Source organism: Lissotriton helveticus, chromosome 11 (genome assembly GCF_964261635.1).
Source record: "Lissotriton helveticus chromosome 11, aLisHel1.1, whole genome shotgun sequence".
Lineage (NCBI taxonomy): Eukaryota > Metazoa > Chordata > Amphibia > Caudata > Salamandridae > Lissotriton > Lissotriton helveticus.
Genome location: NC_136072.1, coordinates 1172730158 through 1172874336, shown reverse-complemented (window position 1 = coordinate 1172874336; position 144179 = coordinate 1172730158).

Below are 144179 nucleotides of genomic sequence, written 5' to 3'. Positions count from 1 at the left end.
CAGTGTAAGAATTGGCTTTTGTAGTCTGGTCTGCCCTGTTCCTATGATGCACTGGGCCAGGGACAGACTAGTTTGCATACAGCCAGGTTCTGAAACTGGGATGGTGCAATGAGCTAAAAAACGGTGTTGGATCTAGCCCTGATCTCTTGACTGGGTGAGAGTACTCTGCTTAATTCAGAGACTCTGTCCATCACCACCCCTTGTTGTAAAAAATATTTTTTGTACTCAGCAGACAGCACCCACCACAATACAAAAAATAGACATTGCTACCACCCTCCTAATCAGCCCCTAATTTTCTACACACCCTGTGTTGCCTGCTGTCATTTAAAAGGCAGCCCTGCTTTGCAGATTGTCTTTAAAGTAAATTATATGCAAATTTGACTTTGGAATTAAAGGTATTTCCAAAGTAGTAATCAACCTTATTTTTACATATAAATCACCCCTAAGCTCTCCCCTAAGTGCCCCAGGTGTATAGTGCCATGTAACTGTAAGCAGGTGAGGAATGTATAAGCAGGTGAGGAATTAACCTAAAATAAATATTTACCATTTCAGATATGGATATGCCTGTTTTACAACAGTATCTGTAAATGTCACTGCCAAAACTGCAAGACAAATATTTTTCACATCTTTTCACATTTTTCATACCATGCCTCACTGTGGGTGAAAAACCATGGACACGTAGAAAGCAGCCCGAGAGGTTGTCAGATGCTGAAATTAATTCAAACACCCTTTCGATGTTGGTGATGGTTGAATAAAGGCATCCCTTGGGTACCAGTGAAATGGGCTTGGGTCAGATATTGTTTGCTAACATATGTGTGTGGCTTCTTCAATATCTTTCATCTCATGACACTCCTGTCTCCATCGCCATTGTCAGGTGAGACCCTTTCAGGGGGTGTCGCGCAGCATGCATAGTGTGTCGATGCGCACTCAAGCTCACTCCCCATAGTTCTTGTAGCAAGCAAGGTTCATCCTGAGTAGCTCGCCGTCCTCAAACTAGAGTCTCCCTTAAACAGCCGAACAATCAACCCTCTCATTTGTCTGTCTCTACAAACATTTGTAGTCTAGTACCCTTTTTTCTAATGAACCTATTGTTGACGATAAAATTGTATATTTCTGGTACACCATAATGTTTAGTTGTAATTCTATTTTTTAACGTGTGTTTCCTGTATCAAAATTGGAGGAAAGTACCCTTATTGGATGGTGAACTCCCCACGTTTTGCTCTGGATGCTGTGGTTTTAGAACTGAAAGTGCACTGGAGCCTGCTAACCAGCACCACTGCTCTTTCCCTCAAAGTAATATAAATTGGGACACCCAATTTGCAAAGGTACTTTAACACCCTCTGTAAGTCCCTTGTTTATGGTGCCAGAGGTACCCAGGGCAAGAGTGTTAAAGGGGTTAACAGGGCTGCTGCACTATTTGTGCCATCATGAGTGATCCAAGTAAAGGTAAAGACTACAGGTCTGCCATCGCAGCCTGGATTAATATCTTTGCTGCTCTAGATCGACTCTGCACACACCATGTTTTGCAGGTTCCCCTCACTGACCTTAATATAAGTAAGTGTTAGAAATGGGGGTCTCTAGTTGCCAACAGTTTGCACCTTTGTCCAAGTCGGGACCCTTGTTCCTAGTCAGGATACGGGGGATACACTTCTAAAATAACCCCTGCTCACCCCCTTGGTAGCTTGTCACGAGCAGACAGGCTTATCTCCGTGGCAGTGTGTAAAGCATTTGTGAACACATACAGTAATACAGTGAAAACACTACAAATGGACACCACACAGGTTTAGAAAAATAAGTAATCGTTATCTAAACCAAAACAAGACGAAACAACAAAAACCCACAATACAGTAATAGAAATATGACTTTCAGACAGTAGAAATAGTTCAGTACAAAGCAAATTGCAGATGCAACACTTTTCTCACAAAGTACCTGGGATACAACATGCAAACAAACAAAACAGGCCACAGGGAAGGTGATGCGTCGGGGTCTTTACACTCAGGGAAGGTGATCTGTTGGTTTGTCGGTTCTTTGCCCTGGGAGAGGTGATACGTTGGTTCCTAACTGCAGCACAGGGGAGGTGCTGCATTGGTTCCTTACTGGATAGGAAGTGATCCGTCGGTTTCTTACTGCATGGGGAGTTGATGCGTCAGTTTCTTACAGCGTCCCCCAACGATGCGAAAAACTTGGTCCCCCGATGCGATGATCTGGAATTATGCATGAATTCTTGCAGCTGCACAGCAGGCCTTCCGTCTAACTCAGTGAAATGATCTTGGACTTCAGAGATCGGTGCACTTGATGCGGCGTGCAGCGATTTCTCGAGCTGCGGCAGGTGCTGCAATGATTTCTTCACCGATGCATCAGAAACAGATGCGGATGTGTCTTGCATCTTCTAAGGTGCATTACTTTTTTATCTCCTTTATACTCCTTAGCACACGTTTATTAATAGGATTTCGACAGTGTACATGTGTTTCCACCATACATAAATCATACAATCATAAAAAATTCCAGTTCCTCTTCATTCAGGGTTGTCGTTGTTGTTATTTTATTTCAGGAGATGTCACAGCCGACACGTGTTTCGTCGTTATGGGGATGTAACCCACGACTTTTTCAAGGCTGTTAAGTAAAGAAATTTGGTATTGTAACATACTTTTTAAATACTAGTTACATTGAGTACAGCATAGTTAAATACAATTAGTGTGTGTTGGTCATATCAGCATGACCGGGTGGTGGTTACGGTTATACATCTTATTCTTGGTTGCATTGATAATAATCAAGTATACGTGCATGATTGGTCATATTTGTGTTTTCTTATATATACACAGAGTTCTTCTGAAACTTCAGAAGGTTTTATGGACCCATTAAGAGAAGATGGAGAATAGGTACCCCTTGCATGATTTATAGCTTTGCATGCTATCACTGATCCTATTAGATCACCAGTATATACTCTCGAATTTTAATTCACTAGGCACAACTTTTACACGATAAACAATAACAAAGAAACCCACTGATTTCTCCATCTTCTCTTAATGGGTCCATAAAACCTTCTGAAGTTTCAGAAGAACTCTGTGTACATATAAGGAAACACAAATATGACCAATCATGCACGTATACTTGATTATATGATTTATGTATGGTGGAAACAAATGTACACTGTCGAAATCGTACTACTAAACGTGTGCTAAGGAGTATAAAGCAGTTTTGTGGCTCTTGCCAATCTAGAAGAGGGGATGTGGTTCTCTTCTCCTTATAGCACCGTATATATATTGTAAAACAGTGACTAAGAATTACAGGGTGAACTTTCCTTTGTGGCGCCGAATCCTAGTCAAGTAACACTAGTCGAGCTCCGAAGTTACTTTTTTATCTCCCAGTGGAAAACAGTTTCAAGAGGTCCAAAACAACAGCAGGCACCTCTTTGCAGGTTAGGATTTCCAGCAGGAAAATTCAGGGAGCTGGTTGTGTAGTCTTTGTGTCCCTGAGACTTCACAACAGGAGTCAAGCTCAGTTTCAAGCCCTTAGAGATCTTTTCCTCAAGCAGGTGACAAAGCAAACAGCAAAGTCCGTTTCTCCTTTCCTTGGCAGCAAATAGCTACTGCAGGCCAACCCTGGACAGAAAACAGTAGAGGGGCAGTATCCCTCCTCAGCTTCTCCTGTTCTTCTCCTTGGCAAAGGTTCCTCTTGATTTCCCAGTAGTGATCTTAGAAGTCTGGGCCCCTCTATTTTATACAGTATATCCTTTTTTCCCTGAAGGCAGAGTGTCTGTGCCCAGCCAAAACCGGTTCTGTCCTCTCTGGAGCAACTTCCTGGCACAAGGTGGAGACAGCAATGTCCTGAGCAGACCAAACCCATTCAGGTGAAAGGAAATCTCCTCCCCCTATTCTAAATGTATCCCAGGTCTATTCAGCCCAGACCCATCAGGCTCTCAGGAGACACTGCTCCTCCCCAGCCCCTGTCATCCAAAAGCCAGACATGCAATACACAAACCTAGCAGAGACACACTGGATGGTTAAGCAAGAAAACACCTACTTTCTAAAAGTGGTAATAACAAACACAGAATGTAAAAATCACCCTCACTAAAAAATGCATTGTAACATTCTGAGTTCAGGCAAACTAAACTTAGTTTCCTACCTTGTTCCCAGGGGTAGTTATGTTTATGAGATGCTATAAGCAAACTCCCCGTTCTTAGTGAAAAATGAAATTGGCGGTATTTCACTATCAGGACATGCCACACACATCAGAGCATGTCCTAACTTTTACATATAATGCACCCTGCCCACAGGGGTACCTTGGGCCTACCTTAGGGTTGACTAACATGCATGAAAAGGGAAGGTTCAGGAATGGCAAGTTTTTGCACCTGCCAAGTCGACATGGTGGTCCCAGACTGCACACAGGCTCTGCAATGGCAGGCCAGAGTAACATTTTACAGGCTGCTTCTGTATGTGGCACAATCAGTGCTGCAGCCCACTAGCAGCATTTGATTTACAGGCCCTGGGCACACACACTACACTGTACTAGGGTCGGACTAGTAAATCGAATATGCCAATCATAACAACCATTTACAAAGAGAGCACTTGCACCTTGGCACTGAACAGTAGTGGCGAAGTGTCCAAAGCATCTAGGCCAGCAAAACGGAGTCCAACACACAGCAAAAACACAGAAGGCAAAAGCAAAACATACAGGTGAGACCCACGTCACTGGTGCCAGGTCTAACAACCCTCATGCCCAAGTGCCAGCAGCTTTCTCCTCAATCCAAATGGAGGAACAAACCTTTCACCTCTCATTAAAACATTTTCACCACAAAGGGACAACTCATCCAAAACTTTAACATAGGGCGAACTGAGACACTCACACAGCTCTCTCTCCTAGAACCTCTATTCAACTCAACAAACGCATAACATATTTCAGCACGCCATCCAACTACATATCTTGGCGCAACTCCTCTGTAGTGAACGCAACCTCGCCAACCATGACTACGTCTTCCACAGTGGCAACATTAATGTCATTTTGACCATTAACAACCTTCCAATCCAGCGATAAACTGGACAAACAATCGACCTATCGACCAGGAATAATTAAAACATCACTAATTGGACAAAAAACAAAACCTGTTAAAATCCATTCAAATATTCAAAATGCTACGTATAAATATGTTACAAAACTGATCTGCTATGGCCTGAGTCAGCCGGAGGCCTTTAAAAGTGATGAGGCATAATCTTTGGCTCGAATTTGCAAGCCTGACTTCTCAGTGGGTTCAGAGGGGGCTTATTAGTGCCAGTCTGGCTCACCCACTCGCACTCTGTGTCTTTTCACTCTGAATCACTCACTTAATTTTACTCATTCTCAGTTAGTCTATATATGTCTCGCTCAATCTCATTCGTCCTCACTCAGCGCCACTCATTCTCATGCAATCAATCTCACTCTTACCCATCTATCACTCATGCTCACCCTGGCACCTCTAGTCAGACTCAGTCTAACTCGTTTTCACTCAATCCCACTCTTTCCTACTCACTCTGTCTCATTCATTCTCTGAATCACTCAGTTTCACTCATTTCTTGACTCACTCAGCTTGTTATCCACTCAGTCTCACTCATTCTTAGTCACTCTCATTTAGTCCCACTCATTTTCCACTCATTTCCTGATTTATTCAATCTCATTGACTCACCTAGCCTCAGTCCTTCTTGCTCATTCCCTCCTACTCAATCCGACTCATTCAGACTCACTCTGAAAAAATAAGTCTCACTGATTCTCGCTCTGCCTCAATCATTCTGACTCTCTCGGGCAGTGAATCACCATGTCTTACACACAGTGGGGCCGATTCACAGAACTAACTTAAGACAAAATCCTTTAAATTACTACTTTTAGTATTCACAGAAGTTAGGATTTTGTCTTAAGTTTGTCTTAAGACAAACTTATGACTTATGCCCACATGCATCAAACTGAATTGCATTCGCAAACGGTGCGAATCGCAAAATTCGGCCGTTTGCAAATGCAATTCATTGATTTGGGATGCATTAAGCTTTTTTGCTTTTTTCGCAATTTAAGAAATCGCAATTTATTTGCGATTTCTTAAATTGCGATTGCATTTAAGAAATCGCAATTTAGCGATTCCTTAAATGCAATGCATGATTTTTTTAAAATTGCTAAATCGCAAATAGGAAGTGGTAAATTAACATGAAGTTAAACTTCATGGTAATTTGCGAAAACTTTCAAAAATGCACAAAAGTGCATTTTTGAAAGTTTCATTTTACACACACACATGCCCTTGGGGCATGTGTGTGTTTAAAAAGTACTTAAAGGTACATTTCAGGGGTGCAGGGGGGGGTCCTTTGGACCCCCCTGCACCCTTGAAATTGCATTCTCATTTTGCGATTCCTTAATTGCGAATCGCAAAATGAGAATGCCTTCACATTCATTCCTATGGGCCTCTAGGCCCATAGGAATCCATGGAAAGGGATTCCTTAATTGCGATTCGCAAATTGTGAATCGCAATTAAGGAAAATTAAGAAATCGCAAAAACAATTGCGATTTCTTAATGCATAGCCGTTTGCGAATTCTTAATTGCGATTCCTTAATTTTCGCAATTAAAAATTCGCAAACGGGAACATTGATGCATGTGGCCGTTAATCCTAACTTCTGTGAATACCAGAAGTAGTAAGTTTAGGATTTTGTCTTAAGTTAGTTCTGTGAATCGGGCCCAATAACACTCACTATCATTCTCCCTCACAGTTACACTCAAGTAATTCTCCCTCACAATTTCACTCAGTCAAACTCCCTCACTGACTATCATTGACTCGCCCTCATACTCACTCTTTCTATCACTTATTGTTGCTCACAGACTCCCGCCACTGATTTTCTCTCTCTCTCTCTCTCTCTCTCTCGCTCTCTCTCTCTCTCTCTCTCTCTCTCGCTGTCTCTCTCTCACACACACACACACACACACACTTACCCATATGCAGAGCACACAACATTTAAAAACCTTCAAGCTTTTTTTCTTTTTACGTGCCTTGCTGCAGGGCTCGTTTGGAGCTTCCAGCCCTGGGGCATGAAACTGCAACTTCCAACCTGCACAGTCCAGGATTTGAAGTTTTAGTTTCTGCTCTTTCATACCACTCTTTCCCAACTCTGAGATAAGTTGGGAAAGAGTGGGGTGAGAGCTGATTGGCATGTGCCATGGGAGAGGCACAGAGTCATTCTAGGGTCCCAAGGTCAGGGATGGTATTTCACAACCCATGGTAATCTCTCTCTGAAGGCTGGTGCATGTGCCAACCATCAGAGAAAGACTGTTGTCATACTGAAGCTGCATTTCTTTTATACCAAGAGTGATTCATAGATTACTATACATTCTTGATATAATAAAAACAAGCCTTTGCAATGCAATAGGTCTAGCATTTACGCAAGTTTGGGCTATTGGCATTGTAAATGACAATGCCTTTTATTTATCTTTTGGTTTTTAAAACATAAATAAAAGGCATTGTCATTCACAATGCCAATAGCTTGAACGCGTGTAAATGTGAGTCCTATCACATTGCAAATGTTTTTTTTTCCTGCTTCAGTGGGGGAGTGGAAATAGCAGTGCTGCGTATTTGGCATGCCCCCCAGTGCTGTGCATTTTGCCCCCTCTTTGCTCAGCCCTAAATATAAATAAGCGTGTCTGCTATAGTTAAAGCGGATGCGCTATAATTTAAATAAATAAATTAAGAAAGCGGCCAGTTATTAAGTAAATAAATAAGCGTATCCGCAATAGTTAAAGTGGACACGCTATAATTTAAATATATGCATTTTTAAAACCAGAGGGCCTGCTGAGATGTCGTGGGTGGAATAGGGAAGATCATTAAAGAAAAAAGTGCTTACCAGCTTATGAAGGACACCGTGTGACGCCACAAGTAAAAGATCCAGTCCTCATGGGAGGTAACAATCGGCGACAAGGCGGTAACAAGGAGGCACTAACAAGCCACATAATCAATCGGAAGCCAGTATTTACCAAGGACAATGACACCAGCCAATGAAAAATATGGGAGGAGAATTGGCGAGGCTCCCACAGCATACTCGACTACTACATGCCTCACAGAGCGAGCAGCGCATGCGCGCTGCAGCTTGGCTCGACCTAATAAACAGGTTAAAAAACAAGGGGCCGCACAACCCTTGAACCCATTAAGAGGAGCTGCTACTGGCTATAGCCAGGTACTTCATTCTGTAACCAAAAGTGAGTGTGAACAATTCTTAAGTTTCTGGCACTTCAAAGGGACTGGTCACATTGGGCCACACACCATCGTCTAAATATTAATGGAGCTGGAAATGGGGCACAACTCACTAGGAACAGATGTGAATGCAACAACTTGGGGGAGCACCTTCATCCCTTCTATTGAATAGTGACCCTTGTCCCTTAGAAGAACAGGGGTCTCCGCACCACAGGAAGTGCCAAACTGTGGATGTGACATTCGGAAGAGCATGCAGCGGTCCAGCAGTCCAATGCACTTGTGCAGGCCGTGTGCCCAGCCTTCACTGGTGCAGTGAAACTCTCAAATAAATTAACAGCTTTACCCTTATAATGGTCCCTGCTTGTCTTTGACAGGTGACTTCAGGAAATGCCTATAGTGCAATATGGCAGTGCCAAAGGGCTAGTCTGGCAGGTCACTGTGGGGGCTGTTCCTTTGGCTGTTTGTGGGCCTGCCATATGTGTTTTTTACGGGAAACATCCTTTACCATGCAGTGCTTTTACAACGCAGGTTTTACAACGAAAACCATTACAGTGCTTTGCACTGGGGGGCGCTCTAGGATAAGTAATAGTTTAATTTACTATCCAACACCTTCCCTACTATCCACGGTGACTGGAGTTGGAATAGTAAATTAAACTATTCACTATCCAGCACCCCCCAAAGCAATACGTTGTAATGGCTTGCGTTGTAAAACTTGCGTTGTAATGGCATCCGTGGTAAAAGCATGCGTTGTAACAACGTACATCCATTTTTTACGGTGATTTCCCTGATAATAAAGAAAGCATTGGCCGCAGCAAACTCAAATCCATGCACTCTTCCAAATCTTGAAAAACATGTATACAGCGTGTCTTCTTCACAAGTTCAAAACTGCCCTGATTTGCAAACATGGGCCACTTTGTTAGCTCTCTGGTTCACTAATGGGAACCACTTATATTTTTGGTGACTGGGCTTTTTTTCTGTCCCAGTCCGACCCTGTACCTAGTGTCTTCCTCGCACAATGTACTCTCTATCTCATTAAAATGGATTTTCTAATTGCCTTACGCTATATTTAGACCGGTAAAGACACAAGACGACAATCAAACCTCAGCAGAACCAAAGAAACAGGAGATAAGAGCATCCTTTTTATTACCTCCTAATTGTATTTTTTATCATGGACATTATCATGTCTGGAATCCTCTTGACATTAAAGGTCTCATTTACGAAGAGCTAACGAAGGGCAGTGCCACAAGTCATTTTGCTGTGATGCCCTACGCCAATTCAAAAGGGCAAGAATGCACTGTATTTACAAATATAACAAATATTTGCATTCCTGTCCTTTCAGACAGTGCCAGTGCACAATTTGCGCCTGATAGCCTACGCAGGCAACCTACACCATGGCGCAAGGGTGCCTGATTTGTTGGCATGATCGCTTTCATGCAGGAAGATCCTTGTACTGGGGTGAATGTACAACATTGTTCTACATTCTGTCCATACACTGTGTTTTTTGCAATTTTCACCCGAGTGGGCTGGGTTTGCTCAGACGTGAGTCCCAGGCTCTCCACACCACTGGAGTCAAGCTATCCAGGCTGATGAAGGCTGATAGCCAGAAACCGGTCCTTGGATGCTTGATTCCGGTCTGGGAAAGACGTCGCTTGGTAGTTCGGACTGGACTGTTCCCATGAGGCACAGGGTCAGAGCTGATTTGCATATAGCCAGTGTCTAACCCAGGGTGGTGTGGAGTGCAAAAAAACGATGGATTTAGGCCCAGATCCTTGTACTGGGGTGAATGTACGACATTGTTCTACATTCTGTCCATCAACTGTGTTTTTTGCAATTTTCACCCCGAGTGGGCAGGGTATGCTCAGACGTGAGTCCCAGGCTCTCCACACCACTGGAGTCAAGCTATCCCGGCTGATGAAGGCTGATAGCCAGAAACCGGTCCTTGGATGCTTGATTCCGGTCTGGGAAAGACATGGCTTGGTAGTTCGGACTGGACTGTTCCCATGAGGCACAGGGTCAGAGCTGATTTGCATATAGCCAGTGTCTAACCCAGGGTGGTGTGGAGTGCAAAAAAAACGATGGATTTAGGCCCAGATCCTTGTACTGGGGTGAATGTACGACATTGTTCTACATTCTGTCCATCAACTGTGTTTTTGCCATTTTCATCCCGCTCAGACGTGAGTCCCAGGCTCTCCACACCACTGGAGTCAAGCTATCCAGGCTGATGAAGGCTGATAGCCAGAAACCGGTCCTTGGATGCTTGATTCCGGTCTGGGAAAGACATGGCTTGGTAGTTCGGACTGGACTGTTCCCATGAGGCACAGGGTCAGAGCTGATTTGCATATAGCCAGTGTCTAACCCAGGGTGGTGTGAAGTGCAAAAAAATGACGGATTTAGGCCCAGATCCATGTACTGGGGTGAATGTACGACATTGTTCTACATTCTGTCCATCAACTGTGTTTTTTGCAATTTTCACCCGAGTGGGCTGGGTATGCTCAGACGTGAGTCCCAGGCTCTCCACACCACTGGAGTAAAGCTATCCAGGCTGATGAAGGCTGATAGCCAGAAACCGGTCCTTGGATGCTTGATTCCGGTCTGGGAAAGACATGGCTTTTTAGTTCGGACTGGACTGTTCCCATGAGGCACAGGGTCAGAGCTGATTTGCATATAGCCAGTGTCTAACCCAGGGTGGTGTGGAGTGCAAAAAACGATGGATTTAGGCCCAGATCATTGTACTGGGGTGAATGTACGACATTGTTCTACATTCTGTCCATCAACTGTGTTTTTTGCAATTTTCACCCCGAGTGGGCTGGGTATGCTCAGACGTGATTCCCAGGCTCTCCACACCACTGGAGTCAAGTTATCCAGGCTGATGAAGGCTGATAGCCAGAAACCGGTCCTTGGATGGTTGATTCCGGTCTGGGAAAGACATGGCTTGGTAGTTCGGACTGGACTGTTCCCATGAGGCACAGGGTCAGAGCTGATTTGCATATAGCCAGTGTGTAACCCAGGGTGGAGAAGCGTGGCTCAGTGGTTAGAGGCGGCAGACCGGAAGCTGAGATCAGCCGTGGACCAGGGTTCGATTCCCCGCCTCGGCGGGTCTCGGGCCCAAAAATTCCACGGACTCGACAATTCTCGCTCCGGTGCCTACTCAACTCACGGGGTCACACTCTGCGACTCTGGGCAATAGCTTGCTTAATCTCCACTATGGCCCCTCGCGGCGGGATGCCTGGCTTTCACCTTGTGGATACCCTGCCGGGGTATCTCACAGGGGAATACCAGGAAGGGTTCCCTAAGCAAGCGCCTTGATACCTTCGGGTGATACGTGCGCTATATAAGTCGCAATACATTTACATTTACATTTACATTTACAGGGTGGTGTGGAGTGCAAAAAAACGATGGATTTAGGCCCAGATCCTTGTACTGGGGTTAATGTACGACATTGTTCTACATACTGTCCATCAACTGTGTTTTTTGCAATTCATGCAGGAAGGGGCACCTTCCTGCACCAAACGATCACGAGAGGTGTTTTACTCGTTCTATGTGTGCTGAAGAATACAGCACATGTGAAAAGAGGAAAAAGCGAGGAGAATTGTAAACATTTCTCCCTGGGTTTGCTCCGTCTCATATATATGATTGAGACGCGGGCTCCAGTGGCGCAGGCCGCTTGTAGATGAGGACCCAAGTGTGCACACCTTTGATCAATGGCTGGTACATATTAAGTCAGCCACGAAGTGTTCACTCCCTGCCACCCAAGAGCAGACGCAGACACTTCACTGCATTTTCACTGGTAACATTCAATTGTTTTTAAATAAACCCCTTGGTCCAAGAACAAAGCTCCACAGTGCCACAGATTCCTTAGTGTTTTTTTGTCCCCTGGCCTTCACACCAAACACAAAGTAAAGTGCGCAAAAAATAATTCTATGTGGAATAACCCTATTGCTGTACCCCAATAGTTTTGGGGGTGTTGTTTCCGCATTCCCACCCACCCTATGGTTTTAAACATGCGGTTAACATAAGTTGACTATGTTGAAGATGACACTGTGACCTGGAAGCATTTGTTAAACCCACAAAATCATAGGTTTGGGGTATTTACCAAATTTCTATGGCATTTTACGTCCCTAGAATGTCCACCCCGCCCACTTAAGTACATACGACCACGTTATAGGAAACATCCATTACAACGCAGTGATTACAATGCACTACCTTTACTACGCAATCATTACAATGCAACTGCCTTTACTTTGCATGCCACTACAACGCATGTCACGCATACCATTACAACGCATGCCATTACAACACATTAAAAGGTAAGTAATGGAGATGTTTTAGTTTTAGGGTGGGTATGGGTTTTGGGGTACATGATTTTTACCCCTACACTATCCAACCCTTACCCTACTGTTGCACTCACTGGAGTGGGAATAGTAATTTTTACCCTTACACTATCCAACACTTACCCTACTGTTGCACTCAATGGAGTGGGAATAGTAATTTTTACCCCTACACTATCCAACACTTACCCTACTGCTACCCTAAAGTATTATACGTTGTAGTGGTATGCGTTGTAATGAATGCGTTGTAATGTTAGTTTTAAAACATGTATTTTAATGGCATGCGTTGTAAAATCATTCAATGTAATGGTAGTTGCGTTGTGAACACCACATTCTAAAAGCATGCGTTGTAATTGTTTGCGTTATAATGTGGTTTTTACATTGACTGCATCCTCTGTGGTGGCGGCACGCTTCCCCAGTGATGCGACGGCAAACAACAGCAGCGGCGACACGCTTCCTCAATGATGCGACAGCGGCTGCTGCAGCGGTGTCACGCTTCTCTCTCGGTGCGTCGCGCTTCCAGCTCCCCACACCAAAAAGGCCTCACACACAGTTACAGGCCCGCCTGGCAGACTGGAACTCCTAGCAAGAAAGTTCAGGGAAGTTCGGAGTGAAGTCCTTTTGTGCCTGGGACTTCAGAAACAGGAGGCCAGCTCCTCTCAGGCCCTTGGAGACTTTTCTTCAGGTGGACACACCACACAGCAAAGTCCTTCCTCAAGCAGGGGACACAGCACACAGCAAAGTCCCTTGGTCCTCTCCTCAGTAGAAACAGCAAACTGCAGGCCAACCCCAGACACACAGCACGGGCAGTACTTCTCCTCAGTCTCTTCAGCTGACCTTCTTTGGCAGGGATTCCTCTTGATCACAGTCTAACTTTAAGGGGTTTTCAGCTCTCATATTTATACCCCCAAAGTCTTTGTTCTCTATGTGTGAGGGTCCTGAACCCAGTCCAAACCAGTTCTGGGTGCCCTCTGCCAGTGCACAACTTCTTCCTTTGTCAGTGTGGGCCAGGATCATCGGATGCACCACAGGAGGTGGATCCAGCATTGTGGAAGGCAGGCACAGCCCTATTCAGGCCCAGGTGCTACTCCTCCCACCACTCCAAATGCAGATGGGTCTATTCAGCCTAGTGCTGACTCGCCCAGACTCCTGGAGCCACCCCAGCCCCTGTCACTCTCAAACCAGACAGTCAATCCACAAACAGAGGGACACAGAAAGGTTGAACAAGAAAATAGCCACTTTCTAAAAGTGCTATTTTCAAACACAGAATTTAAAAACCCTCCCTCTTAAAAAATGTGTTATCATCAAATTCTGAGTTCAGGGATACCAGATTCCAAATTTCTTTCTTGCTCCTTTGGGAAGATATGCAGGTAAACATGTTACACAGCATTCCCCATTCCGTACTATGGGCAAGATAGCATTTCAATAGTGAAAAACGAAATTTGCAGTATTTCACTATCAGGACATGTTGCCCACACTAGTACATGTCCTACCTTTCACATACAATGCACCCTACCCACGGGGGTACCTTGGGCCTTCCATAGCGGTGTCCAATGTGTAAGAAAAGGGAAGGGTCAGGCCTGGCAAGTGGGTACACTTGCCAGGTCAACAGGGCAGTGAACAAACTGCGCGCAGACACTGCGGTGGCAGGCTTGAGACCTCTTTTCAGCGCTACTCACGTGGGTGGCACAATCAGTGCTGCGAGCCCACTAGTGGCATTTGAATTTCCAGCGCTGGCACACTCAGTGCACTTTACTATAGACCTACTGGTAAAACAAGTACGCCAATCATGGATAACCAATCACAACAACAATTTACACAGGGAGCACTTGCACTTTGGCACTGATCAGCAGTGGAAAAGTGCCCAAAGCATCTAAACCAGCAAATACGAAATCCAGCACAGTGTCAAAAATACAGGAGGTAGAGGTAAAAAGTCAAGGGAAACCACGCCAAGGATGTCTGGCCTAACACCAATCAACATCAGAAAGACTGTCACGCAGGCCTCCATCACCAGCTGCCTCGACTACGGCCACACCCTCTGTGCCGGCATCTCTACCCAGCTTCTCAGAGGTCTCCAGCCCATACAGAACGCTGCAGCCAGACTAATCCTGGACCTCCACAAACGGATCCACATCAACCCTACCTGAGAGACCTCCACTGGCTCCCCATCCAGAAGAGATGGTAGTTCTAGGTCCTCATGCATGGCTGCAAAGCTCTCCACGACCTAGGACCTGCCTACATCAACCATCGACTGAACTTCAACACAACCCTCTAGACACCTTTGCTCCTATTAACTTACCCTCAGACACACACCCCCCAGCCCCAACGGTGGCCTCTCCATCCCCTGCATCGCTGCCAAGACCTTGAACAACCTTGCCCTCCAATGCCTCCTCATTGGCAAACTTCAGAAAGAGAGTCAAAACGTGGCTCTTCAACAGAAAAACAGGGCCCAGATACGCCCAGGGAGACGGCACTTTAGAAATGATTGATTGATCGCAGGTGTCTCTCTACCCCACAAATTGTTTTAATCTCAAGGAGAAAGGCTGTAGTGACTGGTATTGCCCCTGGCAGGGGACAATAATGCTACTGTATGTCAGGGTAGAAATAAACATCAACATAGCTCCTGGTAACAAGCACATCCCTCTGCATTAGCTGTGGAACCCCAAGACCGAACCCCGAATAGCCATTGTTCTTTATATTCGTGATGTTTCTTTCCAAAGTCTATATGTTGCCAGATGACTTCTTTTTTACAATCAATTCCTTGCTTGTTTACCTGTTTGTGAAAGGCTCTGATGACATTATAATAGATTTTATAAAGCGAGGTACTTTATATGCTAATGGAATCATGCTGGTCTCTTATCAAATCAACGTCAGTGCATTGATGCATAATTTGCTTGGCACTTTTATCGCTCCAGTTCTCTGAAATTCTTCCTAAAGTATTGAAGCAGCTTTAGGTATTGTAATTGCATTCTGTTCCTTTATACTTGAGCTGGTAAACAGTATATGTTACGGTGCTGCGTTCCCACCCTCTCTATGGTTTTAATCATGCGTTTTTATGGTAAACACTGTATGTTTCAGTATATCTGTGAAGGAAGAGGGGAGGAGGCAAGATGCATAAGGGAGATTAAAAGAAATGGAAAGAATGAGGCGAGAGATACCTGCACCTGAGGGTAATATCTCTAGGATGGAGCAGTAGCTAGTGCTACTTGCATCATAAATATGAAGACAACTATTACTCATATACAAAAGGTCAGTTTCTCCCACTGATGATGTGTTGTGGTAATAGTAATCCTGCTGAGTAGAAATGCAACCATGGGTTCAGGCAGCTGGTGTGTTTGCTTGGCCGAGTAGCCATTGGGTCTAAGTTCCTACCTGTGGGGTTATGGCTGAACATCTCCAAGTCAGAATCCTTCTCTGAGCCATAGTGATGCCGCTGGGTTGTGGCCCCTCAGCTGGTTTCAGGTTCACTTTGTTTCAGCATCAGTGCTCTCAGGTGTTCCCTTTGTGGCAGAAGGCAGGGCATCATGTGTCCATCACCTGAGGTGCACTGCATGCTTCTGGGGTATCAGCTGCTAATTCAAGCATGCATCATGTGATCAGGCCAGGGGTGTGTAACTATCAGGTCAGTTCCCTCACTGTGACCTTCCACCCTCTGACCCTCACAATGTCAATATTACAGAGAGCTGCATGACGTCGCCTCATTTCCTGTTTCAGGTGCATTTCTTTGGTGACTTGCAGCTTTCGCAGACATTCTTTAAAATGAATGTTTATCCATTTATTATACCAACTTACAGCAGGTGGAGTTTATTAAAGGCGTGGAGGGGAGGATAATTGAAGGGTCCCATAATGTCTGTTTTCTATTCAGGTTTTGGAAGCAAAAAACAGCATGGGGCCTATTAGGATGACGGGCGGACTTTGTCTGCCTGTCATCCTACCGGGGTTTGGGACCGTCCGCCATAAGGGCGGGGGTCCCGTTGGGGGTATTAGGATGTGGTCGCTACAGTGGCGGGCACATCCTGTATTTTTAGCATTGTGGCGGGCGGTGCTCTCTGCACCGCCCGCCACAATGTTAAAAATGCATTAATGCATTTGCATAGACAAAGCGGCAGGCACCGCACGGTGCCTGCCGCTTTGTTTATGCAAATGAAGAGGGTTACTACAGGTACCCCCCGTGTGCACCCCCCACCTTTCCTTCACTCTGGGGGCCCGCAGGGGGCCCCCAGAGTGAAGACCGCATGCCTTTCCGTGGCGGCATCGCCACCGCGGAAAGGCATCCAAACAAGCCCATCATAATATGGCTGGCGGTGTCTATTAGACACCGCCACCATATTAAACCTTTTCCGCCCCGGTCGCACGGCGACCATGGTGGAAAAGCGGCGGATGGTCTTTCCATCCACAGCGGTCCCCCCCACCATCCTAATATGGTGGAGGGGGGAATTCAGGTGCGGATGGCGGGTGGATTGCCCCTGCCAGGCTGGCGGTGGCTACCGCCAGCCTGGCGGGGGCAATCCGCCTGCCATCCTAATGGGCCCCAAAGTCTGGTGAACAGTTCAACTTCAATTTCAATATGGAGCAAAAGAGGTTTCGGCCTCATTTCAAAAACTGACAATGATCAAAAAGATTTTGCTATTTCTCCCATCGAATGCTGGAAAAACCCTGGTCATCACGTTGGTCATGTCCTCCATAGATTATTGTAATGGGCTTCTTGCGAATGCGCAGATTAAGGTCATTCAGAAACTTCAAACAGTTCAGAACGGGGCAGCCAGAATGCCATCTGGAACCTCCAAGTTCAAGTCCATCTCTCATGTCATCAAGAAGTATCATTGCCTTTCTGTGAACAATCGCATAAAGTTCAAGGCGTTATGTATTGCTTTTAAAGCCACCCGTAAAACTGGACCCCGATTTTTTATAAATCTTCTAGCTACCCATATTCCGAACAGGGCACTTCGCTTATCCACCGCATTTCAGCTAAAAGTACCGCATACCAAAACTGTTTCCTGGGGCGATAGGCGCTTTGTTGTCACCACTGCAAAGGTTTGGAATGCTCTTCCCTTAGAGATCAGATCCTGTCAGTCCTTGCTAATCTTTAGAAAGATGAAAGATGATAAAAACCTGGCTGTTCAACCAATAACGCACTCATCATGGTATCTGCCTGTTGTCCGTAGCGCCGAGACACCCTCGGGTATTTGAGCGATTTATAAATCTCAAAAATAAATAAGATCAGACAGACTTAAGATCCTTGCAGGCCAGTCCCAGTGAGCACTTCAAGTAGACTTACCAGACATAGGGCACGGTGACCGCGCCTACACACATTATACATGGCTAAGGCCGTTGCCCATGCCCTCGACGTGATAACACAGAGAGCACCCCTGTGTATATTTTGGACAGGTTACTGTGCTTGAGGCAAGACCATTGGCCATACCCTGTGTACAGTATCCCCAGGCCATACCCATAGGTCACAAGATATAGGCGCCATGTAAAGGTTTTGCATGCACAGGACAAGGCCATAGTTCTTTTCATGCAATTACCAGGCACCCAGCATTGCCATGATCTTTGTGCAGCAGATATACAGGTGTGGCCATCAACAATGCTGTGAATGTAACAGGCACGTGTTATGTGCAGAGGGCCTGGTCATGGGCCCTGCCATAGTCTTTGACATATGGATTCTAGGTATATCTGTGCTGTGCATAAGTCAACACTGCAGGCTATGTGGTTGAGCTTATATAGCGCACAGCTACCCGCAGTGGGTTTCCCTGCGCTTGCTTAGGGAACCCTTCCTGGTATTCCCCTGTGAGATAGCAGGGTATCCACAAGGTGAAAGTCAGGCATCCCGCCGCGAGGGGCCGTTGTGGAGATTAAGCAAGCTATTGCCCAGAGTCGCAGAGTGTGAACCCTTGAGTCGAGGAGGCACCGGGGCGAGAATTATCGAGTCCGTGGAATTTTTAACCCAAGACCCGCCGAGGCGGGGAATTGAACCCTGGTCCAGGACCGATCTCAGCTTCCGGGTCTGCTGCCTCTAACCCCTGAGCCACACTTCTCCACTAGTAAAATGACCTGGGCATTCAACACACGCATGTAAAGCCCACAGGAAATCGCTGCTGGCCATGCCTGCAGCTGTGCTCTGAGCCTGGTACATAAAGGGAATGGCTGCATTCACACTATGCATGTATGTACTGCACATTGAGTTCATAGCCACCCTGGTGCAATAAACACCTGTGCATTTTACTCACAAGACATACGCAAAGTTGACAGCAAGTTGAAATTACATCTGATGGAGAGATGGCTCAGTGGATTAAGCACTAGCTGCAGGTATTTGTTGTGACTTCTTTCAATCCCAGCTGGAGTGACTCAGACTTTTATCCACTAGAGACCAAGAAAGTGAGCGCCATTTTGTTGAATGCAGACCCTTCTCTAGGTGTGCTCCAGCTTATGCTAACATTCCCGGTGTCTTTGGGCCAGGTCTTCAAACTGGTGTGTGTATGTGACTGTGTGGTGTGGGTGCTTGTATGTAGTGTGTGATCTGTGTGTGCTTGGCTCCCTAGAATTGAGATTAGCATGTAGACCAGGGAATTCTGGGTCCAAATCCAAGGGGTTTTCTCACTTGGGGGGAAAGTAATGAACCCAAATCTACTCACCTTTACCACCTGCTCGAATCAGATGGTAAATATGTCGAGGCTACTTTTAGGGCTGTGGGTGGAGCCGGAGAGATGCGGGCAGCGAGCAAGTAAAACGTTTGAGAGGTTACTTTTTGCTGTTCTCCTTATGCAGCCTTTCAGGTGCAGGTGGGGCTGGGTGAGGCAGCTGTGGGTGGGGGCTGGATGCAACAGCAGCTGGTGGGGGCTGGATGCAACAGCTAAATGTGGGGGCTGGGTGCAACAGCTGCTGGTTGAGGCTGGGGGCTGGGTGCCTGGTAAGGCATAAGGAGTGACGCAGCATAATAGAAATAGGCCTTCCGAAGCATTGCTGGAGTTGTTTGTGACACGACTCAAGCAATGTGTTGCCTTTACGCCAATAGATGCATCATGCATCTATAAATGCTTGCGCCGCATTGTAAATGAGACGCATCCATGGTGGCTCAATGGTTTTTTTGTGTGACGCAAATTAACTGGTGCATCTCTGCTGCTATGCAGGGATGCACCAGTTCTTGTAAATCCGCCCCAGAGACTGCAATTCTGCACATTGTGGACGACATCCCAAGCATAGCTCCTGTCTTCTATGCCACTCATCCTCTCCACTGCATTTGACACAGTCAACTACCAGGCTTTGTTCAACACCTAAAAGCAATGTAAGGGTTTTGATAGTGTCGTCCTTAAAGGGACCACCTCATAGCTAACAAACCATTGGGGGCTGGTGGGGCCTGTGTTGCGCTCCTGCCTCCGCACAGACTTCAGGAGCCCTCTTCCACCTATATGTGATGGCACCCAAATCTACCTGAGGGTCTAATCCCTGGACTACTTCACCCACCTATCCAACTCCCTAAATAGAATTCATGCTTGGAGGCAAACAACCACCTCAAATTAAACCCAGCAAAAACAACATTTCACCTCATCGCTCATCTTAAATGGTAAATGGACGGGCTTCTAGGTGGCAAGTATGAGGAACCCGCCTTCTATCCCATCTACTGTTGGGTGCTCAGCATTGATCCGTTTAAACAATTGTTAGAACTGGCTATTTCTGGTAGGCTAAGGTTTACGCCAAAGCGAGGCAGAAACCACCATTCTAGTCAGGGCAAGGAAGTCACACGCCAAGATAACCTTGGTAGCTTGGCACGAGCAGTAAGGCTAAACTCGGAGGCAATGTGTAAATCATTTGCGCCAGCACACAACAGCAACAACATCCTAGGCACACCACAAAAGGAACTCCACACAAGGTTATATAAAAATAACTTCTGTATTGTCAAAACCACATCAGATAGAAATCACACATGTACATTGTGCCAACTGGCACGGGCAATATTCATAAGGGATTATTTACAGGACAGGGCCACATGGGCCCTGTCAGAATCAAAACTTAGTAGAAATAGCACTTCTAGAACTTAGAATAAGTATAGCACAAAATAACAGTTATAAATCACATCCAGTAACTACTGGGAACAGGTAAGTACTACCTACGCAACCCTAACCACCTTAGGAGAATGTCACGCAGGGGACCAGGACCTCACTAGGACCACCTGTACTGGAAAGAACAACCACCTAAGAATAAAATACATTTAGGGGTATAAGCAATAACACATTACACATGATGCATCAAAAACACATTCAGAGGTGCAGGGAAGGAAAAACACATGATGCCTAAAACATTCAGAGGTGTGAGGAAAGAAAACACATGATGCATAAAAATACATTCAGAGGTGCAGGGAAAGAAAACACATGATGCCTAAAACATTCAGCGGTGTAATAACAAGACACATGATGCATTAAAAACATTCAGAGGTGCCAGAACAAGGAAGACACATGATGCCTAAAAACATTCAGAGGTGCCAGAACACAACTCAATAGCGCAAAAACACATGATGCCCAAAGACATTCAGAGGTGTAAGATCAAGGTGCGTAATCATATTAAATGCATTACATTTCATAGCACCATATCACATTGCGCAAAACTCACATTAGGCAAATACCATCACATAGATAAACACATTGCGCCTAAATAAAGTCACATACCAGCCCCCATCTAATAAAGGGACTCAAGAACCGTGTGTCCAGAATGTCAGGGCGCGCTGCCAATGCAGCGCCAGTCAGGGGTGCGCCACTGGCGCAAAACCTAAACGTTGCAGGTGCCCACTACTTGCTGGGCACCTGAGGACAATCACAAGGGCCTAAACGTTGCAGCTGCCCACTAATTGCTGGGCAGCTGTGAATCCAAACTGCGACAGGGTCCTCACTGACCCTTAGGCGCAAACTGCGCCAACTGTTGGAGCCACACAGGCTCTGAAGCCCTCGTGCCCCCGTTGGAGCCTACACAGGCTCTGACCTAACCCAACCGTTGGAGCCACACAGGCTCTAAACATCATGGGGCAGGGAGCCTCTCAGGGCTCTACCCAAATACCTCACAGGCAGGAGGGGGCGGGCACCGGCAATGTGCCCCGACGCCCCTTTCTAGCTAAAAATGGCCCCCAGAGTCTTCTCAGGGCTCTGCAACAAATGTTGGTGCCTTCGGTGGAGCCCCCCCTTGGGGGACTCGAAAGAACAAATGCCCCCGGAGCCCTCGCAGGGCTCTAAAACAATATCGCGGGCATGGAGCCTCTCAGGGCTCTTCAGGAACAACTCTCGCCATGTTGGAGCGGCCTGCTATCAAGTGGGGCCGCTCAGGGTGAAGACACCAGCAATGTGCCTCCTCACTCCCCCTCTCCCCCCCCAGCCGGCTTTGACTCACCGGCTTCGGGGACTTCTCCGGCGATCCTTCACTGGCAGTGGGGGCGGGCACCGGCAATGTGCCCCGCGCCCCCTCCACCCTCTCCGTACTGCTGGCTGATGCCTGCGGGGCTCTCCCTCAGCAATGGGAGCCCCGCACCGGCGGCATCGGTCGCCATCTCCCGGGCGCCTTCTTCTTCTCTTCCCGGGGCACCACAAGCGCTGGGCCAATCCCAGCGCGGCCTTTTAGACGAGCCCCTCGTGATGTGGCAGCGCCTCTCACGCTGCCCAATCACCACGCGGCTCGCAGGACGAGCCTCCTGCAGCCGACCAATGGCTGCACGGCTCTAGAAACAAGCTTCTCTCCGGCGGCCATGAAACACAGCTCGGGCCGCGGTGGTGAACAAAGGGGCATAACGAGGGGTGGGCACCCTCGCTATTAAAATAAAATAGAGAAGCGAGGTGGGCACTCGCAAAATGATCACATCAGCGGGCAAAGTCGCAGGGTGGGCACCTGCCAATCCTCACGCAAAATGCGTGACAGCGACACGCTCGCCCTGCAGCAAAAACGCTCTCAAGCGCTAGGAGACAAAATAAAGCGCTTCCATCGCGCTAGGGGCACTGGTAGTACCCACAGGCCCCTAGAAATGACCCCTATAGCAAGAAGGGTCCACAGAAGTTCTTCAGGGGATGCAGCAAGTCCTGGGGGGGGATAGGAAGAAGGTCCAAAGGATCCCAGGGCAGAGCAAAGTCCTTCAGGAGTCATGGGGCTGGGCAGGGCCCAGGGATTCCCCTGGGCCCAAGCAGCAGCACGCCCCTGGCAGGATTCAAGTTAGAAAACAAGAACAATTTTGGATGGGGACACAGCCCCTTCTTATACAGAGAAAAGTATTTGAAGTCTAAAGGGTGCAGGCAATGTGAGAACCAGCTAGAACTGGTTATAGGGAACTCTTTTCAGTGTCAGGGACAGAGGTGACAGTCGCCCAGCGGGGAGGTGGAGCCAGCATTGTGGCAGGCAGGCACAGCCTCATTCACTCCCAGGTGCTATCTCCTCCCACTTCCCTGGCAGCAGATGCAGCCTTTCATCCACGGGCTGACTCAGACAACCTCCTGGGGACTCCCCAGCCCCTGTCATCCTCAAACCAGACAGTCAATCCACAAGCAGGCCCAGGCGCCAGGCTCACCAGCCAATCACATGCCAGCCACAGACTACACAAATATGCCAACTTCTAAAAGTGGCACTTCTAGACTAGACACAATCATGCCGCATACACCATTACGCAGCATTCAATCTCACGAGTTCGCACATATCAAACTCGACCCTGCACTCCCCACACATCAGGAACTACCATGGGCATACAAATTCCCCATTCATTCCTATGGGAGGGCAGGTCACTCACCACACATACCACAGTGAAAAAGTGTGCAAAGGCCTAAAACCATCAACACTAGGTCACAGAAACAGGCTAGGAAAAAGCAAAAAGTTTCGGGGTGAACCTGCCAAAAGGGCCAGGTCCAACAACAATGCACTATGAAGTGTTTACTGGACAGGATTTATTAATATTTATGTGTGTTTGCAGAGTAAATGCTCCCTTGCATAGTTATCCGTCGACGTTTGCACAAGGCACTTTTCTGAGTGGTTTGCATGCGCAATCTTAGCCGGGTTGATATAGGATGACAGATGATCTTAAATTGTTTACGCCCCTTTGCACAGTAAGGGGCCCATTATGATGTCGGGCGAATTGCCCCCGCCAGCCTGGCGGGGGCAATCCGCCCGACATCCACTCTTGATTTCCCCCCCGCCATATTAGTATGGCGGGGGGACCTCGGCGGACGGAAAGACCGTCCGCAGCTTTTCCGCCCCGGTCGCCTTGCGGCTGGGGTGGAAAAGGAATAATATGGTGGCGGTGTCTACCAGACACCGCCAGCCATATTATGATAGGCATTTTTCAATGCCTTCCACCACGGAAAGGCATGCAGACTTCACTCTGGGGCCCCCCTGCGGGCCCCCAGAGTAAAGGAGAGTAGGGGGTGCACATGGGGGGGTACGCATTTGCATAATCAAAGCGGCAGGCACCGCGCAGTGCCTGCCGCTTTGATCATGCAAATGCAAAAGTGCTTTTTAAGCATTGTGGCGGGTGGTGCTGAGAGCACTGCCCGCCACAATGCTTAACATGCAGGATGTGCCCGCCACTGTGGCGGGCACATCCTAATACCCCCCACGGGACCCCCGCCCTTATGGCGGGCGGTCCCTATTACCATGAGGATGGCGGGCGGGCAAAGTCTGCCCGCCATCCTAATGACCCCCTTAGTCTTTGATAGCCGGGTCAGGTGGTGCACTGGACAAATGCATCCACTGTAGGGGCCTGTGTTTGACCTCATGGTCACAGGTTCTAGTCCCGGCAGGTCCACTCAGCCTTTTATCCATCTGAGGTGATAAAATGAGTACCATTGAGTTGGGTAACAATATACATCTGTTATTCAGCGCCTTGAGACCTTCGGATGATATGTGCGCTCTACAAATGTACATGTTATGTTATATTTGCATGATGTACCATTTGTATGACATTACCTGTGTTCAGGATGGTAGATTACTCATGCTTCTCCGCGCAGTACGTTTCTTGATGTATGCACGATGCATTGTCCGCATGACCTCCCCGCGTTCAGCTATCGGATACAGGCAGGTCTATGATTTTGTACTGTTTAAGTTTCTTTAGTATTTTGCTGCTGCTTCACAAAGCACTCTTTTATTATGATTTTTTGGAACACAGTCGGGTTGATGCAGGGATTCATTGATAGTAAGCGTCCCTGTGCATACGGTTTTATGATGCTGGTACTATGCACATTTGTATGATCTGTTGGTTCTTAGTCAGGGTGAAGCATAGGTTTATTGATTTAACCACATTCATGCTCAGGACGGCTCCCGGCCGTCATGAGTCACAGTAGGTGTGTGCTCATGGCGGCCGGGAGCCGTCCGAACGTTGCCGCTCCACCCACGCGCGGTTAATAACCCACCTGTGCGGGAAAATTAATCAGTGGGCGGAGTTCGGACGGCTCCCGGCTGTCATGAGCACACGCCTACTGTGACTCATGACGGCCGGGAGCCGTCCTGGGTACCAGAGCGCCACGCCCACCCCTGCCCCCCTCGCACCGCAGCGGAATTTGCAGCGCGGCGAAGGGGTTAAATTGTTTCTCCAGACACTCGTGCTCTGCAGACTCGGCTGTAAGATTACTCTCCTTTCTGGAATTCCCAAAGTCCACCTAGGTCCACTCAGAGCAGTCCTACATGCAGAAGACCACTTTGTGTTAAGTCACAAGACATCCAATCACATCCCCCCTTCTACACTCCTCCAGTAGCTTCCCATAAAGGTGAACGCTCAGTTTAAAACTGCCTGCATCACTCATAAAGCTCTTCACTCCTCTTTGCACTCAGAACTCTCAGAGAAAATGAAAATCTTGGTGCCGACTGAGATTTAGGAAATTCTCAATAGAGTCTCATTGAACCCCCACATTTAGGCATGGGCGATACATGAAGCAATCCTGCTCCAGAAGCACCACAAGGATATAGAAAACCCACCCACCGAACCATGGCCTGACCACACGTCATGTCACCTTCAAAAAAGACCTCAAACCTCTCCTCTTTGAGCGACACCTGTCCTAAAATAATCCTACCTCCTCGCGCTCCCTCCAATCGGGTACCAACCTCCACTTGAACGAACTATCAATGACCCTTATGTGGTGCTCCATACCTGCTTTTCATTGCAATGTCCTGCTTTCAATATGTGTGAAGAGCTCTACCTCTTGGAAGAGGCTAGCCTGGCGATCACTCCACCTTTATTGTTCATATATATTTTAATTTGTTATTGATATTTTCTGGCTTCATTTTGAAGCAGTCTGATGCCTCCAGACCATGTCTGTGCTATATAAAGTTGCAAAAAATAAATAAATAAGGGGCATATTACCAAGGAGGCGATATGAAATTATCGCCGCTTTTGCGGCTGTTTTCGGCCGAAAAGCAGCGATCATTTCATTGCCTTATCAGCAAAGACACGCTATTGCGTGTTTTGCTGATTTAGCGAGCCTTTCAACAACGCCCAGTTTTGCCTCTCTAATGAGATGCAAAGTGGGCATTCCAGAGCAAAATAATAAAAGAAATGTTGCTAAGCGATTACATGGCTAAGATTACCCTGCCCTATCAACAAGGTTATCGCCATTTTCAATGGAATATTGCTGGAAAACCAGCGACATTCCCTGGAAAACTGCAATAATATCCGCTATTGCTGGGATTTTTATCTCCATGGCGTTAAGCATTGTTAATACAACGCTGACATGGAGATTATCGCCAGCGATAGCCGGCAATAGATTTACTCCCGCTAACAGCGATCAGCGATAATTATCGCTGCCGCTTGTTAAAATGCCCCTAAATAAGTATGAAAATCCTCTAACTGGTGGACCGGGGTGTTTACCAACGCGCTGGTGTCCTGTCTGTAGTGTTGTAGGGGCATATTTTCAAGCATGGCGTTATAATTATCGACGCTTTAGCGGCAAAAAACTGCAGCTAAAGCAGCGATAATGGGCTTGATAATATGACATAGAGAATTCCCATAGAAGCCCAGGTTAACAACAGAACATGGGCTTCTATGGGAATTCACAAGGGCGTATTATCAAGCCCATTATCGCTGCTTTAGCGTCAGTTTTCTGCTGCTAAAGCAGCGATAATTATAACGCCATTCCTTGATAATATGCCCCAAAGTTCCTTAACACATGAGTGTGCCAGGTAATACCTAGGAAAAACTAAGGGGAGGGTAAATCATTGCGTTCCAAGCCCCTTCCAGGCAGCAAAGTATAATCTGTGTGTAATGATCGACTTGTAGATTGTACACAAAGTAGTGTAGACTTGCAGTGTGTAACACTTTAATCTGAAACTCTTTTATAGTCTTGATAACATTATGCTTAATTTAATTCTTCCATTTTATTCACAGAAATATATTCACTTGAAAGCAATTGCAAAGCTTTTTCCTCTGTTCCAAACCAGCTAATTGAAATTCACTCGCTTCATGTTTTGGTGCCTTGCAGACACCTGCAGGGCAAATATTTAAAAAATAATTGCTGAAAGGTTTAAATGATACTTCAAATGAAAATGTTAAAGTAGAAACACCAGAAGGGAAACAGACATAATTGAAACCCAGGGACACTCTTCCTCCTCCTGAAGCAGCAGATCTGCCGGTGTCCCTGCGGTTCATGCATTTTCCATCTCATGCCAGTATGTGACTTGTGCATCTGCGTCCAATGCGAATATGTGAGTCGCGTCCCCTGTCTCATATGAATATGTGACTCGCGTCCCCTGTCTCATACGAATGTGTGAGTCGCGTCCCCTGTCTCATACGAATATGTGACTGGCGTCCCCTGTCTCATACGAATGTGTGAGTCGCGTCCCCTGTCTCATACGAATATGTGACTCGCGTCCCCTGTCTCATACGAATGTGTGAGTTGCGTCCCTGTCTCATACGAATATGTGACTCGCGTCCCCTGTCTCATACGAATGTGTGAGTCGCGTCCCCTGTCTCATATGAATATGTGACTCGCGTCCCCTGTCTCATACGAATGTGTGACTCGCATCCCTCGTCTCATATGCATCTGTGACTTGCATGTCCTGTACTTTACATAAATATATGACTTATGTATTCTCTGTCTCATACGAATGTAAATGTAAATGTAGTGCTTATATACGAATGTGCGACTCATGTCCTTTGTCCCATAAGAATATGTGACTTGCATCCCCTGTCTCATACACGTATGTGATTTGCATGTCCTGTACTTTACATAAATGTATGACTTATGTATGCTCTGTCTCATACGAATATGTGACTTGCATCCCTTGTCTCATATGCGTATGTGACTTGCATGTCCTGTACTTTACATAAATATATGACTTATGTATTATCTGTTGCATACGAATATGTGACTCATGCACTCTGTCTCATAAGAATATGTGACCCGTGTCCCCTGTCTCATATCCGTATGTGACTTGCATGTCATGTACTTTACATAAATATATTACTTATGTGTTTTCGGTCTCATATGAATCTGTGACTCGCGACCCCGTCTCGTGCGCGTATGCGACTTGCATGTTGTGTACTTCACATAAATATGTGACTTATGTGTTCTCTGTCTCATACAAATATGTGACTCGACCCTGTCTCATACGAGTATGTGACTTGCATGTCATGTACTTTACATAAATATGTGACTTATATGTTCTCTTTCTCGTACGAATGTGTGACTCGCGTCCCATGTCTCATACGTATATGTCTTAGACAAGTATGTGACTTGTGTGCCTATAGCTCACCTGAATATAAGACTTACGTGTCCCCTGGCTCATACAAATGTGTGACTTGCATTATGTGCCTTATAGAGATAAGTGATGTGCATGTCCTCTAGCTCACATGGATATATCACTTCTGTGTCCCCATCTCATAGGAATATTTGACTTGTGTTCTATGTCTCGTAGGCATATATGATTTGCATGTCCTCCATCTCACATGAATTTATGAGTTAGGCATCCTTCGTCTCATATGAACATGAGACGCACCTCTCCTCTGTCCCATATGAACATGTGACTTGCATGCTCTCGAGCTCACATTAATATATGACTTACGTGTCCTCTTTCTCACACGAATATGTGAGTCACATTGTCTGTCTCATGCAAATACGTCACTTGCTTCCTCTATGTGGCTTGCATGTCCTCTATTACAGATGAATATATGACTTATGTGTCGTCAGTCTCATATGAACATGAGCCTCACATCTCCTCTGCCTCATACGAACATGTGACTTACATATCTGACGTCCCATACAAATACGTGATTTGCATCTTTTGTCTCATACAAGTGTATGACATGCTTGATCTCTAGCTTACATTCACATATGACTAATGAATACACCACCCCACATGAATATGTGACTCACACCCTCTGCTTCATGTAAATATGTGACTTTTGTGTCCTTTGTCGCACATGAACATATGATGTATGATTGTTAATGAAATCATCAATACTGGACACTTTCCCTCCAAGTGGAAGAAAGACTCCATTCTACCTTTGCTAAAAAAAAAATCTTTAGATCCTCCAGAGCCGAGCAGTTATAGGCCCCTCTCAAGACTGCCCTTCTAAGACAAGTTATTGGAGAAGGCTCTGAGCATCGAACTTATGTCATTTGTTGACAATAACAACCTATCGGATTGCACTCAATTTGGTTTTAGAAAGGCACACAGTACAGAGACAGCGCTGATAGCTGCATCAGAAGAACTGAGGTCCATTCTCAATGGAGGAAGAAGGGACACTGTAAAATTATTGGATCCCTCTGCGACCTTTAACAAGGTCAATCATAATATCCTAATTGACCGACTTACTGAGCTAGCAATAGGTGGCCTTGTGCTCAGATAACATCTTTTCTAACTCATAGAATGAACCATGTTGCTAAGGGCAATTTCATCTCAGAGCAGTTTTGTCTGCCATGTGCTCCCCAGGGCTTGTCATTGAGCCCTACTCTTTTTAATATCTATGTTACTCCACTGACAAGACGTATACAATCATTGGGTCTCTCTGTGGTGTCCTACGTTGATGACACCCAAATTGTGGTGTCCATATCAAGCAATCATGAGGAGACTGTTCAAAGGTTTAGCTCCTGTATGTCTCGGGTGGAATGTTGGATGAGATTAAAGTGCCTGAAGCTTACCTCCGGAAAGACTGAGGTCTTTCTTGTTGGTAAAGACAACTTATTCTGGGCACCAAGCTGCTGGCGGCAGGATATTGGGGTTCCACCCACACCAGTGAGGAAAGTGAAGAACTTAGGAATCCTTGTTGATGATAAGCTCAATTTTGAAGATCACGTTAGTGTTCCCGACTCATCAGTACTCTTCACTTTAATAATAAGTAGAAAGATCTGTCCTTTTATCCCCTAAGATCTTCAAAAAATGGTGGTTACAACCTTAGTCCTAGCTACACTGGACTATGGGAACACTCTTTTCATCAGTATTTGTGAAAAATCCCTCCAAAAACTAAAGATGTTGCAGAACGCCTCAGCTCGGCTTCTCGCAAGAATTCTAAAATATCATTCAGCATCACAGGCCTTGATCAAGCTGCATTGACTTGCAATGGCAAAAAGGATTGCATTTAAGGCACTCTGTACTGCTTTTAAGGCACTGCACAATATTTTTCATGACTATCTTCACAAGAAATTTGTCTGGTAAACCCCACCTAGGACACTCGGATCCTCAGATGCTAAATCCTTAGTATTTCCTAAGGTCAAAAGAGCCTCCTAGGGAGGTAGGAATTTTGTCCTGAAGCTCGTAGGGCTATGGAACTCCCTCCCTGCGAATCTAAGGGAGTGCCCAGACCTCCTGTCTTTCCAAATATCCCTGAAGACCTGGCTTTTTAGTCAATAGAGCTGCCTTACTCTTGCCTCACCTTCTTCTTCTCGTTTAGAACAGCAGCAGCGCCAAGACGCCTCAGGGCATTTGAGCGCTATATAAAATTGTTAATCAAATCAAATCATTTATACATCTTCCATCCCACACAAATATGTAAATTGCAGTCTCTCTCTCATACAAACACATGAACTCCTATATCCTCTATCCTACTTGAATATATGAGTTACGCGTCCACCGTCCCATATGAACATGTATCTCACAGCCTCTTTCTCATACAAATATGTGACCTGTGTGTGCTCCATCTCACTTGAGCATGTGACTTGTGCTTCCCTTGCCCCACACAGTATTGTTACTCAAATCCTCTGCCTCAAATGACTTTGGTTCAAGATAAACAGGGGAACCCTGCTCAGTAAGGAACCAGTGTAATAGTTATATAGGAAAAAAAAGTGGTTCCTGTGGAATGATATACTATGAGATTATGATACATAAGCACAATTGTATTATAGAGGGTTAGATAATGGCAGAGAGCGAAGGAACTACTAACACACCGATTGCAGTGTAGTATATTTTATGGATTTTTTTAAACAATAAAGTTAGGAGTAAACATTATACATCAAAACAAGATTTGTGCATAGTGACAAAGGGAACCTAAACCTAAGTGACAATGTGAATATTATATACAGGATTCCACAGTTTGTACAAGTCGACCATTATCAAAATATTTCTATGTGAACAGCAGCTATATACAATGATATGTGCTGGGAAAATGGTTTGCTTCTTCGGTTTGTCGACGGCGTTTCGACCCTCAAAACAATGTGGGGTCTCTTCAGGACTATTGATGAAGGGACATCTAAATGGGAGTAAAATAAAAAGATCATAAGGCCCATATACCGACACAAATGCTAAAAAAGGAAAATAAAGGCCGTTGGATAAAAGGTACCTGAATTTATGATTGCGCAGCCTGTTGAAAATGATGTGCCACACGTGAAGAATAGAGGAAAGGGGTTTGCTCACATAAGGACCCGTCCGGGTACTATGATTGCGCGAAAATAAGCAAAAAAGAATGTTGCAATTACTGATAATAGGACAATGTGCTGTGTATAATCAAATACAAGTTTCACCGAGGTTCCTACCTCAATGTGAGGACAGGCTGTCAATCCAATGGGGTATGGAGGTAGGCCAGAGGGGCTCAATTAATTTTACGCTACAGCCGTAGCGTTGTAGAATCCCTTTGTGGATTAACAGTGACAATGCACTGGGAGTTTCTCTGGAAATTAAAATAATAATGATATAGGGGTCAGTATTCTATAATAAGGGCTGAGCGCAAGGGCTAAGCGGCCTGGATGCGCAATTTCTTACCTCGGTAGAAGATTAGAAAAGCGGGACAGCGCTCCGCGTGCAGATTCAGAAAAAGCCTTGTCAGTCAGCTTGATCGGGTACAATGACAGAGATCCTCATCCAGGGAGGATTGTTATATACAAGATTTCCTGCTCTTTTTGCCAAGGGAAACCGGCAGACCTAGCTAGGGAAAACCGCTGCACCGAGCAATCCGGTGCTCCGGTTCCGTGATCTGTAAAGAGTGAAAAAAGACCTCAGTGGGAGGTGACGAACTAGAAGGTGTGGCACAATGGTGGTGTTGCTGTGCTAATAACAGTGGTGAATTCTCTGCTAATAGGTGGGAATTACCGGTGATGGATACTAAATAGGGAAGGACAGGTAAAATGACTTTGCGGCATATTATCAAGGGCAGTATATCTGCTTTAGTGGCACTTTTTGCTGCTAAAGCGGCGATATTCTAATCCCCCTATTAGGAAGGCGGCGCTAACATGCATTAGCGTATGTAAGCAGCTGAATTCCTAACGCCACGCATCTTGGCGCTATACCTCACTAATGAGATGCAAGGTAGGTGTTCCCTCTTAGGGCAACATGTGTAATGCTCGCTAAGCAAACATTGCGCTATTACCAACGCTGCCCCTGAATAGCGTAGCGAAGAGAAAAGGTGTGCTAAGCCCCCATTATCGCCGGATCCTAACGCCATAATAAAACCTGACTTGTCATTATTGACTATGGGAGGTGGATTGTATGGATAAGTATACATTCTTCTATTACCAAGCTGTTGATTAGCGCTGTGAAATCTTCGCTGGATTTCACACGCTAATGATCATTATCGCTGTCTATCACTGGATTGTACTTCGCCTGTTAGGAAAGCGTTGCTTATACCCCGCTAACACTGCGATGTAATCCAGCGATAGACTGCGATATTAAAAAGGCACCAAGCGATTTGCGATAATTATCGCAATCTATAGATAATATGCCCCAATGTTCCCTTGGGGGCCACCATCTCTCATGGATGCATTATGTATTTGTCCTCTGTCCCATTCCAATGTGTGGGTTTCTTCCCATAAGAAGACATGACCAACTTGATCTCCCGCTCATATGAATACTCTGGGATTGCGACTCCGGAAGAGGAATGAGACCCAGCTGCACACCTTGTGAACCCTCTGTCTTCATCTCACATCAGTGTGTGACTTGTGAGTCCTCCATCACATAGGAGTTTGTGGCTTCTTCTCTCCTATGGGGGTGGGAGGGTCCTCCGTTACCATGAATGGGCCTGTAGCTCACTCACCTGTCCTCTTGCTCATGCGAATATGCAACTTACACATCAAGTCATACGAACATGCTACTCATGTATCCTTCATCTTATACACATGTGCAAGGCATTGGAAAAGCTACCTGCCAGCTACACATTTAAAGGCCATCCGGATGAGGAGAGAGTGACACATGAGGACAGCAGCGGCATATTCTTAAGTCCTTTCAAATCTATTCAAGCGTGGAGGCCTCTGAGTGGTGGATAAAACGATCCTGAGAAAAGCTGTCGCTAAATCCTTTCAACTCTATTCAAGCATGGAGGCTACTGAATGTTGGATAAAAAAATTCTGAGAAAAGCTGTCGCTAAATCCTTTCAACTCTATTCAAGCATGGAGGCTACTGAATGTTGGATAAAAAAATTCTGAGAAAAGCTGGAGGTAAATCCTGTCAAATCTGTTCTAGCCTGGAGGTCTCTGAGTGGTAGATAAAAAGGTCCTGAGAAAGATGCCTCTAAATCCTTTCATATCTCTTCAAGCCTGGAGGCCTCTGAGCAGTAGATAAAATGGTCCTGAGAAAGATGCCCCTAAGGGCCATATGTAGGTAATTTGTGTTTTGCGATTCTCAAATTGCGATTTTTTGGGAATCGCAATTAGAGAATCGCACAACGAAATGTAGGTAGGTTTAGCCATTTTTTTGCGAATCCCAATTATTCCTTATTTGCGAATCGCAAATTGAGATTCGCAAATAGGGAATACCTTCTCATTCATTCCTATGGGCTAGAAGGCCCATAGGAATGAATTGAAAGACATTCTCAATTTGCGTTTCTCAATTAGAGAATCGCAAATTGAGAATGCAATTTCACGGTTGCAAGGGTGTCAATAGGGCACCCTGTTGCACCCCGGAAATTCACATGTGTGCACATGTGGCCCACATACATGCCCTAAGGGCATGTATGTGACCCACATGGCACTTTGAAAATCGCCAAAAAGTGAATTTTTCAAAGAAATAGCAATTTACCACCAAAGTTGGTGGTATTTTGCGATTCCTTAAGCCACAATTCGCACAACTTGGGTGCTTCCTACATTGCATTTAAGGAATCGCAATTTGGAATTCCTTAAATGCAATTGCAAAATAAGGAATCGCAAATTTTGCGATTCCTTATTTTGCATGTGGCTTTTTGTGTGCTACATAGCACACTGCCCTAATTGTGATATCAAATGCTGAAAATCTGCGAATTTCAGCATTTGCGAGCGCAATTAGTCTTCCTACATATGGCCCTTAATCCTTTCAAATCTGTTCAAGCCTGGAGTTCTCTGAGTGCCGGATAAAAAAAAACCCTGAGAAAAGCTGCCTCTAAATCCTTTCAACTCTGTCCATGCCTGCAGGTCTCTTAGTTTTGGATAAAAAGATGTCCTGAGAAAAGCTGCCTCTGCATGAAAGAGATGAGCATGCAAAAAGCCATTGAGTGGCCTTCTGTCCTGAGTAGCACCTTCAGCCAAACTGGTCTTTTGCACCAGCAGCACATTGCATTTTGGATCTTGTAGTTTCACTTTTAATATTGAAAGAATGGTCTCAAATTACCAGTGTAAAGTGATATTGACTAAAAAGCCAGGACAGGCTGAAGGTGTCACAAACAACTTGGGTCCTCTTTGTAGCTTTGCCTGTGTGATGGAAACCATCAGCTGCAGGTCACAAGCTTCAATCCCGAGGAGTCAAATTCAAAATCAAAATATGTTTCCTATTCGAATCATTAGGATCATTTAATAAGGCAAAAACAAAACCATTTCCAGGTGGACATCAATTTAAAAAGAATTATTAAATTCAAATCTCAGAAAACAGTAGGCGTTAACAACCCTATTAGTGTCTTCTATATTAGCACATCCCTGGTGTGTCAAAATCTAATTTAGAATGTCAATCATTTTAATACTCTTGAAGATAGTCGCAATTTTTTAAAACTGCGACACTATATGACAGCATTTCTGTAGCAGCAAATGCTTCTGTCTGTGACATTTGCACTCACAACCAATTAGAGCCTGAAAATGTTTATTAATGAAAAGAAAAATATCCTTAGTATCACAGAGTCGAGCGATGGGAGTGGTCATGTAGCGACTCATGAGCATGAAAGCTAAAGCAGAACAAGCATTGGCTTAGCCAATCTGTCTCGCCTTTGGGACCTTATAAGTGTTTAGTCATGCAGCACATGATCCTGGGTTCTGTGCCACCTGGAATTGAAGGGCTATACAATTAATGTAATTACCATCAACAATTGCTTTACTTTTTACACAGTAGTTATCCTGTATAAACTGGCTGTTGTGTCTTTACACTGTGGATCCCACCCATGAGAGATATTGACACAAGAGTACTGGAAGCCAAAGTTCTCCATGGCAGTGTGACATACCTCACCCTGCTCTCACATGCTGCTCTTATTTACGCACTGCCCAAATATTTCCATTTATGAAAGATACACTTTAGGTGTGACATCATTACTCATTAAAGGTGGCAAGAGAGAATTTTATGGAAGGCAGGTAGTACTTTCATCCATCTTGTGCAAACTCCCCTCATATACAAAGAACCTGTACAGCATAGACAGCAGCAGCAGGGCAACACAAACACACAACTGCAGAAATGATTCTTTGCCCACAGAAATGATACAGCATAGGCAACAGCGGTGTAGTATCTGACAAGTAGAATATGTACGGCATGGGGATTAGAAGTGAAAGCTTCTCTTATAAATAACCCTGGGCGTAGTACTTCGCTACGCCCACGGAGTGGGCGTAGTGTTGCCTACTTCGCCATTTGCGAAGTAGGCGTAGCAGGCAACACTACGCTCACTCCGTGGGCGTAGCGAAGTTGCCCGCCACCCGCCTCCCTCCCTAAATACTTAAATAATGTATTTTAAAAGAATAAACACCACTTACCTTGTCGGCTGCGTCTCCGGGGCTCCCTCTGGTAATCGCTCCGCCATCTTGGATACTAATGCGCATGCGCGGCTGCCCGCGCATGCGCATTTCTCACGAGAAATGCGCATGCGCGGTCGGCTGTTGTGTGCTAATTTCTAATTTAGGCAAACAGCACCACCACGTGGCTGACTGACATACGTACAGGTGTTGGCAACTAACTGCTGGTGCCGAGCACCAGACACCACCGTCTCAAATGAAGCAATGTGTCGCAGGTGCTCCACTCCATGGGTGAATAGGTGACTTTACTGTATTGCACAGCATTGATGTGACATGTGTGCAGTGCTTTCGAGGCCCAGATGGGGCCTCAAGATATAGCAGCGATTGGTAGAGTTACGCACTATGTACATAAAAGTTAGATACTGGTCAATATTTTACATGTCGCTGCAGGTAATTACTGACGAGTAAAATGTGCAATTAGAGTGGTTTCAATAGGCAGACCCTGTCAGATACCTACTTCTTTATTTTGAAAAGGAGACTACCTGCACTTCAATGCCATATTGCAGTTACACACGATGGGCAGTGCCATCTTCTATACTGCAGGTACACGCTCAGGAATACAGCAGCATGTTGGGCAGTGCCATCTGCCATACTGCAGGTACACACTCAGGAGTACAGAAGCATGTTGGGCAGTGCCATCTTCTATACTGCAGGTACACACTCAGGAATACAGCAGCATGTTGGGCAGTGCCATCTTCTATACTGCAGGTTCACACTCGGGAATACAGCAGCATGTTGGGCAGTGCCATCTTCTATACTGCAGGTACACACTCAGGAATACAGTAGCTTGTTGGGCAGTGCCATCTGCCATACTGCAGGTACACACTCAGGAATACAGCAGCATGTTGGGCAGTGCCATCTGCCATACTGCAGGTACACACTCAGGAATGCAGCAGCATGTTGGGCAGTGCCATCTGCCATACTGCAGGTACACACCCAGGAATACAGCAGCATGTTGGGCAGTGCCATCTGCCATACTGCAGGTACACACTCAGGAATACAGTAGCATGTTTGGCAGTTCCATCTGCCATACTGCAGGTACACACTGAGGAATACAGCAGCATTTTGGGCAGTGCCATCTGCCATACAGCAGGTACACACTCAGGAATACAGCAGCATTTTGGGCAGTGCCATCTGCCATACTGCAGGTACACACTCAGGAATACAGTAGCATGTTTGGCAGTTCCATCTGCCATACTGCAGGTACACACACAGGAATACAGCAGCATTTTGGGCAGTGCCATCTGCCATACTGCCATACACACTCAGGAATACAGAAGCATGTTTGGCAGTGCCATCTGCCGTAATGCAGGTACACACTCAGGAATACAGCAGCATGTTGGGCAGTGCCATCTGCCATACTGCAGGTACACACTCAGGAATACAGCAGCATGTTGGGCAGTGCCATCTGCCATACTGCAGGTATACACTCAGGAGTACAGCAGCATGTTGGGCAGTGCCATCTTCTATACTGCAGGTACACACTCAGGAATACAGCAGCATGTTGGGCAGTGCCATCTTCTATACTGCAGGTACACACTCAAGAATACAGTAGCATGTTGGGCAGTGCCATCTTCTATACTGCAGGTACATACTCAGGAATACAGCAGCATGTTGGGCAGTGCCATCTTATATACTGCAGGTGCACACTCAGGAATACAGCAGCATGTTGGGCAGTGCCATCTTCTATACTGCAGGTACACACTCAGGAATACAGCAGCATGTTGGGCAGTGTCATCTTCTATACTGCAGGTACACACTCAGGAATACAGTAGCATGTTGGGCAGTGCCATCTGCCATACTGCAATTACACACTCAGGAATACAATAGCATGTTGGGCAGTGCCATCTGCCATACAGCAGGTACACACTCAGGAATACAGTAGCATGTTGGGCAGTGCCATCTTCTATACTGCAGGTACACACTGAGGAATACAGCAGCATTTTGGGCAGTGCCATCTTCTATACTGCAGGTACACACTCAGGAATACAGTAGCATGTTGGGCAGTGCCATCTTCTATTCTGCAGGTACACACTCAGGAATACAGCAGCATGTTGGGCAATGCCATCTGCCATACTGCAGGTACACACTCAGGAATGCAGCAGCATGTTGGGCAGTGCCATCTGCCATACTGCAGGTACACACTCAGGAATACAGCAGCATGTTGGGCAGTGCCATCTGCCATACTGCAGGTACACACTGAGGAATACAGCAGCATTTTGGGCAGTGCCATCTGCCATACTGCAGGTACACACTCAGGAATACAATAGCATGTTGGGCAGTGCCATCTGCCATACTGCAGGTACACACTCAGGAATACAGTAGCATGTTGGGCAGTGCCATCAGCCATACTGTAGGTACACACTGAGGAATACAGCAGCAGTTTGGGCAGTGCCATCTGCCATACTGCAGGTACACACTCAGGAATACAATAGCATGTTGGGCAGTGCCATCTGCCATACTGCAGGTACACACTCAGGAATACAGTAGCATGTTGGGCAGTGCCATCTTCTATACTGCAGGTACACACTGAGGAATACAGCAGCATGTTGGGCAGTGTCATCTTCTATACTGCAGGTACACACTCAGGAATACAGTAGCATGTTGGGCAGTGCCATCTGCCATACTGCAATTACACACTCAGGAATACAATAGCATGTTGGGCAGTGCCATCTGCCATACAGCAGGTACACACTCAGGAATACAGTAGCATGTTGGGCAGTGCCATCTTCTATACTGCAGGTACACACTGAGGAATACAGCAGCATTTTGGGCAGTGCCATCTTCTATACTGCAGGTACACACTCAGGAATACAGTAGCATGTTGGGCAGTGCCATCTTCTATTCTGCAGGTACACACTCAGGAATACAGCAGCATGTTGGGCAATGCCATCTGCCATACTGCAGGTACACACTCAGGAATGCAGCAGCATGTTGGGCAGTGCCATCTGCCATACTGCAGGTACACACTCAGGAATACAGCAGCATGTTGGGCAGTGCCATCTGCCATACTGCAGGTACACACTGAGGAATACAGCAGCATTTTGGGCAGTGCCATCTGCCATACTGCAGGTACACACTCAGGAATACAATAGCATGTTGGGCAGTGCCATCTGCCATACTGCAGGTACACACTCAGGAATACAGTAGCATGTTGGGCAGTGCCATCAGCCATACTGTAGGTACACACTGAGGAATACAGCAGCAGTTTGGGCAGTGCCATCTGCCATACTGCAGGTACACACTCAGGAATACAATAGCATGTTGGGCAGTGCCATCTGCCATACTGCAGGTACACACTCAGGAATACAGTAGCATGTTGGGCAGTGCCATCTTCTATACTGCAGGTACACACTGAGGAATACAGCAGCATTTTGGGCAGTGCCATCTGCCATACTGCAGGTACACACTCAGGAATACAGTAGCATGTTTGGCAGTGCCATCTGCCATACTGCAGGTACACACTCAGGAATACAGTAGCATGTTTGGCAGTCCCATCTGCCATACTGCAGGTACACACTGAGGAATACAGCAGCATTTTGGGCAGTGCCATCTGCCATACTGCAGGTACACACTCAGGAATACAGCAGCATTTTGGGCAGTGCCATCTTCACTGCAGGTACACACTCAGGAATACAGCAGCATTTTGGGCAGTGCCATCTGCCATACTGCAGGTACACACTCAGGAATACATTAGCATGTTTGGCAGTTCCATCTGCCATACTGCAGGTACACACTCAGGAATACAGTAGCATGTTTGGCAGTTCCATCTGCCATACTGCAGGTACACACTCAGGAATACAGTAGCATTTTGGGCAGTGCCATCTGCCATACTGCAGATACACACTCAGGCATACAGAAGCATTTTGGGCAGTGCCATCTGCCATACTGCAGGTACACACTCAGGAATAAAGAAGCATGTTTGGCAGTGCCATCTGCCATACTGCAGGTACACACTCAGGAGTACAGCAGCATGTTGGGCAGTGCAATCTTCTATACTGCAGGTACACACTCAGGAATACAGCAGCATGTTGGGCAGTGCCATCTTCTATACTGCAGGTACACACTCAAGAATACAGTAGCATGTTGGGCAGTGCCATCTTCTATACTGCAGGTACACACTCAGGAATACAGCAGCATGTTGGGCAGTGCCATCTTCTATACTGCAGGTACACACTCAGGAATACAGCAGCATGTTGGACAGTGCCATCTTCTATACTGCAGGTACACACTCAAGAATACAGTAGCATGTTGGGCACGAGAAATGCGCATGCGCGGTCGGCTGTTGTGTGCTAATTTCTAATTTAGGCAAACAGCACCACCACGTGGCTGACTGACATACGTACAGGTGTTGGCAACTAACTGCTGGTGCCGAGCACCAGACACCACCGTCTCAAATGAAGCAATGTGTCGCAGGTGCTCCTCTCCATGGGTGAATAGGTGACTTTACTGTATTGCACAGCATTGATGTGACATGTGTGCAGTGCTTTCGAGGCCCAGATGGGGCCTCAAGATATAGCAGCGATTGGTAGAGTACATAAAAGTTAGATACTGGTCAATATTTTACATGTCGCTGCAGGTAATTACTGACGAGTAAAATGTGCAATTAGAGTGGTTTCAATAGGCAGGCCCTGTCAGATACCTACTTCTTTATTTTGAAAAGGAGACTACCTGCACTTCAATGCCATATTGCAGTTACACACGATGGGCAGTGCCATCTTCTATACTGCAGGTACACGCTCAGGAATACAGCAGCATGTTGGGCAGTGCCATCTGCCATACTGCAGGTACACACTCAGGAGTACAGAAGCATGTTGGGCAGTGCCATCTTCTATACTGCAGGTACACACTCAGGAATACAGCAGCATGTTGGGCAGTGCCATCTTCTATACTGCAGGTACACACTCGGGAATACAGCAGCATGTTGGGCAGTGCCATCTTCTATACTGCAGGTACACACTCAGGAATACAGTAGCATGTTGGGCAGTGCCATCTGCCATACTGCAGGTACACACTCAGGAATACAGCAGCATGTTGGGCAGTGCCATCTGCCATACTGCAGGTACACACTCAGGAATGCAGCAGCATGTTGGGCAGTGCCATCTGCCATACTGCAGGTACACACTCAGGAATACAGCAGCATGTTGGGCAGTGCCATCTGCCATACTGCAGGTACACACTCAGGAATACAGTAGCATGTTTGGCAGTTCCATCTGCCATACTGCAGGTACACACTGAGGAATACAGCAGCATTTTGGGCAGTGCCATCTGCCATACAGCAGGTACACACTCAGGAATACAGCAGCATTTTGGGCAGTGCCATCTGCCATACTGCAGGTACACACTCAGGAATACAGTAGCATGTTTGGCAGTTCCATCTGCCATACTGCAGGTACACACACAGGAATACAGCAGCATTTTGGGCAGTGCCATCTGCCATACTGCCATACACACTCAGGAATACAGAAGCATGTTTGGCAGTGCCATCTGCCGTAATGCAGGTACACACTCAGGAATACAGCAGCATGTTGGGCAGTGCCATCTGCCATACTGCAGGTACACACTCAGGAATACAGCAGCATGTTGGGCAGTGCCATCTGCCATACTGCAGGTATACACTCAGGAGTACAGCAGCATGTTGGGCAGTGCCATCTTCTATACTGCAGGTACACACTCAGGAATACAGCAGCATGTTGGGCAGTGCCATCTTCTATACTGCAGGTACACACTCAAGAATACAGTAGCATGTTGGGCAGTGCCATCTTCTATACTGCAGGTACATACTCAGGAATACAGCAGCATGTTGGGCAGTGCCATCTTATATACTGCAGGTGCACACTCAGGAATACAGCAGCATGTTGGGCAGTGCCATCTTCTATACTGCAGGTACACACTCAGGAATACAGCAGCATGTTGGGCAGTGTCATCTTCTATACTGCAGGTACACACTCAGGAATACAGTAGCATGTTGGGCAGTGCCATCTGCCATACTGCAATTACACACTCAGGAATACAATAGCATGTTGGGCAGTGCCATCTGCCATACAGCAGGTACACACTCAGGAATACAGTAGCATGTTGGGCAGTGCCATCTTCTATACTGCAGGTACACACTGAGGAATACAGCAGCATTTTGGGCAGTGCCATCTTCTATACTGCAGGTACACACTCAGGAATACAGTAGCATGTTGGGCAGTGCCATCTTCTATTCTGCAGGTACACACTCAGGAATACAGCAGCATGTTGGGCAATGCCATCTGCCATACTGCAGGTACACACTCAGGAATGCAGCAGCATGTTGGGCAGTGCCATCTGCCATACTGCAGGTACACACTCAGGAATACAGCAGCATGTTGGGCAGTGCCATCTGCCATACTGCAGGTACACACTGAGGAATACAGCAGCATTTTGGGCAGTGCCATCTGCCATACTGCAGGTACACACTCAGGAATACAATAGCATGTTGGGCAGTGCCATCTGCCATACTGCAGGTACACACTCAGGAATACAGTAGCATGTTGGGCAGTGCCATCAGCCATACTGTAGGTACACACTGAGGAATACAGCAGCAGTTTGGGCAGTGCCATCTGCCATACTGCAGGTACACACTCAGGAATACAATAGCATGTTGGGCAGTGCCATCTGCCATACTGCAGGTACACACTCAGGAATACAGTAGCATGTTGGGCAGTGCCATCTTCTATACTGCAGGTACACACTGAGGAATACAGCAGCATGTTGGGCAGTGTCATCTTCTATACTGCAGGTACACACTCAGGAATACAGTAGCATGTTGGGCAGTGCCATCTGCCATACTGCAATTACACACTCAGGAATACAATAGCATGTTGGGCAGTGCCATCTGCCATACAGCAGGTACACACTCAGGAATACAGTAGCATGTTGGGCAGTGCCATCTTCTATACTGCAGGTACACACTGAGGAATACAGCAGCATTTTGGGCAGTGCCATCTTCTATACTGCAGGTACACACTGAGGAATACAGTAGCATGTTGGGCAGTGCCATCTTCTATTCTGCAGGTACACACTCAGGAATACAGCAGCATGTTGGGCAATGCCATCTGCCATACTGCAGGTACACACTCAGGAATGCAGCAGCATGTTGGGCAGTGCCATCTGCCATACTGCAGGTACACACTCAGGAATACAGCAGCATGTTGGGCAGTGCCATCTGCCATACTGCAGGTACACACTGAGGAATACAGCAGCATTTTGGGCAGTGCCATCTGCCATACTGCAGGTACACACTCAGGAATACAATAGCATGTTGGGCAGTGCCATCTGCCATACTGCAGGTACACACTCAGGAATACAGTAGCATGTTGGGCAGTGCCATCAGCCATACTGTAGGTACACACTGAGGAATACAGCAGCAGTTTGGGCAGTGCCATCTGCCATACTGCAGGTACACACTCAGGAATACAATAGCATGTTGGGCAGTGCCATCTGCCATACTGCAGGTACACACTCAGGAATACAGTAGCATGTTGGGCAGTGCCATCTTCTATACTGCAGGTACACACTGAGGAATACAGCAGCATTTTGGGCAGTGCCATCTGCCATACTGCAGGTACACACTCAGGAATACAGTAGCATGTTTGGCAGTGCCATCTGCCATACTGCAGGTACACACTCAGGAATACAGTAGCATGTTTGGCAGTCCCATCTGCCATACTGCAGGTACACACTGAGGAATACAGCAGCATTTTGGGCAGTGCCATCTGCCATACTGCAGGTACACACTCAGGAATACAGCAGCATTTTGGGCAGTGCCATCTGCCATACTGCAGGTACACACTCAGGAATACATTAGCATGTTTGGCAGTTCCATCTGCCATACTGCAGGTACACACTCAGGAATACAGTAGCATGTTTGGCAGTTCCATCTGCCATACTGCAGGTACACACTCAGGAATACAGTAGCATTTTGGGCAGTGCCATCTGCCATACTGCAGATACACACTCAGGCATACAGAAGCATTTTGGGCAGTGCCATCTGCCATACTGCAGGTACACACTCAGGAATAAAGAAGCATGTTTGGCAGTGTCATCTGCCATACTGCAGGTACACACTCAGGAGTACAGCAGCATGTTGGGCAGTGCAATCTTCTATACTGCAGGTACACACTCAGGAATACAGCAGCATGTTGGGCAGTGCCATCTTCTATACTGCAGGTACTCACTCAAGAATACAGTAGCATGTTGGGCAGTGCCATCTTCTATACTGCAGGTACACACTCAGGAATACAGCAGCATGTTGGGCAGTGCCATCTTCTATACTGCAGGTACACACTCAGGAATACAGCAGCATGTTGGACAGTGCCATCTTCTATACTGCAGGTACGCACTCAAGAATACAGTAGCATGTTGGGCACGAGAAATGCGCATGCGCGGTCGGCTGTTGTGTGCTAATTTCTAATTTAGGCAAACAGCACCACCACGTGGCTGACTGACATACGTACAGGTGTTGGCAACTAACTGCTGGTGCCGAGCACCAGACACCACCGTCTCAAATGAAGCAATGTGTCGCAGGTGCTCCTCTCCATGGGTGAATAGGTGACTTTACTGTATTGCACAGCATTGATGTGACATGTGTGCAGTGCTTTCGAGGCCCAGATGGGGCCTCAAGATATAGCAGCGATTGGTAGAGTACATAAAAGTTAGATACTGGTCAATATTTTACATGTCGCTGCAGGTAATTACTGACGAGTAAAATGTGCAATTAGAGTGGTTTCAATAGGCAGGCCCTGTCAGATACCTACTTCTTTATTTTGAAAAGGAGACTACCTGCACTTCAATGCCATATTGCAGTTACACACGATGGGCAGTGCCATCTTCTATACTGCAGGTACACGCTCAGGAATACAGCAGCATGTTGGGCAGTGCCATCTGCCATACTGCAGGTACACACTCAGGAGTACAGAAGCATGTTGGGCAGTGCCATCTTCTATACTGCAGGTACACACTCAGGAATACAGCAGCATGTTGGGCAGTGCCATCTTCTATACTGCAGGTACACACTCGGGAATACAGCAGCATGTTGGGCAGTGCCATCTTCTATACTGCAGGTACACACTCAGGAATACAGTAGCATGTTGGGCAGTGCCATCTGCCATACTGCAGGTACACACTCAGGAATACAGCAGCATGTTGGGCAGTGCCATCTGCCATACTGCAGGTACACACTCAGGAATGCAGCAGCATGTTGGGCAGTGCAATCTGCCATACTGCAGGTACACAGTCAGGAATACAGCAGCATGTTGGGCAGTGCCATCTGCCATACTGCAGGTACACACTCAGGAATACAGTAGCATGTTTGGCAGTTCCATCTGCCATACTGCAGGTACACACTGAGGAATACAGCAGCATTTTGGGCAGTGCCATCTGCCATACTGCAGGTACACACTCAGGAATACAGCAGCATTTTGGGCAGTGCCATCTGCCATACTGCAGGTACACACTCAGGAATACAGTAGCATGTTTGGCAGTTCCATCTGCCATACTGCAGGTACACACACAGGAATACAGCAGCATTTTGGGCAGTGCCATCTGCCATACTGCCATACACACTCAGGAATACAGAAGCATGTTTGGCAGTGCCATCTGCCGTAATGCAGGTACACACTCAGGAATACAGCAGCATGTTGGGCGGTGCCATCTGCCATACTGCAGGTACACACTCAGGAATACAGCAGCATGTTGGGCAGTGCCATCTGCCATACTGCAGGTACACACTCAGGAGTACAGCAGCATGTTGGGCAGTGCCATCTTCTATACTGCAGGTACACACTCAGGAATACAGCAGCATGTTGGGCAGTGCCATCTTCTATACTGCAGGTACACACTCAAGAATACAGTAGCATGTTGGGCAGTGCCATCTTCTATACTGCAGGTGCACACTCAGGAATACAGCAGCATGTTGGGCAGTGCCATCTTCTATACTGCAGGTACACACTCAGGAATACAGCAGCATGTTGGGCAGTGTCATCTTCTATACTGCAGGTACACACTCAGGAATACAGTAGCATGTTGGGCAGTGCCATCTGCCATACTGCAATTACACACTCAGGAATACAATAGCATGTTGGGCAGTGCCATCTGCCATACAGCAGGTACACACTCAGGAATACAGTAGCATGTTGGGCAGTGCCATCTTCTATACTGCAGGTACACACTGAGGAATACAGCAGCATTTTGGGCAGTGCCATCTTCTATACTGCAGGTACACACTCAGGAATACAGTAGCATGTTGGGCAGTGCCATCTTCTATACTGCAGGTACACACTCGGGAATACAGCAGCATGTTGGGCAATGCCATCTGCCATACTGCAGGTACACACTCAGGAATGCAGCAGCATGTTAGGCAGTGCCATCTGCCATACTGCAGGTACACACTCAGGAATACAGCAGCATGTTGGGCAGTGCCATCTGCCATACTGCAGGTACACACTGAGGAATACAGCAGCATTTTGGGCAGTGCCATCTGCCATACTGCAGGTACACACTCAGGAATACAATAGCATGTTGGGCAGTGCCATCTGCCATACTGCAGGTACACACTCAGGAATACAGTAGCATGTTGGGCAGTGCCATCAGCCATACTGTAGGTACACACTGAGGAATACAGCAGCAGTTTGGGCAGTGCCATCTGCCATACTGCAGGTACACACTCAGGAATACAATAGCATGTTGGGCAGTGCCATCTGCCATACTGCAGGTACACACTCAGGAATACAGTCGCATGTTGGGCAGTGCTATCTTCTATACTGCAGGTACACACTGAGGAATACAGCAGCATTTTGGGCAGTGCCATCTGCCATACTGCAGGTACACACTCAGGAATACAGTAGCATGTTTGGCAGTGCCATCTGCCATACTGCAGGTACACACTCAGGAATACAGTAGCATGTTTGGCAGTCCCATCTGCCATACTGCAGGTACACACTGAGGAATACAGCAGCATTTTGGGCAGTGCCATCTGCCATACTGCAGGTACACACTCAGGAATAAAGCAGCATTTTGGGCAGTGCCATCTTCTATACTGCAGGTACACACTCAGGAATACAGCAGCATTTTGGGCAGTGCCATCTGCAATACTGCAGGTACACACTCAGGAATACATTAGCATGTTTGGCAGTTCCATCTGCCATACTGCAGGTACACACTGAGGAATACAGCAGCATTTTGGGCAGTGCCATCTGCCATACTGCAGGTACACACTCAGGAATACAGAAGCATTTTGGGCAGTGCCATCTGCCATACTGCAGGTACACACTCAGGAATAAAGAAGCATGTTTGGCAGTGCCATCTGCCATACTGCAGGTACACACTCAGGAGTACAGCAGCATGTTGGGCAGTGCAATCTTCTATACTGCAGGTACACACTCAGGAATACAGCAGCATGTTGGGCAGTGCCATCTTCTATACTGCAGGTACACACTCAAGAATACAGTAGCATGTTGGGCAGTGCCATCTTCTATACTGCAGGTACACACTCAGGATTACAGCAGCATGTTGGGCAGTGCCATCTTCTATACTGCAGGTACACACTCAGGAATACAGCAGCATGTTGGACAGTGCCATCTTCTATACTGCAGGTACACACTCAAGAATACAGTAGCATGTTGGGCAGTGCCATCTTCTATACTGCAGGTACACACTCAGGAATACAGCAGCATGTTGGGCAGTGCCATCTTCTATACTGCAGGTACACACTCAGGAATACAGCAGCATGTTGGGCAGTGCCATCTTCTATACTGCAGGTACACACTCAGGAATGCAGCAGCATGTTGGGCAGTGCCATCTTCTATACTGCAGGTACACACTCAGGAATACAGTAGCATGTTGGGCAGTGCCATCTGCCATACTGCAGGTACACACTCAGGAATACAGCAGCATTTTGGGCAGTGCCATCTGCCATACTGCAGGTACACACTCAAGAATACAGTAGCATGTTGGGCAGTGCCATCTTCTATACTGCAGGTGCACACTCAGGAATACAGCAGCATGTTGGGCAGTGCCATCTTCTATACTGCAGGTACACACTCAGGAATACAGCAGCATGTTGGGCAGTGCCATCTGCCATACTGCAGGTACACACTCAGGAATGCAGCAGCATGTTGGGCAGTGCCATCTTCTATACTGCAGGTGCACACTCAGGAATACAGCAGCATGTTGGGCAGTGCCATCTTCTATACTGCAGGTACACACTCAGGAATACAGCAGCATGTTGGGCAGTGTCATCTTCTATACTGCAGGTACACACTCAGGAATACAGTAGCATGTTGGGCAGTGCCATCTGCCATACTGCAATTACACACTCAGGAATACAATAGCATGTTGGGCAGTGCCATCTGCCATACAGCAGGTACACACTCAGGAATACAGTAGCATGTTGGGCAGTGCCATCTTCTATACTGCAGGTACACACTGAGGAATACAGCAGCATTTTGGGCAGTGCCATCTTCTATACTGCAGGTACACACTCAGGAATACAGTAGCATGTTGGGCAGTGCCATCTTCTATACTGCAGGTACACACTCGGGAATACAGCAGCATGTTGGGCAATGCCATCTGCCATACTGCAGGTACACACTCAGGAATGCAGCAGCATGTTGGGCAGTGCCATCTGCCATACTGCAGGTACACACTCAGGAATACAGCAGCATGTTGGGCAGTGCCATCTGCCATACTGCAGGTACACACTGAGGAATACAGCAGCATTTTGGGCAGTGCCATCTGCCATACTGCAGGTACACACTCAGGAATACAATAGCATGTTGGGCAGTGCCATCTGCCATACTGCAGGTACACACTCAGGAATACAGTAGCATGTTGGGCAGTGCCATCAGCCATACTGTAGGTACACACTGAGGAATACAGCAGCAGTTTGGGCAGTGCCATCTGCCATACTGCAGGTACACACTCAGGAATACAATAGCATGTTGGGCAGTGCCATCAGCCATACTGCAGGTACACACTCAGGAATACAGTAGCATGTTGGGCAGTGCCATCTTCTATACTGCAGGTACACACTGAGGAATACAGCAGCATTTTGGACAGTGCCATCTGCCATACTGCAGGTACACACTCAGGAATACAGTAGCATGTTTGGCAGTGCCATCTGCCATACTGCAGGTACACACTCAGGAATACAGTAGCATGTTTGGCAGTTCCATCTGCCATACTGCAGGTACACACTGAGGAATACAGCAGCATTTTGGGCAGTGCCATCTGCCATACTGCAGGTACACACTCAGGAATACAGCAGCATTTTGGGCAGTGCCATCTTCTATACTGCAGGCACACACTCAGGAATACAGCAGCATTTTGGGCAGTGCCATCTGCCATACTGCAGGTACACACTCAGGAATACATTAGCATGTTTGGCAGTTCCATCTGCCATACTGCAGGTACACACTGAGGAATACAGCAGCATTTTGGGCAGTGCCATCTGCCATACTGCAGGTACACACTCAGGAATACAGAAGCATTTTGGGCAGTGCCATCTGCCATACTGCAGGTACACACTCAGGAATAAAGAAGCATGTTTGGCAGTGCCATCTGCCATACTGCAGGTACACACTCAGGAGTACAGCAGCATGTTGGGCAGTGCAATCTTCTATACTGCAGGTACACACTCAGGAATACAGCAGCATGTTGGGCAGTGCCATCTTCTATACTGCAGGTATACACTCAAGAATACAGTAGCATGTTGGGCAGTGCCATCTTCTATACTGCAGGTACACACTCAGGAATACAGCAGCATGTTGGGCAGTGCCATCTTCTATACTGCAGGTACACACTCAGGAATACAGCAGCATGTTGGACAGTGCCATCTTCTATACTGCAGGTACACACTCAAGAATACAGTAGCATGTTGGGCAGTGCCATCTTCTATACTGCAGGTACACACTCAGGAATACAGCAGCATGTTGGGCAGTGCCATCTTCTATACTGCAGGTACACACTGAGGAATACAGCAGCATGTTGGGCAGTGTCATCTTCTATACTGCAGGTACACACTCAGGAATACAGTAGCATGTTGGGCAGTGCCATCTGCCATACTGCAATTACACACTCAGGAATACAATAGCATGTTGGGCAGTGCCATCTGCCATACAGCAGGTACACACTCAGGAATACAGTAGCATGTTGGGCAGTGCCATCTTCTATACTGCAGGTACACACTGAGGAATACAGCAGCATTTTGGGCAGTGCCATCTTCTATACTGCAGGTACACACTCAGGAATACAGTAGCATGTTGGGCAGTGCCATCTTCTATTCTGCAGGTACACACTCAGGAATACAGCAGCATGTTGGGCAATGCCATCTGCCATACTGCAGGTACACACTCAGGAATGCAGCAGCATGTTGGGCAGTGCCATCTGCCATACTGCAGGTACACACTCAGGAATACAGCAGCATGTTGGGCAGTGCCATCTGCCATACTGCAGGTACACACTGAGGAATACAGCAGCATTTTGGGCAGTGCCATCTGCCATACTGCAGGTACACACTCAGGAATACAATAGCATGTTGGGCAGTGCCATCTGCCATACTGCAGGTACACACTCAGGAATACAGTAGCATGTTGGGCAGTGCCATCAGCCATACTGTAGGTACACACTGAGGAATACAGCAGCAGTTTGGGCAGTGCCATCTGCCATACTGCAGGTACACACTCAGGAATACAATAGCATGTTGGGCAGTGCCATCTGCCATACTGCAGGTACACACTCAGGAATACAGTAGCATGTTGGGCAGTGCCATCTTCTATACTGCAGGTACACACTGAGGAATACAGCAGCATTTTGGGCAGTGCCATCTGCCATACTGCAGGTACACACTCAGGAATACAGTAGCATGTTTGGCAGTGCCATCTGCCATACTGCAGGTACACACCCAGGAATACAGTAGCATGTTTGGCAGTCCCATCTGCCATACTGCAGGTACACACTGAGGAATACAGCAGCATTTTGGGCAGTGCCATCTGCCATACTGCAGGTACACACTCAGGAATACAGCAGCATTTTGGGCAGTGCCATCTACTATACTGCAGGTACACACTCAGGAATACAGCAGCATTTTGGGCAGTGCCATCTGCCATACTGCAGGTACACACTCAGGAATACATTAGCATGTTTGGCAGTTCCATCTGCCATACTGCAGGTACACACTCAGGAATACAGTAGCATGTTTGGCAGTTCCATCTGCCATACTGCAGGTACACACTCAGGAATACAGTAGCATTTTGGGCAGTGCCATCTGCCATACTGCAGATACACACTCAGGCATACAGAAGCATTTTGGGCAGTGCCATCTGCCATACTGCAGGTACACACTCAGGAATAAAGAAGCATGTTTGGCAGTGCCATCTGCCATACTGCAGGTACACACTCAGGAGTACAGCAGCATGTTGGGCAGTGCAATCTTCTATACTGCAGGTACACACTCAGGAATACAGCAGCATGTTGGGCAGTGCCATCTTCTATACTGCAGGTACACACTCAAGAATACAGTAGCATGTTGGGCAGTGCCATCTTCTATACTGCAGGTACACACTCAGGAATACAGCAGCATGTTGGGCAGTGCCATCTTCTATACTGCAGGTACACACTCAGGAATACAGCAGCATGTTGGACAGTGCCATCTTCTATACTGCAGGTACACACTCAAGAATACAGTAGCATGTTGGGCACGAGAAATGCGCATGCGCGGTCGGCTGTTGTGTGCTAATTTCTAATTTAGGCAAACAGCACCACCACGTGGCTGACTGACATACGTACAGGTGTTGGCAACTAACTGCTGGTGCCGAGCACCAGACACCACCGTCTCAAATGAAGCAATGTGTCGCAGGTGCTCCTCTCCATGGGTGAATAGGTGACTTTACTGTATTGCACAGCATTGATGTGACATGTGTGCAGTGCTTTCGAGGCCCAGATGGGGCCTCAAGATATAGCAGCGATTGGTAGAGTACATAAAAGTTAGATACTGGTCAATATTTTACATGTCGCTGCAGGTAATTACTGACGAGTAAAATGTGCAATTAGAGTGGTTTCAATAGGCAGGCCCTGTCAGATACCTACTTCTTTATTTTGAAAAGGAGACTACCTGCACTTCAATGCCATATTGCAGTTACACACGATGGGCAGTGCCATCTTCTATACTGCAGGTACACGCTCAGGAATACAGCAGCATGTTGGGCAGTGCCATCTGCCATACTGCAGGTACACACTCAGGAGTACAGAAGCATGTTGGGCAGTGCCATCTTCTATACTGCAGGTACACACTCAGGAATACAGCAGCATGTTGGGCAGTGCCATCTTCTATACTGCAGGTACACACTCGGGAATACAGCAGCATGTTGGGCAGTGCCATCTTCTATACTGCAGGTACACACTCAGGAATACAGTAGCATGTTGGGCAGTGCCATCTGCCATACTGCAGGTACACACTCAGGAATACAGCAGCATGTTGGGCAGTGCCATCTGCCATACTGCAGGTACACACTCAGGAATGCAGCAGCATGTTGGGCAGTGCAATCTGCCATACTGCAGGTACACACTCAGGAATACAGCAGCATGTTGGGCAGTGCCATCTGCCATACTGCAGGTACACACTCAGGAATACAGTAGCATGTTTGGCAGTTCCATCTGCCATACTGCAGGTACACACTGAGGAATACAGCAGCATTTTGGGCAGTGCCATCTGCCATACTGCAGGTACACACTCAGGAATACAGCAGCATTTTGGGCAGTGCCATCTGCCATACTGCAGGTACACACTCAGGAATACAGTAGCATGTTTGGCAGTTCCATCTGCCATACTGCAGGTACACACACAGGAATACAGCAGCATTTTGGGCAGTGCCATCTGCCATACTGCCATACACACTCAGGAATACAGAAGCATGTTTGGCAGTGCCATCTGCCATACTGCAGGTACACACTCAGGAGTACAGAAGCATGTTGGGCAGTGCCATCTTCTATACTGCAGGTACACACTCAGGAATACAGCAGCATGTTGGGCAGTGCCATCTTCTATACTGCAGGTACACACTCGGGAATACAGCAGCATGTTGGGCAGTGCCATCTTCTATACTGCAGGTACACACTCAGGAATACAGTAGCATGTTGGGCAGTGCCATCTGCCATACTGCAGGTACACACTCAGGAATACAGCAGCATGTTGGGCAGTGCCATCTGCCATACTGCAGGTACACACTCAGGAATGCAGCAGCATGTTGGGCAGTGCAATCTGCCATACTGCAGGTACACACTCAGGAATACAGCAGCATGTTGGGCAGTGCCATCTGCCATACTGCAGGTACACACTCAGGAATACAGTAGCATGTTTGGCAGTTCCATCTGCCATACTGCAGGTACACACTGAGGAATACAGCAGCATTTTGGGCAGTGCCATCTGCCATACTGCAGGTACACACTCAGGAATACAGCAGCATTTTGGGCAGTGCCATCTGCCATACTGCAGGTACACACTCAGGAATACAGTAGCATGTTTGGCAGTTCCATCTGCCATACTGCAGGTACACACACAGGAATACAGCAGCATTTTGGGCAGTGCCATCTGCCATACTGCCATACACACTCAGGAATACAGAAGCATGTTTGGCAGTGCCATCTGCCGTAATGCAGGTACACACTCAGGAATACAGCAGCATGTTGGGCGGTGCCATCTGCCATACTGCAGGTACACACTCAGGAATACAGCAGCATGTTGGGCAGTGCCATCTGCCATACTGCAGGTACACACTCAGGAATGCAGCAGCATGTTGGGCAGTGCAATCTGCCATACTGCAGGTACACACTCAGGAATACAGCAGCATGTTGGGCAGTGCCATCTGCCATACTGCAGGTACACACTCAGGAATACAGTAGCATGTTTGGCAGTTCCATCTGCCATACTGCAGGTACACACTGAGGAATACAGCAGCATTTTGGGCAGTGCCATCTGCCATACTGCAGGTACACACTCAGGAATACAGCAGCATTTTGGGCAGTGCCATCTGCCATACTGCAGGTACACACTCAGGAATACAGTAGCATGTTTGGCAGTTCCATCTGCCATACTGCAGGTACACACACAGGAATACAGCAGCATTTTGGGCAGTGCCATCTGCCATACTGCCATACACACTCAGGAATACAGAAGCATGTTTGGCAGTGCCATCTGCCGTAATGCAGGTACACACTCAGGAATACAGCAGCATGTTGGGCGGTGCCATCTGCCATACTGCAGGTACACACTCAGGAATACAGCAGCATGTTGGGCAGTGCCATCTGCCATACTGCAGGTACACACTCAGGAGTACAGCAGCATGTTGGGCAGTGCCATCTTCTATACTGCAGGTACACACTCAGGAATACAGCAGCATGTTGGGCAGTGCCATCTTCTATACTGCAGGTACACACTCAAGAATACAGTAGCATGTTGGGCAGTGCCATCTTCTATACTGCAGGTGCACACTCAGGAATACAGCAGCATGTTGGGCAGTGCCATCTTCTATACTGCAGGTACACACTCAGGAATACAGCAGCATGTTGGGCAGTGTCATCTTCTATACTGCAGGTACACACTCAGGAATACAGTAGCATGTTGGGCAGTGCCATCTGCCATACTGCAATTACACACTCAGGAATACAATAGCATGTTGGGCAGTGCCATCTGCCATACAGCAGGTACACACTCAGGAATACAGTAGCATGTTGGGCAGTGCCATCTTCTATACTGCAGGTACACACTGAGGAATACAGCAGCATTTTGGGCAGTGCCATCTTCTATACTGCAGGTACACACTCAGGAATACAGTAGCATGTTGGGCAGTGCCATCTTCTATACTGCAGGTACACACTCGGGAATACAGCAGCATGTTGGGCAATGCCATCTGCCATACTGCAGGTACACACTCAGGAATGCAGCAGCATGTTGGGCAGTGCCATCTGCCATACTGCAGGTACACACTCAGGAATACAGCAGCATGTTGGGCAGTGCCATCTGCCATACTGCAGGTACACACTGAGGAATACAGCAGCATTTTGGGCAGTGCCATCTGCCATACTGCAGGTACACACTCAGGAATACAATAGCATGTTGGGCAGTGCCATCTGCCATACTGCAGGTACACACTCAGGAATACAGTAGCATGTTGGGCAGTGCCATCAGCCATACTGTAGGTACACACTGAGGAATACAGCAGCAGTTTGGGCAGTGCCATCTGCCATACTGCAGGTACACACTCAGGAATACAATAGCATGTTGGGCAGTGCCATCTGCCATACTGCAGGTACACACTCAGGAATACAGTCGCATGTTGGGCAGTGCCATCTTCTATACTGCAGGTACACACTGAGGAATACAGCAGCATTTTGGGCAGTGCCATCTGCCATACTGCAGGTACACACTCAGGAATACAGTAGCATGTTTGGCAGTGCCATCTGCCATACTGCAGGTACACACTCAGGAATACAGTAGCATGTTTGGCAGTTCCATCTGCCATACTGCAGGTACACACTGAGGAATACAGCAGCATTTTGGGCAGTGCCATCTGCCATACTGCAGGTACACACTCAGGAATACAGCAGCATTTTGGGCAGTGCCATCTTCTATACTGCAGGTACACACTCAGGAATACAGCAGCATTTTGGGCAGTGCCATCTGCAATACTGCAGGTACACACTCAGGAATACATTAGCATGTTTGGCAGTTCCATCTGCCATACTGCAGGTACACACTGAGGAATACAGCAGCATTTTGGGCAGTGCCATCTGCCATACTGCAGGTACACACTCAGGAATACAGAAGCATTTTGGGCAGTGCCATCTGCCATACTGCAGGTACACACTCAGGAATAAAGAAGCATGTTTGGCAGTGCCATCTGCCATACTGCAGGTACACACTCAGGAGTACAGCAGCATGTTGGGCAGTGCAATCTTCTATACTGCAGGTACACACTCAGGAATACAGCAGCATGTTGGGCAGTGCCATCTTCTATACTGCAGGTACACACTCAAGAATACAGTAGCATGTTGGGCAGTGCCATCTTCTATACTGCAGGTACACACTCAGGATTACAGCAGCATGTTGGGCAGTGCCATCTTCTATACTGCAGGTACACACTCAGGAATACAGCAGCATGTTGGACAGTGCCATCTTCTATACTGCAGGTACACACTCAAGAATACAGTAGCATGTTGGGCAGTGCCATCTTCTATACTGCAGGTACACACTCAGGAATACAGCAGCATGTTGGGCAGTGCCATCTTCTATACTGCAGGTACACACTCAGGAATACAGCAGCATGTTGGGCAGTGCCATCTTCTATACTGCAGGTACACACTCAGGAATGCAGCAGCATGTTGGGCAGTGCCATCTTCTATACTGCAGGTACACACTCAGGAATACAGTAGCATGTTGGGCAGTGCCATCTGCCATACTGCAGGTACACACTTGGGAATACAGCAGCATTTTGGGCAGTGCCATCTGCCATACTGCAGGTACACACTCAAGAATACAGTAGCATGTTGGGCAGTGCCATCTTCTATACTGCAGGTGCACACTCAGGAATACAGCAGCATGTTGGGCAGTGCCATCTTCTATACTGCAGGTACACACTCAGGAATACAGCAGCATGTTGGGCAGTGCCATCTGCCATACTGCAGGTACACACTCAGGAATGCAGCAGCATGTTGGGCAGTGCCATCTTCTATACTGCAGGTGCACACTCAGGAATACAGCAGCATGTTGGGCAGTGCCATCTTCTATACTGCAGGTACACACTCAGGAATACAGCAGCATGTTGGGCAGTGTCATCTTCTATACTGCAGGTACACACTCAGGAATACAGTAGCATGTTGGGCAGTGCCATCTGCCATACTGCAATTACACACTCAGGAATACAATAGCATGTTGGGCAGTGCCATCTGCCATACAGCAGGTACACACTCAGGAATACAGTAGCATGTTGGGCATGCCATCTTCTATACTGCAGGTACACACTGAGGAATACAGCAGCATTTTGGGCAGTGCCATCTTCTATACTGCAGGTACACACTCAGGAATACAGTAGCATGTTGGGCAGTGCCATCTTCTATACTGCAGGTACACACTCGGGAATACAGCAGCATGTTGGGCAATGCCATCTGCCATACTGCAGGTACACACTCAGGAATGCAGCAGCATGTTGGGCAGTGCCATCTGCCATACTGCAGGTACACACTCAGGAATACAGCAGCATGTTGGGCAGTGCCATCTGCCATACTGCAGGTACACACTGAGGAATACAGCAGCATTTTGGGCAGTGCCATCTGCCATACTGCAGGTACACACTCAGGAATACAATAGCATGTTGGGCAGTGCCATCTGCCATACTGCAGGTACACACTCAGGAATACAGTAGCATGTTGGGCAGTGCCATCAGCCATACTGTAGGTACACACTGAGGAATACAGCAGCAGTTTGGGCAGTGCCATCTGCCATACTGCAGGTACACACTCAGGAATACAATAGCATGTTGGGCAGTGCCATCAGCCATACTGCAGGTACACACTCAGGAATACAGTAGCATGTTGGGCAGTGCCATCTTCTATACTGCAGGTACACACTGAGGAATACAGCAGCATTTTGGACAGTGCCATCTGCCATACTGCAGGTACACACTCAGGAATACAGTAGCATGTTTGGCAGTGCCATCTGCCATACTGCAGGTACACACTCAGGAATACAGTAGCATGTTTGGCAGTTCCATCTGCCATACTGCAGGTACACACTGAGGAATACAGCAGCATTTTGGGCAGTGCCATCTGCCATACTGCAGGTACACACTCAGGAATACAGCAGCATTTTGGGCAGTGCCATCTTCTATACTGCAGGTACACACTCAGGAATACAGCAGCATTTTGGGCAGTGCCATCTGCCATACTGCAGGTACACACTCAGGAATACATTAGCATGTTTGGCAGTTCCATCTGCCATACTGCAGGTACACACTGAGGAATACAGCAGCATTTTGGGCAGTGCCATCTGCCATACTGCAGGTACACACTCAGGAATACAGAAGCATTTTGGGCAGTGCCATCTGCCATACTGCAGGTACACACTCAGGAATAAAGAAGCATGTTTGGCAGTGCCATCTGCCATACTGCAGGTACACACTCAGGAGTACAGCAGCATGTTGGGCAGTGCAATCTTCTATACTGCAGGTACACACTCAGGAATACAGCAGCATGTTGGGCAGTGCCATCTTCTATACTGCAGGTACACACTCAAGTATACAGTAGCATGTTGGGCAGTGCCATCTTCTATACTGCAGGTACACACTCAGGAATACAGCAGCATGTTGGGCAGTGCCATCTTCTATACTGCAGGTACACACTCAGGAATACAGCAGCATGTTGGACAGTGCCATCTTCTATACTGCAGGTACACACTCAAGAATACAGTAGCATGTTGGGCAGTGCCATCTTCTATACTGCAGGTACACACTCAGGAATACAGCAGCATGTTGGGCAGTGCCATCTTCTATACTGCAGGTACACACTCAGGAATACAGCAGCATGTTGGGCAGTGCCATCTTCTATACTGCAGGTACACACTCAGGAATACAGCAGCATGTTGGGCAGTGCCATCTTCTATACTGCAGGTACACACTCAGGAATACAGTAGCATGTTGGGCAGTGCCATCTGCCATACTGCAGGTACACACTCAGGAATACAGCAGCATTTTGGGCAGTGCCATCTGCCATACTGCAGGTACACACTCAGGAATGCAGCAGCATGTTGGGCAGTGCCATCTGCCATACTGCAGGTACACACTCAGGAATACAGCAGCATGTTGGGCAGTGCCATCTGCCATACTGCAGGTACACACTGAGAAATACAACAGCATTTTGGGCAGTGCCATCTGCCATACTGCAGGTACACACTCAGGAATACAGTAGCATGTTGGGCAGTGCCATCTGCCATACTGCAATTACACACTCAGGAATACAATAGCATGTTGGGCAGTGCCATCTGCCATACAGCAGGTACACACTCAGGAATACAGTAGCATGTTGGGCAGTGCCATCTTCTATACTGCAGGTACACACTGAGGAATACAGCAGCATTTTGGGCAGTGCCATCTTCTATACTGCAGGTACACACTCAGGAATACAGTAGCATGTTGGGCAGTGCCATCTTCTATACTGCAGGTACACACTCAGGAATACAGCAGCATGTTGGGCAGTGCCATCTGCCATACTGCAGGTACACACTGAGGAATACAGCAGCATTTTGGGCAGTGCCATCTGCCATACTGCAGGTACACACTCAGGAATTCAATAGCATGTTGGGCAGTGTCATCTGCCATACTGCAGGTACACACTCAGGAATACAGTAGCATGTTGGGCAGTGCCATCAGACATACTGTAGGTACACACTGAGGAATACAGCAGCAGTTTGGGCAGTGCCATCTGCCATACAGCAGGTACACACTCAGGAATACAATAGCATGTTGGGCAGTGCCATCTGCCATACTGCAGGTACACACTCAGGAATACAGTAGCATGTTGGGCAGTGCCATCTTCTATACTGCAGGTACACACTGAGGAATACAGCAGCATTTTGGGCAGTGCCATCTGCCATACTGCAGGTACACACTCAGGAATACAGTAGCATGTTTGGCAGTGCCATCTGCCATACTGCAGGTACACACTCAGAAATACAGTAGCATGTTTGGCAGTTCCATCTGCCATACTGCAGGTACACACTGAGGAATACAGCAGCATTTTGGGCAGTGCCATCTGCCATACTGCAGGTACACACTCAGGAATACAGCAGCATTTTGGGCAGTGCCATCTTCTATACTGCAGGTACACACTCAGGAATACAGCAGCATTTTGGGCAGTGCCATCTGCCATACTGCAGGTACACACTCAGGAATACAGTAGCATGTTGGGCAGTGCCATCTGCCATACTGCAGGTACACACTCAGGAATACAGTAGCATGTTGGGCAGTGGCATCTTCTATACTGCAGGTACACACTGAGGAATACAGCAGCATTTTGGGCAGTGCCATCTGCCATACTGCAGGTACACACTCAGGAATACAGTAGCATGTTGGGCAGTGCCATCTGCCATACTGCAGGTACACACTCAGGAATAAAATAGCATGTTGGGCAGTGCCATCTGCCATACTGCAGGTACACACTCAGGAATACAGTAGCATGTTTGGCAGTTCCATCTGCCATACTGCAGGTACACACTGAGGAATACAGCAGCATTTTGGGCAGTGCCATCTGCCATACTGCAGGTACACACTCAGGAATACAGCAGCATTTTGGGCAGTGCCATCTGCCATACTGCAGGTACACACTCAGGAATAAAGAAGCATGTTTGGCAGTGCCATCTGCCATACTGCAGGTACACACTCAGGAGTACAGCAGCATGTTGGGCAGTGCAATCTTCTATACTGCAGGTACACACTCAGGAATACAGCAGCATGTTGGGCAGTGCCATCTTCTATACTGCAGGTACACACTCACGAATACAGTAGCATGTTGGGCAGTGCCATCTTCTATACTGCAGGTACACACTCAGGAATACAGCAGCATGTTGGGCAGTGCCATCTTCTATACTGCAGGTACACACTCAGGAATACAGCAGCATGTTGGGCAGTGCCATCTTCTATACTGTAGGTACACACTCAAGAATACAGTAGCATGTTGGGCAGTGCCATCTTCTATACTGCAGGTACACACTCAGGAATACAGCAGCATGTTGGGCAGTGCCATCTTCTATACTGCAGGTACACACTCAGGAATACAGCAGCATGTTGGGCAGTGCCATCTTCTATACTGCAGGTACACACTCAGGAATACAGTAGCATGTTGGGCAGTGCCATCTGCCATACTGCAGGTACACACTCAGGAATACAGCAGCATGTTGGGCAGTGCCATCTGCCATACTGCAGGTACACACTCAGGAATGCAGCAGCATGTTGGGCAGTGCCATCTGCCATACTGCAGGTACACACTCAGGAATACAGCAGCATTTTGGGCAGTGCCATCTGCCATACTGCAGGTACACACTCAGGAATACAATAGCATGTTGGACAGTGCCATCTGCCATACTGCAGGTACACAATCAGGAATACAGTAGCATGTTGGGCAGTGCCATCTGCCATACTGCAGGTACACACTCAGGAATACAGCAGCATTTTGGGCAGTGCCATCTGCCATACTGCAGGTACACACTCAGGAATACAGCAGCATGTTGGGCAGTGCCATCTTCTATACTGCAGGTACACACTCAGGAATACAGCAGCATGTTGGGCAGTGCCATCTTCTATACTGTAGGTACAAACTCAAGAATACAGTAGCATGTTGGGCAGTGCCATCTTCTATACTGCAGGTACACACTCAGGAATACAGCAGCATGTTGGGCAGTGCCATCTTCTATACTGCAGGTACACACTCAGGAATACAGCAGCATGTTGGGCAGTGCCATCTTCTATACTGCAGGTACACACTCAGGAATACAGTAGCATGTTGGGCAGTGCCATCTGCCATACTGCAGGTACACACTCAGGAATACAGCAGCATGTTGGGCAGTGCCATCTGCCATACTGCAGGTACACACTCAGGAATGCAGCAGCATGTTGGGCAGTGCCATCTGCCATACTGCAGGTACACACTCAGGAATACAGCAGCATTTTGGGCAGTGCCATCTGCCATACTGCAGGTACACACTCAGGAATACAATAGCATGTTGGACAGTGCCATCTGCCATACTGCAGGTACACAATCAGGAATACAGTAGCATGTTGGGCAGTGCCATCTTCTATACTGCAGGTACACACTGAGGAATACAGCAGCAGTTTGGGCAGTGCCATCTCCCATACTGCAGGCACACACTCAGGAATAAAGCAGCATTTTGGGCAGTGCCATCTTCTATACTGCAGGTACACACTCAGGAATACAGCAGCATTTTGGGCAGTGCCATCTGCCATACTGCAGGTACACACTGAGGAATACAGCAGCATTTTGGGCAGTGCCATCTGCCATAATGCAGGTACACAGTCAGGAATACAGCAGCATTTTGGGCAGTGCCATCTTCTGTACTGCAGGTACACACTCAGGAATACAGCAGCATTTTGGGCAGTGCCATCTGCCATACTGCAGGTACACACTCGGGAATAAAGCAGCATTTTGGGCAGTGCCATCTTCTATACTGCAGGTACACACTCAGGAATACAGCAGCATTTTGGGCAGTGCCATCTGCCATACTGCAGGTACACACTGAGGAATACAGCAGCATTTTGGGCAGTGCCATCTGCCATACTGCAGGTACACACTCAGGAATACAATAGCATGTTGGGCAATGCCATCTGCCATACTGCAGGTACACACTAAGGAATACAGTAGCATGTTGGTCAGTGCCATCTGCCATACTGCAGGTACACGCTCAGGAATACAGTAGCATTTTGGGCAGTGCCATCTGCCATACTGCAGGTACACACTCAGGAATACAGTAGCATTTTGGGCAGTGCCATCTGCCATACTGCAGGTACACACTGAGGAATACAGCAGCATTTTGGGCAGCGCCATCTGCCATACTGCAGGTACACACTCAGGAATACAGCAGCATTTTGGGCAGCGCCATCTGCCATACTGCAGGTACACACTCAGGAATACAGCAGCATGTTGGGCAGTGCCATCTGCCATACTGCAGGTACACACTCAGGAATACAGCAGCATGTTGGGCAGTGCCATCTGCCATACTGCAGGTACACACTCAGGAATACAGCAGCATGTTGGGCAGTGCCATCTGCCATACTGCAGGTACACACTCAGGAGGAACACAGCAGCATGTTGGGCAGTGCCATCTTCTATACTGCAGGTACACACTCAGGAATACAGTAGCATGTTGGGCAGTGCCATCTGCCACACTGCAGGTACACACTCAGGAATACAGTAGCATGTTGGGCAGTGCCATCTGCCATACTGCAGGTACACACTCAGGAATACAGTAGCATGTTGGGCAGTGCCATCTGCCATACTGCAGGTACACACTCAGGAGGAACACAGCAGCATGTTGGGCAGTGCCATCTGCCATACTGCAGGTACACACTCAGGAGGAACACAGCAGCATGTTGGGCAGTGCCATCTTCTATACTGCAGGTACACACTCAGGAATACAGTAGCATGTTGGGCAGTGCCATCTGCCATACTGCAGGTACACACTCAGGAGGACCACAGCAGCATGTTGGGCAGTGCCATCTTCTATACTGCAGGTACACACTCAGGAATACAGTAGCATGTTGGGCAGTGCCATCTGCCATACTGCAGGTACACACTCAGGAGGAACACAGCAGCATGTTGGGCAGTGCCATCTTCTATACTGCAGGTACACACTCAGGAATACAGTAGCATGTTGGGCAGTGCCATCTGCCATACTGCAGGTACACACTCAGGAATACAGCAGCATGTTGGGCAGTGCCATCTGCCATACTGCAGGTACACACTCAGGAGGAACACAGCAGCATGTTGGGCAGTGCCATCTGCCATACTGCAGGTACACACTCAGGAGGAACACAGCAGCATGTTGGGCAGTGCCATCTGCCATACTGCAGGTACACACTATTAAATAGGCGTGGTCAGTGTTATAGCTCGGAAGTGTAAATATGTCTGTTGTATATGATATGCTGCGTGTGCCCTCTCAACTACGTATTGGTCGACATTAAGTCACGTGCTGAATGGAACACAGCAGAATATATACTGAATGGGTAACAGCAGGTACAGCCGAAGTAGGAACTGGACGGTGGTATATTTGACAGTGCTTTATGATATACTGCAGGTGCTGTTTTCTACTCTGTTAGACTGGACTGTGTGCCTCACCGTGATATATTTTTGCTATGTATTCCCTTTCATTTGCCCCCCTCTTATTCTTATTTCCTTTTCAATAAAATTTCTATTTTTTAAAACTTAAAAAAAAGGAGAATTCCAGCTTCGAACCGGAAGTGAATGGAGGAACCAAAGAGAAGCTGACACTGCCTGGCTCATTTGTTACTTTATAGCAATGTAATATTTCAGTGGCGCAACCAGCATTAAATGGTAATAATCGTAAACACTAAACGGCGCCTTTATATTTAAATTATGAAGTTGAAGTTTTAACCATTTTCGGATGTAATTGAGCTGGTTACTTAAAATGTGAAAAATGTTATACTACATAAGCTATTCTGTATTAATAATGCCATCTCTACCCATGACTGTGGAGTGGTGTGGCTCACTGATGTGGAGTGGTGTGGCTCACTGGTTGGAGGCGGCAGACCCGGAAGCAGAGGACGGCCCGGGACCAGGGTTCTATCCCGTCGTGGACCAGGGTCAGCTGACTCGATAATTCTCGCCTCGGTGCCTACTCTAACCAGGGATCACACTCGGCAACTCTGGGCATTAAGCTTGCCTCATCTCCACAACGGCCCCCCACATACGCCGGGGATGCCTGGTTTCACCTTGGAGATACCCAGTAGGGACCATCTCACAGGGAAAACCAGGACGGGTTCCCCAGCGGTCTACAGCGCAGAGATACTCCTTCGGGAGTCGTTTCTAGCGCTTTAGAAACCCACAATCATTCAATCAATCATGGCAGCAGTCTTTAGTTCCTTGATTTTTAAGGATTTTATGTAGCGCTCACGTATTGACGAAGTAATGTCATGATAAATGCAAAAAACCCAATAAACAAATGTAAACAAAAAAAACACACAAAGCGTGGTGTCCGTGAAGCAGGCGCCACTCTCACCTTCAAAGTCAATTAAAAAAGAAGCAAAAAAACAAGCAGCGAGAAGAGGGCAAATGAAAAATGAGTGCTCTTGAGCAAAACATATAGCTACTAAGGAAAGTATCCATGTACCAAGGCCAGTAGTCAGGGCGGGACCAAAACAACCACAAGGCGGGACAAATGTACACTATTGGCCAATGAGAACAATGCAATTTGTAAAGGCAGACGAAGCAACCAATACAAAGCGGTGGGCATGTGTGGGCGTTGTTCAATCTACACAGCAGGAATACTGCAAGTCTCGCGATCAGCGGATGTGCGCTGAGTCTAGGCTCGTCCTAAAATGGCTTCAATGGAAACTGAAACGAAACCAAAATCAAAGAGTTACACAGGTGCAAAGCTGATATCGTGGGATAGAGCTCGACACGCCCAAAATAATGCAGAAATGTAACCCTACACAGCTGGGCAAGCTATTCAAGAATGTCTCAACTACCTCATGGTCAAAATTGCATGTACTTATTTTACATTCTGCATTCACCTGTCTAGGTTAAACATGTAATTTCTCTTTCTCAGTACAATATGTTTTATGCTTCATGCTATTGCTTTCGTGCCCTACATTTTTTATTCTGTTGTCTTGATGCCTCACTGTACACTTGAGGAATAAGCTCCTTTCATTGTAAATGGTTGCATACAACCGAAAAAGTGAAGCTGTCAAAAAGCAAATTATTTCACCACAGTCCAGTAGTGTGAGAGGATGGTAAGGTTTAGAACGGCCTAGTAGTGTGAGAGGATGGTAAGGGTCACCATGGTCCAGTAATGTGAGAGGATGATAAGGTTTAGAACAGCCTAGTAGTGTGAGAGGATGGTTAGGGTCACCATGGTCCAGTAATGTGAGAGGATGGTAAGGGTCACCATGGTCCACTAGTGTGAGAGGATGGTAAGGTTCACCACAGTCCAGTAGTGTGAAAGGATGGTAAGGTTCACCACGGTCCAGTAGTGTGAAAGGATGGTATAAGGTTCACCACAGTCCAGTAGTGTGAAAGGATGGTAAGGTTCACCACGGTCCAGTAGTGTGAAAGGATGGTAAGGTTCACCACGGTCCAGTAGTTTGAAAGGATGGTAAGGTTCATCCTTGTCCAGTAGTGTGAGAGGATGGTAAGGTTCACCAAGGTCCAGTAGTGTGAAAGGATAATAAGGTTCACCACCGTCCAGTAGTGCGAATGGATGGTAAAGTTCATCATGGTCCAGTAATGTCAGTTGCTATTAAGGTTCACCCAGTCCAGTAGTGTGATTGGATGGTAATGTTCACTATGGTCCATTAGTGTGAGAGGATGGTATGGTTCACCATGATCCAGTAGTGTGAGAGGATGGTATGGTTTACCATGGTCCAGGAGTATGAGAGGATGCTACTGTTCACCACCGTCCAGGAGTGTGAGAGTATGGTAATATTTACCATGGTCTAGTAGTGTGACAGGATGGCAAGGATCACCACAGTCCAGTAGTGTGAGAGGATGGTAAGGTTCAACATGGTCCAGTAGTGTGAGTGGAAGGTAAAGGACAATATTTGGCTGATTTGCCCCAAAGGGCAGTTCACACTTATAAGATAAAATACACTTCAAATGCGTTTATGCAAATAAAATAATCACCTATTTACAGGAGAGAAATTAAGCTTTTTAGAGAGAACATTTGATGCAGGGATCAAGAAGATCTCAAGGACACCCCTGTGATAGGAGGACCATGAAGGTCTCAGGGATACCCCTGTGATAGGAGGACCATGAAGATCTCAAGGACACACTGTGATAGGAGGACTGCGGAAGATCTCAGGGATACCCCTGTGATAGGAGGACCAGGAAGATCTCAAGGACACACTGTGATAGGAGGACCATGAAGATCTCAAGGACACACTATGATAGGAGGAACAAGAAGATCTCAAGGAGGACACACTGTGATAGGAGGACCAAAAAGATCTCAAGGACACACTGTGATAGGAGGACTAAAAAGATCTCAAGGACACCCCTGTGATAGGAGGACCAAAAAGATCTCAAGGACACACTGTGATAGGAGGACTAAAAAGATCTCAAGGACACCCCTGTGATAGGAGGACCATGCAGATCTCAAGGACACACTGTGATAGGAGGACTGCGGAAGATCTCAGGGACACACTGTGATAGGAGGACTAAAAAGATCTCAAGGACACCCCTGTGATAGGAGGAACAAGAAGATCTCAAGGAGGACACACTGTGATAGGAGGACTAAAAAGATCTCAAGGACACCCCTGTGATAGGAGGAACAAAGAAGATCTCAAGGACACACTGTGATAGGAGGACCAAGAAGATCTCAAGGACATACTGTGATAGGAGGACTGCGGAAGATTTGAGGGACCCCTGTGATAGGAGGACCATGAAGATCTCTATCACCTTGTTTTACTCCTTGCACGCTTTTTTTTTTTTAAAGATTTTGAAGTTATTCTTACGGTCCTTTTTATTTCCTTTTATATCTTGCCTTAATACACTTATTGTAAAGCGCTCTGATACCCGCAAGGGTCTTGTTCGCGCTCTATAAAACTTTCAAAATAAAGAAAATAAAAAATAAATAAAGACGATCTCAAGGACACACAGGGATAGGAGGACCATGAAGATCTCAGGGACACACTGTGATAGGAGGACCAAGAAGATCTCAAGGACACACTGTGATAGGAGGACCATGAAGATCTCAAGGACACACGGTGATAGGAGGACCATGAAGATCTCAGGGACACACTGTGATACGAAGACCATGAAGATCTCAAGGACACACGGTGATAGGAGGACCATGAAGATCTCAGGGATACCCCTGTGATAGGAGGACCAAGAGTATCTCAAGGACACACTGTGATAGGTGGACCATGAAGATCTCAATGACACACTGTGGTAGGAGGACCATGAAGAGCTCAGGGATCCCCCTGTGATAGGAGGACCATGAAGATCTCAGGGATACCCCTGTCATAGGAGGACCAAGACGATCTCAAAGACACACTGTGATAGGAGGACTATGAAGATCTCAAGGACACACTGTGATAGGAGGACCAAGACGATCTCAGGGATACCCCTGTGATAGGAGGACCAAGACGATCTCAAGGACACACTGTGATAGGAGGACCAAGACGATCTCAAGGACACACTGTGATAGGAGGACCAAGACGATCTCAGGGATACCCCTGTGATTGGAGGACCAAGAAGATCTCAAGGACACACTGTGATAGGAGGACCATGAAGATCTCAAGGACACACTGTGGTAGGAGGACCATGAAGAGCTCAGGGATCCCCCTGTGATAGGAGGACCATGAAGATCTCAGGGATACCCCTGTCATAGGAGGACCAAGAAGATCTCAAGGACACACTGTGATAGGAGGACCATGAAGATCTTAGGGATACCCCTGTGATAGGAGGACCAAGAAGATCTCAAGGATACACTGTGACAGGAGGACCAAGACGATCTCAAGGACACACTGTGATATAAGGACCATGAAGATCTCAGGGACGCACTGTGATACGAAGACCATGAAGATCTCAAGGACACACGGTGATAGGAGGACCATGAAGATCTCAGGGATACCCCTGTGATAGGAGGACCAAGAGTATCTCAAGGACACACTGTGATAGGTGGACCATGAAGATCTCAATGACACACTGTGGTAGGAGGACCATGAAGAGCTCAGGGATCCCCCTGTCATAGGAGGACCAAGACGATCTCAAAGACACACTGTGATAGGAGGACTATGAAGATCTCAGGGATACCCCTGTGATAGGAGGACCAAGAAGATCTCAAGGACACACTGTGATAAGAGGACCATGAAGATCTCAAGGACACACTGTGATAGGAGGACCATGAAGATCTCAGGGACACACTATGATAAGAGGACCATGAAGATCTCAAGGACACACGGTGATAGGAGGACCATGAAGATCTCAGGGACACACTATGATAAGAGGACCATGAAGATCTCAGGGATACCCCTGTGATAGGAGGACCAAGAAGATCTCAGGGATCCCCCTGTGATAGGAGGACCATGAAGGTCTCAGGGATACCCCTGTGATAGGAGGACCAAGAAGATCTCAAGGACACACTGTGATAGGAGGACCATTAAGATCTCAGGGATACCCCTGTGATAGGAGGACCAAGAAGATCTCAAGGACACACTGTGATAGGAGGACCATGAAGATCTCAAGGATACACTGTGATAGGAGGACCAAGAAGATCTCAAGGACACCACTGTGATAGGAGGACCAAGAAGATCTCAAGGACACACTGTGATAAGAGGACCAAATCTCAAGGACACACTGTGATAGGAGGACCATGAAGATCTCAGGGATATCCCTGTGATAGTAGGACCATGAAGATCTCAGGGATACCCCTGTGATAGGAGGACCAAGAAGATCTCAAGGAAACAAAGTGATAGGAGGACCAAGAAGATCTCAAGGACATACTCTGATAGCAGGACTGCGGAAGATTTCTGGGACCCCTGTGATAGGAGGAACAAAGAAGATCTCAAGGACACACTGTGATAGGAGGAACAAAGACGATCTCAAGGACACACTGTGATAGGAGGACCATGAAGATCTCAAGGACACACTGTGATAGGAGTACCATGAAGATCTCAGGGATACCCCTGTGATAGGAGGACCAAGAAGATCTCAAGGACACACTGTGATAGGAGGACCAAGACGATCTCAAGGACACACTGTGATATGAGGACCATGAAGATCTCAAGGACACACTGTGATAGGAGGACCATGAAGATCTCAGGGATAGCCCTGTGATAGGAGGACCAAGAAGATCTCAAGGACACACTGTGATAGGAGGACCATGAAGATCTCACGGACACACTATGATAGGAGGACCCGAAGATCTCAAGGACACACTGTGATGGGAGGACCATGAAGATCTCAAGGACACACTGTGATAGGAGGACCATGAAGATCTCAGGGATACCCCTGTCATAGGAGGACCGAGAAGATCTCAAGGACACACTTTGATAGGAGGACCATGAAGATCTCAAGGACACACTGTGATAGGAGGACCAAGAAGATCTCAAGGACACACTGTGATAGGAGGACCAAGAAGATCTTAAGGACACACTGTGATAGGAGGACTGCGGAAGATCTCAGGGATACCCCTGTGATAGGAGGACCATGAAGATCTCAAGGACACACTGTGATAGGAGGACCATGAAGATCTCAAGGACACACTGTGATAGGAGGACCAAGAAGATCTCAAGGACACACTGTGATAGGAGGACCATGAAGATCTCAAGGCACTGTGGTAGGAGGACCATGAAGATCTCAGGGATACCCCTGTGATAGGAGGACCATGAAGATGCCAAGGAAACACTGTGATAGGAGGACCATGAAGATCTCAGGGATACCCCTGTGATAGGAGGACCATGAAGATGCCAAGGAAACACTGTGATAGGAGGACCATGAAGATCTCAGGGATATCCCTGTGATAGGAGGACCAAGAAGATCTCAAGGACACACTGTGATAGGAGGACTATGAAGATCTCAAGGACACACTGGAATAGGAGGACCATGAAGATCTCAGGATACAAAGCGTGTTGGCCCCCTGTTGTATGTCACCCGAATGTGTACTCATTGTCTCTGAGGTATTTGGATGGGGGGTCCCGTGCACGTGTGCTGCTGGCAGCTTCTGCCTCTAGGTTGCTTCTAACTAAGGTCTGTACAGACCAGGTTCCTGTCTGCAGGCTGCCAGGGGAGGATGTGTGAACTTCTGGTGACGATTCAGGGTGTTCTGAGCATTGTCTTCTGAGCATAAATGCTGCTTTTCAGTAGTAAGTTCTCTAGATAATAAAGAATAACTAAGGTCTCTCAATATGTTGCATTGTTGTGTTTGTATTTGAAAAGTTGTACACAAGGCAATGGATAATGTTATTTACCGCAATGGTAATTGCATCAACTTAATTACAACGGCCAGCCCCTGACAGTTCCCTCTGAAAAAACTTTCTCTGCATGGAACTCCTGTGTGCTGCTGTGTGACAAAAGTGCCCTGCAGGTAGGCAGGGCACACAGGACTCACTGCTGGGAAAGTTGCTTTGAAGTGCACTGTCTGGGGTCTGGGCAATTTTTAATACACTTATCAGTCAGGCAAACACGTTGTGCAGTCTCTCGCTGTGTTTCTACAAGCAGTTGTGGTTTCTAGTTTCATTTCCCATCAACAGAGCAGCGGGTCAGGCAGGTGGAAAAAAAAGGCTGAAATTTCCATGTTTCGCTTTCCATGTAGGGAAAGTGAAAAGCTTTCTCATGCATTCCTTGTGTCAGTGGCGGCTGCTGCATGGGGGCACGGGGGCACCAGGGCACCGACTCACTAGCATGAGCCTGCACAGGTGAAGGCGATTTAGGAAGTTTGCAGGGCAGAAATGTAAAGGGCAAAATGGCTCATATTTAATTTTGTGTGCTTATTTGTTTTGCAATTAAATAAAGCACAAACTTGACCCAAAGAAATTAGAGTGCTTTACATGAGCATCAGCTGCATTGCAAAAGGACACATTCATTTTTTTTAGGCACAGTGAGATTGAGTGATTTTGCCCAGAACCACAGGATGTTGAGCTGATGAGGAGACTCGAACCTGGTTGCCCTGTTCCAAAGTCAGCCATTACAAACAATGGGGTAACCCAATAAGTCAAGGACCTGGGTGCAATACGATACAAAAAACAATGGTCCTAGACCTTCATTTACTGCTGGGATATGATCCCTACTCAGTAGTGTCATTCAATAGTTATGAGCTCTACAGGACCAGTACTGTAGCTCAGGGTATTCAATACATTACTTAATATGAACCAGGAAAAAGTGCAACAAACCATATTCTAAATCACCATGCATTTGTTTTCATGATATTTGGTGAAACAAAAACAATTTTGGTCATTTTTTGAGTAGTTAATGCAAGAAAGGTTGCTCCTGATGGAACGTGCATGTAGCAAGGGTGCTCAAGGGTGAGTGGGTGAGTGAAGGAGGATATTAAAAAAAGTGACATAGGGAAGCTAAACATATTTGAACACATGGACTGGTTTTCAGTTACCGTCCTACAAAAGTCTGGCTGCGTTTTACAATATACAATGTAAATCATATGGTTTCCAAATAAAACTAGACATCCTTTCTAGTATGGCACGTGAGGGGGAATTATGCGGTCCAGGCTGGACAGAAAGGGGAGTCGACGTTTCGACCCGTCTTAAGGCCTTGAGGGTTTTTTAATCCTTGGCCATGCGGATCTTCATCAGGACAGGATAGGGAAACCTGTAGGGGTTCTGGACCTTTTCGCACTGGCAAATGTTTTTAATTCTACAGCAAAATCAGGTCCGCTGACTTCTTGGAGACATTGAACAATCATTCCCATTTTTGAAAAGGGGATAGATCTCTTCCAAAAAGTTATAGGCCAATCTCCCTAATCGACTGCAGATCCGAACAAATGTGGCACCTATTACCAAACAGGCTAGAAGAATGGGCAGAGTAAAAGGAGATCCTTTCAGAGGCTCAATACAGCTTCAGGAAAGGCAAAGGCACGATTGATCAATGCTTCAGCCCGATGATGGTGACTGACAAATACACTCTGATGAAAAAAGCTCCACTCTGTAGGGCCTTTATTTATCTTCTTGTCACATCTGACTCTGTGGTCCATAGCAAGCTATGGGCCATAATGGAGAGCATGGGGTAGATACATCAATAATTCCCTTTATAAGGCAGCTGTATCAGGGTGCGACAGCAGCTGTTTGTGTGTTCGTTATGGGAAACAAGGGGAGTGTACTAAGCCCTTTAATATTGAAAAAGGAATGAGACGTGGCTGTGTCCTTGCAGCGTTCTTAGTTGCCCTCTTTACTAATAAACTGGAATCTGTATTGCTAGAGAGCGCTAAGATCACTCCTTTTGTCAGGAAGGCTCCCTTCCCAATACTCCTCTACGCAGATGATGCAGTGCTTTTAGCTAGAACCCCATTGGCACTGCAGAGCCTCATGGAGGTGTACACACGCTTTATAGCTAGCCTTGCTTAACATGTTAACAAATTCAAAACATTTGTATTAACTGAATGGCCTGGATTAAAGAAAGCCCCGAGATTCTCCATAGCGAATAGAAATATAGAAGTGGTAGATAAATTCACGTATTATCTGATTGTGAACTACAGTAGAAGGAAATGGTGATCAATAGAGTCAATCTCATGGCAAAAAGCATAGCCGCAATTTTTAGATTCTCCAAAAAATTAGGTTCATAACCCATCATTGAAATGTTAAAAATCTATTTAGCTAAAGCAAAATTCGTTCTCTCCTATGTGGAAGCAATTTGGGGAACGGCGGGCATTGGAGCAAATCAGCGGGTGGCTGACTCTTTTTGCAAAAATTCTTTTATCTGCCCCTCGTGCTTGCTCGAACCTTATTTGTCACACCAAAGTGAGCTTACCTTTCATTAGTGATTCAATTAAGATGGCCCCTCTGCTGTTGTGGCACTCAATATGGAAAGGGGATAGTGTTAGTCAGTGCTATGGGGTCGTCCTAAAAATGGGTTTTGTACTGAGAATCCCATGGTCGAGTTATGTAGGGTCTCCTCTGGCATTGTTGGGACTGCATGATCTATATGAAACTCCACTGCTGTGCATTAATTTCTAAAGCTTAAGTTAAAAAGAAAAATCCTGGCAAAGGCACTAAATGACCAAGTGGGTGCGAATAAAGACAAAAGCACAGTCATTTCATACCAGACACTACCACCTGCAGATCAGAGTACATTTTCATTTTGTCCTTTGTTCAAAACCGACAGCACCAATTTGTTTTGATGGCATTTGTCTAAATGTTATCCCTTTTATGATTGGTTTCCCCGAAAACACTTATGCACTGAATCAATTGTTGCACTGTCCATGTGACAGACAATCTATCCGGTCTAATAAGCCTTTTTTATTCTTTTGCATTTTGTATAGCCAGGAGATAAAGAAGTATATCATTCTCCTTCTACGTAAACATGTTTTTAGGCAGTGTTTTCCAGCTTTATATTTTATTCAGCAATTGGCAGATCTCTATGTATGTAATACGATTGCTTCTTTTCTCTGAGCAATTTTAAAACGTCGCAGAGTTTTTTAGCCGTTGCAACTGGGGTTAGGGCAGAGTTTCTTCTTCTTCTTAATCTTTCTTATTATATCAAGATTGTGAAGCCTGGCTTATAATGACAATTCTTAGGGGAGATGTGGGGCAGAGATTATCTTTTTAGTCCCGTCTTTCCTTAGGCGTTTTCATTTAGATTTAGACGATCCAGAAGGAAGGAATAAATGTAGGTCGTTTTGAGATTCTCAACTATTATTATTTGAAATAATAGATTTTATCTGCATCTTAGTATTGAACATGGCGCAAGTATGTCTGTTTTTTAGAAATAGTATTTTAGTGTCAAAACAGTTATGTGTATTTATTGTACTGAAATGCGTTTTAAGTAATGTGAATTAAGTTGGTATGACTGACTGGCCTGTGTTTTAGTTCCCTAAACTTTTCGCCTTCCCCCTAGACCTTTTTTCTGACATGGTGTTACCAACTTAGATACTTTGGGCCCTTTGAGACTACTGATCAGTGTCAAAGTGCAAGTGCTCCCTGTGTAAAGTGTAATGGCAATTGGGTGCCCATGATTGGTATGTTTTCCTTACTAGTAAAGTCCCTAGTAAAGTGCACTATGTGTGCCAGGGCTGGTAATGCAAATGCTACTAGAGGGCCTGCAGCACTAATTGTGCCACCCACACAAGTAGCACTAAAGAGTGAACTCAGGCCTGCCACTGCAGAGCCTGAGCGCGGTTTGGTAAACTGCCTTATTGTCCTGACAAGTGCACACACTTGCCAGGCCTTACCCTTCCCTTTTTATGCACATCAGACACCCCTATGGTAGGTCCAAGGTACCCCCCTAGGCAAGGTGCAGTGTATGTGAAATGGAGGACATGTATTAAGATGTGTTCCATGTCCTGACAGGGAAAAACTGGCAAATTCTTTTTTTACTGTTGCAAGGCCATCTTGCCCATAGGACAGAATGAGGCAGGCTGTGTAATATGCTTCCAGCCTATCTTCCCATAGGCTTACGATGGAGAGGTGAAGTTTAGTGTGCCTGAACTCACAATTTAATTACACATCTTTTTGTTAAGGTGGTTTGTAAATTGTGTGTTTAGAAACCACGCTTTTAGAAGTGGCTGGTTTCTTTGTTCTAACAATTGTGTGTGTCTCTGCCTGGTTGTGGATTGACTGTCTGGATTTGAATGTGATAGGATCTGGGAAATGCTTGACCCAGGGAAGGAGGTGAGACAGCAACAGGCTGACCTGCATCTGGAGTGTAGGGGGGAGGAGTAGCCCCTGGAGGTGAAGAGGCCTGGGCTGCTGCCATAAAACACTGGCTCCATCTCCTGCTGAGTGATTGAGGATCCAGACCCCCACTATCAAAGGAAGAAGGTGTCACTGGCAGGGTGACACCCAGAATTGTTTTGGACAGGGGTCAGTCTCAGCGATGCTGTGTGCGTGTGCTTCTTGCAGCGTGAGACCTTCGTGAGGATTGCCCTGTGATCATGTGCACCTGGAGTCAAAGTGAATCACAGCGTGTGCCCTGGTACAACCTGAGACCTTCGTGAGAAATTACCCTGTGACTGTGTGTCCCGGAGCAGTCTTGTTCTCTGCTTTGATCGACAGCATGGCCAGAAGTGCTGCAATCATCAATGCCATTGGCCCGGACCGGCATCCCCAGAGGAGCTGTGGGTATTCACCACCGTTGGCCCGAGCCTGCCTTTGCCACAGAGATACCTTGAACCATCACCGTCGGTGGTCTGAGTTCCACTGCCCAAGATCAACGAAGTCGCATCAGAGGCCCAAGCCGCGAGGAGAGCAGAGGAGAGGAGAGTGAGATTGTACCCCCCAGGTAATGCGCAGCTAGCGTGCGTGCGTGTGTTGTTGCCTGGGGGAGGGTGCGGGCTACGAGAGAAAAACTCTCGGTCCGGTCTTTGCCATCTTTACAGCACTAGCCGCCGCACAAGTCCGTAGGCGGCCCATACGTGGCAAGGAGTGGCAGTACCGGGGCCAGAGTGTGGAGCTGCACTTTGTTTTCCATCATAACAGTGTTGGGGGCATATTTTGGCAGTAGCTGGCCGCGAGTCAGTAAGAGTGGCATAGAGACGGTCCAGAGCACAGCGATCGGTGCCAGAGTACATTATTTTGGCATTACGAACTGCTTGATTGTTGCATTACGATTGCATTATTTTGGCATTACGAACTGCCTGGTTGTTGCATTACGAACTGCATTATTTTTACATTTTGAATTGCCTGATTCTTACATTACGAACCGCATAGCATTGCATTAGGACTGCCTTGGATCATTGAGAATTGCTCATTAATACTGCAAGAACCTACAAGGGTTTTGTTGGCCTGATAACCGGCATGGTGAAATATTACAAGTACGCTTATGTTGGATTTTTATCATGTGGTCTCATTGTATAACCTTTTTTTATAAGCATATGATTGTTTTCATGAAACTCGTGTGGAGTCCATTTGTGGTGTTTTCACTGGGTTACGTAGAGCATGGTTGCAAATACTTTGCACATTTGGCTTGGAGATAAGCCTGTCTGCTTGTGCAAAGCTACCGAGGGGGTGAGCAGGGTCTATCTGAGAAGGTGTCCTTCCTTTCCCTGAGTTAGAAGCAAGGATCCCTATTCGGACTAAGGTCCCCACCTAAGCCAACTAGAGACCCACAGTTCAATCAATAAATCATTTGTAAAGTGCACTACATACCTGCGAGGGTCTCAAGACGCTGGTGGGGGGGGAAGCTGCTACTGACCGAACGGCCAGGTCTTGAGTATCCTCCTGAAGGTCATCAGGTCTTGGGTCTGTCGTAGGCTCAGTGGGAGGGTGTTCCATGTCTTGGCAGCGAGGTGGGAGAAGTGATTTTTCTTCGAATGTGCGGGACGGTGGCGAGTGAGAGGTCGGCGGAGCGGAGCTGGCGGTTGGGGATGTAGAAGGAGAGCCGTCTGTTGAGGTAGGCTGGGCTGGTCTTGTGGAGTGCCTTGTGTGTGTGGGTGAGGAGCTTGAAGGATATCCTCTTGTTGACGGGGAGCCAGTGCAGGTTTCTCAGGTGGGGGGTGATGTGGCTGTGGCGTGGTACTTCGAGGATCAGTCGTGCTGAGGTGTTTTTTGGATGCATTGTAGTCGTTTGATGAGCTTGGTCGGGGCTCCCGCGTAGAGGGTGTTTCTGTAGTCGAGTCTGCTGCTGACAAGGGCCTGGGTGACTGTCTTTCTTGTATCTGTCGGGATCCATCTGTAGATCTTGCGGAGCATGCGGAGGGTGTTGAAACAGGAGGAGGAGATGGCGTTGACTTGCTTGGTCATTGAGAGCGTTGAGTTGAGGATGACTCCCAGGTTGCGTGCGTGGTCAGTGGGTGTTGGGGCTGCCCCCAGTGCCGACGGCCACCAGGAGTCGTCGCAGGCTGAAGGGTTGGAGGCGAGAATGAGGACCTCCGTCTTGTCCGAGTTCAGCTTCAGACGGCCTTCATTCCTTCATGGAGGTTGGCTTTGGCGGTGATCGGGTCCTTGGTGAGGAAGAGGATCAGCTGAGTGTCCTCGGCGATAGGAGATTATGTTGAGGTCATACTGTCGGGCTACGTGTGCAAGCGGGCCATGTAAATATTGAACAGCGTCGGGCTGAGGAGGATCCCTGGGGTACGCCGCAGATGATCTAACATGCAGGTATTCATTTAATGTGTCACGGGTACTGAGTCACCAGATACTATAGTGAAGCTGAAGAAATGCTTCTTTCATGTCACTTGTGATTCCTGGGAGCACCTCTATTTTGCAGACAATGTTCAGAGCTGGGTCAGGTTCAGCAGTCATTATAAGAGCAGTGTGCGGCTGACAGACGAATTTAAGTGGAGTGCATTGGTGCTTGACGAAATTACTTTCCCAAAAGGAGATTTTCTACAGAATTTTGGAACATCATTTTATGTAGAAGAAACACTTCAAAATGAAAAATACACTGACAACCTGTCAGTGCGAGTACAGTATGCCACAGAGGCGCAACTAGATTCAAATTTTTTGGGGGGGCTAAGAAAAAATTTCGGGGGGGGGCTGAATCTTTAGGCAATCGGCAGAGTCGAGCTGCAGGGGCTCTTAGAAGGGGTGAAACAACAACAAAGCCCCATTAACATGTACAAGGTCTTTTAAAGACCTGTGAAGTGCTCGGGTGCGGCTGTGAGCGGGCCCGGGAAGTGTCTCATCCCGGGCTGCCACACACGATGGGGGGGGGGGCGGGCTGAAGCCCTTTGAGGCCACTGGGTGTTGCCCGCCTGGTATGCCAGGAGTAACAGACACTAGTTCCAGCTGAGCGCAGGCCAAGTCTGGGGGGGGATAGGTAGGGGAAGGAGGGGAGGGGCACAACCTTCCACGCATGTTCAGTGCCTAGATGGGGCCTACTGATTAACCAGGGGGGTGTCCTAAGGTCTACAAAACCTAGGGACCACAGATGTTATAAATACGTTCACATACATGAGCTTGTGTACAAATGCATCCGGAAGGCAATGCTTGTTTCCACCTCTGCACTGGAGTGTCACATGACCTGACACACAGTGCAGCATTCAAATTGTGGCATCCAATAAGAGGCATTCATGCAAACTCGGCATGACGGGGGTGGATGCGCCAGCCCAGCATACAAGAAAACCACATGCATGAGGGTAAACAAGTGTGGATGGAACCAACAAGCATTGCTTCAAGTCAGGGGTCACCTTTGTAAACGTTCAGCTTTCTCACCTGAAAAACGCTGAAACCTTTGTGACTTGGGCTCTTATGTTTATCTCCTAACTCACCTCTGGTCGTCCAAGCATTGGCAGTTTCACAGATCAACGCCAATGACCCAGTTTTGGTGGCGCTCTCTGACGTCAGTGAATCATTCTGACGTCACAGGGCCAGGTTCCAGGGTTCTGAGCGCAGAGACCACGCCTTAAAGGTCTCCCCTGGAGCTGTCCCCGTTTAACATGGCATGTCTAGCGAGGAGAACAGCCATAACAATGCGGGGATTACCCCGCACTGCCATTACAACGCGGGGATTACAACGAAAGTCGTTACGACTTTCGCTGGAGGGCGCTGTTGGATAGGGTATGGTTTAATTTTCTATCCAACACCTTCCCTACTGTGAACGTGGGCTGGAGTTGGAATAGAAAATTAAACTATTCCACTATCCAGCGCCCTCCAGCGAAAGACGTAACGACTTTCGTTGTAATCCCTGCGTTGTAATGGCATGCGGGGTATTAGCCCGCGTTGTATTGACATACAACCGTCTAGCGAGGGTCCCTGGGTTAGTGTTATATATAGCACGCATGGATCACAAAGGGTTTCTTGGTGCTGAGCAGTAAAAAGGCATCACACTTAAGCCCTAACTAGAGAAGCAGCAGAACAATCATGGGTTTATTTGCTTCCTGAAACTGGCATGGCACTGACACACCTGTAAAGATGCTGCAACCATTTAATTATCTAAGGATCAAAGTCTCACAGAGGATTCTTGAGGTCTTAGTGTCAAGAACTCTCCTAGAACTAAAAGTCAAAGGTTCCAGGAATGTACTGCAATGAAAACATTCTTTTGCGCGTTCAGCAGTTCCTCGCTGGAGCCAATTTCAATCTGTATTGGATATTATTTTAAACCTTTTGCAGAGTCAGACATTAATCCCCTTCAAGCCCTATCTGAACAATTGTGCCCTCAAATATATAAGGGCTTATTTGCAACCCCCTTGCGGGGGGCTTGTAATAAGCTCCATAGTTTTTTTCACATTTTTCGCTATTGACAACCCGTTTCCCCCAAATGTATTTTCACTGAGTTAGACTCACTCGCTCGCTCCCTAATATTGGAGATGGGAGTTTATCCCCCATCACCACTTTAAAAGGTCACCGGCCACCACTGCTTGAGCGAGCCCTGGGCCCTAAAATGGATTTCTCCAACTCTCATTGGCTGCACTTGGCCCTACATTGCAATATTGTTGCATTCCACCACAGACCCTCAGCCACCACCAAGCCGGGTACTCAATGACGCGTAGCAGCCAAGCCACCTACTCAAATGCGAGTGACAACCGCGTACTCAACGGCTTGGAAACATGTCTGGTCTTACAACTCGCGGATCCCGACTCATCTCAAGGTCCACACGTAGGCAGGTTTCCCGAAACCCATGGACTCCCCCACTGCACCACTCAACCCCCACTACTGCACTCAGTGATACCCTAAGGTGATCCCTGCAACACTGAGCACTACAGCAGCCATGCCCCAGGAGCAATTTTACCTGCCTGCGTCCCCTCCACGCTCGTGTCTGGGGGGTTGCTGGAGGATGAAGCTAGTAGTACCCCAACTGCGTATATGTAACTTTAAAGGCTGCACTCCAGAAGTGTGAGGTATTTTCACCAGGGCACAAATACAGGATAAAAACCAATGTGTTGACCTACTTGATCTTTGTCGAAGTTGGCAAGTCCATCGTTTGCTTCACTTAAATACTGCTCCCCGTCGTGCTGACTAAGAGCATTATGGGCCTTGTAGTGAAGGTTTGCGTGTATCATGACAATGGCTCCCATTGTACCCATTATGATGCATTCTGGGATATGTAGTTGCCCAAAGTGTATCCAGCTTTTGCATCATTGCTTTTATCCAAAAGCCATGGTGCATAGGAGTGGCTCTTCCCGGAATGTTTAAGCACTCCAATACTATTGATGTTAAGCAGCATCATTTTAATATTGCTTTGGGTTCCTTTGCATATAGGGTATAACTGTTTTTTGATTAACCAAAGCTCAATGTATACAAATTCTTAGAGTGACTTGGGCTCAAACAGCGCGTCCTTTCCTTATCTGTTCTTCCACAGATCCAGAACGTGTTCCAAAGAGCTGTGGGCGAGGTCAGGGCTGGACTGGCCATAGCGGGCACCGGGCAATCCCCCGGTGCAGCGCACGGGTGGGGGCCGGTTTTGGGCCCCTGGGGGACGGTTTTGTTACAGGGCCGTTTTTGGAGCATAGCTGCAAAATTGGCCCTGTACCAAAATCGGCCAAAAACCGTCCCCGTCAAAGAGCTTGGCGGCACCCCCAACGCCCCGAGTGGGGAGGGGGGCCGGCCGAGCACTTTGCCAGGGCCGGTTGTGGTTCCCAGTGCGGCCCTGGGCGAGGTGCCACTTTTTAAATATTTACTAGCCAGTGGATCACTTCTGGACACTGCCTAGCCAATGAGGAATAAGGTTCCAATGGCAAACCTACCCAATTTAGCACCACATCCTTTTTGCCTTGCTGCACTGCAAACTATCCCAAGGTGTGATATACCGAGGTAGCTTCAATAGGGCAGAATCATCTGCCCCTTGAGGGAGCGTGCGTGCCTGCCAGGGGTGTGTGTAGGAAAATGAGCCCTCCCACCCTCTTTAGGTTCACAGAACTACTTCTGGGAGCAGCTGCGCCTCCCACTGGGAGGGGGCGAAACTGACTCCTGAGAGCAGGGGGACAAAAGGCTTCTCTTCCCCAGGTCTCCATTTACACTCAACAGTGAACAGTGAGGGCTCACCCTGGTCTCTTTCCAGCTAATAACATTTCTAAATGCGAAATCACCTATCAGAAGTTCAGGCAGACAAAGTCTAACCCTTTAAAAATCACTTTTGCGTTAAAAATATTAATATTCCGACTTCACTGAATTGGATTTTTAATAAACAATAAAAAATAGTGCCTGATGTCGTTCGGTAGCTTGCCCCAAACCAGAATTATCAAAGTTAAGATTTTTTTTTAAGGTTAGTTTTTCTGATAGGAAAGCTAAAGCCCTTCAGAGTGAAAACCATTTTTAGGGGCTAGCTAAGTGCATGCAGCACATTTGAATAGTAAGCACCCTGCCACGTGGACCCCAAGGCCAATTTAGGAGTAATTTTTTTAATATTTACAAGTAGTCTTCTTTCCTGTCCAAAATGATTACTTTGACAGGTTTACCGGCTGATTTAAAAACTACAGGAGGAAGGATACACACGTGGGACTGAACTGTCGGAAGCCCATTGTGCTAAAAATCCTTTAAAGGTGGGCAGTTGGCCGCACCACTTCCAAGATTTGAGATGTGAAGAACAGCACTTACTTGCATTGCACAAGGAGTTCTGCAAGAAAAGCAGGATCAACCTTAGATGAAGTCTAAAAAATGTTTTAGGTGAGTAATATGGCAATGTCATTTAAGAAGTGCACATAATCTAGAAAATGCAATGTTTCCATTGACTTTATGATAATTGTTTACCTACAAGTTGCAAAATACAATTTGAATTCATTTCCTATCAGAAGCTATCAAGAAGAAATTGAGGCAAAACTTGCAGTCTCATGCAAAAAAAACCTGTCTTCTTTGCTCATATGACCTTAAATGTAAATGAGGAATATCTTACATTTGGAAAAAATAAAAAAAACACAATAGCAGATCAATGACTGAAGACAGCTTAGCCATACCCAGAAGTATATTATTCATATCATATTATTAATGTCATAAAGTCTTGTCTAATGCTAGACCTAAAAATACAAGCAGCAAATAGAGTGAAGAGAACCAGCAGTCAGTACATCACAATAATACCCTGAGTACTGGGCAGCGTTGCACCTCTCAGCTCATTCTGCAGGTGGTGGAAGAAAAGTTAAGAGACTGCAGTGTCGAGGAGGGGGGGGGGGCACATTTCACCTGGGAATCCAGCACCCACCTCCCGAGGTCAATGACCCTCCCCAGCTGCACAGTCCACCCAATAACAGACTCATTACCATGGGAAGTTGACCCCAATGACTACATCATTTATTTAGAGTTCTCGTTTGCAGCAGAGCTATTTTCATAAGCGAGGAACATGCACGAAGATGCGTTTCATTTCGAAAAGCAATTCTCTTTATGTGTCCTTAAGTGTGTTTTATTTCAACCGACCCTAGTTCAGCTCCGAAGCGGTGTAGCGTTGCAGTTCGACAAAGTGCCTTGGCATTTAATCTGTCGGATAAATGGCAGCTGTGGTGCCGGAATATCTGGCCGGAGCATCAGTGGCCATAAATATCTTTCCTAAATATTGTTTACATCACTCCAATTAGGTTAGTAATAGAACACCCCTCCAATGAGGTCAGTAATAGAACATCCCTCCAATGGGCTCAGTAATAGAACATCCCTCCAATGGGGTCAGTAGTAGAACATCCCTCCAATGGGGTCAGTAATAGAACATCCCTCCAATGGGGGCATTATTAGAACATCCCTCCAATGGGGTCATTATTAGAACATCCCTCCAATGGGGTCAGTAATAGAACATCCCTCCAATGGGGGCATTATTAGAACATCCCTCCAATGGGGTCATTATTAGAACATCCCTCCAATGGGGTCAGTAATAGAACATCCCCCCAATGGGGGCATTATTAGAACATCCCTCCAATGGGGTCAGTAATAGAACATCCCTCCAATGGGGTCATTATTAGAACATCCCTCCAATGGGGTCAGTAATAGAACATCCCTCCAATGGGGGCATTATTAGAACATCCCTCCAATGGGGTCATTATTAGAACATCCCTCCAATGGGGTCAGTAATAGAACATCCCTCCAATGGGGGCATTATTAGAACATCCCTCCAATGGGGTCATTATTAGAACATCCCTCCAATGGGGTCAGTAATAGAACATCCCTCCAATGGGGGCATTATTAGAACATCCCTCCAATGGGGTCAGTAATAGAACATCCCTCCAATGGGGACATTATTAGAACATCCCTCCAATGGGGTCATTATTAGAACATCCCTCCAATGGGGTCAGTAATAGAACATCCCTCCAATGGGGGCATTATTAGAACATCCCTCCAATGGGGTCAGTAATAGAACATCCCTCCAATGGGGGCATTATTAGAACATCCCTCCAATGGGGTCAGTAATAGAACATCCCTCCAATGGGGTCGGTAATAGAACATCCCTCCAATGGGGTCTGTAATAGAACATCCCTCCAATGGGGTCAGTAATGGAACACCCCTCCAATGGGGTCAGTAATAGAACACCCCTCCAATGAGGCCAGTAATAGAACATCCCTCCAATGGCGTCAGTAATAGAGCATCCCTCCAATGGGGTCAGTCATAGAGCACCTCTTCAATGGGGTCAGTAATAGAACATCCCTCCAATGGGGTCAGTAATAGAACATCCCTCCAATGGAGTCAGTAATAGAGCACCCCTTCCATGGGGTCATTATTAGAACATCCCTCCAATGGGGTCATTATTAGAACATACCTCCAAGGGGGTCAGCAATAGAACATCCCTCCAATGGAGTCAGTAATAGAACATCCCTCCAATGGGGTCAGTAATAGAACATCCCTCCAATGGAGTCAGTAATAGAGCATCCCTCCAAGGGGTCGGTAATAGAACATCCCTCCAATGGGGTCAGTAATAGAACATCCCTCCAAGGGGTCGGTAATAGAACATCCCTCCAATGGGCTCTGCTATAGAACATCCCTCCAATGGGGTCTGCAATAGAACATCCCTCCAACGGGGTCAGTAATAGAGCATCCCTCCAATGGGGTCAGCAATAGAACATCCCTCCAATGAGGTCAGTAATAGAACATCCCTCCAATGGAGTCAGTAATAGAGCATCCCTCCAATGGGGTCAGCAATAGAACATCCCTCCAATGGGGTCAGTAATAGAACATCCCTCCAATGGAGTCAGTAATAGAGCATCCCTCCAAGGGGTCGGTAATAGAACATCCCTCCAATGGGGTCAGTAATAGAACATCCCTCCAAGGGGTCGGTAATAGAACATCCCTCCAATGGGGTCTGCAATAGAACATCCCTCCAACAGGGTCAGTAATAGAGCATCCCTCCAATGGGTTCAGCAATAGAACATCCCTCCAATGAGGTCAGTAATAGAACATCCCTCCAATGGAGTCAGTAATAGAGCATCCCTTCAATGGGGTCAGTAATAGAACATCCCTCCAATGGGGTCAGTAATAGAACATCCCTCCAAGGGGTCGGTAATAGAACATCCCTCCAATGGGGTCAGTAATAGAATATCCCTCCAATGGGGTCAGTAATAGAACATCCCTCCAATGGGGTCAGTAATAGAACATCCCTCCAAGGGGTCTGTAATAGAACATCCATCCAATGGGGTCAGTAATAGAGCATCCCTCCAAGGGGTCAGTAATAGAACATCCCTGCAATGGGGTCAGTAATAGAACATCCCTCCAAGGGGTCAGTAATAGAACATCCCTCCAATGGGGTCTGCAATAGAACATCCCTCCAATGGGGTCAGTAATAGAACATCCCTGCAATGGGGTCAGTAATAGAGCATCCCCCCAAGGGGTCAGTAATAGAACATCCCTGCAATGGGTCAGTAATAGAACATCCCTCCAATGGGGTCAGTAATACAACATCCCTCCAAGGGGTCAGTAATAGAACATCCCTCCAATGGGGTCAGTAATATAACATCCCTCCAAGGGGTCAGTAATAGAACATCCCCCCAATGGGGTCAGTAATAGAGAATCCCTCCAATGGGGTCAGCAATAGAACATCCCTCCAAGGGGTCTGTAATAGAACATCCCTCCAATGGGTTCAGTATTAGAACATACCTAGAATGGGGTAAGTAATAGAACATCCCTCCAATGGGGTCTGCAATAGAACATCCCGCCAATGGGGTCAGCAATAGAACATCCCTCCAAGGGGGTCAGTAATAGAACATCCCTCCAAGGGGTCAGTAATAGAACAACCCTCCAATGGGGTCAGCAATAGAACATCCCTCCAATGGGGTCAGTAATAGAGCATCCCCCCAAGGGGTCAGTAATAGAACATCCCTGCAATGGGGTCAGTAATAGAACATCCCTCCAATGGGGTCAGTAATAGAACATCCCTCCAATTTGGTCAGTAATACACCATCCCTCCAAGGGGTCAGTAATAGAACATCCCTCCAATGGGGTCAGTAATATAACATCCCTCCAAGGGGTCAGTAATAGAACATCCCCCCAATAGGGTCAGTAATAGAACATCCCTCCAATGGGGTCAGCAATAGAACATCCCTCCAATAGGGTCAGTAATAGAACATCCCTCCAATGGGGTCAGTAATAGAACATCCCTCCAAGGGGTCAGTAATAGAACATCCCTCCAATGGGGTCAGCAATAGAACATCCCTCCAATAGGGTCAGTAATAGAACATCCCTCCAATGGGGTCAGTAATAGAACATCCCTCCAAGGGGTCTGTAATAGAACATCCCTCCAATGGGTTCAGTATTAGAACATACCTCCAATGGGGTCAGTAATAGAACATCCCTCCAATGGGGTCAGCAATAGAACATCCCTCCAATGGGGTCAGCAATAGAGCATCCCTCCAATGGGGTCAGCAATAGAACACCCCTCCAACGGAGTCAGTAATAGAACATCCCTCCAATGGGGTCAGTAATAGAACATCCCTCCAATGGGGTCAGTAATAGAACATCCCTCCAAGGGGTCAGTAATAGAACATCCCTCCAAGGGGTCAGTAATAGAACATCCCTCCAATGGGGTCAGCAATAGAACATCCCTCCAAGGGGTCAGTAATAGAACATCCCGCCAATGGGGTCAGTAATATAACATCCCTCCAAGGGGTCAGTAATAGAACATCCCTCCAATGGGGTCAGTAATAAAACATCCCTCCAAGGGGTCTGTAATAGAACATCCCTCCAATGGGTTCAGTATTAGAACATACCTCCAATGGGGTCAGCAATAGAACATCCCTCCAATGAAGTCAGTAATAGAGAATCCCTCCAATGGGGTCAGCAATAGAGCATCCCTCCAATGGGGTCAGTAATAGAACATCCCTCCAATGGGGTCAGTAAAATAACATCCCTCCAAGGGGTCAGTAATAGAACATCCCTCCAATGGGGTCAGTAATAGAACATCCCTCCAATGGGGTCAGCAATAGAACATCCCTCCAATGGAGTCAGTAATAGAGCATCCCTCCAATGGGGTCAGCAATAGAGCATCCCTCCAATGGGGTCAGTAATAGAACATACCTCCAAGGGGTCAGTAATAGAACATCCCTCCAATGGGGTCAGCAATAGAACATCCCTCCAATGGGGTCAGTAATAGAACATCCCTCCAAGGGGTCAGTAATAGAACATCCATCCAAGGGGTCAGTAATAGAACATCCCTCCAATGGGGTCAGTAATAGAACATCCCTCCAAGGGGTCAGTAATAGAACATCCCTCCAAGGGGTCAGTAATAGAACATCCCTCCAATGGAGTCAGTAATAGAGCATCCCTCCAATGGGGTCAGTAATAGAGCATCCTTCCAATGGAGTCAGTAATAGAACATCCCTCCAATGGGGTCAGTAATAGAACATCCCTCCAATGGGGTCAGTAATAAAACATCCCTCCAACGGAGTCAGTAATAGAACATCCCTCCAAGGGGTCATTATTAGAACATCCCTCCAATGGAGTCAGTAATAGAACATCCCTCCAATGAGGTCAGTAATAGAACATCCCTCCAATGGGGTCATTATTAGAACATCCCTCCAATGGGGTCAGTAATAGAACATCCCTCCAAGGGGTCAGTAATAGAACATCCCTCCAATGGGGTCAGTAATAGAACATCCATCCAAGGGGTCGGTAATAGAACATCCCTCCAATGAGGTCAGTAATAGAACATACCTCCAATGGGGTCATTATTAGAACATCCCTCCAATGGGGTCAGTAATAGAACATCCCTCCAATGGGGTCAGTAATAGAATATCCCTCCAAGGGGTCTGTAATAGAACATCCCTCCAATGGGGTCAGTAATAGAACATCCCTCCAATGGGGTCAGTAATAGAGCATCCCTCCAATGGGGTCAGTACTAGAACATCCCTCCAATGGGGTCAGTAATAGAACATCCATCCAAGGGGTCGGTAATAGAACTTCCCTCCAATGGGGTCAGTAATAGAATATCCCTCCAATGGGGTCAGTAATAGAACATCCCTCCAATGGGGTCAGTAATAGAACATCCCTCCAAGGGGTCAGTAATAGAACATCCCTCCAATGGGGTCAGTAATAGAACATCCCTCCAATGGGGTCAGTAATAGAGCATCCTTCCAATGGAGTCAGTAATAGAACACCCCTCCAATGGGGTCAGTAATAGAACATCCCTCCAATGGGGTCAGTAATAGAACATCCCTCCAAGGGGTCAGTAATAGAACATCCCTCCAATGGGGTCAGCAATAGAACATCCCTCCATTGAAGTTAATAGAAAATCTACACCCATTGGGACAATGTTAAGTATACAATTTTGATGTTAGATGATGTTTTTGTTTATGACATTCTGATATTCAATCAAATGATTAGAGTTTCAAAAAGGAGGCTGAGACCCTCAATGCCACAACCAACAATATGTTGGGTTTAATCTAGGCGAGTGGTGCTCAAATCAGGGGAAAACAGCCTGCTGGATCCCCATAGGCAGATACAATCTACACAATTATATACTGAAAATGACCAGCACCCACTATAGGTCCACATTTCTAAACATAATTCGTTTTGTTCCAACAAATCCCAAATGAACTTCAGAGTTTCTTGTATTCATTAAGGTTTGGACTCTAAACCTGGAGGTGGTGGACATACAGCGCTGGTCCATGCAGGATATTGACATTTGGTTGCTGAATTATCCCGTTGTAAAAGTAAGATACCTACTACAATAATTAAGGTCATTGTTTTCACAAATCAACAAAAACAGGTGTTTATAAAAATGTATCTCGAAAAGGACAAGCCCTGAAGAAGTCTCGTGAAAAGAGACGAAACCTGTGGGCTACGTTGATATGAACATTTTTTATATTTCATCAATAAAGATATTTTTTTAACACACATCATGTTTGAAGTGATCGTAATGAATACAAGAAACTCTGAAGTTCATTTGGGAAACTGAAAGAGATCCAGAATCAGTGTTCTGCTTTACTGATTATTGTTTGAACAAAACAGACTATGTTTAGAAATATGGACATATAGTAAGTGCTGATCATTTTCAGTAAATGATTAGATTTTGACTGTTCAATAGTTCTGTTTTTTTACAAAAATTCCTCCTTCTTCGGCATGTAGGGATAGGTGTAGCAGAGTAGGAAAAAGTCTTGGCTTACCTTTGCAGAGCTGTTTACCTATGCCCCATGAGGACACACCCTTGCCTTTTTGTCACCTTTCTGAACCCTAGGCAGGTGTGTCATGGTTGTGTTGTCTCAGGGACCCTCCTAGGGCAGAGGGTGCAATGTGCAGCACACATAGAAAGAGGAAAATGCCTCAAGAGATTCTCCTTGTAACGCAAGTCATGCGTTGGTGCCTGCGTTGGCGCTAAGCTGCCTTAAGTGCGCCAGGGCAAGGACAGGACAGGAAGGTGTTGTATAATGTTAAATACGGTGCATTCCTGTCCTTTTCCTTTCATGGACTGCAGCACTCCAAGGTGACTTGCTGGGTTGCACTGTGCAAAAGTATGTTGAATAAGCCCCTTCGTTTCTTTTGGATTTGCCGGGGAGTGGGACCCTTGTGACGTTGACGGGAACGCTGTTCCAGGTTCTGAAAGCACAGACAGGTCTTTCCGTTCTTGCAGTTACGTTTCCAGTCTGTCCTTGTCTTGGTTCCAGGTGCTGCACGGTCTGCCTGAGATGACCAGTTTCTTGGCTAGAAGCGCCAAGGTGTTTTTGCTGAGGGATCTGTTGGTGATATTTCTCAGGAGATCTTCTCAGTTGTCGCTTGGGTATTGCATGCCGGAGAACTGGCCTCACAGCAGGGGTGCTTGGAAGCAAACATTCTACCACCAGTTGGGAGATGGGATAAGGGTGCCCTTCTTTGAGATGTGACTGATTTACTGTTCAATCACATTGCAAAAAGGATATTTGCAGATCAGAAACCCTCCTTCAACATGAATGTTAACAAGGGCCATATTGTGACCCTTTGCGAATGGCTGCAAACACAAGTATGGAGGCCTGAGAGGGACAGCAGACTTCCACCTCTCAATTTGCACTCCCTAGATTGCATCATTTGTTAAAGCAGCCTCTGCCCCTTAAATAGGTGGATGTTGCTTTTAAAAAAAAAAAAAAAAAAACTAGTTGCCATTCATGGAATACATCACAGGAGCACAGTCTCTGCCCCCGAAAGCCTCCCGATATGATTTTCAAAGGAAGTCTGTCTGTCTGCAGGGACAGCTTCCCCTTTGTAAATCTAATGACATCCCACCTCGGGTGTCAGTAACTGATCAATAGTTTGCGATTGTAACTCAGTCAATTTGCAAAGAAGATTGGGACAAAGCTGATAGATCGTATTAAAATAATTTGCGTAAATGTGTCTCAGTGGCCGCACCCATCAATGGATTCTAGATATTGCACTTGTTCCTGGACTCCAAACAGAAGAGAGATGTGTTTTGCATTCCTTGTTAGCCTTACCCCCCTCTACTGCTTCATTCAGCTGCTATCTCAAGCTGAGGTTTCTTTACTTGTGGATACAACTCATCTTCATCTGTTAGTTCTTTGGTTGTTAGTTTAGAGTTTGCACAAGGCTGCTTTGACTTAGGAAATAATCAGGGGCAGACGTGTTGCTTGGTGCCCAGTAAGATAAAATTGATGGCTTATGTAAAACCATCTTTTAATTCGATTAGTCGCCCTGAACTTGTTACTACTTCATACTGTATCACTAAACTTGACAAGAAACTGCTGAGGCAGCAGTGGTCTTCTCCAATTTGTCCTCCTACAAAGTTAGTTGTCTAAACCTACTGACAAAGCAAGTCAAGTCAAGTCAAGTCAAAATTTATATAGCGCACTACATACCCAGAGGGTCTCAAGGCGCTTGAGGAAGGGGGGGAGGGTTACTTATCGAATATCCAGGTTTTAAGCTGTTTTCTGAAGGCTAGGTGGTTTTGAGTAAGTCGGAGGTGGATGGGGAGGGAATTCCAGGTTTTGCCCGCTAAGTAGGAGAAGGATCTTCCCCCCATGGTGGCTTTGTGGATGCGCGGAACAGCGGCGAGGGCTTGGTTGGACGAACGCAGCTGGCGGTTGGGGGTGTAAAAGGAAAGGCGCGTGTTGAGACAATCAGGTCCAATTTCGTATAGGGCTTTGTGTGCGTGGGTGAGGAGACGGAACGTTATTCTCTTGTTGACGGGGAGCCAGTAAAGGTCTTTCAGGTGGACGGAAATGTGGTCTGTGCGGGGGATGTCTACTATGAGTCTGGCGCAAGCATTTTGGATGCGTTGGAGTTTTTTCTGCAGTTTTGCGGTGGTACCAGCGTACAGGGTGTTTCCGTAGTCCAGGCGGCTTGTAACCAGTGCGTGGGTGACCGTTTTCCTTGTTTCTGTTGGGATCCAGCGGAATGTTTTTTTGAGCATGCGCAGGATGTTGAAGCATGATGATGAGACGGCGTTGACTTGTCTGGTCATCGAGAGTGAGGAGTCCAGGATGATGCCCAGGTTCCGTGCGTGGTCCGTCGGTATGGGGGCTTTTTCTAAGGCCGTTGGCCACCAAGAGTCGTCCCAGGCGGAAAGGGATGAACCTAAGAAGATGGCCTTCCGTTTTGTCCGAGTTCAATTTCAGACGGCTGTGCTTCATCCACTCGGCTACTTCTTTCATCCCTTCATGTAGGTTGGTTTTGGCGGTGGTTGGGTCTTTTGTGAGTGATAGGATCAGTTGAGTGTCATCCGCGTAGGAGATAATGTTGAGGTTGTGTTGACGTGCGATGGTTGCGAGGGGGCTCATGTAGACGTTGAAGAGGGTGGGGCTGAGTGATGATCCTTGCGGGACGCCGCAGATGACTTCGGTGGCCTCTGACTTAAAAGGGTGGGAGGCGGACTCTCTGAGTTCTTCCAGCGAGGAACGAGATGATCCAGTCCAATGCTTTTCCTTGAATTCCGATGTTTCTGAGGCGTTGTATCAGGGTGCTATGGCAGACTGTGTCGAAGGCTGCGGAGAGGTCAAGGAGGATGATGGCCACTGTGTCTCCGTTGTCCAGTAGTGTTCGAATGTCGTCTGTTGCTGCGATGAGCACACTATTTGATTTTGTCTTCCCTGGGTGCTCCTCCCTATCTGAGAAATGTGTACGGATGTGGCGCTTCCCCCTGTTCACATGATCTTGTAAATCTGGGGCAGGGTCAAAATTAGGGGTGGGCAGAATTTGCGTAGTCACGCTACCCAAAGCTCTGCGAAATGGTAAAAAATCTCTGCGAGCACGCAAAAGTTCAGCGAACACTCAGAATTGCTTGTTTTGCCAGTTCGCAATGCTTTTTTCCTGTTCACGAATGCTGTTTGCATGCTCGGGGAGAAATAGCTCGCAAACACGCATTTTAAAAGCGTGAACAAGCAAAAAATTCCGCGAAGCTGCGGATCGCAGAATTTTGGGCAATTCTGCGAGCGGAACAGAATTTATTGCCCAGGCCTAGTCAAAATCCATGGGTGTTGCATTGAAAAATCCACTGCACTGCCCAGGGAACGCCTCCTAAGCACAGAGTAAGGTAAGGCAGCGATTTGCACAGCCTTGCTTTACTCCTTATCTATGAAGCTGTGGAAAGCCACACTAAGGGGGTCATTAGGATGGCGGGCCATCCTATCGGGAAATGGGACTGCCCGCCATAAGGGCGGGGGTCCCATGGGGGCCTTTTGGATGTGCCCTCCACAGTGACAGGTGCATCCTGCATTCCTGTCTCAGTGGCGGGTGGTGCACTCAGCACCACATGCCACAATGCCAGGAAGGCATGTTGTGCACTTCCATGCAAAACATGGCAGGCACTGCGCGGTGCCTGCCATGTTGTGCATGGAACTGCCGGGGGGTACCATAGGTACTCCCAATGTGCACCCCACACCCCCCAGAGTCCCTGGGGGCCCGACACCATATTAAACTCTTTTCCGTAAAAGCTGTGGACGGTCTTTCCATCCGCCGCGGGTCCCCTGCCATAGTAATATGGCGGGCAAGGACGGTTCTTGAGCGAATTGCCACCACCTTGAGGGTGGTGGCGATCCGCCCGAGATCCTAATGGATCCCTAAGTGCCTTTTCATGGCCTCATAGATATGATTTCATAAACTGCACCGCCGATTCATCACAAAAAGTGACACTCCGGCGCACAGGGGGTTCGTAAATTAGCCCCACTGTGTTTTGCATCCTCTTTTGCATGACATGCTTTTGTCATTCTTTGGCAGCAATTTTATTCTTGCTAATGTTGTCAGCAATTAAAGTTTGTTAAAGTTGTAAAAATGAGTACAAATTAGGTCACTTCTTTTCCCATTATTTGCTTATGTTTTATTGATGTTTGAATATATATTGGATGAAATTATGTTTGCGCTGCATCAAATTTATTTGTCAGACGTGATATATGCACACAGAGTAACTAGAGTCACTGCATTTGCTGAGTGACACCTGAGTCACATCCACACATGCACTTCTGCACTTAGAGAGGCACTTCCAGGTGGGAACGCGTGCATCTGTCACATTTCATTGGATGGTGTCAGCAGCATTAATCAGGAGTTGCAAAATTTTAGGCTGCATGAACTTGCGGTGGTTAAAAGACAAAGGACGAGTTTGGCAGATAGCTTACTCCGTCATAAGAGTGATGAATATCCTGTTGCATTGCTATAGGATATAATACACTTATAATAAGGCAGACTGGATATCCTTCACAGTTGTGATGGTGTGGCCTGTCCACTAAACTGTAAATCAGACACAATGGCCCTTATGAAGGAGCATATTATCAACGGCCAGCGATAATTATCGCTGGCCGTGCTTAGCGAAAATTTTATTATCGCAGGCTATCTCTGGAATTTATTGCCCTGGGAGCGTGTTATTAACAACGCGTTTCTCCAGGGCGATAATTCCAGAGATAGTGAGGTTATCGCCGTTTTGCAGGGAACATCGCTGAAAAACCAGCGATGTTCCCTGCAAAACGGCGATAACCTTGCTGATACAACCCACAGGGTCGTATCAGCATAATCCACCCCTATGTTAAGCATAGGCAAGTCTGCATTTTAGCAGATGTTGGTTTTTGGAGAAAACATCAGTTTTCTCCAAAAACTAACGTGTGCTAAAATGCTGGGGCAGCCTTGTAAATATTGCGATGTGAACATCAGCGATATTTGCAAGGTTGTCCATCCGGGGTACGCCCAGTAACGCCCACTTTGCATCTCATTAGAGATGCAAAGGGAGGCGTTGGGAAAAAGGGTGCTAAAATGCGATTATGTATATTAGCACCCTCTTGTAAATAGGGTGATTGTTTTATCTCCGCTTTTTTGGCTTTTTAAGCCAAAAAAGCAACGATAAAGCCCTTGTAACTATGCCCCTAAGTGTTTGGAGGATGAGATACTCTGTCTCAAATGGGGTAGATGTCCCTTTTGCACTATTGCCTAAGGCATGTGTAACTCAGCGGAAAGGATATCAGCCATGTTTTGACAGAATGTCCTCCAAACTCTAAATCAGACACAAGGTATGCCTTCTGGCCATTGATGGAGCTCAGTGAGTTAATACTAGGACTGAGTCCTTGTATTACCTTTACATTACAAGTTTCAATCTTGGTTTTGTCAACTCACCCTTTTGCCCCTGATGATGATAACAAGAGTACCCTAGAACAAGAACAGATAAGACTTTAACAGAAGCTATATGGTAAACCAGAATTTTTCAAAGCATATTTGGGAGTACCAGTGTATGTTGAGGGTCTTGACACATGTTTTGTAAAATGTATGGGTGACATACCTGTTTGCAAAAACAAGTTATCAGAGATGTTGTTTATGTAACACAGAGAATGTATATGGGCACATGTCTAAGTAGTAAATGTACCAAGAAGCTGTTTATAATTCTGACAATGGCAATTAGTTTTAAGGTTGGGGAATTATTGAAAAATTGCCCGGTGGTCTCCCAAGGGGGCAAGTTTCCAGCATATTTAGCATCCCCAGGGGAACTTTTTGCTGAACGCGCTCATGCTTACATTAGGGGAGCACTTTGGCAAAATTGCATGGAAGCCTGCAGACAAAAAAATGTTTAACAGGGATAAATTTATTTATTTATTTATTTATTTATTTATTTATTTATTCAAAGTTTTATATAGCGCGAACAAGATCCTTACAGATATCAGAGCGCTTCACAAAGACAGGGTAGGGGCAGTAGGAATGAACAGAGGTAATGGGACCAGTGTAGTAGTCACTAACATGATAGGATAATAATAACATACATAAAACATATCAGTATACAATCAGGTAAACAAGTAATATAAGACGGCACAAGTCATTGGTCCCACTACAGAGGTGTTCAGGTACACCTTGGGTGAGTGGAAGGCCTATACCAATGTTTTAGTATAGAGAGAACACTGAGTGGGGGCATCGGGAGAGTGAATCAGTGAACCAACGTGTATCATATATTGGTCGGTAGTAAGAAAGTAGCGTAGTAGTGTCCCCATCAAGTAGAAGTATATTGCCCAAGGACAAGGTGAGCATTGATACAAAGCAGTGCAGGGTCTCTGATCCAGCACCTATAAGGTTCAGGAGATCTTGGCCAGAAGGATGGTTTTCACCTCTTTCTTGAAGAGTGCAGTGGAGGAGATACGCCTGGTTGAAAAACAATGAATTATTTTCTGCAGAACATAAAATAAATTATGTGATCTGTACGTTGCATTTTCATGGTACTCTTCCTTTACTCCTGAATTTCAGGAGTAATCCACAACTATGCCAACAGTACTCCTGCGTATTCCTTTAATTTAGGAGAAAGCTGATATAAGACTGAATCAAAGCAAAATCTTTGTGAATCGCCACCATGGTTTCTATACAATCCATTGTGTGTCATTTGCATTATGGCTTTTGCAATCCATTCCGTATCGCAAATAGTAAGGCATGAAAGGGTTATCTCCCCCTATTTGGGATGTATGTGTCAAAATGGCTACATTATGTACGTCAAAATTGGTTACGTCATGTCTCGTTCTGTTATGTTATGTAGATTTGTACGGCACAGCTTATCAACCGTGTGGGTTTTCCAGGCACTAGAGCAGGAGCAAGGGAGAGAGAAGTTGAGTGTAGGTGTTTGGAGGCATTATGAAAATTAACAACAAGCGTGGTGGCATCATTGAATGTTAAAATCAAGACCTTGATATCAGGTAAATTATTTGGAACCACAACTACTGTGAGATCACCAACAGAGCGACAAGTGTTAACAAGCCACTCTTGCTCTGCTAGGAGAAGATTGAGTGGCAGGAATATTGTAAGAACAATGTTGTTGCAATCTGTTAGAAACTGGGTTGTTAGCTGAAAGGTGTGATAGCCCACTCAAGTAATATTCACATTGCTTGTCAGGGTGAACCACAAAAGTCACTAAATTAACCTCTGCTTATCCCTCTGGTAGCTTGGCACAAAGCAGTCGGGCTTAATTTAGATGCAATGTGTAAGTATTTATGCAGCACTAAAATATAACCCCAAAAGATTGAGTAATTGCAACCAGGTATATGAATTTTAACATTTTCAGTAGAATTAGCACCAAAAAAGCACAAAGCACCAATTGTGGTTATCTGGTCGCCCTGAACTGGGTCAAAGACAGAAATTAAGGCCAACTGTCATGTCGGATGCATGGACCAAGTTTGTCCTGTGGATAGTTTGCCTTCTAACTCAATCCAGTTCACAGGAGAAGCCGCAGTCAGAGCTTTGCATTGGAGGGAGACCATGGGGCAGTCCTTGTCTGTGCGAAGAGCTGCTTGCTGCCCAGTACTTCACGGTGGTGGAAAACTGGGGCAGTCGCTGTCGACGCAAAGACATCCATGAGGGTAAAGTCCGGGGTATGTATCTCGGAAGATTTTGTTGGCAGCTGGATGCAGTTCCCCCTCTGCCCCAGTGAAATCCGAGTTTGTGTCACAGTTCTTTTTGATGTGAAGAGTTCAGAGCCTCTGGTTTTTCACCTGGAGTCCAGTTCTTGCAGTTTCAAGATTGTTGGGGTAAACTCTAACACTAGCAAAGGGTCGGGGCACTACTTGGTGGTTAGAGCCAATCCAAAAGAGGCCAACAGTAGGTTCCAGGCAGCTGGGCAGTTTCAGAGGAGGCCTCTGGAAGCTTGTTGTATCCCTGTGAATCAAACAGTGGGTCAGCCAGCTGACCCCTGGAGTCATTTCTTCAGAAGTCAGGAAGGAGCTTCGTACAGCCCTCGGGCTATCCTTTTACAAAAGAGCTTAGTACAACCCCCAGGTCATCCTGCTCAGGAAAGGAACACTCTTCCCCACACCCAAGGCCTCCTGTCTGGAAGGAATGGATCACTGACTAAATATCGAGGGACAAAATATAGACTACCCAAAATATAGATTCCAAAATATCGACAAACAAAATATCGAATTCCTATCTACAAACAGGTAAGTACCAAAATATCGACCCCAAAATATCGTTTATATATATATATATATGCATCCGCCATTTATTTGAATAAAAGAGCTTCGCCATTTAAATCCCCGTGGAGGCTCCTGCTTCTTTCTTTGAGAGGAGGCGTTTACTTCACATTAACTGCGCGCTTTCCAGAGGCGCGGTTCAGAAGCCCCCCATCACAAGTGGCCTGGAGATTCTGGAGTTTGCTCCGGCATTGCTTGTTTCTTCAGTTTACTGAATATCTCCTGACCCGCCGGCAGTCCGAGCATCTGCAGCGACACAGCGAGACATTGTTCTCAGCCAGGGCGGGTTGTATGCACCTCCTGCTCACGCTACACATTGTGCCCGGACTAATGATTGATGGGGTCCTGGGGACCTAAGGCGAGACTCTCTGGTTCAATTTGGGGGATACAGAACGTTTTGCAGAGCACCTCCCCCACAGCTATTACTTTGGATTTCTCCAATACCGTCCCCCTGCACTACTCACCTGGGAGCCACTAGTGCATCCTGGTAATTGGAGTCCGCAGATCATCTCGGACCCTACACATCATCACCTGAGGATTACGCTGCTGAGGGGCGGAGCTGACATTGCACCTATCCAGTGCGGAGGGGTGCACTTTAACTGCAGAGCGCGAGGATTTCCGTTTTCACCACCGCAGGCGCTGAAGAGGCCACACCGGCCGAAATGCATCCGCCATTAATTTGAATAAAAGAGCTTCGCCATTTAAATCCCCGTGGAGGCTCCTGCTTCTTTCTTTGAGAGGAGGCGTTTACTTCATATATATATATATATATACATTATAAAAATATCGATTTCCTTAAAATTAATGTAAAATTAAAAAAATACTTAAAAATACTTAAATTAGCTTAAAATTATTAAATGACTAAATTAACTTATATAAAAAAATACAATCATACCTGTTAAAACATATATATATATATTAACATAATATTAATAAAAAATACACAATATTATTACCGTAGGATAGCGGAGGTGTAAAAATTACTATTCCCACTCCTGGAATGGCAACAGTAGGGAAAGTGTTGGATAGCATAGGGGTAAAAATTACTATTCCCACTCCAAAAAGTGGAACAGTAGGGAAAGCGTTGGATAGCGTAGGAGTAAAAATTACTATTCCCACTCCAGAGAGTGCAACAGTAGGGAAAGCGTTGGATAGCGTAAGGGTAAAAATTAATATTCCCACTCCAGAGAGTGCAACAGTAGGGAAAGTGTTGGATAGCGTAGGGGTAAAAATTACTATTCCCACTCCAGAGAGTGCAACAGTAGGGAAAGCGTTGCATAGCGCAGGGGTAAAAATTACTATTCCCACTCCAGAGAGTGCAACAGTAGGGAAAACGTTGGATAGCGTGGGGGTAAAAATTACTATTCCCACTCCAGAGAGTGCAACAGTAGGGAAAGCGTTGGATAGCGTAGGGGTAAAAATTACTATTCCCACTCCAGAGAGTGCAAAAGTAGGGAAAGCGTTGGATAGCGCAGGGGTAAAAATTACTAATACCACTCCAGAGAGTGCAACAGTAGGGAAAATGTTGGATAGCGTAGGGGTAAAAATTACTATTCCTACTCCACAGAGTGCAACAGTGGGGAAAGCGTTGGATAGCGTAGGAGTAAAAATTACTATTCCCACTCCAGAGAGTGCAACATTAGGGAAAGTGTTGGATAGCGTAGGGGTAAAAATTACTATTCCCACTCCAGAGAGTGCAACAGTAGGGAAAGCGTTGGATAGCGTAGGGGTAAAAATTACTATTCCCACTCCAGAGAGTGCAACAGTAGGGAAAGCGTTGGATAGCGTAGCGGTAAAATGTACTATTCCTACTCAAGGGAGTGCAACAGTAGGGAAAGCGTTGGATAGCGTAGGGGTAAAAATTACTATTCCCACTCCAGAGAGTGCAACAGTAGGGAAAGCGTTGGATAGCGTAGGGGTAAAAACTTACTATACCCACTCCAGAGAGTGCAACAGTAGGGAAAGCGTTGGATAGCGTAGGGGTAAAAATTACTATTCCCACTCCCGAGAGTGCAACAGTAGGGAAAGCGTTGGATAGCGTAGGGGTAAAAATTACTATTCCCACTCCAGAGAGTGCAACAGTAGGGAAAGCGTTGGATAGCGTAGGGGTAAAAATTACTATTCCCACTCCAGAGAGTGCAACAGTAGGGAAAGTGTTGGATAGCGTAGGGGTAAAAATTACTATTCCCACTCCAGAGAGTGCAACAGTAGGGAAAGCGTTGCATAGCGCAGGAGTTAAAATTACTATTCCCACTCCAGAGAGTGCAACAGTAGGGAAAACGTTGGATAGCGTAGGGGTAAAAATTACTATTCCCACTCCAGAGAGTGCAACAGTAGGGAAAGCGTTGGATAGCGTAGGGGTAAAAATTACTATTCCCACTCCAGAGAGTGCAACAGTAGGGAAAGCGTTGGATAGTGCAGGGGTAAAAATGACTATTCCCACTCCATAGAGTGCAACAGTAGGGAAAATGTTGGATAGCGTAGGGGTAAAAATTACTATTCCTACTCCACAGAGTGCAACAGTGGGGAAAGCGTTGGATAGCGTAGGAGTAAAAATTACTATTCCCACTCCAGAGAGTGCAACAGTAGGGAAAGCGTTGGATAGCGTAGGGGTACAAATTACTATTCCCACTCCAGAGAGTGCAACAGTAGGGAAAGCGTTGGATAGTGTAGGGGTAAAAATTAATATTCCCACTCCAGAGAGTGCAACAGTAGGGAAAGCGTTGTATAGCGTAGGGGTAAAATGTACTATTCCTACTCCAGAGAGTGCAACAGTAGGGAAAACGTTGGATAGCGTAGGGGTAAAAATTACTATTCCCACTCCAGAGAGTGCAACAGTAGGGAAAGCGTTGGATAGCGTAGGGGTAAAAACTTACTATTCCCACTCCAGAGAGTGCAACAGTAGGGAAAGCGTAGGATAGTGTAGGGGTAAAAATTACTATTCCCACTCCAGAGAGTGCAGCAGTAGGGAAAGCGTTGGATAGCGTAGGGGTAAAATGTACTATTCCCACTCCAGAGAGTGCAACAGCAGGGAAAGCATTGGATAGGGTAGGGGTAAAAATTACTATTCCTATTCCAGAGAGTGCAACAGTTGGGAAAGCGTTGGATAGCATAGGGGTACATTTTACTATTCCCACTCTAGTGAAAATAAATTAATATAATTCACATAATCATCAATTAATCAATAAATAAAAATTCATTATCAATCAAGAATTAATTAATTACCAATTAAAAATTAATTAACAATTCATTCTAAATAAATACCAATTAATTAATTAACATATTTAATTAATTATAATTAAATTACTTTGCACCCTATTCCCCTATAAACCCACAACCCGCTACAGAAAATAAATTAATTTAATTCACATAATTATCAATTAATCAATTAATAAAAAATAATTATCAATTAAGAATTAATTAATTACCAATTAAAAATTAATTAACAATTTATTCTAGATAAATACCAATTATTTAATTAACATATTTAATTAATTATAATTAAATTACTTCCCACCCTATTCCCCTATGAACCCACAACCCGCTACAGAATTAAATTACACAATCATTAAATAACATAAAATTAATTACTTAAAATAAATTACAAAAATATATACACTTTTCACACATATACTAACATAAAAAAACACTTAAAAAATTGTGATAATATTAAAAATTCGATATTTTTAATAAACTATATTATGTACTTCAATATTTTGACTGTCTATATTTTTAAAATCGATATTATATTACTTACCTTCAAAACGATATTTTTGATGTCTATATTCTGTCCATTCGATATTTTGTCCATTCTATATTTTAGACTCGATATTTTGGTTTGTCTATATTTTAGAATCGATATTTTGACCATTTACCGGAAGGAATATACATCACACCACAGGAGAGCAATAGAAGTCATATGACCATAGACACTGGCAGAAAAATTCCAATATTCTAAAAGTGACATTTGCAGAATCATAATTTAAAATCCAACTTTACCATTAAAAATAATTTTAAAATTCAATTGAAATTAGTGGAAGAAGTACTTCTCTAACTGTTCCCACACTGAAGTTATCACTTATTAATTGTGATAGGGTGATCCGGTGCTAGTCTATGGGAGAGATAGCCTTGATACAGTGCAAAATTATTCTTTATTTCAATCAATCAATCAAACAGCATTTGTAAAGCGCATCACTGTCCCCCCTATTGGTATCTGGGCGCTGTGTCTCCATCGACGAGCCAGGTCTTGAGTCTCGTTCTGAAGTCTGCCAGTAAGGGGGCTACACAGAGATGGTGTTGGCAGTGATGTAGGAGAAGAAACAGTCACTGCTACGGCTGCAACGGATGCGGCGGGTCAGTGCAAGTGTGAGTGAAGAGGAGTGCAGGTGTTTAGAGGGTTGGTGGAAGTTCAGTTGATGGTTGTTGTAGGCAGGTCATAGATTATAGAGGGCTTTGTTGGCATGTGTGATGATCTTGAACTGGTATCTCTTCTGGATGGGCAGCCAGTGGAGTTTTCTCAGGTGGGGGGTAATGCGGGTTCATTTGGGGATGCCCAACATGAGTCTGGCTGCAGCGTTCTGTATGGCCTGGAGTCTTCTGAGGAGCTGTGTGGAGATGCTGGCATAGAGGGCATTGCCATAGTCAAGGCAGCTGATGACGAGAGCCAACGTGATGGTCTTTCTGGTGTTGGTTGTGATCCATCTGAAATTCTGCAGAGCATGCAAAGTGTGTGGAAGCAGGAGGAGGCGACTGTGTTGACTTGTCATTTCATGGTCAGTTAGCTGTTGAGGACGATGCCAAGGTTGCGTGCATGTGCACGCATGGCTGGTTGGTGTGGGTCTGAATTCTGTACATCACGAGCTGTGGTGCCATACAGAGGTGTTCTTCCCAAAGATCAGTACTTCTGTTTTGTTGGAATTGAGTTGGGGCTGTTGTCTCTCAAACATTTGACTACGTTGGTCACGGCGTCATGGAAGTTGGAGGGGTCCTCGGTGAGCAAGAGGATCAGTAGAGTGTTGTCTGCGTAGGAGATTATGTTGAGTCTACGGGATCTAACAACATCTGCAAGGGGGGTCATGTAAATGTTGAACAGGGTGGGGCTTAGGGTTGATCCTTGTGGTATGCTGCACATTATGTTTTTGGGTGCGGAGGTAAAGGAAGGCAGTCGGATGCTCTCTGTGCATCCTGTTAGGAAGGAGGCGATCCACTTGAGGGCGTATTGCTGTAAGTCTATGTTGCAGAGTCTGCTGATGAGGGTATTGAGGGGAATGATGGCAAATGCCGCAGAGAGGTCGAGGAGGATCAGGGCTGCAGTTTCTCCATGGTCGAAGAGTGTTCTAATGTTGTCTGTGATGGCAATCAGCACAGTCTCAATACTGTGGTTAGCAGAGAATCCTTATTGTGAGGCGCCCAGTAAGTGGTTTTGTTCCAGGAATTCAGTGAGGTGCTAGTTGATGGCTTTCTTGAGTGCTTTGGCTGGGCAGGGGAGCAGAGAGATCGGACAATAATTTTTATTGCCAGGACATGTAAATCTTAAGTAAGCATTTTCTACTTTTAAATTCCAAGCACCCTGCTCGATGAACTTTTATGTCCTAATTTAGGGGTGACTTATCGGCATTAAAATGGAAGGTTTAGACCTGGCTAAAGGTTTCTATTGCTAAGTAGAAATAGTAGCTTAAAACTGCACTACGGGCTGCAGTGGCTGGCCTGAGACATGCTTTACAGGGCTACTTACATTGGGGGCACAATCAGTGCTACAGGCCCACTAGTAGCATTTAATTTACAGGCCCTGGGTACATGTTGTAACAGGTTCTAAAGACTTAAAAATGAATGTAATTTTGCCAATCGGGTGTATAGCAATGTTACCATGTTTGGAAGGGAGAGCACAAGTATTCTTTAGCAGGAGTAAAGCGTGCAGAGTCCTAAAGCCAAAAAACAGACAGGTTCAGCTAAAAATAAGGCAGTGAAGGTAAAAATCTGCAGAAATTCCATGCGGAAAATTGTCATATCCAACACAAACCTTGTCAATAACCCACGACACCTGTAGTAGAATGAGGTGAGAATTAGTAACAATCATAAGTCAGTCAGACGCCCCTAGTTTAGATGCAGTGGTATAAGTAATGGGTGTGCCTGTCCCTCAAAGGCAGGAACATTTGATGCAGCAGGTGCAGTGATGCCAGTATCTTAAAGAACAAATGAATATAACTGCTGGGATTGCATTTAATGCAGAAGATGCAGTGATACCTGCTTGTGTGCACACATTGCTGCTGCTGAATGCATTTGATGCATGGTATGAAGTGATATCTGCTTGTGTGCACACATTGCTGCTGCCGGATGCATTTGATGCAGAGGATGCAGTGATTCCTGCTTGGGTGCACACATTGCTGCTGCTGGATGCATTTGATGCATGGTATGCAGTGATTCCTGCTTGGGTGCACACATTGCTGCTGCTGGATGCATTTGATGCATGGTATGCAGTGATTCCTGCTTGTGTGCACACATTGCTGCTGCCGGATGCATTTGATGCATGTTATGCAGTGATGCCTGCTTGTGTACATACATTGCTGCTGCCGGATGCATTTGATGCATGTTATGCAGTGATGCCTGCTTGTGTGCACACATTGCTGCTGACGGATGCTTTTGATGCATGGTATGCAGTGATGCCTGCTTGTGTGCACACATTGCTGCTGCCGGATGCATTTGATGCAGAGGATGCAGTGATTCCTGCTTGTGTGCACACATTGCTGCTGATGGATGCATTTGATGCATGGTATGCAGTGATGCCTGCTTGTGTGCACACATTGCTGCTGCTGAATGCATTTGATGCATGGTATGAAGTGATATCTGCTTGTGTGCACACATTGCTGCTGCCGGATGCATTTGATGCAGAGGATGCAGTGATTCCTGCTTGGGTGCACACATTGCTGCTGCTGGATGCATTTGATGCATGGTATGCAGTGATTCCTGCTTGTGTGCACACATTGCTGCTGCCGGATGCATTTGATGCATGTTATGCAGTGATGCCTGCTTGTGTACATACATTGCTGCTGCCGGATGCATTTGATGCATGTTATGCAGTGATGCCTGCTTGTGTGCACACATTGCTGCTGACGGATGCTTTTGATGCATGGTATGCAGTGATGCCTGCTTGTGTGCACACATTGCTGCTGCTGGATGCATTTGATGCATGGTATGCAGTGATTCCTGCTTGGGTGCACACATTGCTGCTGCTGGATGCATTTGATGCATGGTATGCAGTGATTCCTGCTTGTGTGCACACATTGCTGCTGCTGGATGCATTTGATGCATGTTATGCAGTGATGCCTGCTTGTGTGCACACATTGCTGCTGCCGGATGCATTTGATGCATGTTATGCAGTGATGCCTGCTTGTGTACATACATTGCTGCTGCCGGATGCATTTGATGCATGTTATGCAGTGATGCCTGCTTGTGTGCACACATTGCTGCTGACGGATGCTTTTGATGCATGGTATGCAGTGATGCCTGCTTGTGTGCACACATTGCTGCTGCCGGATGCAGTTGATGCATGGTATGCAGTGATGCCTGCTTGTGTGCACACATTGCTGCTGGATGCAGTTGATGCATGGTATGCAGTGATGTCTGCTTGTGTGCACACATTGCTGCTGCCGGATGCATTTGATGCATTTGATGCAGTGATGCCTGCTTGTGTGCACACATTACACTGTGGGATGCATTTGATGCATTTGATGCAGTGATGCCTGCTTGTGTGCACACATTGCTGCTGCCGGATGCATTTGATGCATTTGATGCAGTGATGCCTGCTTGTGTGCACACATTACACTGTGGGATGCATTTGATGCATTTGATGCAGTGATGCCTGCTTGTGTGCACACATTGCTGCTGCCGGATGCATTTGATGCATGGTATGCAGTGATGCCTGCTTGTGTGCACACATTGCTGCTGCTGGATGCATTTGATGCATGGTATGCAGTGATGCCTGCTTGTGTGCACACATTGCTGCTGCCGTATGCATTTGATGCATGGTAGGTAGTGATGCCTGCTTGTGTGCACACATTGCTGCTGCGGGATGCATTTGATGCATGGTATGCAGTGATATCTGCTTGTGTGCACACATTGCTGCTGCTGGATCCAGTTGATGCATGTTATGCAGTGATACCTGCTTGTGTGCACACATTGCTGCTGCCGGATGCATTTGATGCATTTGATGCAGTGATGCCTGCTTGTGTGCACACATTGCTGCTGCCGGATGCATTTGATGCATTTGATGCAGTGATGCCTGCTTGTGTGCACACATTGCTGCTGACGGATGCTTTTGATGCATGGTATGCAGTGATGCCTGCTTGTGTGCACACATTGCTGCTGACGGATGCTTTTGATGCATGGTATGCAGTGATGCCTGCTTGTGTGCACACATTGCTGCTGCTGGATCCAGTTGATGCATGGTAAGCAGTGATGCCTGTTTGTGTGCACACATTGCTGCTGCTGGATGCATTTGATGCATGGTATGCAGTGATGCCTGCTTGTGTGCACACATTGCTGCTGCCGGATGCATTTGATGCATGGTAGGTAGTGATGCCTGCTTGTGTGCACACATTGCTGCTGCGGGATGCATTTGATGCATGGTATGCAGTGATATCTGCTTGTGTGCACACATTGCTGCTGCTGGATCCAGTTGATGCATGTTATGCAGTGATACCTGCTTGTGTGCACACATTGCTGCTGCCGGATGCATTTGATGCATTTGATGCAGTGATGCCTGCTTGTGTGCACACATTGCTGCTGCCGGATGCATTTGATGCATGGTATGCAGTGATACCTGCTTGTGTGCACACATTGCTGCTGCCGGATGCATTTGATGCAGAGGATGCAGTGATACCTGCTTGTGTGCACACATTGCTGCTGCCGGATGCATTTGATGCAGAGGATGCAGTGATACCTGCTTGTGTGCACACATTGCTGCTGCCGGATGCATTTGATGCATTTGATGCAGTGATGCCTGCTTGTGTGCACACATTGCTGCTGACGGATGCTTTTGATGCATGGTATGCAGTGATGCCTGCTTGTGTGCACACATTGCTGCTGCCGGATGCTTTTGATGCATGGTATGCAGTGATGCCTGCTTGTGTGCACACATTGCTGCTGCCGGATGCATTTGATGCATTTGATGCAGTGATTGAAGTATATTATGTGCATATCACTGAACTCGATGCATTTCATGCCACTAAGGTAGTAAAAGAAGCTCTGGTCACAAATTCATATCACTGCAGCAGACTCATTTAATGGAAAATCCTCCCTCCAATTCCTGGTGGAAACTCCACACTAATGAACAAGCCACAGGCAAAAGCGTTTTCTCCGAAACTGGATCCGCAGGAATTTTCACTCCATTTTTGCTATATGTTATAGTTCTCGTAGCCGACCTAAAAGATGACTACACGTCACTCAAGCACCAACCTATATACCTTTATTATTCAAAAATGCCCTTAACGCAGGTTTAAAGAATGGCGGAGTTTGGCCAGTAAGTTCCCATGAAAGGCCAGCGGGGGTTGGTGGAGTCAGTCCCATGTCTAGCCGCGTCTAGCACCTGACTGACCCCGGAAGCCATCACTGGACATCTTGAGATAGTCTTGTTGGCCACTCGCCCAATGTGCCCACAAGCCTCCATCAGTTTAACTTCTCTGAATCTCACAGCTGAAAATAACAAATACAAGCTGGGGTTACAATAAAGAGGACGAGAAAATATTGCATCTCAAGGGCTCTCTGGTTATTCCAACATGTGGCGGCGCTACAAGCGCCTGGCACGGCGGGAAAGCAATCAAGGCGCTGCAGAGTTACTGATCCAAGCGGCTGCTCGGGGAGAAGGGCTGCTTGCAGCCAGGTGGGCCCCTGGGAGGGCCCCCGCGGGTCCCCTCCTTTGCAATCCAGTGCCTCGTCCCGCGGGAGCGCGCCCACCCTTCCAGTCGCGCGCCCAGCAGACTCATTACCATGCCAGATGACCCACTTGCCGGGCTACTTTGTGATGATTTCTGGATTGCGGCAGGGCTATTTTTATGAGTGAAGAGCCTCCCACAAATAGGGTTTTCATTTCGAGCAGCGGCCTCTTGATGGGCTGTTTATTACATGTATTTCAAGTGGCGCCCTAGTTCTGAGCAGAGAGAGTGCTTCAGCGCCTCTCATCAAGGCGCTAGTAATTTAATCTCTCTGATAAATGCCTGGATTTCGGCCAATTTGCTGTTCAGGTATTTTCATCAAAGCATATTTTCTTGTCTATGATTGTCCCACATGCCTCATAGGGGGAGGGGCTCTATTTAGGGGTGGGAGGGGCTCACTTAAGTGTAACAGGCGACCAGGTTTTAGATAGAAACTCCACCCACCATGTAGTGCTTAGCTGTTTATCTCTATTTCATCGGCACAACCATACTTCAGTTGAATTCCACCCAATACCATTGAGTTTTACCAAAGTCAAGACAAGTGTCAGAGTCCTCTAAACTTAGAGACCCTTATATATATACATATATATATATATAGGAAAGGTAAGCTTACAGTAAGCTGCTATAGATATATATATTTTTTCTCTTTTGATTTTCTCAGGAAATACTGGAGGGATTTTCACCAAATATAGAAAAGGCACTTCTGCCTACCAGTCCCTACAATTTTGCCAATTTTGGTGTAATTCCATTCAGCCGTTCGGGCTGTAGCCGTGTCTAATCGTTCTATGGAAATTAACATGGGGAAAACACGTTTTGGGACCCTCTTTTTTCTCGGCCCCGCTTGACGAATCCCCCCAAAACTTTCAGGGAAGGAGCAGAACTAAGCTGGCCAAAATTTTGGAAAATTGCACGCAATTTCCTCAATCGACGCCAAAGTTATTCTCAATAGAATGTTGCGGATTTCCTACGGTAACTAGGTCCTAACTATATATACCTACTGGCGACCGCCAGTAGGTAATCTATACTACTATTATAAAGAGAGAACTTGCACCTTTTGGCTAGGTAAACTCGGGAACCACAGCGCCAATCTACACACCCGATACATCTATGAAAATGTCAGGGTGTGTAGATGGACATAGGCTATATAAATAAATAAAAAAAAGTACATTAAAAAAATTAAGTTTGTAAACAAAGTAGTCCCCTGAAAGTAGTGCCGGCCGGGACCTAGCGCTGGCCGCGACGCGACGTGCGTGATGACGACGAAGAGGGAGGGCGGTGCAGTGACGAGCGGCTGTGCAGTGAGGAGCGGCGGCACAGGTAAGGAAAGGGAAAGTGAGACTGTGTGATGCAGGGGGAGGCAAGAAGGAGGCAGCAGTAAATGAAAATGTCGGAGCGCGAGTGAGTTGGGGCGGGAGGGGGGCGCGAGTGAGTCGGGGCGGGAGGGGGGCGGGCTACTAGTATATATGTATATATATATATATCTATATATATATACATATATATATATATATTTCCTTTATTCAGATGCAAGGCAACCATAAACGATACAGCACATCATGTAATAAAATAAAAAATAAAAAAAGCACACAGTTCATAAAAATACAATAAAATCTAAAACAGTACATATGGATAAAATCAGCAGCCCAGAATCAAGCGACTCTAGATAATCTAGATTTATACGCAGCCCGCAAGTAACTTAGCACTGCGCAAAGAGTGAAAGGGTTGGGTAACAGCTGTAAATGCAAAACAGCCTCTTTGGCATGCCTGAACTTCAAGCTTTTTAACAAGGGCCGTAAAAAACGTTTTCTGGGGAGTGAGAAATATTTACACAATAAAATAAAATGCAAAGTATCCTGAGGAGATCGAAGATGGCAGCCACAGGGACCTCGCAAATCTTTTGAGGGAAAGAAACCCACCGGATATGCTAAAATGTGATGGAGCTGGTTAAATCTAAAACGCGTGATTAAAAATCTGTCATGAGCATTAGTTAAGGCCAAGAGGTACGGTTCAATGCCCGGAACCTATTTCAACATTGCATATGCCCTAACTGCGGGTTTGTTAAGCTCAAAATGTTCACGGTCCGCAGTTAAAAATTGGTGGTGCAAGTCTTTTAAGATTTTAACATCCACCTTGCTTAAAGTCTTGTGTGCAGAGAAAATGTCTGGCCTACCTATAGCCTGAAAAGACTCCTTTACATAATTTATCCAGGGTATTTTACTACCATGCTCCAATTTCAGACAATCGGATACAATCTTGGGATTTAAATGCTGATGATCGGAGGTCCAAATCTTTACCCAGCACAATAGGGGTTTAATTGCCACTTGATCCGCCAGGAAACCCAGCCCGAGCTCTTCATGTACACTCCAAACAGGCGTGCCTTGGGGGACTCGTAAGATCCGCCACCGGACTTTATTTTCCGATACCTTATAGATTAGGGGGGCTGTACGAGGGCTCGAGTCAGTCGGTGATAGTAGGTCTGTGTAGCATCGACAAAAACTGAAAGAAAGGCGCTATGACACCGCTGCTGTTGCCAGTGGTGTCATTCTGTAGGTATGTCAACTTTAGAACGTAGGCACGCACATTCTTCACCACACTTCTGTGTCCTTTCAGAATGATGCAGCCGACATTTTCTTTTTTCATTAACCATTCTAAGATGGCGGCCACCACTTAAATCAGTAACTAAAACAATGAAATGTGAAGTGCACAAAAAAACAACTCCCAGATTTTTACAAAAAAGCAACAAAAATGTAAATGCACGTGGGGTAGGGAACAATGGAGGAGTGGTTGGAGGTGTTAAGAAAGCAACGAGGACTGGGGTGGGGGATCAAATAAAAATAAAGTTGAGTGAGGGGACGTGGGATAAAGCAATGCACAAGAGAGAAAGGAATGCAAAGTGCGGGGGAGCCTGGGTTGTTATTTGGAAGTGGGGGAAAAACAGCTGGCAGAAATCACTTCTCTTAATCTTCTTGGTGAATCGCTCTCTCGTGGTCAATCTATCTACCTACCCATCCGCTTTCTTAGGCTTCTCAGACCCTCTGCCCTGTCTCCTCCTCGGGGTGCTGTCCCTAATACAAAATCTCCTTTCCAATAGGAACGCCCCTAGAGACGCCCCTCATGTTGTATCGATTCTGGCGGTAAATTCCATGCTGGTGCTCCTCTGGACCCTTCGTTAAAGTTGACCTTGCTTCCCAGGCTTCTTATCCGCTGGTCGGTATCCCCCAGGAAATTCCTGAAGCCTCCTCCAGGCCTGTGCCAGGCGTCTCTGAACAAAGCCCATTCATCACCAAACTGATTAGGGCTCCTCGCACCTGCAAATAGACAGTTCTACTGTAGGCCCCAAATTCCGGCCTCCACCATATCTTTAAGTCGTAAACTATGTCTTCGTTTGTGCTCTGTGCGACCTCTCCTTAACGAGCACATGCAGATCAAAGAAGCGACTTTATCTATTCAGGCCTACTAAATTACATGAAACAGGCCTCTGCACTCTGCACATTTATTTTCTTTGTTTAAACAGCATTCTAACTAACACACATTACTATAATGTAACACATCTATATAAAACATATATTTCAATTCTATGCTTAATAATACTTTGCAGTAAAATGACATTAGTATCCAAGTTACTTAAAAGTGTAGCAGCATCTTTCGTTTCTTGTGAAATGCCATGTGGCCTACACATTTCCATGGTTTGCAGAGTTACATTTCTTTTCACACAGTCACATAACGTGAGATTCCAACATCATTCTAACATTTCTACAAACTTCTACATTAATTTTCACACAGATATATGTATCCCTATTCTAGTTAAACACTCTTATATTTTCTCTCTATGAGTATAACACTCTGGTGCAATCTATATTTAAACTAATACTACGTGCTTGTAAATATGGTGCACTTATACGTTTTTCAGATCTGCGCTCTCTCAGGTGTCCACCTCTGATGATGGGAGCTGTGTCCAGTACTGAACCATCTGCCCTGGGGTGTCCAGCTCTGAAGGGAGCTGTGCCCAGTACTGAACCATCTGCCCTGGGGTGTCCACCTCTGATGATGGGAGCTGTGTCCAGTACTGAACCAACTGCCCTGGGGTGTCCACCTCTGAAGGGAGCTGTGTCCAGTACTGAACCATCTGCCCTGGGGTGTCCACCTCTGATGATGGGAGCTGTGTCCAGTACTGAACCATCTGCCCTGGGGTGTCCTGCTCTGATGGGAGCTGTGTCCAGTACTGAACCATCTGCCCTGGGGTGTCCACCTCTGATGATGGGAGCTGTGTCCAGTACTGAACCATCTGCCCTGGGGTGTCCACCTCTGAAGGGAGCTGTGTCCAGTACTGAACCATCTGCCCTGGGGTGTCCACCTCTGAAAGGATCTGTGTCCAGTACTGAACCATCTGTCCTGGAGTGTCCAGCTCTGATGGGAGCTGTGTCCAGTACTGAACCATCTGCCCTGGAGTGTCCAGCTCTGATGGGAGCTGTGTCCAGTACTGAACCATCTGCCCTGGGGTGTCCACCTCTGATGATGGGAGCTGTGTCCCGTACTGAACCATCTGCCCTGGGGTGTCCACCTCTGATGATGGGAGCTGTGTCCAGTACTGAACCATCTGCCCTGGGGTGTCCACCTCTGAAGGGAGCTGTGTCCAGTACTGAACCATCTGCCCTGGGGTGTCAGCCTCTGCTGGGAGCTGTGTCCAGCACTGAACCATCTGCCCTGGGGTGTCCACCTCTGATAGGAGCTGTGTCCAGTACTGAACCATCTGCCCTGGGGTGTCCACCTCTGATGATGGGAGCTGTGTCCAGTACTGAACCATCTGCCCTGGGGTGTCCACCTCTGAAGGGAGCTGTGTCCAGTACTGAACCATCTGCCCTGGAGTGTCCAGCTCTGATGGGAGCTGTGTCCAGTACTGAACCATCTGCCCTGGGGTGTCCAGCTCTGATGATAGGAGCTGTGCCCAGTACTGAACCATCTGCCCTGGGGTGTCCACCTCTGAAGGGAGCTGTGTCCAGTACTGAACCATCTGCCCTGGGGTGTCCACCTCCGAAGAGAGCTGTGTCCAGTACTGAGCCATCTGCCCTGGGGTGTCCAGCTCTGATAGGAGCTGTGTCCAGTACTGAACCATCTGCCCTGGGGTGTCCACCTCTGATGATGGGAGCTGTGTCCAGTACTGAAACATCTACCCTGAGGTGTCAGCCTCTGATGGGAGCTGTGCAATGCCGGCCATCGGGCACCTGTGTCCATCTCTGTAGGGAGCTGTCCGGTACCTCCCCTGGGGCGTCCGTGTCTGTAGGGAGCTGTCCGGTACCGAAATATTTCCCCAGGGTGTCCAGCTCTGATAGGAGAGCTGTACCAGCGCTGACCTTCGGATCTGCGTCTCCACCTCTGCAAGGGGGGGCTGTCCCTGTGCTGAAGCATCTCTGCGGGAACCGTCATGCATGGAGATATCCAGTACTGAATAGTTTTCCCTCGGAGTCCACTTCTGATGGGATCTGTGCCAGCGCTGAAGCATCTCTGTGGACATGTCCACCACTTCCGGAGTGTGTGCACTACTGCATGGAGCTGCCTAGTGCATAATCTAGTCTGTAGGTTTGGACACTTCTGCGGAGCTGTCCCAGCGCTGAAGCATCTCTGCAGCTGTACCCATCTTCCTGAAGTGAGTGCATTGCTGCATGGAGCTGCGTGTTGCTTAATCTATTCTGCAGGCACGAACACTGCTGCAGGAGCTGTTCATGATCTGAAGCATCTCTGCAGCTATGCTCATCTCCTGCAAAATGTGTGCACTACTGCATGGAGCTGTCTGAAGCTGAATCTAGTCTGTAGGCATGCACACTTCTGCAGTGCACACTTCTGCAGGAGCTGTCCGAGTGCTGAAGGATCTCTGCAGATGTGTCCATCTCTCCTGAAGTGTGTGCACTGCTGCATGGAGCTGTCTAGTGCTTAATTGAGTCTGCAGGCTTTCTCACTTCTGCAGGAACTGTCCCACTGTTTACCCCTGAAGACACCTCCCAAAGTGTGTGCACTAATGCATGGAGCTGTGCACTGCTCAATCTAGTCTGCAAGCATGCACACTTCTGCAGGAGCTGTCCGCGAGCTGGAGCATCTCTGTAGATGTGTCCATAACTCCTAAAGTGTGTGCTCTGCTGCATGGAGCTGTGTAGTGCTCAATCTAGTCAGCAGGCTTGGGCAGTGTTGAAGCATCTCTACAGATGTGTCCATCTCCCCCAAAGTGTGTGAACTACTGCATGGCACTGTCTAGTGCTCAATCTAGTCTGCATTCTTGGACACTGCTGAAGCATCACTGTGGATGTGCCATCTCCCCAAAGTGAGTGAACTACTGCATGGCACTGTCAGGTGGTTAATCTATTCTGCAGGCATGGACACTGCTGCAGGATCTGTTCATATTCTGAAGCATCTCTGCGCGGGAGAGCACTCTGGATGGTCCAGCATCAGCTCACCAGGCGCCACCCCTCTGTGGGCTGAACCATCTCCTCTGGTGTGGCCCCTTTGGAGGGGTGTCCACTGATAGAGGGACATGTGCAGTGCTTATCTATCTCCCCTGGTGAGTGGTACTCCTTTTCCTTTTGTCAAATTCCCGTTTCCCACTTTCGTTCAACACCTGGCTTATTGATTAGGATTTTGTCCTCACACAAGACACAAAGCTGGAGTTGCTCAGGGGTAATGCAACCCAGCCAGAAATATCTGTGAAATAACCGTTGCACATCACTGCTGGTGGATGCATGTAAAGCATCAGATGCAGTTTTGCATAGATTCTGCCTGTCACATGTCAGTGCTGGCCAATGCATTTAATGCAGTAGATGCATTGATACAAATATCCCTGTCTATCTACCTATACCACTGCCAGTGGATGTTTATTATGCATCAGATGCAGTCATACATAGATCTCTGCGTCGCATGTCAGTGATGGCTAATGCAATGAATGCAGCAGATGTAGTGATACAAGCGTCTCTCTCTCTCTCTACCAATACCCATTTCTGGTGGTTCCTTATACTGCCTCTGACACAGTCATGCATGGATCCCTTTCTATGTTCAAGTATCAGTGCTGGGTAATGCATTCAGTGCAGCAGATGCAGTGGTATATGTATCTCTATCTATCTTCCTATAGTAACTGATGGTGGGTGTTTTGAATGCAGCACCTGCAGTGCTACCGAGACTCTGTTCACTAACACTCATCGCTGCAGGAAAATGCTTTTAAAAGTGCATCTTCAATTATACCCAGACTCTACTCCTACCAATGAACATCAGTACTGGTGGATATTTTAAATGCAACCACTGCAGTGATGCCAGGCTCTGTCCACGAATGCACATCACAGCGAGTGAACAATTAAATGCAATAACTGCAGTGATGCCAGGCTCTGCCCAGGAATGCACATCGCAGCGGGTGAACGATTAAATGCAACCACTGCAGTGGTGCCCAGGCTCTGTCCACGAAGGCGCATCACAGCGAGTGAACAATTAAATGCAACAACTGCAGTGATGGCCAGGCTCTATACACAAATGCGCATCACAGCGAGTGAACAATTAAATGCAACAACTGCAGTGATGCCAGGCTCTGCACAGGAATGCCCATCACAGCGGGTGAACGATTAAATGCAACAACTACAGTGGTGCCTAGGCTCTGTCCACGAAGGCGCATCACAGCGAGTGAACAATTAAATGCAACAACTGCAGTGGTGCCCAGGTTCTGTCCATGAAGGCGCATCACAGCGAGTGAACAATTAAATGCAACAACTGCAGTGATGCCAGGCTCTGCACAGGAATGCCCATCACAGCGGGTGAACGATTAAATGCAACAACTGCAGTGGTGCCTAGGCTCTTCCCTGGAATGCACATCACAGGGATTAATGATTAAATGCAGCCACTGCAGTGGTGCCCAGGCTCTGTCCACGAAGGCGCATCACAGCGAGTGAACAATTAAAAGCAACAACTGCAGTAGTGCCCAGGCTCTGTCCACGAAGGCGCATCACAGCGAGTGAACAATTAAATGCAACAACTGCAGTGGTGCCCAGTCTCTTCCCTGGAATGCACATCACAGCGGTTAATGATTAAATGCAACAACTGCAGTGATGCTCAGGCTCTGCCCAGGAATGCACATCACAGCGAGTGAACAATTAAATGCAACAACTGCAGTGATACCCAGGCTCTGTCCATGAATGCCCATCACAGCGGGTGAACGATTAAATGCAACAACTGCAGTGGTGCCTAGGCTCTGTCCACGAAGGCGCATCACAGCGGGTGAACAATTAAATGCAGCCACTGCAGTGGTGCCCAGGCTCTGTCCACGAAGGCGCATCACAGCAAGTGAACAATTAAATGCAACAACTGCAGTGGTGCCCAGGTTCTGTCCATGAAGGCGCATCACAGCGAGTGAACAATTAAATGCAACAACTGCAGTGGTGCCCAGGCTCTGTCCACGAAGGCGCAACACAGCGGGTGAACAATTAAATGCAACAAATGCAGTGGGGCCCAGGCTCTATACACAAATGCGCATCACAGCGAGTGAACAATTAAATGCAACAACTACAGTGGTGCCCAGTCTTTGTATACGAATGCGCATCACAGCGAGTGAACAATTAAATGCAACAACTGCAGTGGTGCCCAGTCTCTGCCCTGGAATGCACATCACAGCGGTTAATGATTAAATGCAACAACTGCAGTGATGTCCAGGCTCTGCCCAGGAATGCAATCTCAGCTTGTGAACGATTAAATGCAACAACTGCAGTGATGCTTGACTCTTACCATGAGTGCACAGAGGGTGAATGTTTAAATGCAAGGCTCTGCCCAGAAATGCACATCACATCAAGTGAACAGTTAAATGCAACAACTGCAGTGGTGCCCAGGCTCTGCCCAGGAATGCACATCACATCAGATGAACACTTAAATGCAACAACTGCAGTGATACCCAGGCTCTGCCCAGGAATGCACATCACAGCGGGTGAACGATTAAATGCAACAACTGCAGTGGTGCCCAGGCTCTGTCCACGAATGCGCATCACAGCGAGTGAACACTTAAATGCAACAACTGCAGTGATGCCCAGGCTCTGCCCAGGAATGCAATCTCAGCTTGTGAACGATTAAATGCAACAACTGCAGTGATGCTTGACTCTTACCATGAGTGCACAGAGGGTGAATGTTTAAATGCAAGGCTATGCACAGAAATGCACATCACATCAAGTGAACACTTAAATTCAACAACTGCAGTGGTGCCCAGGCTCTGCCCAGGAATGCACATCACATCAGATGAACACTTAAATGCAACAACTGCAGTGATGCCCAGGCTCTGCCCAGGAATGTACATCACATCAGGTGAACACTTAAATGCAACAACTGCAGTGATGCCCAGGCTCTGCCCACGAATGCACATCACATCAGGTGAACACTTAAATGCAACAACTGCAGTGATGCCCAGGCTCTACCCAGGAATGCATATCACAGCGGGTGAACGATTAAATGCAACAACTGCAGTAGTGCCCAGGCTCTGTCCACGAAGGCGCATCACAGCGAGTGAACAATTAAAAGCAACAACTGCAGTAGTGCCCAGGCTCTGTCCACAAAGGCGCATCACAGCGAGTGAACAATTAAATGCAACAACTGCAGTGGTGCCCAGTCTCTTCCCTGGAATGCACATCACAGCGGTTAATGATTAAATGCAACAACTGCAGTGATGCCCAGGCTCTACCCAGGAATGCACATCACAGCGAGTGAACAATTAAATGCAACAACTGCAGTGATATCCAGGCTCTGTCCATGAATGCCCATCACAGCGGGTGAACGATTAAATGCAACAACTGCAGTGGTGCCTAGGCTCTGTCCACGAAGGCGCATCACAGCGGGTGAACAATTAAATGCAGCAACTGCAGTGGTGCTCAGTCTCTGCCCTGGAATGCACATCACAGGGATTAATGATTAAATGCAGCCACTGCAGTGGTGCCCAGGCTCTGTCCACGAAGGCGCATCACAGCAAGTGAACAATTAAATGCAACAACTGCAGTGGTGCCCAGGTTCTGTCCTTGAAGGCGCATCACAGCGAGTGAACAATTAAATGCAACAACTGCAGTGGTGCCCAGGCTCTGTCCACGAAGGCGCAACACAGCGGGTGAACAATTAAATGCAACAAATGCAGTGGGGCCCAGGCTCTATACACAAATGCGCATCACAGCGAGTGAACAATTAAATGCAACAACTGCAGTGGTGCCCAGTCTTTGTATACGAATGCGCATCACAGCGAGTGAACAATTAAATGCAACAACTGCAGTGGTGCCCAGTCTCTGCCCTGGAATGCACATCACAGCGGTTAATGATTAAATGCAACAACTGCAGTGATGTCCAGGCTCTGCCCAGGAATGCAATCTCAGCTTGTGAACGATTAAATGCAACAACTGCAGTGATGCCAGGCTCTGCCCAGGAATGCACATCACAGCGGGTGAACGATTACATGCAACAACTGCAGTGGTGCCCAGGCTCTGTCCACGAATGCGCATCACAGCGAGTGAACACTTAAATGCAACAACTGCAGTGATGTCCAGGCTCTGCCCAGGAATGCAATCTCAGCTTGTGAACGATTAAATGCAACAACTGCAGTGATGCTTGACTCTTACCATCAGTGCACAGAGGGTGAATGTTTAAATGCAAGGCTCTGCACAGAAATGCACATCACATCAAGTGAACACTTAAATGCAACAACTGCAGTGGTGCCCAGGCTCTGCCCAGGAATGCACATCACATCAGATGAACACTTAAATGCAACAACTGCAGTGATGCCCAGGCTCTGCCCAGGAATGTACATCACATCAGGTGAACACTTAAATGCAACAACTGCAGTGATGCCCAGGCTCTGCCCAGGAATGTACATCACATCAGGTGAACACTTAAATGCAACAACTGCAGTGATACCCAGGCTCTGCCCAGGAATGCACATCACAGCGGGTGAACGATTAAATGCAACAACTGCAGTGGTGCCCAGGCTCTGTCCACGAATGCGCATCACAGCGAGTGAACACTTAAATGCAACAACTGCAGTAATGCCAATGCCCTGTACACGAATATGCATCACAGCGGGTGAATGTTTAAATGCAACAACTGCAGTAATGCCAATGCCCTGTACACGAATATGCATCACAGCGGGTGAATGTTTAAATGCAACAACTGCAGTGATGCCCAGGCTTTGCCCAGGTTTGCACATCACAGCAAGTGAAAACTTAAGTGCAACCACTGTGGTGATGCCCGTGCTCTGCCAAGGAATGCACAGCATGTTTTTAATAGAGAAGCGTCAGTGATACCCAGACTCTGTCCACAAATGCACGGCACTGCACTGGGTGCTTTAATGCAGGAGAAGGGTTCATCAGGCTGGTTGTGCAGGTCAGTGTTGCTAGTTGTTTGCTTGTCTATTGATCGTTCATTTTTTTGTTGTGCACACAATGACGGGCCCAAGGGAAAATTAAAAATGCAATTAACAAGAACAGCAGCCACAATGAAACTCTAGAAAATAATATGGCACGAAAAAAATATGACAACTGAAATATTGAAGAAAGTAAATGCAAAACAGAAAAACTGAGTACAAGGAAATTTGTAATATTCCAAAAGTTAAATCACCGGCGAAAGCTTAGGGAAAGTTTGTAACACAGCATCGGTGTTCATGTTTCTATCGAATCTTCGATTTAATAAATCTTTGCTTTCAATTTCTCCTAAAGCACACAAGATTATTTTTTGGCCTAGGGTCTTAGGAAGGTGGCTCCACAGCTTTGCTCCAGCCAATCTTTCAACAACATTCATGAATAATGATAATATGATCGAAACTAAGAACTGGATTGTATGCACCTGACTAGTTAATGAAAATCTAAAAAAAATACCAGAGGGCATATTATCAAGAAGGGCATTAACATTAGTGCCGCTTTAGCGGCAGAAAACCGCAGCTAAAGCTTCGATAATGGGCTTGATATAATGGCCTTGTGAATTCCAATAGAAGCCCAGGTTCACACCAGAACATGGGCTTCTATGGGAATTCACAAGGGCATATTATCAAGCCCGTTGTCCTGCTTTAGCGGCAGTTTCCTGCCGCTAAAGCGGCGATCATTTTAATGCCATTTCTTGATAATATGCCCCTTCGTACGTTGACTTTTCCCTTGTTCATTTTCCAAATCAAACTCAGGTCCTGTAACGCTGCACAGAAAGTACTATCTATCTATGTTAATCGATGCCCTGTACGTCTGCCAGGTGCATTTAATGCATCAGATGCAGGGATCTGTGTCTGCCAATGCATTTCACTGCTAACAAATGCATTCAATGCAGCAGATGCAGTGAAATCTTATCTCTGTCCACCAAGGAATTTCATTGACTGCAGATGTATATCATGCCGCAGAAACCGCAGTACCCTAGCTCTGTACAACAATGCATTTCACTGTTGGGGGATGCATTTCATGCACAGGTGCACTGATCTCCTATCTCTATGCACCAGTGCATTTCATTGACTGCAGATGTATTTCATGCCGCAGAAACCGCAGTACCCTATCTCTGTACAACAATGCATTTCACTGTTGGGGGATGCATTTCATGCACAGGTGCACTGATCTCCTGTCTCTATGCACCAGTGCATTTCATTGACTGCAGATGTATTTCATGCCGCAGAAACCGCAGTACCCTATCTCTGTACAACAATGCATTTCACTGTTGGGGGATGCATTTCATGTACAGATACACTGATCTCCTATTTCTATGCACCAGTGCATTTCATTGACTGCAGATGTATTTCATGCAGCAGACACAGCAGTACCCTATCTCTGTTGGGGGATGCATTTCATGCACCAATGCATTTCACAGCTGGGGAATGCATTCAATGCACAGAAGCATTGATGGTCTCCTATCTCTGTACACCAAAGCATTTTACTGTTGGGAAATGAATTTCATGCACGAAGGCACTGATCTCCTACGTCTGGGTACCAATGCATTTTAATGTTGGGGGATGTATTTCATGCACACTGAAACCTTAGCTCTGTTCACCAATGCATTTCATGTACAGATGCGCTGATCTCCTATCTCTGGGCACCAATGCATTTCATTGACTGCAGATGTATTTCATGCAGCAGAACCCACAGTACCCTATCTCTGTACAACAATGCATTTCACTGTTGGGGGATGCATTTCATGCACAGAGGCACTCATCCCCTATCTCTATGCACCAGTGCATTTCATTGACTGCAGATGTATTTCATGCAGCAGAAACCGCACTACCCTATCTCTGGGCACCAATGCATTTCAATATTGGGAAATGCATTTCACGCACAGACTCACTGAAACCTTAGCTCTGTTCACCAATGCATTTCATTCCGGGCAGATGAATTTAATGCAGCAGAAACAATGATAATATATATCTTCCCACCAATTAATTCCCCTGCTGCCAGACACATTTAATGCAGCAAATGTTGTTAAATCCTATCTCTGATGCATTTCACTGCTGGCAGATGCGTTTTTAGCAGCAGAGGGAGTGATACATTATCTCTGCGCACCAATGCATTTCACTGCTGGCAGATGTTTTCAACAAAAGTTAAAACATTACTACCCACTTCTCAATCTGCATGAGCATAGCCTTGCAGACAGGTGCCCTCAAGGCATCGGAAACTGCAATGCCTGGCTTCCTCTCTGCCTGACTGCATTACTCTTGACACCCCCATCTCTATCCGATAATACCTCTATGTTTCTATGCCTATGGATATCACAAATGCACCGGAGGCAGTGATACCTGTATGTCTCTTTCCCTTTGTATATCACTGCTGGGAGATGCATTTAATGCACTGGAGGAAGTCATACCTGTTTGTCTCTATGTCCACGTAAATCACTGCTGGTGGACACATTTAATGCACCAGAGGCAGTTATACCTGTATGTTTCTATGCCTACGGATATCACAAATGCAGTGTTTCCACGACGGGTGGACTGACCACGTGTGTACCAGAGTATTTTCAGGGAAGGCGGTGCTTGTAGAGTACAGGCTGGGCTGGGGAAGCATCCTTCACATGGCAGGTGTGCATCTGAAACATGGAAAGAGGGAAACGAGTCAATCACATGCCAAGTAGTTCGGTCACATGTCACGATACCTCTGGAAGGCTGGAAGGGCTGGTGCAGAGTTATTCACACCTGGCAGCATCGATAACATTGGACTCCCACACACGAAGGCATGGCTTGATTGTTGCAGAGTCAGTCAGTTGTCAGGGTTACCTCTGAAATAATGTTAGCTCTGGGGTAGAATCATTGATTTTTGAAAGGCTGGCAAGGTTGGAACAGAGACAGTAAAATGCCAGGCCCATCCCAGAGATGGCATTAGTGCAGAGACAAAGGCAGAAACAGTTTCAGAATTGCCTCTGGCAGCCTGGTGGGTGGTGCACTGGCTGCAATGGTAGGCTCGAATTTGAATGCATGGACCAATAGGAACTCAGCTGGTTTCAGGTTACGGTCACCTCTAAAAACACAGTAGGAAAGGGGTAATCAGTCTTGATCTACTGAGGGGAGAACGGCTATTGAAGGATATGGAGACTGCTAGTAAGGGCATTTTGGGAGGTGGGCCTATTACCACTAGTAGTACACCAGCATCTAATACTGTACCCAGGGATGCCTCTGCAGGCAAAAGTAAATCTGTAACAGTATTGCAGCATACTCCTGCAGCTGCTGCTGCTGCAGTTGGACCACCGTGCCCCGCTAGTGCGGTTGCTGGCCCCTCAAAAGGAGGACCTAGTTCAGACATTAGGAAGACGGGGAATACAACTAACAGGGGTTCAGATAAGGGACAAGTCGCTGACGCCAGGCCCATAAAACATCCTGCGCCAGCACTGCACTTGCCCCCCGACGCCTGCCCTTATGTCTTGATCTTAGCAGGTGTTCCTTTGCTTAAGGAGGGACAATGTGAGTCCTGGGTCCAGCTGAATAACAAGTGTATCGACTTGTTTGGTTGAACATAAAGGGGTAGGGCCAAATATCTCGAGTGAAATTCTGTCAGTTCGCCGTGTGAGCTGGGTTGGTCCCCTATTTAAGAACATTAATGGAGACTGCATTGTAATTAATTTTAGGCACCCCTCAACATCAAGATTCATACTCAATAGCAACAACATCTATCCTAGCCCTCCAACTGTCGTAACTCCTTTATCGTTGGGTTATTTTTACTGGCCCCCACAGAGATTACCTGGCCCTGGTCCACCACCCTACCCACTGTTTAATAGATACAGCATACTATCTGAGCTAGAGACCCAGGACTGACCACCAGCTATCCCTCTAGATATAGCATGCAGTGATTACCTGATTGCAACTGGATCCGTTGAAGGACTGATAACCTGTTCTCCTATAGTGGAGTGGAATGGTAATATCGAGGTTGTACCGCCATCTGACCCGAAAATAACCACTCATGCCGTTGCCACCCCTATATTGTCTGACAAACTAACAATTTTGAGTTGGAACATTGCTGGCCTAAACACAAAAATGAAATCTAGGGACTGGTTAGATTGGGTTACTAACTATGATATTCTAATGTTCCAAGAAACTTAGTGCACTAGTTCCCTGCTCCTTGAGGGTTATAGCTGCCATAACCAAACTGCAGCCGTTTCGGCTATGGGCCGACCGAGTGGGGGCCTATCTACTTGGGTTAAGATTACATCAGAAGCTAAAATTGAACCCCTAAAAATCAATGACATGAATTTCCAGGCCCTAATTTATACTAATAGGATAAAGTTATGCTTAATTAATTTTTACAATAACGACTTCACAGCACACCCAAATACAAATGTTATAAGATTGTTTGATTTTATTGATGGAATTGTGGATGGGCAAAAGTATGGTAAACTTGATGGCATTTGTGTTGGAGGTGATTTTAATGCCCATATTTATTCTCGAACCCCCCCCCTGCAAAAGAGGGGAAGAACTGTTGAATCATCTAGCCACACGAGACTTAGTTAATGTTATAGAGAAAGTAAATACTACTGTGAACACAGGACCTGTGGCCACTTATATTGGGCGTGGGAGTTCAACCACAATAGATTATGTTTTTATATCTCCCCTGCTCGGGGATTGTCTATTAGAGGCTGAGGTTGTCAACACCATATATAGTGACCATAACCCTATTTTGTCCACTTTTAAATCTTTCAAAAAACCGTGTAAACGCAAAGAACCCTGGGGCAAAAAATCTGGTGGCGTCAACGGACAAACTTAGGGTAGTTTGGAAGGGGATAGAGAATAAGGGGGTCTTAGCCCGTACAATTAAAAAGTACCCTTCGTTAGTGTCTGTCTGTTTATCTTGTGATAATTCTGGACATGACATTATCGAGGCTTTTACAGGGTTGTGCATGGCCATAAAAAAGGAGATCTCTAAACCCGCCCCAGCCAATAATAATGAAAATCCCAGGTGGTTCGACACTTCATGTTCCAGAGCAAACCGTGAATTACGGGCTGCTCTTATGGCTGATCCACGGGACCTGCCTTTGGTGAGGAGTCTTAGGTCAAGTTATAAGCGCGCCGTAAAAACACGAACAGAAGAGCTATTAAAAGATCACTGGGAATCCCTTGCACTGAGAGATGTCGCCAGATTCTGGGGCGAGGTTAGGAATTTGAGATCAATTGGATGAAACATTACCCCTATAAACTGTAATATATCAGGGGATATGTGGGTGGACCATTTCTCAAGCATTTATGCTGCACCACATCCATTAACGGAAATATATTACCCCTCTATGTCATTAAACATCTCAATAACGGAGGTGGAAGATGCTATCTCCCAAAGTGCAAGTAATAAAGCACCTGGTCCCGATGGATTATCCATCGACCAAATTAAATAAGAACCTGACTTTTGGTCACCTTTATTGTGCAATATTTTTAACAATTTATCTAACAGCCAAGTTCCGGCAACCTGGTCAAACAGCATTATCGTGCCAATCTTTAAGAAAGGCGATAGACTAGATCCTGGCTGTTACCGCCCCATATCCTTAATAGACAACACTCTGAAGATTCTAGGAAGAGTCATTTTTAACAAGATCAGGACCTGGGCAGAAGAAAATATGATTTTACACCCATGTCAGTTAGGCTTTAGAGGCAATGTGGGGACTGTCGAGCAATGCTTAAATTTAAATTTATTATTGGCTAAATACACCATTGCCAAAAAATCCCCATTGTATTTGGGGTTTATGGATTTAAGTTCAGCTTTTGATTTTGTCAACCGTTCCCACTTAGGGTCTGTTTTGTTAAATTATGGGTTAGATGAGTCACTTGTTTATTTTTTAGCTCACCTACATAGTGATTTGAAAGCCCGCGTTCGAATAAATAATGACGGTGAAGTCTCAGGGGACATTTCAATTGGCAGGGGGGTCAGACAAGGTTGTGTTCAGGCCCCCTGCTTTTTATCCTGTACATAAATGAATTGAGTAACTCTTTGTGTAAATTGACTAGTGATGTCCCGAATATTAATAGAAAACCACTTCCCGCACTTCTTTACGCGGATGACGCGGTCCTTATGGGCATTACGCACTTTAATAACAGGCTTGGTTCTATATATGGCCGACCTTGGTCTATGCACTAATTTTAGTAAATCCTTTATAATTTCCTGTGGCCCAAAAAAGCATACAATTTGTCACATTGTGTCAGGGAATAATGTTTTAAAAAGCACCAGCACTTTCCCTTACTTATGTCTGTTGTTCTCCGATTCTGGATCCTGGCAGCCTCATGTTGCCAGTGGGAGGAACAAAATGGGCAAAGCCATCAATTCCATTATTAGCCTCCGCCAACCCAAACACGCCGATGTAATAACACCACTGCTACAAATTTACAAAACTCAATGTCTACCCACAGGAACTTATGGTGCAGAGGTGTGGGGTTATTCGAATTGTACCAACATACAGACCGAGGAGAATAGATTCTGTAGGAAGGCCCTGGGGGGGTCATCTCTGCTCCAACTTATGTTTGCCATGAATCTCCCATATATAGAGGACTTTATACGATCTAGGCCCGCCCTGTTTTGGTTGAAAATATGGCTGAATCCTGCTGCCTCTTTGACCCGTGAAATTATCACTGGTTGTTTAAAATGCGAGCGGGCTAACTACATACCCTGGCTTAGGGCAGTAGAGAAAAGCTTAGTAAGAGTGGAGAAGGGGAATCTATTCTCATCACCCCTAACTATCGATTGCTCCCATAAGAACTTAGTAAAAAGGGCTTTGTATGACCAGTACAGAAAGGAGAGGGAAAGGACCGAGCTTGTAAAGCCCACTATTATAAAGTACATCCCCCTTTTTTAAACATTTGGTAGGTCTAATAATATGCCCCAGGGTTACTTACGGAACAAATTGGGCAGATGGAATAGGAGTTTGCTGTTTTGCTTCAGGGATGGGAGCATTAAAAATTTACTCTGCTTCCCATTAGGCTTTAATAAAAATTTGGAAAATTTAAGCTGTCCTTGTAATTCTGGTGGTAAACAAAGCCTTTTACATTTTATGTTTTTCTGTGATTTTTATGTAAAATATACTAAATATTACCTAATCCATATTTTAGAGAGAATGCCCTGATGGATTTTAACTTAGCATTTAGAGATTTATTGATGCTAGGCACTGATGATGTAATCTTCAGAGTTAGTTGCTTTTTCCAATCTGCTGTTCGTTCTCGAGCAACAATGAACATGGTCTAATAAAGTTTGCAATACTTTTGCATAGTTTGTACTCTTGTATATTTGCACTAGTGGTTGTATTTTTGCACATATTATAGTTAATTAGTTTGTGTATTGCCTCTATTGTAGTATCTGCATGGCTAAACATAATACACGTTGTATTCTAAAATAACGTTATTGGAAGCCTATCTTATGAAATTGATTGTGCCACTTTTTATTAGCTTTTTAAATGATTGTTTTATTGGTTTTATTAGGATGAATTGTTGTGATGTACCTGTACTTTTATGGATTGTTTTTATATCCGAATAAAGATCTTTTGACTTGACTTGACATGGCAGATGTGCATCTGAAACATGGAAAGATGGAAACGAGTCAGTCACATGCCAAGCAGTTCGGTCACATGTCACGATACCTCTGGAAGGCTGGAAGGGCTGGTGCAGAGTTATCCACAGCTGGCAGCATCGATAACATGGGAGTCCCACACATGAAGGGATGGCTTGATTGTGGCAGAGTCAGTCAGTTGTCAGGGTTACCTCTGAAATAATGTCAGCTCTGGGGTAGAATCATTGATTTTTGAAAGGCTGGCAAGGTTGGAACAGAGACAGTAAAATGCCAGGCCCATCCCAGAGATGGCATTAGTGCAGAGACAAAGGCAGAAACAGTTTCAGAATTGCCCCTGGCAGCCTGATGGGCGGTGCACTGGCTGCAATGGTAGGCTCGAATTTGAATGCATGGACCAATAGGAACTCAGCTGGTTTCAGGTTACGGACACCTCTAAAAACACAGTAGGTCTGGGGTAGAGTCAGTCACATGTTAAGTTGCTTTTGAAGGCATTAGGGTAAGATTAATCACACGGTAGACACTAATATTTCAAGGATTTTGGCTTGTTGTGGCAGATTTTGAATGTGCCATATAAATGCCAGCCTGGTCATTCGCCCAGGACCCTACAGTGTGCCTTGGGGTCTTCAGTGCCACCTCCTCGCACATGGTTCAGTTCAGTGATGCCGCGTGGGCTGGGTGCCTGCAGGTCACAGATAAGGGGGGCAGGCGGTGCACCAGACCTCGTCACCTCCATGGGGGGCTGCCTTTCCTCTGCCGGCCCACAGATCCATCCAGCGTTCAGCCATAAACTATGTAAAGTGTGCCCATTACTACCCCATTAACGGTGTAATGCCCTCAGAGCACACTGTGCGCCCCTCGCTCTGGTGCACACACCACAGGGGAGCGGGGATGAGGAGCTACAAGAAGACGGATGAGAGACAAGAAGCAAAGTTCATTCCAGCCTGCAAGACAGACACTAGTTCTACGTGCAAATGATCACAGACTGCAGGGGTTTCTTGGTTCCAGTTAAGTGAATTTCAGTAACGTTATTTTGTTATGTGAAGGACCGTCCACAATGAGCAAAACTTTTTCTTTAAAATACCCTGGTGCAACCACAAGCTTTTGACCCGATTCAAAAAAGTAAACTGAGATGAATGTCTAACTTTACGACTTTTACTATTTACAAAGGGCATTTACTAGTCGTAAAGTTAGAGTTTTTCCTTAGTTAAACTTACATTTTGTTCTTAAGCTTAACTAAGACCAGGATTTTTGGTCTCAGGTAAACTTAAGACCAATGCATAAGTTTAACTGAGACAAAAGTCTAACTTGTAAATGCCCTGTGTGAATACTGAGAGTCATAAAGTTAGACTTTCTTCACAGTTTACCTTTGGGAATCGGGCCCGCTGTTTCCAGGTGCTGCAGGCACAAATGCTCTTTATCACAGAGGCTGGGGAAAAGGCTTCACAAAGATTTCTTTCTGCCTAGAACGCCTATAGTGGATAAAGAAATGAATGAGACAAAAAGCATAATGATTGAGTGCACTGTGGAGATCTAAAATGGGATGTTGTGCTGGTACTGTTCTGTTGAGCGTAACACAGCCCTTCTGAGAAGTGCTGGCAATCCCACATTTCATGGTGTTTTGTTTCATCTCTCAGGACATTGATTGTGACTTTGTAACCGGCCTTCAGACATTACGAGTTGACTCATTCTGTGGTGGGCGGAGCTTCCGGCTTCCTGAGGCCCATCTGTAAAGAAGGCGGGTTCCTGGAGCGCAGTGATCCCCCGAAGAGAGACACCACAATAAAGGGTATGTTATATCCTGATCATCTCCTTCCCTGCTGCTCAGCCTGTGTGTGTGTGATGTCATTGGAATGTTACTGTGTGAATGATTTGAATGTGTGGTCAGTTTGATTGAGTGGGCTGAGCAGCTGGATGCTGCTCCCGGTGGGGCCTGATTCCTTACTCCTTATTATCTTACTTTTACCTAAATTTAATTAATAAATAGCAACTTAAGAATACCAACGTCTACTGGATCTTATTACCTTACAAATTACATTTATTACATTGCAACAGGGTACAAAATATTTCGTCTTTATTTCACTCACATCTAGACAGCGTAACAGGTCAGCATCCAAGGTATGAATGAATCCCGTTACCTCCCCCCCCCCCCCCCCCCCACAGCTGGACCTTCTATCCACATGCTAAGCCCCAATGAGCATGCTATATATTGAATATATGAAATGTTAAATCCTGGTACATAGACAGTTCACACCCGCATCTTATGATCAATCCTGCAAGAATGCCACAACGGCATGCTCGTGTGCATTAACATTCAAAAGCCCCTTCACGAATAAACACCAGGGACATACAGCCAGATTCATCATTGTCCCGTTTTGTAAGTCCTTAATAGCGATTATTAAGGAATCGCTATTAAGGACTTGCAAAACGGGATTCATGTAGAAATTGCAAAAAAAATGCGATTCCTACATCTTCCTTATTTGCGATTAGCAAATTGCTAATCGCAAATAAGGAATAACTCCCCATTCATTCGTATGGGCCTAGAGGCCCATAGGAATGAATGGGGAGTCAATCCTTATTTGCGATTAGCAATTTGCTAATCGCAATTAAGGATGCGATTTCAAGGGTGCCAGGGGTGTCCAAAGGACACCCTGTTGCACCCCTGAAATGCAAATGTACACAGGTGTTGCGCACACACATGTCAAAGGACATGTGTGTGTGTAACATACAATGTAGAAAAATGCACTAAAGTGCATTTTTCTAATTTTTCGCTATTTACCACGAAGTCAGACTTCGCGGTAAATAGCGGCCAGAAATAGCGAATTCGCAATTTAAAAATGGTTAATGAATTGCATTTAAGGAATCTCAAATAGAGATTCCTTAAATGCAATTCCTCACAATTTTGCGATTTTGCTATTAGCGATTCTTGCATTTGGGATGATGAATCCCAAATGCAAAAATTGCGCTCGCAAAGGGCCAGATTCTCAAAATCTGGCCCTTTGCGAGCGCAATTTGCAATGATGAATCTGGCTGATAATGTGTGAGCACGAGCGCAGCAGCAAAGGGAATGTCATCCCACTGATGCACAGACTACACCCAACACAACCTCTCCCCTTTTACAATGAATATTTATATTACTTATCACTATAAGAACTTCAGAACATAATCCTGTTACTGAATAGTAGGTATTCTACCACATCTTGGCTGCCTCTACATCACTGTCATGCTATCGGGTATAACGGCCGTGAGAAGAGATTGCGCAATGTCACCCACTCCACAAGACTCCCCATTCCCGACATCTGAAAAAACATTGCTCCATCCTCTTTGTTAACCTGACTTGGTACCAGCCCCTTTCACATTAAAACTCTGTTGAGGTTCCACACCTCCCCCTTTCCACGTGTACAGCATTCCTAAACACTTCAATTACTTGGGTGGGATCTGACCAACATGGTAGACTCTTGCTCACATTCTTTCCTTTTTTAAACAAATGAAATCTCCATCCTTGAAACACTGCTTGCTTGGCATGACTATTCTATTTTCCAAGGTACTCTTTATTTTCAGTTTGTATACTTTCATCTTCCTACTGATCTCCTTAAAATCTGTCTCAGCAATATCAACCCTATTTCACTTATCTTTCAACCACCATGGAATTAAACTAGTGCTTGGCTTACGTCCCTCAGCAATTCAAATGGACTTACCAAAGTTCCAGAGTTATGGATCATCATAAACTAGGAACATAGCCTGCAACGCTTTCCTCCAATCCAGCCCTCCGTTAACAGACAGTTGAATAGCGTCTTTGATCACACGGTCAATTCTTTCCACCTGACCATTTGATTCGGCACTGAAAACAGAAATTTTCCTATATACATCCCCACATCTTTCTAGATATATTTGGATGCAATTACTCGTGACCTGGGGCCCATTTGCTGTCCCAATTTCTTGTGGAATACCTTCTCTACAGAACACGTCATCCAGGAATTCAACAACACTTTCAGATGTAGCCTCCGTTACATCTTAATTTCAGGCCACTTGGAAAAATAATCCACAAGAACTGTTCCAAAAGTTTCTTGCCTTGGCAGCACCGCAAATGGTCCACTCCATTTTTCTTCCAAGGACCATTCAGAAATTAAACAGGATCGGAGCTCGCTATGAGCGCTCTAGCGAATTTGTCACTTAAAGCACATATGAGACATGCCATTACTTGATGTTTCACCATCGCGTCCACACCAGGGCGTCAGAAATCTTCCCTAACTCGCCTCCTGGACCTGAAATACCCAGATGTCCCTCATGAGTGTTGCTGATGGCACATTTCCTTATGTCAAAAAGGAGGAGTACATTTGTCTTCCCTAACTATGATACCATTTTCAATGGCTAACTCTTCTTGCACCTTGAAAAACCCAAGCAATTCCTTAGGAATTCTTTGCTCTTTGGGCCAACCATTGTTAACGAACTCCATTACACGATTCAATTCCTCATCAGCCCTCATACTTTCACCCCACGTGTCTTCTCTGATCATGGGATGTTCCCTTTCAATAAGATTAATATTATTTAAAGTGAATTCTACCTCACATTCAACTGTATCGCAATTAACCAGATCCTCTCCTTGAACAGAAAGTCTGGACATGCAGTCAGCCGCTACATTATTCTTCCCTGATGCATACTCTATTTTGTACTGAAAGGCCAGTAATCTGAAATCTAATCTGGCCAATCTTGCTGCCATCATATGCCCACCTCCTGGTGACAACATGTGTGCCAAGGGTTAATGGTTTGTCTTTATCACAATTCTAGTAGCCCATAAAAATGTCGGAAAGTGTTCAGCTCCCCAAACGCATGCCAATAGCTCTCGCGCTATAACTGGATAATGCTTCTCATCCTCCCTCAAAGTTCTTGAGGCATAAAATACAATCCATTCTTGTTAGACGGGGACCTGGAGGGTCGGCCGAGCACAGTGATCGCACAGACAGGTAACTTCCCCCCCACAGATGGACACCACACAAAGATCAGGGTAACACCTTTTATAGGCACTTCTGGTAGTAGAGTGGTACGATACAAGGCGATCAGGACACGATGATCCTCTCAATTCTAGTCTCTAGTAAGGGAAGGGGGTAGCGGGACCGTCTTGGTACCCACGGGTACGGAGGTGTAACGGTGATAGCTCACAATCCTCGAGCTCGGTGTTCGGATGGGTCAGACCGCGGCAGCGCCGGCAGGTCCCAAAGAGGTCGTAGGTGGCAACGGGCCGCGGCAGCGCCAGCAGGTCCCAACGAGGATGAAGGTTACAACGGGCCGCGGCAGCGCCAGCAGGTCCCACGAGAATGCAGGTTGCAACGGGCCGCGGCAGCGCCAGCAGGTCCCACGAGGATGAAGGTTACAACGGGCCGCGGCAGCGCCAGCAGGTCCCACGAGGATGAAGGTTGCAGAGGGCCGCGGCAGCGCCAGCAGGTCCCACGAGGATGAAGGTTGCAGAGGGCCGCGGCAGCGCCAGCAGGCAGGACAATAGTTCACAAGGCAGGGCTGTGGCAGCGCCAGCAGTCCGTCAAGGATGAGTTCGTCGCGGTGTCTCTCGACTCCAGGATACAACTGCCTTCCTGTCCTGGGGCGGCCTCAGTTATAGGTCTGGCGCCCTTTGATGTCCGGACCCTCGCTCTTGGAGGTCGGGAGGTCTGGGATGAGGGAGTCCAGACACCCAGCAGGGGGGTGGAGCCAGCGCCCGAGGAGGCTGGGGGTGCTCGGCACCTGGCGGGGGAGAGCCATCGACACTTCTTACTCCCATTGACCTGCCAAGTGGTCCGTTCACCTCCTGGGTGGAGGGTGGTGCCGGGATGTCGGGGCCTGGCCAGGCCCAGGGTTGGGGTCGGGCTGAGGCCGCGCGGCCGCGTGGTGCTGTGTCCAAGATGGCGGCTGGGCCGGGCAATGGTGCTGACGGTGGCCCGGGCCCTGTCCTGCGGGGAGGGAGCGAGCCCTTCATGTGGCCTGTCCAACATGCGTCCCCCCCAGCTGAAGGCGGGGAGAGTCACCCATCTTCTTGGGGACTTTCCTCGTTGAGGCGGAAAAAGCGGGACAGGCCATCCGCGTTGGCGTGGTCTTGGCCAGGGCGATGCTCCACAGTGAAGTCCATCCCCTGCAGGGAGATGGACCATCGCAATAGTTTGGGGTTCTCCCCCCGCATCTGCATGAGCCATTGCAGGGGCCGATGATCTGTCTGTACCCGGAAATGGGTTCCGAAGAGGTACGGCCGGAGCTTCTTGAGGGCCCATACCACTGCGAAGGCCTCTCGCTCAATGGTGCTCCAGCGCTGTTCTCGGGGCAGTAGGCGTCTGCTGATGAAGGCCACGGGTTGGTCCACTCCTTCGGGGTTCAGTTGGGAGAGGACGGCCCCAATACCATGGTCGGAGGCATCGGTCTGCACGATGAACTCGCGGCTGTAGTCGGGGGCCTGGAGCACCGGAGCGGTGCACATGGCGGCCTTCAGCGTCTCGAAGGCCGCGTGACAGTCGGGAGTCCAGTTGACTCGTTTTGGGTTGTTCTTAGATGTGAGTTCCGTGAGGGGCCCCACAATGCTGCCATAGTCCCTCACAAACCGCCGGTAGTATCCGGTGAGCCCCAGGAAGGCTCGGACCTCTGTTTGTGTTTCGGGGGGTTGCCAGGACTGGATGGCAGCTACCTTGAGTTGGAGGGGGGCCACCAGACCGCTCCCCACTTGGTGTCCGAGGTAGGTCACGGACCCCTGGCCGATTTGGCACTTGCTGGCCTTTATGGTGAGGCCGGCCTGTTGGAGGGCCTGCAGGACCGCTCTGAGGTGGTGGAGGTGGTCGGCCCAGTGGCGGCTGTATACCGCGATGTCGTCCAGGTAGGCGGCGCTGAATTCTTCGAGGCCCGCCAATACCTGGTTCACCAGTCTTTGAAAGGTGGCTGGAGCGTTCTTCATGCCGAAGGGCATCACTCTGAAATGGTAGTGCCCGTCCGGGGTGGAGAAAGCGGAACGTTCTTGGGCCCTGGGGGTGAGGCCGATCTGCCAGTAGCCCGCTGTCAGGTCAAAGATGCTTAGGTAGCGGGCTGCCCCCATGCGGTCGACTAGTTCATCTGCTCGGGGGATAGGGTGAGCGTCGGTTCGGGTGACCGCGTTCAGCCCCCGATAGTCGATGCAGAATCGGAGCTCCGGCGTGGTGCCCGGTGCCGCGGCCTTGGGGACCAGGACGACCGGGCTGGCCCAGGGACTGTCCGAAGGCTCGATGACCCCGAGGGCGAGCATCTTGGAGACTTCTTCTTGGATGCATGTACGTACCCGATCCGGTACTCGGTACGCCCGGTGTCGGACAGGAGGACTGTCCCCCGTGTCCACGTCGTGCAGGCCCCAGGAGGTGACTCCGGGTGCGAGGGAGAACAGGTTTGCGAACGGCAGCAGGAGGGCCCGGCAATCTTGACGCTGCTCTGGGGTCAGGGCCTCGGAGAGTCGGACCCCGTCCACCGAGCCATCTCTTTCCCGAGTCCTCAGTAGGTCAGGGAGGGGCTCGGAGTCTCCTTCTGTGCCACTGTCGGTCGCCATCAGCAGGCTGAGCTCTGAGCGCATGAAGTGGGGTTTGAGCCTGTTGGCGTGGAGGACCCGGAGTGGGTTCCGGGGGGACTCCAGGTCGATGAGATAGGTGACGGGACTCCTGCGCTCGATCACCTTGAAGGGCCCCGTCCATTTGTCTTGCAAGGCACACGGTTCGATGGGGGACATCACCCATACCTGCTGACCCGGTTCAAACTCGATGGAGGAGGCATGTTGGTCGTACCACTTCTTCATGTCCTCCTGACTGGCCTCCAGATTGGCTTTAGCGATCTCCCTGAATTTCCGGGTCTGATTTCGGAGGGTCAGGAGGTATTTGTAGACGTCCGGAGGGGTCTTTAGGGGGGCCATTTCCCATTCCTCCTTCACTAGGCTGAGAGGCCCGCGAACGGGGTGTCCGTACAGGAGTTCGAAGGGACTGAAGCCGAGGGACTTCTGGGGGACTTCTCGGTAGGCGAAGAGGAGGCACGGTAGTAGCACGTCCCACTGGCGGCGTAGGGGTTCTTCCAGCCCCATGATCATCCCCTTGAGGGTGCGGTTGAACCGCTCGACCAGTCCGTTCCCCTGGGGGTGATAGGGGGTGGTGAAGCGGTAAGTGACTCCGCACTGCTGCCAGAGGGATTTCATATACTTTGAAATAAAGTTCGTACCCCTGTCGCTGACGACTTCCCGGGGGAAGCCCACTCGAGAGAAGATCCCCATCAAGGCTCGACCCACTACTGGGGCTGTTATAGTACGGAGGGGGACCGCCTCAGGATAGCGGGTGGCGTGGTCCACCAGGACCAGGATGAAGCGATGCCCCTGTGCTGTTCGGGGGTCCAGGGGCCCCACAATGTCTATTCCCACCCTTTCGAACGGGGTGGTCACCACGGGGAATGGTTGTAGGGGTGCCTTGAGTTTGCGGCCGCTCTTCCCGCTGGCCTGGCAGGTCGGGCAGGACCGGCAATGGTTGGAGACGTCATTTCTCATTTTGGGCCAAAAAAAGTGAGTCACCAGGCGGTGGTAGGTCTTGTCTTGGCCCAGGTGCCCGGCCAGGGGGACATCATGGGCTAGGTTCAACAGGAAGTCTCTGAAGTGGAGGGGCACCACCAGCACTCGCCCGGCCCCCAGTTCTGCGATTTTCTGCTCGCTGTACAAGAGATCATTGTCCCAATAAACCCAGTGGGCCCCGGTGGTGTCTCCTTGGCTCTGGGCGAGCGCTTGCTGTCGCAATCTCTCGAGGGAGGGGCAGGTCTTTTGCTCCTGCCGGAATTGTTCCTGGGTGGGCCCCCCTTCTTGACGCCACTGAGCCAGGTCGGGAAGCTCGGGGGGCTGTGTGGACCCCTCTGTGGTGGGGTCCGGGTGGTCGGTCTGGAGGAAGTCTTCTTCTGGAGTGATCGAGGGCGGAGGTGCTGCCCATTCTGGTTCTTCTGGTCTAGGGATGGTGCGGGTGGCCATGGACCGGGTGGTTACGTACGCCCAGTCCGGGAGACCCAACATCCCCAGATGCTCTCTTCTTTCTACAGCGGCCCACGGGGAGCTCTCGAGATCGTTCCCCAGGAGGCAGTCCACGGGGGCATCGTCGCGGACAGTTCCTTTCAGCATGCCGGACACTCCTCCCCATTCGAAGGGGACGCAGGCCATCCGACACAGGCTCTCCGAGTTATCTGCCGATCGGACGGGGCAAAGTACGTTTGGTAGGATTTGTTCTGGGGTCACCAGGTGACAACGGACGGCCGTCACACTGGCCCCGGTGTCACGCAGGGCCTCGGCCTTGCGCCCATTGATGCTCACCCATTGGCTGTACTTCCGAGTGTTGGCGGGCAGGGGAGTCCGCGGGACCATGTCTCTTCCTCCCAGGCATGCCAGGGTCATGGCGGCGGGTTCCCACTCGAACTGCTCCGACTCATAGGTCTCCGTGTCTTCGGAGACTTGTTCTTCTCCCAGGGCGGCGGCCGCCATCTGGCGGGGCCCGGGGACCTGGTTCTTCTGGCAGGTCGGGTCACTGGCATAGTGGCCGACTCGCTGGCATCGATGACACGTCACGTTAGCTCGGAACCCCGGGCGCATCGGGGGGTTTCCCCGGCCTGCTGGGGCCGGGGTGGCGTTAGTGGGCGCGGCCGGGGCGGCGTCTCTGCCCCTGCCCCGGCCCGGGCCTCCTCCTCCTCCTCGGGGACGATGATGACCTTGGTTGGTTCTGTTCTGCTCATTCGGCCCACTCCGGGCCACTCGGGTGCTCTCCCACCGGTCAGCCTCGGTGGCGAGCTGCCGGGGTTCAGTCAATTTACTGTCGAGGAGGTGCTGCCTGAGCTCGACGAAGCAGTTGTTGGAGAGGTGCTCCCACACAATGAGATTGAAGAGTTGTTCGTAAGTGGTTACGTTGTTACCCTTGATCCACCCCTCGAAGGCTCGGCTGAAATAGTTCACGTATTCCAACCACGTTGTACCTGGGATCCGGGTGCAGTTGCGGAACCTCTGGCGGTACATTTCGGGTGTAAGCCCATATCGACTGAGGAGGGCGGCCTTCATGTGGTCATAGGACGTCATTTGATGGTCCGGAAGCTGCAGCAGGGCATCACGACCCTCGTTGACGAATCTCCTCCATAGACCGGCTCCCCAGTCACTTCGAGCGACCCGGTGGGCGGTCATGGCAATCTCATAGGCCTTGAACCACTGCTGTATGTCGTCGTTCCGGTGATATTCTCGGACCACATCCTTGGGGATGTGGACCTTCTGCTCGGTAGGACCCGGGGAGTGCGGTTGCTCGGGCACCCCTAGGTTTTTGTTCAGTTTGCGTATTTCTATCTCCGCTAGTTTGCACTCGTGCTCGTATGCCAGTCTTTTTTCTTCGAGGTCTCTCTGTCTCTGTTTTTCCTCTCGCTCTTCTCTGAGCCGTAAGTGTTCTAAGTTTATTTTTTGTTCCGCCAGTTTCAATTCTCCGTCTAATCTGAGTCGTGCCAAGTCTAACTCGTGTAATCTATTTTTTTCCCGCTCTTGGATCTCTTCACGGGAAGGGCCTGTTCTCCGTTCCTCCGTCCGGGTGGTGTTGACTTCCGGGGCTGCGGGGTCCCGGGGGGTTGCGGTATTTGTCTCTGTCCAGGCCTCTAGGGCGTTTTTGAAGTCTTCTTTTGTGCTTAGCCCGGTGGTAGCAATGCCTAAGTCCATGCAAAATTGTTTGAGCTCTCGGTGGTTGTATTCTTCCAGCTTTTCCATCTGGAACTTCTCCGCCGATCCGCTCTCTTTGGTCGTCATTGTGGTTTTAGTCGTAGGGTGAGTTACTGTCTGTACGGTACGGGTTGGTTCGGATCGCGCCGCTAGCCACCAATGTTAGACGGGGACCTGGAGGGTCGGCCGAGCACAGTGATCGCACAGACAGGTAACTTCCCCCCCACAGATGGACACCACACAAAGATCAGGGTAACACCTTTTATAGGCACTTCTGGTAGTAGAGTGGTACGATACAAGGCGATCAGGACACGATGATCCTCTCAATTCTAGTCTCTAGTAAGGGAAGGGGGTAGCGGGACAGTCTTGGTACCCACGGGTACGGAGGTGTAACGGTGATAGCTCACAATCCTCGAGCTCGGTGTTCGGATGGGTCAGACCGCGGCAGCGCCGGCAGGTCCCGAAGAGGTCGTAGGTGGCAACGGGCCGCGGCAGCGCCAGCAGGTCCCAACGAGGATGAAGGTTACAACGGGCCGCGGCAGCGCCAGCAGGTCCCACGAGAATGCAGGTTGCAACGGGCCGCGGCAGCGCCAGCAGGTCCCACGAGGATGAAGGTTACAACGGGCCGCGGCAGCGCCAGCAGGTCCCACGAGGATGAAGGTTGCAGAGGGCCGCGGCAGCGCCAGCAGGTCCCACGAGGATGAAGGTTGCAGAGGGCCGCGGCAGCGCCAGCAGGCAGGACAATAGTTCACAAGGCAGGGCTGTGGCAGCGCCAGCAGTCCGTCAAGGATGAGTTCGTCGCGGTGTCTCTCGACTCCAGGATACAACTGCCTTCCTGTCCTGGGGCGGCCTCAGTTATAGGTCTGGCGCCCTTTGATGTCCGGACCCTCGCTCTTGGAGGTCGGGAGGTCTGGGATGAGGGAGTCCAGACACCCAGCAGGGGGGTGGAGCCAGCGCCCGAGGAGGCTGGGGGTGCTCGGCACCTGGCGGGGGAGAGCCATCGACACTTCTTACTCCCATTGACCTGCCAAGTGGTCCGTTCACCTCCTGGGTGGAGGGTGGTGCCGGGATGTCGGGGCCTGGCCAGGCCCAGGGTTGGGGTCGGGCTGAGGCCGCGCGGCCGCGCGGCCGCGTGGTGCTGTGTCCAAGATGGCGGCTGGGCCGGGCAATGGTGCTGACGGTGGCCCGGGCCCTGTCCTGCGGGGAGGGAGCGAGCCCTTCATGTGGCCTGTCCAACAATTCTTTACCATAATCCCTTTGCATCAGTACTTCTCCCAATCCGCATCTGCTCACATCCACAGCAACCAAACACTCTTTACCAAACCACAAATGGTTTGTGCAAGGTGCTTTGGCAATCATATGTTTCAATTTGGTAAAAGCCAATGTCATTTCGTTGCACCACTCAAACGTAGCTTTTTTTAAGTAGACATTGGAAAGAATCCACCTCAGAGGCATAATTTGGTATACATTTAGCAAAAAACTCAGTTACACCAAGGAACGCCACAAATTGCTCCTTGCTCCTAGGAATTGGGACCTTCAGAATACTCTCAGAACACACTCATTTGCATTTAATTGCTGCCCCACTGATGAGATTCCCTAGATATTACACCTTAGATTTCCTGAATTTTAATTTGTTGAGTCTCAACATAAAACCCGTGACCATCAGAGCAGATAGAACCATATCTAAATTATTGGTTCCTCTGCATTCTGTCCAAAAACCAGAATATAGTTTTTAAAGGCAGTTGCCCCAGATATACCTTCCAATGTTTCTTTCAACAATCTTTGGAAAACCAATGGTGTACTCACAAAACCAAAAGGCATGTGGCAATGTCTGAAAAGGCCTTCAAGAGTTATGAACGCGGTCAAAGTGTTTTGACACCTCCTTCAGTTTAACCTTGTGGTAAGCATTTGCAAGATCTAAGGTTGAAAAAACCTGTACTCCGTCCAACGTTGTGACCATTTCATGCAAATTAGGTACGTGATGGGCATCTACCCAAATTGCACTTTTGAGACGGTGCAAGTCCACACATAACCTAAAAATCGCCAGACGGTTTGACTGGCTCAATTATAACACCATGATTGCATAATTCCTTCAACAGCTCCTTCAATTTTCCCCTCTAAGATAAAGGAACATTCCTTACCCTGTGCCTGGTGGGTATAGCTTTGTCACTAACCTTGATACAATGTTCAAATCAAAGAAATACCCCTAATTTTCCACTAAAGATTTTAGAGATTTGTTTTGAGACCCTCTTCAAAATCACCCAATTGTTTTTTTGCCATTTTACAGATGTCTTTTGAATTGCTAATAACATTAACAGGGGTTTTCCCTGGGATCAAGTCTAATTCCCATTTCTTGTTGGTGAGGCCAACCTATCAACAATTGACCATTTCTCAATGCATGGACTTTACCACTCGTGTGACCTACATTCAATGCTTAATTTCCCCCAAAATATCCCAACAAATCAATTTTGTGACCAGTATTCCCTGCAGGTGCCACATCTGGTGGTAATAAAACTTTATTTGGGCTATTTCACTTTTACTATGGGTTGACCTATCATGGTGTACCAGTCACATGAGTCAACTAACACTGTGGAATCTAAAAAAACTCACTTTTTTTAGATTCCACACCCAACACAAGAGACAGAATAAAATTGCATATCTGTGTTGCTGTGTGGTTTATATGTTGTTTGACATTATATTGGTTGTTTTGTGGTCTATTTTCACTGCATACCTTCACAAAATACTTTCCTTTTGTGTTTCTTGGACACAATTTTCCTTTTCGAGCTTGATGGTGCCAATGATGAGAACAGGGCAATCCTGGTGAGTACCTGCCAGGTTCCCGTTGGTGGTGCGCCCGTGAGGTGCCATCTCGCTCCCACACACTTTTTTTGTATTTTCTGTGTTATAATCTGACACTAGGGTGTGTGTGTTTTTGTTGTCTCACAACTGGAATTTTACTTTCAGGGAATGGGCGAATGTTTAAGGAGGCACCAATTCTGGATATACCTACTACCCCAATAATTAAAGGAAGGGGAGTACATTTGTAATGTTCATGCAACATATGGTATACCTAAAAATGACTAATTTATAAGTGCCTATAAGGTCTAGGTCAATTGTATATTAATTACCACTAATAGTGAGCCAGAAAAACTCTGGCAAATCTTATGTCATCAGACAGTTAGACTGGACAAATTTTAAAACCCAAAAAATTTATCTAGAATAAAATGAAATATGTTTCTCCTGTTGTATTCCTCAAAGATAGGAGAGAGGTTTAGTGTTGGCTCAAGACGCAGGTCATTCCGATTTGTTTTCGTGTAGAGGAGAGGATGACAGACATGAATCCCATTTGGTCTATAACAGTAGTCCTCCACTTGAAAATGGTGAGACCAGCCTGGGAACTGATATCAGTACCAGGGGGTCCTGATATACATGATGTTGTATGGAGTGGAAAAATTGCTTGCAAAGCGCACTATTATCGAGGTGCCACTTGTGCAAGGGGCCTGGGCTTCTACTCGACCCTCTTATTGTTCCCAAAGTCAGATGGTTCCTACCGTCCCATTATGAATCACAAGGCTCTGAACACAACAGTGAAGCTGGATCCTTTTCAGATGACCATATTGCAGTCCGTCATTCCATTCATCCAACAGGGCAACTTTCTGGCTTCCCTTGACTTGGAGGATGCCGATTTTCACATGCCTCCCCATCAGGAAAGCCAACAGGTCCTGTGGTTTGCTATGTGCGGGACGCATTATTAGTTTCAGGTGTTGCCTTTCGTACTCTCCACCACACTCCGGACTTTTACCAAGGTATTGGCCCCGGCTGTGGGGGTTTTGCAGGTGCAGGGTTTCTCTATGTTTCCCTACATTGATGATTGTTTGATTTCTGCTTCCTCTCTTCCTAAGGCTCTTCTGGCAGTGGAAGCAACCATAAACATGTTCCAACGCCTGGGCTTCAAGTTGAATCTAGCGAAGTCTTGGCTGGTCCCTGCTCGGAGACTGCAGTTTATTAGAGATCTTTCTGACACTCAGATAGGGGTAATGTTCCTCCCACCTGCTCACATTGCTACCCTGCAGGGTCTTCTGTTAGATCCCCTGGGTCAGCAGTCAGGTCCAGTGCGAGCTTGTTTTTTGGTCCAGGGGTCATTGGCTGCCACCACAGCTGTGGTTTCCTGGGCTTGTCTGCACCTCAAGCCTCTGGTGAATCATCTGTTGTCTCACTGGGACCCCTCCAAGGCGAATTATGGTACTCTGGTTCCCCTCACTCCTGTTCTGGTCCAGGGATAGGCTTGGTGGCTTCACACTCCCAACCTGGAGAAGGGGAGATGTTTCCAGCTTCCTCCTCCTCTATTGCTAATGACAACCACCAGTCTTTGGAGTTGGAGAGCCACGTTGGGGTCCTTGGAGGCCAAGTGTCAGTGGACTCACGCAGACAGCACCCGCTCCTTGAATTGGCAGGAGTTGGCATCCATTTGTCAGGCAATGCTCTTCTTTCAGGTTCAGCTGCAGGGGCAAATCTGTTGGTTTGCACTGACAACCTATTACTTGAATTGCCAAGGGAGGATGAGGTGCGTGTCTCTGAATCATCTGCTTCCCTGATTTGCTCATGGGCAGAATCACACCTCAGTGCCTTGAGGGCTGTATACATTCATGTTCACATGAACTTTCAAGTGGACAGTCTGAGCCGCAACTTGCCTTCTTGGGTGGACTTCTTTGCATCTCCACACAGTGCACTCCTTCCTCCTTTCTGTTCCAAAGGGGCTTGTCCTCAGGTGTAGGTGGTGGACGCCCTGTCGATCCCCCATGTCCTCTGGCCTTCTGTATGCCTTCCCTTCGATTCCCCTCCTACAGAGGGCGCTACAGAAGATTCACGTGGAGAGGGTCAGTGCCAGATTAAACCCTGTGGAGGCCCCTAAGCAGTCAAATATTTGGGACCCCCATGCAATTTAACGCTTAATACGTTTTTAATTTGTCAATATATACTGACGGTCTGGCTCTTGAATATTTGACGTTAGAATCATTGGGTTGTTTTTCTCTGGTGGCGATGGATATTCAACATTCCCTCAGGGCTTCCTCCCTTAAGTGTTTTTCAGTAAGCATTGGGGCTCTTTTGTCAGGTGGTGTGCCTCTCATGGAGTGGATCCTGTGACTGAGGAAACAGCAAAAATTGTTGAGTTACTCAGGGATGATTTTTAAAAGAATCTTTCCCCATCTACGTGGCTGCTCAGTGGACTGCTATTCATGCATGTAGGTGTTTGGGAGCTGCACTAAATGAAGTTGCTCTTGTGATGGTTCCGCTGCTACTGAGCTTTCAGCTTTGTTGGCCAGTCACAGTGTTGTGCCTTCTTGGGATATGCCGAATGTTCCACCGAGTCTCGAGCTGTCCCTTTTTGAGCCTTTGTTGGAGACTGATTTGCTGTGGTAATCTGATAAGTTCACCTTCCTGTTGGCCATTACCTCATCTCGTAGACTAGGAGAATTGGGGGCCTTGCCTTCTCTTTTCTCTATTTGCAGTTCCTGCCAGACAGGGTGGTGTTATAGCTGGATGCTGCCTTCATTCCAGGAGATTGTTATTCCTAATTTTCCAGAGGAAGAGAGTACACTGGTTCTTTCGGTATTGGATGTTAGGAGGGCCCTTCAGATTTATCTGCAATGTACTCAGGGCTTTCATCTTTCCCTGCGCTGTTTGTGTCCTGTGTGGGAGTGTCTGAGGGTAAGAAGGTGTCTTCATCCACCATCAGTGGGTGAGTGCACTTGGAAGTTTGCCAGTGCTCTAAATCAGTGGGTCTAGCTGCTACGATTAAGGTTCAGGAACGCTCTACTCAGTCTCTGTCCACTTCCTGGGCTGACGGGGTGGGTGTCTCTATCCTGGAGATTTGTAGGGTGGATACCAGGCAGTTGCATCATACTTTTATCAAGCATCATGGTCTTCATGTGTTGCATGCTTCTTTGGACAATTTTGCTGGTGGCATCGTAAGCACAGCTCTGCCTTGAGCTTAGATTTTTTATTCAACTTTGCATTCAGCATGGATCCTTGGTGTCATGCCTTCTCTTTGGGCTTTGGCTCGTGGGATCCTCACTAATATAAAGTCTGGGACATGGAGGTCCATGAGGGATAATGTGTCATTAGTTACCAGTAATCTTCATAACCCCAATTAAGGTCCCCCTTGTCCCAGTCTTGTTCCCTCCTCCCCTCTCGCTGTGGTTGTGTCTTGTCTTGTTAATAATAGGCATGGCGAACAGCGGGAGGGGTTTATATAATTAACATTTAAGACAGCCTAATGTTTAACCCCTTCCATGCGGCCGCAATTCTGTGCCTGTGCAGCAAAATCGCAAGTGGGCGGGTTCATGACGGCCCCCAGCCGTCATCAGCACACGAGCACCGTAGTGCATGATGGCTGGGGGCCGTCATCAGCATGCAAGGGGTTAAATTGCCTGTCAGCAGGAGGGATCACTAATGTAAGAAGTGGGATGAGGGGGATCTTAATTGGGGTAATGAAGATTACCAGTAAGTAACAACACATTTCCAGGTGCTCTTGTAATCAGGTCTTAATAGGTACCTCTGACTCCAGAGTTCCCACAGCTGTGACGGACATTGCATCAGGCTCAGTAGATCATGCACTGGGTGTCTGCACCTTCAATGATGGCTAGATAAGGTTTAATATGAAAGTGATTGAATCTCTTCTTTCTTTTCTTATTTCCTGACGGTGCGCGACAGGGGATTGGAATCATCGGTCCAGACACATGAAGCGTCGCTTGGGCCGCGCAGCCGGCGGAATTTGTGCCCGGCGTACCCCCGAAGGGTGATGCCATGGGTTTCACTGGGATGACTGGTGTGAGGAGTGGAAGAGCCCTAGCAGCACAGTGTCCAGTGCCCTGACTGGGGTGCCAGTGTCAAAATACAGGTTTGGCACCCGCAGGGTACCATAAATATGTTGCACCTTACAATATAATATATTATGGGTTATTGAAGCTTGCAGGTTTTAAGTTCCCCTTCCCTTTATTCTGCTGTGATAAATATTTATATATTTTTATTTTGCTTCTTTGTAAACCTTTGCATGTGCAAGTGGCCCCCTGAGGCTCTTGAGGGGCCCATACCTGCTGCAGGGGGTGTGCTAAGGCCCTCTCCAGTTTGCTTTTTTTTTCTTTTTGCCACAAGTGGTGCGGGGTCACCCTGGGGTTTATCCCTCTCTTGTCCTCAAAGGGTGGCCAAGTGCTTCAATTCCAGACCCTGTAGATGAGCTGCCTCCTGCCTCTCCTGTGGTTGAGGCAGCTCTGCCATGCTCCCGGGTTACAGTTGCAGCAGCGGGCTCTGGCAGAGACCCAGCTATAACTGTGGAAGGACAGAAACTCTCTGCGCCCCAGCACTCTCAGAGGGAGGACTCAGGCCACATCTTATTAGCAAAGAAAAACCAAAGGTGGTGATGGACGGAGCGTTGACAATACAAACACTCACCCCCAGTCAACTGATCTGGGTTTGATCCATTACCATTCTTTAGCTCACTCTGCCACCCCAGTTCAGACAAGGCCATATGCAAATCAGTCTGACCCGGTACCTCATGGGAACAGTCCAGCCCGAACTGCCAAGCCATGTCTTCCCTGGACCGGAATCAAGCTTCCCAGGACCGGTTT